We start from the raw sequence: 139245 nt of genomic DNA, 5'->3' as shown, positions 1-139245 counted from the left end.
TGTCCACAGTAGTAGATAGAATAGTCATCTGAATTAAATTCACCTGTTCTGGTCCATTTTAGTTCACTCATTCCTAAAATGTCAATATTCATTCTTGCCATCTCCTGTTTGACAACTTCCAATTTACCTTGATTCACAGACCTAGCATTGGAGAGACCAAGGGAACATTTCATGCTAAGATGGGCACAATAAAAGACAGAAACGGTATGGACCTAACAGAAGCAGAAGATATTAAGAAGAGGTGGCAAAAGCACACAGAAGAACTATGCAAAAAAGATCTTAGTGACCCGGATAACCACGAAAGTGTGATCACTCACCTAGAGCCAGACATCCTAGAGTGCGAGGTCAAGTGGGCCTTAGGAAGCATTACTACCAACAAAGCTAGTGGAGGTGATGGAATTCCAGCTGAGTTATTTCCAATCCTAAAAGATGATGCTGTTAAAGTGCTGCACTCAATATGCCAGCAAATTTGGAACCCTCAGTAGTGGCCACAGGACTGGAAAAGTTTAGTTTTCATTCCAATCCCACAGAAAAGCAATGCCAAAGAAAGTTCAGACTACCACATAATTGCACTCATCTCACACACTAGCAAAGTAATGCTCAAAATTCTCCAAGCCAGGCTTCAACAGTTCATGAACCGAGAACTTCCAAATGTTCAAGCTGGATTTAGAAAAGGCAGATGAACCAGAGATCAAATTGCCAACATCTTTTGGGTAATATAAAAAGCAATAGAATTCCAAACAAACATCTACTTCTGCTTCATCGGCTATGTTAAAGCCTTTGACTGTGTGAATCACAACAAACTGTGGAAAATTCTTAAAGCGATCAGAAAACCAGACCACCTTACCTGCCTCCTTAGAAATCTGTATGCAAGTCAAGAATAAACAGAGCCATACATGGAACAATGGACTTGTTCAAAATTAGGAAAGGAGTACATTAAGGCTGTGTATTGTCACCCTGCTTAATTAACTTATATGCAGAGTACATCATGCAAAATGCCAGACTGGATGAAGCACAAGCTGGAATCAAGATTGCCGGGAGAATATCAACAGCCTCAGATACACAGATGACACCACCCTTATGTCTGAAAGCGAAGAGGAACTAAAGAGCCTTTTGGTGAAAGTGAAAGAGGAGAGTGAAAAAATTGGCTTAAAACTCAGCATTCAAAACACAAAGATCATGGCATCCGATCCCATCACATCATCCAAATAAATGGAGAAACAATGGAAACAGTGACAGACTTTATTTACTCGGACTCCAAAATCACTGCAGATGGTGACTGCAGCCATGAAAGTAAAAGACACTTGCTCCTTGGAAGAAAAGCTATGATCAACCTAGATGGCATATTAAAAAGCAGAAACATTACTTTACTGACAAAGGTCTCTATACTCAAAGCTATGGTTTTTCCAGTCATCATGTACGGATGCAAGAGTTGGACCATAATGAGAGCTGAGCGCCAAAGACTTAATACTTTTGAACTGTGGTGCTGGAGAAGACTCGTTGGGAGTCCCTTGAACAGCAAGATCAAACCAGTCAATCTTAAAGGAAATCAGTCCTGAATAATTGTTGGAAGGACTGATGTTGAAGCTGAAGTTCCAATACTTTGGCCATCTGATATGAAGAACTGACTCCTGGGAAAAGACCCTGATGCTGGGAAAGATTGAAGGCAGGTGGAGAAGGGGATGACAGAGGATGAGATGGTTGGATATCATCACAGACTCGATGGACATGAGTTTGAGCAAACTCGGGGAGTTGGTGATGGACAGGGAGGCCTTGCATGCTGCAGTCTGTGGGGTCGCAAAGAGTTGGACACAACTGAGCAACTGAACTGAAATGAACTGAACTGTGCTGAAGTGTGCTGAGATTGGAGAATGTTCCTTGTTTTTAGGAAATACGCTCTGAAGTATTTACAGATAAAGTAGCATCATGTCTTAATTGATTTAAAAGATTCAGAAAATGTGTTATGAGTGTGTGTGTGTGTGTGTGTGTGTGTAGATAAAAGTGACAAGAATAAAGCAAACAGAGTAAAATGTCAACATTTGGGAAATCTTTATGAAAGGTATAGAAAAAAATCTATTCTTCTTTTTAACAACTATAGTGAGATATAAATCATATGCCATGCAATTTACCTATTGGGACTATGCTTAGGAGTGGAATTTCTGGATCATATGGCAACTCTATGTTCAACATTTTGAGAAACTATCAAACTTCTAAACAAGCTGTACCACTTTACCTTTTTATCAGTGATGTATGAGGGTTTCAATTTCTCCACTTTCTCATCAACATGTTTTGTTCTTTTTTTTTTTTTTGCCACACTGAATGGCATTCAGGATCTTAGTTTCCCAACCAGCAATTACACCCATGTCTCCTGCAGTGGAAGCATGGAGTCTTAACCACTGAACCTCCAAGGAAGTCCCCCTTCATCTTTTTGATTCCAAGCATGCTAGTGGGTATGGAGTAGTATCTCATGATGTTTTGAAATTGCGTCTTCCTGACAATTAATGGTGTTGGGCATCTTTCATGTGCTCGTTGGCCACTTGTACATCATCTCTGGAGAAATATCTATTCAAATGCTTTGCCATTATTAGCTTTGAATCTTTTGTCTTTTTATCATGAAGTTGTAAGGTTTCTTTTTATATTGTAGATACAAGCCCTCTGTCCAATATATGCCCCTGAGCTATACCCCCTTTAATCCAATATATGATTTGTAAACATTTCCCCTCATTCTGTGGATTGTGCTTTCACTTTCCCGGTAGTATCATTTGTGGCGTAAAACTATTTACATGAAGTGTATTTATCTATTTTTATCTTTGGTCACTCCTGCTTTTGGTATCATATCTAAGATATCATAGCCTGATCCAAGGTCATGAAGATTTACACCTATGTTTTCTTCTAGGAGCTTTATAGTCTTGGCTCTCATAATCAGGTCTCTGATCCATTTTGAGTTACTTTTGTGTATGCTGTGAGGTAGGAATACAACTATTTTTTGGCAGGTGCATATCCAGTTGTCCCAGCACCATTTGTTGGAAGACCATTTTTTCTTCCATTGAATTGTCTTGGCTTCCTTTTCAAAAAATTCAATTCACCATAAGTGTAAGGGCTTATTTCTAGACCTCAATTCTATTACATTAATTTATAAGTCTATCCTTATGCCAATACCATATAGTCTTGATTCCTGAAGCTTTGTTAGAAATTTTGAAATAAGGAAGTGTGAGTCTTCTAACTTTCTTCTTGTTTAAGATTATTTTGCCTGTTCTGGGATCCCTTCCATTTCCATGTGAATTTTAGAATTGGCTTGTCAATTTCTGCAAAAACACCAGCTAGAATTTTGATAAGTATTGTATTGAATCCATAGATCAGTTTGGACAGTGAAAGTGAAAGTGAAGTTGCTCAGTTGTGTCCAACTCTTTGCGACCCCGTGGACTGTAGCCCACCAGGCTCCTCCATCCATGGGATTCTCCAGGCAAGAATACTGGAGTGGGTTGCCATTTCCTTCTCCAGGGGATCTTCCTGACCCAGGGATCAAACCCAGGTCCCCTGCATTGCAGGCAGATGCTTCAACCTCTAAGCCACCAGGGAAGCCCACAGTACTACCACTTTAATATCAGTTCTTTGATCTGTGAACATAGAATGTCTTTCTACTTATTTAGATCTTCTTTATTGTCCTTTAACAGCATACTGTCGTACAAGACTTGCCCTTCTTTCGTTAAATTTATTCCTAAGCATTTTATTCTTTTTGTGGTTTATAAATAAACTGTTTTTTTAATTTCATTTGGATTGTTTATTGCTGTGTATTGAAACACAATTGATTTCAGTACCTTGATCTTGTATCCTACAACTCGCTGAGCTCATTTATTCATTCTAATAGCTTTTTAGTGGATTCCTTAGGATACAAAATCAGGTCATCTGTGACTAGAGATAGTTATACTTCTTCCTTTCTAATCTGGATGACTTGCATTTCTTTTTCTTGCCTAATTGCCCTGGCTGGAAGCTCCAGCACAATGTTACCTGAAAGTGACAAGAGCAGACAGCTTTGTCTTGTTTCTTATCTTAGGGGGAAAGTTTTCAGTCTTTCACCATTAAGTATAATGTTCAGTTCAGTTCAGTTCAATCGCTCAGTCGTGTCCAACTCTTTGTGACCCCATGAATTGCAGCACGCCAGGCCTCCCTGTCCATCACCAACTCCCGGAGTGCACCCAAACTCTTATCCATCGAGTCGATGATGCCATCCAGCCATCTCATCCTCTGTCGTCCCCTTCTCCTCCTGCCCCCAATCTCTCCCAGCATCAGAGTCTTTTCCAATGAGTCAACTCTTCACATTAGGTGGCCAAAGTACTGGAGTTTCAGCTTTAGCATCAGTCCTTCCAAAGAACACCCAGGGCTGATCTCCTTTAGAATGGACTGGTTGGATCTCCTTGCAGTCCAAGGGACTCTCATGAGTCTTCTCCAACAACACAGTTCAAAAGCATCAATTCTTCGGCGCTCAGCTTTCTTCACAGTCCAACTCTCACATCCATACATGACCACTGGAAAAACCAGAGCCTTGACTAGATGGACCTTTGTTGGCAAAGTAATATCTCTGCTTTTGAATATGCTCTCTAGGTTGGTCATAACTTTCCTTCCTAGGAGTAAGCATCTTTTAATTTCATGGCTGCAATCACCATCTGCAGTGATTTTGGAGCCCCAACAAATAAAGTCTGACACTGTTTCCACTGTTTCCCCATCTATTTCCCATGAAGTGATGGGATCAGATGCCATAGTCTTCGTTTTCTGAATGTTGAGCTTTAAGCCAACTTTTTCACTCTCCTCTTTCACTTTCATCAAGAGGCTTTTTAGTTCCTCTTCACTTTCTGTCATAAGGATGGTGTCATCCCCATATCTGAAGTTATTGATATTTCTCCCGGCAATCTTGACTCCAGCTTGTGCTTCTTCCAGCCCAGCGTTTCTCATGATGTACTCTGCATATAAGTTAAATAAGCAGGGTGACAATATACAGCCTTGACATACTCCTTTTCCTATTTGGAACCAGTCTGTTGTTCCATGTCCAGTTCTAACTGTTGCTTCCTGACCTGCATATAGGTTTCTCAAGAGGCAGGTCAGGTGGTCTGATATTCCCATCTCTTTCAGAATTTTCCACAGTTTCTTGTGATCCACACAGTCAAAGGCTGTACAAAAAAGATCTTCATGACCAAGATAATCACGATGGTGTGATCACTCACCTAGAGCCAGACATCCTGGAATGTGAAGTCAAGTGGGCCTTAGAAAGCATCAGTACGGACAAAGCTAGTGGAGGTGATGGAATTCCAGTTGAGCTGTTTCAAATCCTGGAAGATGATGCTGTGAAAGTGCTGCACTCAATATGCCAGCAAATTTGGAAAACTCAGCAGTGGGCACAGGACTGGAAAAGGTCAGTCTTCATTCCAATCCCAAAGAAAGGCAATGCCAAAGAATGCTCAAACTACCGCACAGTTGCACTCATCTCACATGCTAGTAAAGTAACGCTCAAAATTCTCTAAGCCAGGCTTCAGCATTATGTGAACTGTGAACTTCCAGATGTTCAAGCTGGTTTTAGAAAAGGCAGAGGAACCAGAGATCAAATTGCCAACATCCATTGAATCATGGAAAAAAGCAAGATAGTTCCTGAAAAACATCTATTTCTGCTTTATTGACTATGCCAAAGTATGATGTTATCTGTGTTTTTTCCTACATGCCCTGTTTCACATTGAAGATGTTCCCTCCCCACCATTTATTTCTACTATTCTTGTAATCTTTCACATATTTGAAATTATGTTTAAAAAAGTTAAAGCGAAAAAATATCTATGTGTTCCAATCCATGAACATAGCATATATTTCTATTGTTATTTTTATCTTTCCTTCAATGTCTTCTCAAGTGATTGCAAATTTCTAAATAATGGTCTTACATGTCATTTTTTGTATTTACTGCTACATAGATATTTTACGCTATTGTAAACATTATCTTTCTTTTATTTATAAATTCTGTCCCTGCTTATTTTTACTTATTTATATCCAGAAACTGTGCCAAATTTTCTTATTAATTTGAATAATTTATCTGCAGAATCTTCAAGCTTTTTACATAAACTATCATAGCATCTGCAAAGAATTTCTAAATCTTCTTTTTCAATTTGGATTGCCCTACAGCACTGGCCAGGAACTCAAGTACAATGTCAAATGGAATTAGCCAGTAGCGTTTATCTTGTATCTGACTTCAAACGTAATGCTTTCAACATTTCACAATTCAGTAATTTGGTTTTTAGCTCTTTTACCCATTTATCTCTAGGTGCACATTTCTCTTCATTTATTCTGCAAGTAGTTTCTAAGCCCTCTTTAATTTGTAGTTTGAGGTACCCCCCACCAGGTTTTGGAAAGTTCTCAGCCATTAGGTCTTTTAATGCTGATCATGTTCCCTTCCTTCTCTCCTCTTCTAATTATCCATTTGTTTAGCTCTGTATCCTGTCTCTCTTTCCCTCTTTTTTTAGTTTCCATCTCTTTTTCTTTCCCCAGTTTATTCTGCGTAGTTCCTTCTGACTTACCTTCCAGTCCACTGATACTCTCTTTAGCTATACATAGTCTGCTCTTATGCCCATACATTTGTTTATTACTTTTGGTTACTGTCATTTTTAGTTCTAGAATTTTTAAGTAGCTCTTTTTATAGCTGCAGTTCTGTGCCATAATAATCAATATTGTTAATTATATCTTTGAACAGTGTATGCTTAGCTATTTTCAAGTTTATATTTGATCATTTGAATATCTGGAGTCACAATCCATGATGCCATGAAAACTGAAGCTCAAGGTCACCAGGATCCACAAATGTTCTCAAGACTGGCCTCAGCATTCTATTTCCGTCTCTGAATTTCTGTCTTGATTGAATTTTTGGACTCTGGGATTCCTTACTCTTTTACCATCTAATTGGTTCATTTAAAAGGATGATTTTTTAGATCTTTTATTCAGTGACTTCAGTTATTTTCGTCAGAAAGGTCACACAGAGCATCTAGTTTATAATGCTGAAAAAAATTTTAAAGATCACAAACCTTGCATGTACTCTGTCATAAAAATGGCTTCCTTCTTGGTATTCTGATTGCAAAAATCTGGATAAATTCATCAAAGATGAATTTCTCTTTTTCTCATTCTTGATTTTTTGTTAAGGGGTAGCAGTAGTAGTTTAGTCACTAAGTTGTGCCAGCTCTTGAGATGCCATAAACAGTAGCCCGCCAGGCTCCTCTGTCCATGGGATTCTCCAGGCAAGAATACTTGAGGAATAGCCTTGTGTTTTTCTTTAATAGATAGTTTTGAAGTAATAATAATGATGATAATAACAACGTCATCAAATGGCTGTCTCCAAGAGACCACATCAGTTAGCATTTAGGTTCAGTTACACATACAAGAAAAAAACTTAATTGTGGCTTAACCAAGGGAGACATTTATTTGTCTTGTGCATTAATGAAGTCCAGAGGTAAAACACTCATGACTAGCATGGATATTTCACAAAATCACTAACAATCAAGAATCCTTCCAGATCATTCCAACCCCCTAAAGTGTGGCCTTCATTGACTTTATCCAAGATGGCAGCCAGAGCACCAGCCATAGCACCAGACAGAGATAAGGAAGAAAATAGAGAAAAGGGTGAACAAGGAGAACACCAGCACCTCTGAAAAGAATTTCCCAGAAGGAAAGCTAATTAATTAATTAATCTCATTGTAAAAGAGGCTCAGAACACTCAATTGTAAAAGAGGCTCAGAAGTGTAGTCTTATCCTCAGACAGTCATGGGCCCAGCTAAAGATCGGTCACCACAGAAGCAACCAGCAGTCTCTACCATAATTGCTACATCCAAAAAGCCAACTAGGAGGTGCAAGAAGAATTATAGAATCAGGAAATAACCATTCATAACTTAAAATAATGGCCCTAGATGGAGATCATCAATGCCTGCTGAAACTGCTGGGTGGACATTTGCTGTATCAGGTTGACCCCACCTGCACCTACCAGTTCATCTTGACTTTGAAAGTGGTCAACTAGACAAGATGTGTCTCCTGGCGTAGGATGTGAAGTGCTCAGCCCAACCGGATGTGTCATCTCACCAACAAAATTTAACCTGAATCTGATCACACATCTTGCTCTACCTACCAGTTTATAGGAAATACAGGAGACAAACAACACAGTAGACACAAGGATGCCATCATCAGCCACATCTAGGCTGTGAGGAATGCTTCAGGATGGACTTGTTTTTTACAAGATCTTATAAGACATGAGAGGTGAATCAACTGTCTGTTAGGTAATCACCTTGCTGGTGCTCAAATCTAAACAAACTAGTTATAAGAAGTCATCTTTCAGACAAAGGAAGTGTATATTAAGTGACATTAAGGACTATTTCTAATATCGATCATTAGGTGTGATCATATGTGGGGTTGTTTTTAGAAGCCAGTATCTGTTTTTAGAAGCCAGGATCTGTTAGAAATCCATAGGTATGTCTTTATGTGTGAAATGATGTGAAGTCTACCATTTATTTTCAAATGATCCAAACTAGAAACGATGTGAGATCTTGGAACAGAAAAGAACATGAGTATAAAAACTGGTGAAATCTACATTAAGTCTGGAGCTTAGTTACTGGTATAGTAATAATGTTCATTTCTTGGTTTTGACAAACGTATCTTGGGAAGGCCAGGTATTAACATTAGGGGAAGCTAGGTAGGTGAGGGGAACCCAGAAGCTTCTGTTCTATCTTTGCAACTTCGTGTAAAATTATCCCAGGGCTTCCCAAGTGGTTCAGTGGTATAGAATCCACCTGCCAAGCAGGAGATGCAAATTTGATCCCTGAGTCTGGAAGATCCCCCTGGAGAAGGAAATGGCAACCCACTCCAGTATTCTTGCCTGGAAAATTCCATGGACAGAGGAGATTGGTGAGCTACAGTCCATGGAATTGCAAGAGAGTTGGACTCAACTTGGCAACTAAACAACAACAAAATTATTTCACAGTCAAAAGCTCACTTTGTGAGGACCCTCCTACACTGTAGGTAGAAATGTAAGTTGGTGCAGTCCCTATGTAAAACAGTAGGGAGATTCCTTGAAAAACTAAAAATAGAGCTGCCGTATGATCCAGCAATCTCACCCCTGCACATATATCCAGAGAAAATTATAATTAAAAAATATATATGTACCCCTATGTTCATAGCACCACTATTCACAACAGCCAAGACATGAAAGCAAGCTAAATGTCCATCAGCAGATGAAGGCATAAGGAAGACGTGGCACATGTGTCCAATGCAACATTACTGAGCCATAAAAAAGAAAGAAATACTGCCATTTGCAGTAAGACAGATGCAACTAGAGATGATCATACCAAGCAAAGTAAGTCAGAAAGACAAAGACAAATCCCATATGATATCACTTATGTGTGGAATCTACAATATGACAGAAATGAACTTACCTATGAAACAGAAATGACCTTATCTATGAAACAGAAACAGAGTCACAGACATAGAGAACAGACTGTTGGTTGCCAAGGGGGAGAGCGATGGGGAAGGAATGGAATGGGGTATGGGATTACCAGATGCAAACTAGTACACCTAGGATGGATAAACAAGTTTCCACTGTACAGCCCAAGGAACTATATTAAGCATCCTGTGATAAACCAGAATGGAAAAGAGCATGAAAAAGAATATGTGTGTGTGTGTTTATAACTGAGTCAGTTTGCTCTACAGCAGAAATTAACACAGAACTGGGGAGGGGGGCCTTGGCCTCCTGCCTGTTTTTTTGCAACTTCCTGTGACTCTAATTATTTTGAAATAATAAACTCCAAAAAACACTCCAGGAAAAGAAAAATAAGGGTCAAAAGGAAAAATCCAAGCCAGTTGTTGATAACTGTTGACACTGGCTGGTCAGTCCCCAGGGCCTCATTAACGATTCTCTCCACCTTTGCTTAATGGCTGATATTTTCCGCAATAAACAGTTTTCTTAAGAGTCACTGCTAAACCAATGTCTGTTGAATGAATACTTGAAGGATTAATGAATAACCACAGTCAAAACCTGCGGTTCTATAGATCATGGAAGCAAGACCCAGGGAGGCCTTCTCAAGGCCACATGGAATCACAGTCCTTTTGATCTCCAATCGCATTCTCTTAAAATATATTTTTTTTAAACTTTACATAAGCAGTATGTAAGCACATGCTTTTTTTTTTTTTAAAGGAGGGGGAAATTGACCATAAACTGAGGGCTGCAGCATGGGGGGCTTCCCTGGGAGATGGCAAAGAGAGACCCAGGGTGCCCACTGTGCCCAGGGACAGGGCCATGGGCAGCCAGATGGCCAGTCAGAGGGCTCTGCCATGAGAGGTTTTCTTCAAGATGAAATCACTTGAATGCCTGGTGTGTTTGAACGTCTTGAGAGAACATTTACACACCGGGACGAGTCTCGGGTTGAATTAGTGATAAGTGCATGGGAAGCTAAGCAAACAGTCAGCCAGAGGACAATTATTAACTCCTGGGAAAACAAAATGCTGTGCAGAGGAGAAAAGTAACCATGGCTTGCTTGGCTTAACGGTGAATGGCATTTACGTGGCTGCATAATTTTCAAGGCTGGGGGGATAGGAGTGGGGGTGGAGAGCTGAACCCTTGTCCTACAGAGAAACCTGGAAGCATGGGGTAGGGGGGTGAGGGGCTGCAAGGGCAGAGGTCAGGGGATCCTCGTGAGCCAAGGTTTGGGGGCAGGATGGAGGGAGGCCTTCAAGAAGGTTCTCAAGGTACAGTTGGGCCCACTGCCCAAATGCTTCTTCCTTCCCCCCACCCTGGCCATCCTCGTGACCCACATAGCCCTCGCTCCCCACCCCCAAGCCCTCCAGATGGCCTGTCCTTGCTCCCCTGTGAGGCCAGCCCCTCCACAGGGGCCCTGGGCCCCTCCCCACTGGCCTGCTCTCTGTCATGCACTGAGCACGTGCCCAGCTGCAAACACACCAGCCCCTCTGGGGATGAAACTCCCATCTGGCTACGTGCTGGACAGCGGCTAGGGTGGCCACCCCCCCACCCCCACCCGCCGCAGAGCTGCCAGGAGGCCTCGTCCTCCACCCTGGCTGGGAGGACCCAGGAACCCTCCCGCAAATCACTGCCCTCAGAAGCAGAGAGGGCAACACACTGTGGGTCTGATGGGGTGAATGGTGCGCCCCCCTCCAACAACCCTGAGACACAGGTCCACATCCTGGCCCTATGAATGTGGCCCTATTGGACAAAGATGTGATGAGGTTAGGCTCTGGAGATGAGAACATTCTGGTAACATTCATTACCCCTTCGTGGGACCCTGAGGGCAGCCCCAGGACACTCCTCCTGGGGAGACGGGGGTGTGGGAAAGAGCCCCTCTAAGCACCAGGAGGGTGATAGCTGATGCTCCCGACCACGGGCAAGGGCTGGCGGCCATCACTCGGTGAGCATGCTGGACCCAGCAAGGTGCCCAGGTCGTTCCCCTGACCGTGAAGGTTGGGCAACTGGGACTCAACACATGGGAACCCCGCCAGCCATCACCCCCCCTCCAGCCATCACCCCCCAGCCCCAAGCCTTCCACCGATTTGATGGCCACCTACCCAGTGCCTACTGACACTGCTCTGGCCAAGGCCCTCCATGTCACAAAAGCCGGTGACTTCGACCCTTTCCTTTCTTTCCACAATGACCCTCCTCCCTACAGGCCTGATGGCCCATCGACCTGTCTGCTTGTCTGTCTGCAGCCTCAGCTCTGTGTTCCCTGGCCTTGATGAGGGGCAGGGGAGTGGTGGAGACCCAGGGCAGCCAGGCAGGCTGGTTCTCTGAGGCCTCCTTGGGTTTACATGCCAAGATGAGAACAGTGCAAAAACGGTACTGTGGGCAAGAGTGAAGGATGTAGTCAAGAGAGACACCGGACACACAAGGAGAGGATGGCCCCAGGGGCTCCCCCGTGAGGAGGAGCCTGAACCCAGCCTCACTGCTGCTAGGCCACTGCCACCCAGGGCCCAGCCGTCACTAGAAGGGACCTGGCACAGCCATGCTGGCTCCAAGGGGCTCTGGGAGGGTGCCTGGGCTCAGGTTTCCCCTGAGCTTTGGGAAACTTGCCTTTCATCTGAGTCACCATCTGCCTGCCCTGCTTGAATATCAGCACCTCAACAATAGTTGCTTGGCTTTGTTGCCTGTTCTGTCAGCTCCTAGCACAGTATGTGACATGCCAGAGGTACTTCACTATTTTTTGAACGAATGAATGAATGAAGAAGCCCATCACACCCTACAAGAGCAGGGAGGAGAGGGTGTTCAAAACCACGAAGCCTGGCCCCTGGGTACACATCACCAAAGCCCTCTTCCAGGTCCTTGCTGTCCGTGGATCCAGGTATCCTCCCCACAGTCAAATCTCGAACCACCTGCCTGGGGCCACTGGCCTCTGAGTTAATGCTCACCAGACATGGAGGCCTGGCTAGTCAAGGCTATGGTTTCTCCAGGAGTCATGTATGGATGTGAGAGTTGGACCCAAAAGACAGCTGGGTGAGGTGAGGTAAGGTGAGGTGAATTCACTCAGTCGTGTCCGACTCTTTGAGACGCCATGGACTGTAACCTACTAGGTTTCTCCATCCATGGGATTCTCCAGGCAAGAATACTGGAGTGGATTGCCATTTCCTTCTCCAGGGGATCTTCCCAACCCAGGGATCGAACCCGGGTGAGCACCAAAAAATTGATACTTTTGAACTGTGGTGTTGGACAAGACTCTTGAGAGTTCTTTGGACTGCAAGGAGATCCAACCAGTCCCTCCTAAAGGAAATCAGTCCTGAATGTTCATTGGAAGGACTGATGCTGAAGCTTAAGCTCCAATACTTTGGCCATCTGATGCAAAGAACTGAGTCACTGGAAAAGACCCTGATGCTGGGAAAGATTGAAGGCAGGAGGAGAAGGGGGTGATAGAGGACGAGATGGTTGGATGGCATCACCGACTTGATGGACATGAGTTTGAGTAAATTCTGGGAGACCTGGCATGCTGCAGTCCATGGGGTAGCAAAGAGTTGGACATGACTGAGTGACTGAACTGAACTGACGCATGGAGGCTGCAGGCCAAAGGGCCATGACCGTTACAGGCCGGTGGTCCAGAGGGACAGGAAAGAGCAGGGGTGAAGAGGAGCTGGAGGGGAGGGGCAGAGGGAGGTTGCCCCAGGCCTCCCTCTCTCCATACTGTCTCCCCTTGTCTGAGGCTAGCCCAGGATGGTCAGTCAAGGGAGCTGAGGCCCTGGGGAGGGAGCACTGGGGGCACTGACTGAGCTCAGCAGCAGGTCCTTGGGACACCACTAGGGAAGGAACCTAGAGAAAGGGTCCAGGGTGAAGCTAAGATATCGGTGGGAAATGGGCAAGCCCCTCAAGAAGGAGAGCATGGGCCGGCCGTGGAGGCCAGGCCCAAGGAGGCCATGGGCCAATTTTGCCGGGAGCAGGAAGTGGATGTTGGTGCCACGTTGGCTGGTGGCAAAAAGGAGGGCGGAGGTTCTGCTGATGCACCAGCCAGCACCAGACAGGGGTGTCCTGCCCTTATTGTGGCTGGAGCTAGGGGCTGCAGGCAGCCCACTGGGGTGTCCTCAGCTGGGCTGGGTGGCAACTCAGCAGCCTTGAGTTCACAGATCAACCCCTTGTCCCCCAGGGGACCAGCTCAGAGCTGGTGAAGGCACGAGGTGGCTGCCAGGGCCGCATCGGGAAAGAAGGGTCCTGGGGTGGGAGCTGGCCTATATGGCCATCTCCCTGGGGGTTTGCAACACAAGGAGGCAGAATCACCAGAAGAGAGAGAATGTGCATCAACTCAGCACAAAGGTCAGGTGTGACTGGAGCTTGAGCCTCAGGGGTGGGCCGGACCGAGGAGCCGGGCTCACCCGGGTCTCTGCCCACCCCTGTCCATGACCCACTGTCCCTGGCCCAATCTGGCAGCCAACCCACTTATCCGTGGACCAAACCACCCGCCCACCATCTCAAGGGGATGCAAAGACATCTTGCCCCCCTTGTAGGAATCTGTCAGGCTGCATGGTGCCCGGCTCCCCTTGCCCACCTCTGGAAGAGTATAGAGAACCAGAAGCTGGCATAAGAGGGGGCAAGAGGAAGGTTCAGCGAGACCCACTAGCTAAAGGGTCCAGCCCCAAGGACAGGTATGTCTGTCGGCTTTTTGCCCAGCAGAGGCAAGAGTTGTGTGTGTGTGTGTGTGTGTGCGTGTGTGTGTGTACACAAATGCATGTGTGCATGCAGGCAGCTGTACAGGGCAGGTGAGGCAGTATCCAGGAGCTCACACTCACACTGTGAACGTGTGGGTGTATGTACTGTGACTTCAGCAAAAGTGTGTGGGAGGGGTGGGAGTGATCAAGGCCCAAATGTGTGTGTCCCAGAGGCTCTGGGAGACAAGCTGGCATCTGGGAAGCAGCCTTGGGCTCTTGAACAAAAGAGAGGGGGCAGTCTTGGGCATTGCCTTCCCCAGAGTCCCCTTCTCTGATGTGGCAGCTGTGTGGCTCTGCACATTTGGTTCTTCTATGCCTCCAGCTTCATCTTTACCCCAAGTAGACACATCATACATGCCACAGGGAGTCTTTCTGAGTCCTTGAAGAGGTGCAGCATTTTCCTCCCTCCCTATCTTGCCCATGCTGTTCCAGCCTGGTACCACTTTCTTCCCTGCTCCACCCAGTGGACTCCTACTGCAAGACTAGGGTCCAGGGCCCCCCTTCTACAGAGCTTTCCCTGTTCTTTCCCTGCCTGTGTATTTTGTTGAACACTTGTTGAAGGCAGTCCACTTCCTCCTGGTTTCTCTGCTGCCGTGTCAGTAACTATGCCCAGACCTAGATTATCCCTGGAAACCAATCGAATCAGCTCATTCATTTATTCCACAGGCATTTATTAGATGCCAACTAAATTATGCTTTCTCCCTAAAGATAAGCTCTTAACTAACATAACTAATTATCAATTACTAGTTTGGGATGCATATTTGGGAAAAGCTATAATTTAGAGCAGGGTTTAAAGGAACACAATTAATTAAGAATAAGCTAAAAAGACATCCCTGCCAGTGATTAAGACTCTGTACTTCCACGGCAGAGGGCAGAAGTTCGATCCTTGGTTGGGGAACTAAGATCCTGCATGCTAACAGGACACAGTTTAAAAAAAAGAATAAATTAAGAAACTTGTTTCAATGTCAACTATAATTGCTGCTGCTTGTTAAAGCTGGGTCTGTCTCAGAGGTAAAATAAGGAAACACCTCTCTGTGATTTCTGATCAAAATGCCCAGCCCCATCCGTACCTCTGCTATGCTGGAATTCCCAAGCAGGTGACAATGTCCACTCATGGCTACCTCCCTTTTCCATGGGAAGGGGCAGGAAAGAGTGCAGACTTTCTTTTCTTTTCTGTAATTTCAGTCTAGAATAGCCAAACAAAGTAAAACTACCTCCTCTGAGATGAGTTCCCTTGGTTTCCAAGACCCTCTAATTCTGCTGCATCCCCTAAATCATGAAAACTGTAACTGGTAAAAAATAATAATAATAATAATCTGCATAAAAATAAACAAATTCATCTCAACAACAATAAAAACTTATCATGATAAAGGGCCAATCCACCAAGAAGACATAGCATTCCTAAATGTGCGTACACCAAACCACAGAGTTGCAAAATACGTGAGGCAAAAGTTGTTAGAAGCAAAAGGAGGAACAGAGAAATCCACGTTACAGTTGGAGAGGTCAACATTCGTCTCTCAAAAACTGGCAAAAGAACGAGATAAAATCAACAAGGATGTAGAAGAACTCAACATCACCACCAATAAGCCCTATGTAATAGACACTTATGGATATAGCTCAGTTGGTAAAGAATCTGCCTGCAATGTGGGAGACCTGGGTTCGATTCCTGGGTCGGGAAGATGCCCTGGAGAAGAAAATGGCAATTCAGTTCAGTATTCTTGCCTAGAAAATCCCATAGACTGTAGCCCACCAGGCTCCTCTGTCCATGGGGTCGCAAGAGTCAGACACAACTTAGAGACTAAACAACCATCACACCACCACTACCCAATAATAGCAGATCCCCATTCCTTACAAACACCATGAAATATGTACCAAGACAGACCACATCCCAGGCCATAGAACAACCCAACAAATTGAAAAGAACTGGATCATGCAGAGTTTATTCCCCAATCACGATAGAATCAAACTAGAAATCAGTAACAGAAAGATAGCAAAAAAGGATCTCCAGACACTAAGAAACTAAACACACATCTAAATAATCCATGGGGCAAAGATGAAGTCTAAAGAAAAAAATTTAAATACACCGAAATGAAAGAAGATAAAATTCCAATGTAGCAAATTTTGTGAGAGGCAGCTAAAGCAGTGCTGAGGAGGGATATTTATAGCAAAAAGAAGAAGAAGAAAGATTCTTTCTCTCCCTTAAAAGGAATCAATTTATCAGAGGTAGGACAGTGCATAGAGAAAGGATAGACAATTTGCCTTGATTCATTCAATCAACAGTATCTGTCAGGCCGAAAACGTCACAAATTTATCGTTTACAACAGAATTAAAATCTGACTCTATCAGGAAGCTTGGAGACTTTAGTGCCTTTACATATCACTGGATCTAGACTTTAAACCAGAAGAGTTGCACTGAGCCCCAGGTCTGCTTCCAACTGAATTACTCTGGGAAAGTCATTCAAGTGTGCTGAATCTTGAACTCTTCATCTGAGAAATGCTAAGGCTATTTGCCTCAACACCAACTAGCATGTATTCAGACTGTCTAGCATCACCGACTCAATGGACATGAATTTGAGCAAACTCCAGGAGATGGTGAAGGACAGAGAAGCATGGTGCGCTGCAGTCCTCACAGGGTATCTTTTAGCTTTAAATGATGCAATAGATGAGAAAGCCTTTCAAGAGCTCTAAGGCTCTCCACTTGTCTGCTACACCTGTCATAACAAAGCACCACAAACTAGGCGGCTTAAAATAACAAGACATTTATTGTGTCACAGCTCTGGAGGCTGAAGGTCTCAGATCGAGTTGTGTGTAGCGTTCTGCTCCTTCTGAAGGCAGCAGGGAAGGGTCTGCCCCAGGGGCCACCCCGGCTCCTGCTGGTGTGCTGGCAGCCTTTGATGCCCCTTGGTTTTACAGCTCCACATGGCATTTTCCCTGGGACTGTCTGTGTCTAAATGTCCCCTATTGAGACTTCCCTAGCTGTCCAGTGGTTAAGACTTCATGCTTCCAGTGCAAGGAGAATGGGTTCCATCCCTGGTTGAGGAACTAAGATCCCACATGCTGCAGCAACAGATAAATCAATATCCCCCTTTCATAAGGATATCAGTCATAGTGCAGCTGTCCCCAACCTATTTGGCACCAGGGACCGGTTTTGTGGAAGACAATCACTCCTTCCTGTGTGGCCCGGTTTATGGCCTAGGGGCTGGGGTCCCCTGATATTTAACTAGAGGCTCACCCCACTCTGGTATGACCTCATGTTAATTACATCAATGATGGCCCTGTTTCCAAAGACGGTCATATTCACAGGCACAGGGAGGTTAGGACTCAACATATGAGTGGCGGGAGGGGGGCCATTCAACCCGTAACAAGCCCTACACTAATGTCCTATTAGAACATTTTGGTCTTTTGTGTCACTGTCCCTTTTGTTGGCTACACCTTATGTGGTCCAATTAAATCTTAATTGGATATATACGAGTGTGTGCATGTGCGCATGTGTCTCAACCTTGGCAGGCTCCCTGGGGAGGTGAATTTATGCCCTGTAAAGGCTTGTTCACACTCACATGTGGACACCACATGACTGTCCTTGTTCCAGGTTTGTGCTACCGTAGCACCACTGATGGAGCAAGTTTTAGCTCCGACACTGGGAGCCTCGGGTTCCCCTAACCTTTTTCCTTAGCCCACTCCGGGGCCCCTCTCAGCCTGGAAGCCAGCCAGGGTCTTGGTGGACACCCGGTGGGGTTCCATGCAGTCTTGTGGGCACCCTGGCCCTCATCCCGATGCGCTCTCTGCCTGTCCTCTTCCACACAGCTGACAAGCACTCACATGAGGCTCCGGTTTCCGCAGTAACCAAGGCTGGTGACTGGTCACAGAACCTGCAGCAGAGGTGTCCCAGGGATACAGACAGGATGGCATGGTAACTCATCCCCCCTCCGGCCCCTGCCCACCTTTCCTCTGCATTACATGCCCAGCAAGCACCTTTGGGCAGGGCGGGGGTGACTGGCCCCATCCTCAGCGAGCACATGCTTGGCCCTCAGGTGTGGGTAGGAGCCACCCCAGGGCCCCGGCCAGCTGCCTGGACTGGAAGAGGGATGCGTGGGCAGTTGGAGGGTTCTGGGAGAGATGTCTGGTGGTGTGAGGGCACCTGGTTCAGCGGGAGCGTCCAGACTCCATGACCGCGCCTGCGGGCTGTGGGTACAGCCGGGCACAGAGGAGGGAGCCAAGAGCAGTTATTGGAGCTCAACCCTAGGAATTCACAGTCCTCACCTGGAGGAGGAGGACAACCTGGGGCAGAGAGGGGCCCTGGCAAGTGGGCACAGCTGCAGGAGCCAGCCCCATGGTCAGACAGCTGTGGGCCAGGGCGGGGGTGCTGGGAAGGTCCATGTGGGGTTACACATCATTCACTCAGGAGACATCTGTGGAGGGCCTGTGTTGCCCAGGCCCAATGCCAGGTGAGGTGGAGCCCAGAGGCGCCTGCAATGGGGGCTCTGGGCTCACCAGCTGCCTGGACAGAGGAGCAGACAACAGACAGGGAAGCCTTGCAACACAGTCCATCAGGGACGCAGGCCAGCCTTTCCCCGGGGTTCCAAATCTCCTCCTTCCTGGTGCCCCGAGCTTCCTCCTGGCCTGCTCCTGGCCAGAAGCCCACTAAGGCCAAGAGCCAGGAAGCGGCTGGTGGATGGTGAGGAATGAGTTGGGAGGACAGGCCTGGCACCCCCTGCAGTGAGATGACAGTGCTGCCTCCTGCTCGGAAGAGGGAGACCAGGGGCCCTGGCCAAGCCGCCCCCTTCCCACCCAGAGTCGCAGCCATGACTGGGGGCCTCCAGGACTGGGGTCCCAGGCAGCAGCCCCCAGCCAGTCCTTGCAGAGGGCACCGAGCGGTCGCGGTCAGGCTGGTCCCACCACCACGAGCTGCCCAATGGTCGTCTCGCAGAGGCTTGGCCCAAAGCCCACCACGACTGGCCTCAACCCCGGTAGGTCCAGGATGGGTGTCAGCATGCAGCTGTGCCAGGATGCCCAGTGCCCCGTGATCCTGGGCCAGAGGACGTGCCCAGGTCCATCAGGAAGAAGGGCCTGCAGCAGCTGTGTGGCGTCCACCTGCATTCAGAGCCGACCTGGGTTCAGACCTGTGACTCCAAAGGGAACCAGGAGGACCAGAGCCCCACGCTCTGAGGTCCCCTGTGGCCAGGATGGAGGTGGCCGGCAGTGATGCCCATGTCTCCCAGCCCCTTCCTTGGTGGCCGGCTTTGTCTTCCTGCTTCTTAATCAGCAGTCTGGTGACCCAGTTCAGTTGTCTAGCAATCGTAGTCAGGTTCTTGGATCCATTCGCTCCTGGGGTCCACACACACTACAGGAGCCCCACCCCAGAGCCAGGCTGGGCGCTCCATGCTGGAGAGGGACACCACCACGATGTGGCCTCTGTCCCCAACTGTTCTGTACCAGTGAAGGGAAAAAAGACAATGTGCCCTTACCGGGCCAATGAGGAGCTGCAACACTAAGTGGTGGTGGTATGGCAGGTGAAGTCTTTGGGAGATGACAGGGTGGGGGGAATTTTGCACATGGGCTAACGTGCACTGGGGCCAGCGGGCTGGCTGTAGTGGGCTGAAGAGTGGCCTTACAGAACACGTGTGTGCCTGGAGCCTCAGAGCGTCAGCTTATCTTGAATAAGGCCAGCGGACACGAGACAGCGGGTACATTCTGGCAAGCACTGGAACTGCAATGGGGTTGCAGAAGATTCCTGAGAGAGAGGGGCTGGAAGGCAAGAGGTCACACAGGACCATGTTAGCCGGCTGAAGTGCTTGGACTTTGTCCCCAAGGCCACAAGGCCACTTAGGGCCATTGAACAATGCTGGGGGGTTAGGTGGCAAGAGCCTCTGCTTTAGAAGAGTCACCATGTCCACCCTGAGGGGATGAGGGCAGGACTGAGGAAGGGACAGGGACAGGAGGGCAGCACGTGCCCACTCTTTAGGTGGGAACCCAGCAGGAGGTGGCAACTTGAGGTGGGAGGGGTGGCGAGAAGGGAACTGAATGATGGCCCTGAGGCCGGGAACTGGGCAACTGAGGGGAGACAGTGAGTTCCCTGTGGCAAAGAACACATCTGAAGGGCCATGGGTCATCCAGGGAGCCGTGGAGACTATGATGACACAGTCATCACCCGGGAAAGGTGAACATGTTGAAGTGAAAGTGTCAGTCACTCAGTCGTGTCCGACTGTTTGCAACTCCATGGACTATAGCCCACCAGGCTCCTCTGTCCATGGGATCCTCCAGGCAGGAAACTGGAATGGGTTGCCATGTCCTCCTCCAGGGGATCTTCCCAACCCAAGGATCAAACCTGGGTCTCCTGCATTGCAGGCAGATTCGTTACTATCTGAGCCACCAGGGAAGCCCACCCAGAACAGTAGCGGAGGCCACCCCAGGGGAACACGCAGGGGGAGAAGAGGACTCAGAGCCTGAGACAAACTTGACAGAAATGGCCAGAGTGGTGGGAAGCAAACCTGGAGGGCAGAGAGGGGTGGGAGGGACATAGGAAGGCACCTCTGAAGGTGACATCTGGGACAGTAGCTAAGGGGATGGGACAGCGGACCCCAGGTCTTCTGAGCCTGGATGCCAGGGGACTGGGACTACAACTGCTGCTGGCTTTGAGTCAGGAAGGGCAGGAAGTCCAGGGAGCTCTCACCCGATTGGCCTGAAGATGCCAGGTCATATGGGTGGCAAAGTTACCCACTGAAAGGGTCAGGCCTCAGCTGGGCTCCAGAAGACTGATGGAGCTTTGGATTGGCCACTGATGATGGTGGGAAAGGAAAATGGCCAGGGGCAAGTAAGGGATCCACAGGGTACCAAGTGGAGAGGGGACCACAGTTATGGGAGAAGCCCGGAGATGCAGGGGTTCGAATGGACAGGACAGGACAGAGGTGGGAGCCCAGACCCAAGGCCCCAGCGGTGAATCCAAAACCAGGGAGTGAGAGGTGGGTTGATTGAGAAGAAGAGCTTCAGAGGTCCTGGCATTCGGCGGGAAGATGGACAAGTCACATCTAGAAGCCATCACCTTGAGAGACAAGGTGATGCCAACCGGCCTTGGGCTCTGGGAGGTGCAGTGAGCAAGACCATGCAGGAGTGCTTTTCTTTAAACATTTTATGTTATTTGCCATAGCTTTTTTAAAAATTTCATGAGGCATTTCCTTATTTTATTGAAGTATAGTTGATTTACAATATTATGTTAGCTTCAGTATATAACCCAGTGATTCAGATACATATATATATACATATATATGCATATATATATATATATATACATATATTCTTTTTCAGATTGTTTTCCCTGATACTTTATTACTAAGTATCATGGAAAGACCTTTGAGAGCAATTTAGAGACTTGGGTGGAGGCAAGGCTGGTGCTGGAAGGACAGGGTCAGCAGTGAGGAGAGAGGACACAGAGATGGGGAGGGAAGGTTTGGCTAAGACAGAGAAAGCATCCCAAGCTGTCACTGAGAGCCAGAGCACAAGACCTTGGGGACTTCGTTCTGTTGACTAGGAAGAGTCCTCTCAGGCTTATAGACGTGGGGACTCCATCTTTGATTCCCTCTTCTCTTCTGGGGCCGCAGAGAACAGGCAGCTCAGGCCAGGGATGCCATAGGGAGGTCAAAGCCCCAGTCACAGTCCCTGTGGCTCCAGACAGGTCCCAAGAGCCAAGCCCTGCAGGTTGACACGTTGGGCTCTAGGTTACACTCGTGGTCCCTGCCCACACCAGCCCCAACATGGGTCCCTAAAATGGAGGTGCGGTGAAGACAGGCCACCACGGCTAGGAAACCAACTTCAGGCCTTGGCTTTTCTCTCTGTGATAGTGAAATGGTGCTGGGGGTGGGGGGCGGCAGGGGCAGGTGGCAGGTAATGAGGAGGGGTGAACACACCGTGTTGGAGGGAGACAGCTCTGAGGGCCCCTGCGAGGAACCCCCGACTCCTTACAGCCTCCTGCCAAGAGGACCAGCCTCAAGGGCCTGAGGCGGCGTCTGTGGGGAGAGAGTGACCGTCCCCTGGCCCTGCCGCCATCAGGCCTTGGCCTTCCCCTCGCTCTTCTTCTGGCTCTCCTTTTTGTGAGAAACGGGTACAGCAGGGTAATAGGTACTCTCTAAATTTAGATGGGAAAAATCCCCACAGAGTCGGTAGAGATATCCTGGGCCTTCCTTGTGGCAAGCCTCTCAAGTACAAAAGTAGGGAGGGGGCCGCAGCAGAGTTGGTGGGGAGGGGTGCTTGGGGACAGGGACGAGGCTGAGGGACAATGACAGAAGTCCTCATCCGGGCCAGGGTGGGCCTGAACTCACAGGCAGGCCAGGGCCTCTCCATAGGCTGTTTGCCACCATTTTGGACCATGTGGACCACTCTCCATGGTTTCTCTGTGACCTGGAGCTCCGTCCTTCCTCGCTGGGGCTGTGTCACTGGGTTCCCTCCTGACACCATGAAACCTTGAAATCTGTGAGAAAGATGGGCTTGGACGGAAGCCCCAGAGGCTGGGATCCTCAGCCTCATCTCTCAGGGCCTCGGTTTCCTCATATGGAAGCTTCGTGGCCCTTGTTCCTGGCATGGTGACCAGAAAAAGTCACTGTTCTCATTATTTAAGGGTCCCACGATGGGGCCTTCTGGGCCAGCAAGGAGGGCTGGCTCCAAACTTGGTGACAGCAAGGCTTCAAAGGGCAGCAAGTGTGAGTTGACGTGGCAAAAGCCCACCCGAGTCTCCCTTCCAGGGGCCAAATGGCTCCAGGCTCGCCCTGTGCAATGCCCTCCCCTTGACTCTGGCAGCTTAAGCACTGACACCATAGCCAAGGGGCAGGTCCCTGACCTGGGCCTTGGCCCCCTCCTGACTTAATTGATTCCAGTCACTGCTGAGGTGTTCCCAGACCAGACTGGGGTGGAAAGCTCCCACAATGGGAGGAGACGTGTGCAGAGCTGTGCTCAGCACCCCTGACCCCAGGACAGCAGTGACCCAGCCAACCTGCTAGCAGGCCTTGGTCTGGGTGCAAGGAGCTCCCGGGACCCAGGCTGGCCTTGTCGTATTGGGAAGCGAGGCGGTCGATCTGTGATACAGGGAGGCAGACCCCTGAGGATGAGGACATGAGAAAAACCCACAGCGCCCCCAGGAGCCCCTCCTGGCCCCCCAAAGACAACTGAGCCAGAGCCAGGGGCCTGAACCCACTGTTGTGTTTCACACATTCCTTGCTGTGAGGTGATGGCCTGAGTCAAGAGCCATGTTCCTGGAGGGAGGACAGGGAGATGTGACCAGAAAACCCGGTGATGGCCTCACTCACAGAGGCTATCGTCAGAGCGGTTGGTGACAGGTCCTGCAGCAGGGGATGAGAGACAGGGCTGAAAGGGGCCAGATCTCCTGGCCTGTCCCTTCCACCTTTCTGGTTCCCCTCTCCTGGCCCCATTCAGCCCTCTGTCTCATCCCCTCCCACCACTGGCCCCTGGTTCCCTCCCGCCTCCCTTTGCCAGTCCAGCCAATGGGCATGGGAGTCTGGCTCTCTCCCAGTAAAAGAATTATATCATCTGAAACGTACATCCCGACAGGCGCGCTGAACGGCTTCTTGGGAAGACAAGTACCGGGAGCCCGCGTGGCTGGCCAGAGGGGGTTGATAACCAGGTTATCGAACCTGAACCAGAGCCCTCCCGGAATGGGGATGTTAATGGCTCCCGAGGTCCCGGCCCCTCAGAAATCAATCGCTGCTGCGCTGCACACACTGCCTCCCTCCTGTCTTCTCTGTCCCTTTCACCTGGGCTTCAAGCGCCAATCTGAGAACCATCACTGGGTCATTTGGTTTCCAACGCCCGCAGGTGGTCCTGCCAGGGGGGCTATGGCGGGCAAGTGGGGTGCCCTGGAACAGGGCCTAAGATGTGCTCCTGGAGGCATGGCAACTGGTAGCGCGAGATGCGTCCAGAAGATGCTGGCTAACGCGCCTCTGAGGGGGGAGGGGCAGTGAAGCCAGTTCCCCAGCGGTGGAGGGGCGGCGGCGGCCTGGGGGGCGGTTGTCATGTGAGCAAATGGCTTCAGCGGAGGATATTGCGCTCGGTGGGACCCAATGGTTGCCCAGAAATAAAGGCTCACGTGTACGTGCACCCAAACGCCAGTGCTCTGGGGACGCCAGGGCCTCCATGCAAGGACCCAGTGAGACGGACCTTTCTTCAAAGCTTCAATTGTCTGAAAAGTGACCCAGAATCAGGACCTGGAAAAGCTGCATATTTACAGGTAGGGCCACCTTCAGCCACAAATGCACGGGGGTGCATCCCGGCCACTGCTCAGTTTTCTGCTCCTCCACCCGGCACAGGCGATTTCTGCTGCGTGTCTGGGGTGGGTGGGGGGCTTGGGGGGGGGTGGTTCCCAGTGGGAAAAGCAGGGAGGCCACAGAGGAGAGCCCACCCTGAGGTTTCTGTTAGGACCTGAGCATGCAGGCTTGGCTGCCTCAGAGGCAGGCCCAGCTGTGCCTTCAAAACAGCCTCAATTCTGACATGGCTGGCCTCTCACTCAAGTCCTCTTCGAGAAGGTTCTCCAGCTCATCCCTCAACAGGATCACAGGCTAGGCCTGGCTAGCCAAGCCCCTGAGAATGAGGCAGGTGGCCCCCGTTTCCCCAGGCAGACCAGGTCTGTGTCCTCAGAGCTCCCAGGACTGGCCTGGTGGTTCAGGTTAGCTTTCTTCGCTTCCAGCGCTGGGTGGGTCTTGTTGCCTGAAGTGCAAAGGCCCTGAGGGAGGGCTGGGATAGCAGCTCTGCAGGGGTGAGGGTGGCATCATCCAGTCCAAATGTTCCTCCTCCAGCCGTTCAGCCCTGAGTCACTAAAGCACAGAATTGGGGCGGGGGGGGGGGGGTAGTTCTCCAACCTTTCCAGAAACTCCTCTGTGAGTCAGCTCACCAAGCCTTTGCAGGGGGCTGAGTGCCCAGGGCCAGGGGCACGGCTGCTGTGTGTCTTCCCCAAATGGGAGGGTCCCCAGGGGAGCTGGCCCCCATCTTTTCTGGTTTCTGTGTATTTTGCCCCTTGACAGACCAAAATGGTCCTATTGCTGAACGGCATGCCTTTTAGCACAGGCTGCTATCTTAGCAAAGGGCCCTCTGACTCCAGGACAGCTGGCAGCATGGATGGCACAGAAGCATGGGGTAGAGTGGCAGGACCTACCCAAACCACCACCGGTTTCGTTTGCCCACCTGTGTGCCATCGTCTTGGCAGTTTGATTCCACGCCAGCCCCTGGGGCCTTGCTGCTGAATGGGAGGTGAACGATCAGCCCGGCCCACAGATGCACCTGCCAGCAAGGGTAGCCCCGAAAGGCCCAGCCGCTCAAGAGGGAAGGGTGGTAAGGGCAAGCACGTGCTGAGGGCCGAAGCAGGCCAAAGGGCGGGCTGGGCCTGCCAGGCTGGTGGCATCTGGACCCTGCCCCAGCTCCCACACCCTGGAGAGAGACTGCTGCAAAGCTGGTGAGGGCCCTGGGAGATGGTGAGGTCTGCTCCATCCCCAAACATGCAGCCTCTGTCCTCTCTTTCCCAAAGGTGATGACTCAGGGGAATTCAGGCTACCGCTGGCATCCCAGCCCTCCCTGCGTCCCCCTCCACTCTGGCCCTATCACCACACAGCGGCGTGACCCCCGGGAAACCACTGCCTCAGTTTCCCTACCTATAGCAGGGGAACCGTCTCCTCCAACTCCCAGATGGGTGTAAAAACCAAAGGAGGCCCGTTATGGGGGGCGGACCCTGGCCCGAGGGCCAGAGGAAAGCACCCCAGGCCTGCAGACAGCACCTCCTCCCTGACCCACCCCCACCGTCCTGGCCGCACCCCTTCCAGGCACTCAAGCCCCAAAGCTCCAGGAGCCAGAATCTGATACGGGAGGATGGCAGAAGACAGGGGTCGGAGGACCGCGGGTTGGGCGCTTCGGATGCTCTCACCCGGACCTTACAGCTTAGCCCCTGGGACATCAGGAGGTGGCCCCGGGGGCCAAGCTGTGCCTGGTCCTCGATGGCCGCAGGAGTGCCAGGGCGGACTGTTCCAGGCAGCCCAGCCCAGGCCCGACCGAGGTCAGGACCTCCCACCCAACTCTGGCGGCCCAGGCTCGGAGACCCCGCGGCGAGGCGGCTGGGAGCCGGGGCTGCAGGGGCATCCCCCCGCCCCCGCCGAGAGGGGCCGCCGAGGGCAGAGCGGGCTGCGGGCGGCAGGTGGGAGGCAGGCGGGCAGGGGAGGTGGGAGCAGACGCCAAGCAGGCCGCGGCCCCTCCCCGCTCCCTCCTCGCGCGCCTCCGCCGGCGACATTGCCCCTCCTGGGCAGGGGGCGGAGAAGACGGCGGCGGGAGGGGAGGAGGCGGCGGCGGCGGAGGCGGGATTTGGAGTTTCCCTCCGCAGCGGCGGCGGCGGCGGCGGCGGCGGCAGCGGCCCCTCGGCTCCAGGCGAGGCCGCCGCCCGAGGCTCCGGTGGCGCGCGGCGGCCGCGGCGGTAGCGCTTCCCGCCGGCCGGGCTTTCGGAAACTTCCCGGCCGCGACGCGCGGAGCCGGCGCAGGAAGCCGAGCGGAACGGAGGTGAGCGGGGCACGCGGCGCCCGGGCACCCACCCCACCCCCACCCCGCCTGGCCGCCCCCCCGACGTGTGTGCGCCTCCGCCCTGCGCCCCCAAAGTCTCGCCAGCGCGCACCCCGCCAGGCCGACGCACGCGCCCCTGGGAGACCCACTCAGTGCGTCCGCCCGTGCACCTCCGTGTCCATGGCCACGCACACCCCCTGACACTTACACGCGCGTGCACAAACCGTGCACCGCGGACCCAGGGCCCTGCAGTGCACGCCCCGGCAGCCGCTAAGTCACCATCGACTACTGTCCCCAACTCAGGCCAGCACCCATCCCAGACGCTGCCACGCCTCAGTACACACCCAGGCGCGCGAGAGCGTGCGCGCGCGCGTTCACACACCACACACACACACAGACGCACACACACACATAGATACCCAACACATCCTTGGGATATCTGCACTAACACAGCTCCCCTCGCCGGCCTGCACCATCTCCAACTCCCCATATGCTCATCACAGACACCCCACCCACGTTCCCAGCCCAGAGACGCTGACATCCACCCATCCCTGGACGAAGCCCCAACAGGAACCCTCACCCAGAGGCCGACGCTGCACTCCTGAAGCCCAGCTGGCTCCCCAGGCCTGCACCTCGTACACCCCCAATATGTGTGCACACCTGCAGGATTCTGGCTCTTGGACACCCTGGCCCGCACCCATGGCACATAGCCCTGCACGTCCTCTAACACATTTCAGTCCCTCCCTCCAACACCTGGCACACGGGTTCTGGAGGCTGCAGCATTTGGTGGCATCTCTGCCAGGCGCCACTGGCTCGCCTTTGCAGCAGTGGTTCACCACCCTGAGGCCCCCCAGGTGGCTCCCTAAACAGGCCCCGGGTCTCCCCAGCGACTGACTTGGCCTGGTCCCTAAGAGATAAGGAAGGCACTGGGGGTGCAAGGTACTGTACTTAGATGGGGGAGGGCAAGGGAGAGGCAGGCAATTGAGATGGAAGCCACCCAGCTGCGGCCAAAGGGGCCCCAGGTGTTGGCAAGCACATAGTAGGTGGCTTTCCTGGAGGCAGGAATCGGAGTGCCTCTGTGTGTGTGTGTGTGTGTGTGTGTGTATGTATGTGTGTGTCCGCCTGCCAGTGTGGTGGGGGGCGGGTGGGGGGAGGGTAGGAACCACGTGCACACGTGTGCTTCTGTGTGTCTGGGTGAGTGACCTGCTGAGGGAGAAAGCCACCCCCCCGGGCTCCCTGGTGCAACAATTGGTTTCATTCATTCATGCCTTCTTTGTTCACGAGCATTTCTTCCATGAGAGCCGCGTGCCAGGCCCTTCCCTGGGGGGCTGGGGCCAGCTCGGGGCAGGGTACACAACCGCTTCTGCCATGGAGGAACTCCCAGTCCCGCCAGGAGGCCGACCCGGCAAAAGCCATCCCCGGCGGAAAGTGGATGTGGAGGAAAAGACACCGGATTTGCCCGGAGCGCTGTGTCTGGGAGTTCTAACCGGGCCGGACGGCCCAATTGCCGCCACCAGGCCGGCGGGGACCCGAGTGTTTGGGGGTGGAGGCGGGCTTGTGGCGAGCAGGCGGGGCGCCGCTCTTGGGAGGCTCCCGGGCCCCAGGGGCGCATGGGCAGCGCGCTAGAGGCCTATGGGCAGCGGCGTTTCCGCGGCCTCCGAGGGGCACTGCTTGGGCTGGGCGGAGGCCAGGGGCGCCCGGCAGGAGAAGGGGGCGGGCGGCGGGCGCAGCGCCCACCCTACGGGAAGTGCGCAGCCGAGCTCTGCCCGCTTGAGAGGGCCTGGGGAGGCCACTGCGCGCCTGGAGCGCGCGCGCCTGGGAAGTGGGTGCGGGGCCCAGTGTCGGAGCCCCCACCTCAGCCGGCGCTGCGGGGGGCCTGGCGAGGGTCGGGGGAGGGGGGCTTGGTGGCACTCAGCCCTGCACTGCGGAGGTGGCAACAGGTTTCAGGATATCTTCCTGCTTCTGGCGCAGCGGGAGCTGCTGGCGCTGGGCAGTGAGCACTTTGGTGATTGAACGCCCCCCCCCCCCCCCCGCAAAGCTCACTCTCAGCTGACCAGCAGAGATCTGGGCAAGGGGCAGACCCCCACGACCCCCGCCCAGGGGCAGAATTTGCCTCCCTGGCCTGATGCTGGTTCCCTCCCCCAGAGAGCCCTCTCCAGAAAGCAGGCCTTGGCACGGCAGGGCGACCCTCTCTCCAACCCCGGAGACCACAGCACCGGACAGGAGCAGGGTGTGTCTCTCTTGGGCAGCCACCCCCACTCTGGCGACTTGGCCAAGCCAGACACACCAGGCTGGCACATCCCGGAACCCCTGGGTGCCTTCAACCCCAGCCCACTCCGGGGTCCTGCCCACAGCTGCAGCAGGCCTGGAGGGAGCCCCCCAGGGCTGGTGGCTTCCCACCTCTGCCTGTGGGAACTGGGATGTGAGAGAAATGAAATGCACACACAAACCCCCGCCCCCCTCCACTCGGCTCCAGCCTAGCTGGTAACCTCAGGGAACTGAGGTCTGGAGCACAGAGGAGGGAGACAGAAACCTGGGGGAAGGGGAGTGAAGAAGGAATAGAATCAGGACAGGCTGCAGAGGAGGCAGCCCAGGCTAAGGGCGAGGGGACCCAGCCCAGCTGCCCACGGCCCCTGGAGCCAGGTGATGGGACTCATCCCAGAGACCAAGACATGGGGGAGTGTGGCTGGAGACAAGTCTCAGCCTGGTGGCCCACTGGGCTGGGAAGGGAGGCAGGGTAGGAAGGGGCAACCAGAGGCCCCTATGAGGCAACCTAGCTATCTGTGACCTGCCCTCTCCCCAGCAATACCTCCTGCTTTTTCCCATCCTATTTTATGTTCTAATCAGTGACCTTCCAGCAGTTTTGCACCTTTCACTCCTTAGTTACCCCTCTTATGGTACCCATCCTGTGTGCATAGCTTTACCTCTGTTTACTTAGTTCCTTGGGGTAGATTCCCAGTGTGGGGTTCTTCCCAGCTCTGGATATATATTACCAAGTTAATTTCCAAAAGAGTCACACCAGCATACCTCTAGCAATCAGCAACAGAGCAACATGCCCATCTCACAGCAGCCATGCCAGCACTGGGTATTCTCAATCTGAGAACATTTTACTAATGTAACAAGCAGGAAGTGTTACCTTGTTTTCTGTCATTGTTAGCTGGGCTTTTTTTTTTTTTTCCTTCCCATGTGTGAAGTTGTACCTTTCTCCAAATGACTTGCACCAGTTGCATGTGCTCCTTCATGCAGTCTTTTCTGGTTCCTTGCCCATGTGCCTATAGGAGTCTCAACTTTTTGATTAATTTGTATGAGCTTTCTTTTATCTGCTGCACACCTTCCTTCAACTGGCCTATTTGCTTTAGGGCTTTAAGAAAGAAAAAAAAAGGGGGGGGGACATAGACCAGACTTTTCAGAAGCTCCACCACCTCATTTCATTGTGTTAGCAATTATCACACCTGGTATTCTCTCATTTCATCCCTCGGTTTATTACTGACCTGTCCTGCTGGCCTGGGAGTGCCTTGCAAACAAGGGCCCAAGTGTGTCCTGACGGTTCATCGTCCTGTGTCCACAGAAGGTTCTGGAGGCCACCGTGGGGCCTTTGCTGTAGGGCAGGGCTGAGGGGAGTTGAGGCAAACAGGCCTGGAGATGGGGAGAGGGCTTTGAAAGCTCTGATGGCGACCTGGGCCAGCACAGGGGGCAGAGGGGACAGTACAGAAGTGAAAGACATTTGATTAGGTAGAAACCCCTTGACTCTTGACTAGGAAGGAGGCAGCCCGAGAAGCCAGGCTGACTCCCACGATCAGTAGGGCAGGGCTCTTGGAGTCTTTGGCCTGGCTCATGCCAGTGAAGCTACTGGGGTGCCCCAAAGCTGCCCTTTGCCTGCCCAGCCTTCCAGCTAGCCCTGGGCCGAGTTCTGGCCAGAAGGCAGCAGTGGATTTGTGGTTCTGCTTCTTTTTACCCTCCACCATTTCCCTGGCAGCCGTGGTGATGAGCCTGTTATATGGATGAAGCCACTAAAGTCCAGTCCCAGGACGAGATGGTCCAGGGGCACCCCAAGTGAGCCTGGCTGGAGGTAGCCTCTGGGGCCGGGACACAGGGCTCTTGTACACACCCCTCCCCCTGCCTCCAGGGGCCTGGCTGGCGCCGGCCAGGGGAGCTGCAGCTGGTCCCCTGCTGGGCCCCTGACCTGCCCTTGGCCTCTGCCCCTGGCCCTGTCCCGCTTGGGTGGAAGCCCCGGCCCAGCGGGCCACTTGCGGGGGCCCACTCACCGGCTTTCGAGGGCACCCGTTGGCTCGCTGGCCCCCCTGAGCCCGCCCCCACCGCCCCGCCCCTCCAAAGGCAACTCCACGTCCAAAGGCAACTTGCTTCCAAGGTGGGAAGCTGGGTTGCAGTGCCAGGAAGCTGCCGGTGCGCACAGGCGGCGGTGGACTTGTCTCCACGTGCGGCGCGCTCTTTCTGCCATCCTTCCCTCTTCCCAGTGGCCGGGGCCGGGGCAACCCAGCCCAGGAACGACGCCCCTCGAGCCGCGGTGGCTGTGTCCAGGACATCCGCGAGCGATTGCTCGCCGCGGGATCACGCTCCAGGTCTCGCCTTTTGTTTTCTCCGGGTGGAGTCGGGCAGCCCGGAGAGGTCCCGCCTGCCGAGGGCCAGCGCCTGGGCACCGCCTTTATCTCCTCGGCCCCGGCGGGCTGTGGGGATGATCTCAGCCTAGAGCCCCTCTCCCCGCCGCGCCCCCACCCCCGCGCACGCGGTCCCCCCCAGTTGAAAGCTGGAAAGCGGGGAGTGATCGCGGGCGTGAGAGACGCAGGAAGGGGCCTGAGCCCCTCCGAGGGGCCAGGAGGGACTGTAGCGGCTCTCAAAGGGGGCCGTCGGACGCTCAGCCTTCCTTGGCTGGGGCGCCTCTCGCATTTCCCTTCTCCAGTGGGGCACTCGAGTGGCTGCCTGGGGCGTTTTTCTTGGTGCGCACGGGGGTGCCTTTGGGCATGCCGTGGGAGAGGCAGGAGAAGATCCGGCGATAGAGAGACTCCCCCGCGAGACCCCAGGCGCCCTGTTTCCGGGCGCGCAGATCGCGGGCTCACGTCTCGTGCCTTCCTTCTCTCCGCAGCTCCGGAAGCCCGACGTGCTGGGAGCCGCGAAGCCATGGAGGGTCTGGGCCGCTCGTGCCTGTGGCTGCGCCGGGAGCTGTCGCCCCCGCGCCCGCGGCTGCTGCTGCTCGACTGCCGCAGCCGCGAGCTTTACGAGTCGGCGCGCATCGGCGGGGCGCTGAGCGTGGCCCTGCCCGCGCTGCTGCTGCGCCGCCTGCGGCGGGGGAGCCTGTCGGTGCGAGCGCTACTACCGGGGCCACCACTGCAGCCACCGCCCCCCGCCCCGGTGCTCCTGTACGACCAGGGCGGGGGCCGGCACCGGCGCGCCGAGGCCGAGGCGGAGGAGTGGGAAGCCGACTCGGTGCTGGGCACTCTGCTGCAGAAGCTTCGGGAGGAAGGCTACCTGGCCTACTATCTACAGGGTAGGTACTGGTGGTGGGCGGCAGGCGGGCACCTGTCTAGGGAGGACCCCTGCCCGGGGAGTGCAGGACCGCACCTTCGGAGGGCCAGCCTAATCCATCTGATCGTGGGCGAGCCCGACCTCCTGTGGTCCAAAGTGGAGATGAGAGTCTGTCCTCCTCTGAGCATGACCTTGGGGAAGCCCTTCACTCTTGGGAGCCCCAGTTTTTGAGCCTGGAAAATGGGAGAATCTGATCTGACCTGGCTCCGAGAACACTCTGGGAATCCCAGCAGGTCACTATCGCCCCCTCCCCCAGCTGCTCAGCCATGGATAAAGGAGGCTGGAGCCCCAGGACAAATCCCCCCAGCTCACCGAAGGGTCTGGAAAGGGGAGGGGAAGACGGGGGGGGGGGGGGGGAGACAGGGAGAGAAATTGCAATGGCAGAGACCTCCCCCGATTCCCCTCCCCCCCCCATGGTCAGCGCAGGGCTGGGGGAGGCATGGACAGACACAGGCGTGTTGGCTCCTTGCCAAGCCAAACACACCCTCCACCTCAGAGATCCAGGATAGAGACAGGATTTCCAGGAACCTAGACCTCTCTCCCCATTGAGGAGGGTCATTGGACTATCGTCCCTTGCCCAATTCTGAATGCACAGGGATATAGAAATATAGAACATGTTGGATTTCTAGCGCTGCCCCCTAGCCCCCCAGCCGGGGGAAAATAGTAGTTATTTGGAGATGGAGATGTTCCCTTCTGAGCACCTTGGGACCATCCAGGTGGCACGCTACACTCTCTCCTGGACTCTCTGAAGAGCGCACAGACGTGGCTGTGCCCTGGCCCCTGATCTTGAAAATCACCCAGGCAGACAACTCACATCTGAACTTTTCCTCATCTGTAACTGATGCCTGCTGTCCTTCCCAAGGCTGGCACTACATGCTGAGCCCTCACGCCTGCCTTGGCTTGGCCCCAGGGATGTGAGATCCTCTTTGGCTTGCCGTCCAAAGGACTGGCTCCAGGACTAAGCACACCACTTGGGACACCATGTAGGTCAAGGCTGCTCACTCCTGAGTTCCTCTTGGGGACATCTGCCCACCCACCTCTTCAGGCATCAGAAGGATCTAGGATTGCATCCCTAACCCCAGCCAGGGCACTTAGCTGCCCAAGAGGCCACCTCAATGGGCCCCTCGTCTCATCCCCTCTCCCAGGTGGCTTCAGCAGATTCCAGGCCGAATGCCCTCACCTCTGTGAGACCAGCCTCGACCGCCGAGGGGGCCTGAGCATGGCCCCACTGCCCAGCCCAGTGGTGGGGCTGGGGGGCCTGTGCCTGGGCTCCGACTGCTCTGATGCGGATTCCGAGCCTGACCGTGATGCCATGAGCTGCGGCCTGGATTTGGAGGGCACCACGCCCCCCCCAGTGGGGCTGCTGTCATCCTTCCCCGTCCAGATCTTGCCCAACCTCTACCTGGGCAGCGCCCGCGATTCAGCAAACGTGGAGAGTTTGGCCAAGCTGGGCATCCGCTACATCCTCAATGTCACCCCCAACCTCCCCAACCTCTTTGAGAAGAATGGCAACTTTCACTACAAGCAGATCCCCATCTCGGACCACTGGAGCCAGAATTTGTCCCAGTTCTTTCCGGAGGCCATCGCGTTCATTGGTGAGTCCACTCCACCCTCCCCACTCCTTCCCCACCCCACTCCAGGCCTGCCTTCCCCCTGGGCCCAGCCCAGGATGGCCCTGCTGGGGCCGGGCGGCTCTGAGGATGTGATCCCCGTGATGGGCCATCTCACACGGGGCCCCCATCTGCCCCCACTAGACGAGGCCTTGTCGCAGAACTGCGGGGTGCTCGTTCACTGTCTGGCGGGTGTCAGCCGGTCTGTCACTGTCACCGTGGCCTACCTCATGCAGAAGCTGCACCTCTCGCTCAACGATGCCTATGATCTGGTCAAGAGGAAGAAGTCCAACATCTCGCCCAACTTCAGCTTCATGGGGCAGCTGCTGGACTTCGAGCGCACCCTGCAGCTGGAAGAGCGCCGTGCCCGAGAGAGGGGCAGCGGGGGGCAGGAGTCGGCCGCCTCTGATCCCCCCTCTTTCTTCACCACCCCGACCAGCGATGGTGTCTTCGAGCTGGACGCCACATAGGGCCCCAGGGCACCCTCCAGCGGGTGTGCCCAGCCCAGCCACCCACGTGCTGGGGAGGAGGCCAGAGGGGGCTTGGCCTAAGCGGGGGCGGGGGGGGGGGAGGTGGGGGGAGAGCACAATACCTCATTCGGGGCTGTGGGACGAGGCAGAGGCTGGGGACCCCCTCCAGGGTGGCGGTGGGGACAGCCCTGTCCTACCCACTGGAAACATCTGTGAGGAATCCTATTAAACGTGCCTACGGGCCAGGCCTAGGGCCACCGGCCTGACCCGTGCCACTTTGGGGCGGAAGCCCGCTCCAGAACCTGCCTGTTCTACGACTGTTACTTTTCTTTTCGGGGGGGGGGGGTGGTTGGAGGTGGGAGGTGGATTCCCATTCTGAGGGACGATTCCAGATAGCTGCCGGTTCCCAGGGCCCAGGAGATGTGTGCCGGCCAACTCCAGAGCCTCCCTGGGGTCTCCCGTTCAGGAAGGGCATGGGCCTCTTATGGCCACAGGGACCTGCTCCCAGCCCCATCCCTGTTGCCACGCAGCTGGACCACCACTACCACCAGCATAGTCACCTGCCGCTCCTCCACAGGGGCCTGAGGCCTCTTGGGGTGGGGGCGTCGGATGAGGGGACTCCCAGGGGACATGACCTTGGAGACTCAGCAGCCACCCCACAGCCACGGGGACCATCCGCGTCTGGGTGCGCTCCTTGCCAGGAGCCATTGGGCGGGTTCCCAGCCTCACATCTGGCGCCCTGACTGTTTATCCACTTGACATTTGAAAAGATGCTTTTTTTTTTCCCTCTTCCCCCAGATGTCTTGACAGGATCACTGGGGCTCTTTGTGACTGAGGGTGGTCAGACTGCCGCCGGAGGAGATGGGGTTTAAGCAAGAGTTGGGTGGGGGAAGGGGAGAAAACAGCCTGGAATTTGCTGCTGTGGGTCCCACGCGGCCCTGGTTGGATTGGGGGGTGGGGAAAGGGCCAAGCTTCACACACACACACACACACACACACACACACACACACACACACGGTCATTCATTGCAGTACAACTCCCTGATGAGCAGCCTGTGTGCATGTATGTCTGTGTGTCCATGTATCAACACTCGCACGCACACACTCTCCTGGCCTACAGACCCAGCCCAGGACCACCAGTCCCCGTGGCAAGGCTATCTCACCCTGGGGAATCCACAGCGCGGTTGCTTTCTTTAATTGGTCCTCAATAAATGATTTCTGTTGAGATCCTGAGCACCTTGGAGAGTCTGGGGGGGAAGGTGGGGAGGGAGGCCTGGGGAAGGGGGTGCACGGGGGACTCGCACACCACACCCCATCACCACTGTCATGTGCCATCCAGCATCCACGATGCCCAGCCTCTGGCTGAACACCTCCTGTACTCAAAAGTCACTGAACTCCAACTCCGTGCCTCGTGGCTCGGGACTAGGATGCAGGCTGCAGACTAGCATGCAGCTGCAAGTCAGAGGCATCCTGCTCACAGGCAGCTTCCCAGAGTGGGAGGGAGGCACTGAGATCTGGTGATGCAGCAAATGACGTCAGGTCCCCAGGGTGGCAAACAGACGGGGGGAGCAAGGACCCAGGTGTGACCGTGAGGGATGGGCACTTGAGCCCCGAGACTCAGTGCAGAGTCAAACCCAAGCCCCAGGACAAGGAGATGGAGCCACAGGAAGACCCAAGCTGGTGAGGGATGTGAGAAGACTGCCCATCCCAGCGTGCGGCCCTCTGGCTGACACAGGGTGGAGTTGGGACTCCAGAGGCCAGGGCTGGGGACCGGGGGAGCATGTGGAGGCCACTGGGTCACCTGAAGCAACAGCAAGGCCTTGCTCCTCTCTGGCCTCCTCCAGGGCCTTCTGCACACTGGAGCTGGAGCACCCATTCTAAAGTCACGATTCCCGGTGACAGAGATACGGCAGGAAGTGGAAGGGAGCTGGAGGGTGGGCAGAAACAAGCACAGTGTGAGAAGGCACTGGACTTTATGGGCAATGTGGCCTACATGTCCAGAGCCACCCTCCTGGTCCAGAACCTCTAAAATGTAGAATGAACCTAAAAACCTGTTTGCATGAATGGCTGAGCCGGTAGGGAAATAAGAGAAAGACTCCAAGATCAGGAATGATACTTGAGTCCAGAGAAGTGAGTCAGCTCTGGGGCCAGCGCCTGACCCAGGGGCATCTACACCCAAGAGCCAGAGCCCACCCTTTCTCCTGGGACACCTTTCCATGGCCTTCCAGACACCAGTCATGAGATGGGAGATGCCTCCTGGGCCCACACATAAAGCCAGTACTTTTGAAGGACGGTGCTGTGCTCTCAACAGGTGTCTTCAGCACAGTATCCTGCCCCCCACCCCAAGATGGCCTCATAAGAATCCTGGAATCCTGTGCATATGGCAAAAAGGGACTCTGCTGATGTGATTAAGTCACAGATCTTGAGATGGGGAGATTGTCCTGGGTTACGCAGGTGGGCCCTAAATGCATCTTTATAAGGGAAAGAGGGCCACAAGAGAGTGAGATGAGATGCGATGATTGAAAAGAGGTCAGAGTTAGAGAGATTCCAAGATACGACACTGCTGGCTTTGAAGAAAGATGAAGGGGCCCCCAGCCAAGGAATGTGGGTGGTCTCTAGAAGGTGGAAAAGGCAAGACAACTGATTCTTTCCTTGAGACTCTTCAAGGAATGCAGCCCTGCCCACACCTCAATTTTAGCTCAGTGAAATCTATGTTGGATTTCTGACCTTTCCCCTTTTAGAAGTAAATCTCCAAAGGTTCATGGGGAATCTTGGTTCCCAACCGGAAACTTGAATTCCCATCCTCCCTTGTAGCTAATTATGCCCAAGTTCTTCCATGATATCTGCTTCTCCATCAGAGCCCTTAGCATATTTATCATAGTATTTGAAATGACTGGTCTGGTGATTCCAACATCCCTGCCATATCTGAGTCTGGTTCTGATGCTTGCTCTATCTCTTCAAACTGTGGAGGGTTTTGCCCATTAGTGTGCCTTGCAATTTTTTGGTTGAAAGTCAGGCACGATGTACTGGGTAAAGGAGCTGCAGTAAGGAGGTCTATACTTACTAGTGGTAAAGTATGGTGGGAGGGGAAGCGTTCTGTAGTCCAATGGTTAGCTCTCAGTCTTTTGGTGAGCCTGTGCTTCTGGGTTGTGACCTTCACAAGTGCTTATCAGTTCCCCCCTCTCCAAGGTGGGCTAGGATGGCTAGATGGGGCTGAAGTTGGATATTTCCCTTCCCCCAAGTCCCTTAGACTCTAATAAAACCCCAATAGGTCAGACTCTGGTATAATGGTTTGTCTTCAGAGCAGGCTTTGTTAAGAACAAAATGTTATGGTGTATTTCAAAGTGTCAACTTTCCCCCCTCCCCTAACTGGAAACATGAGGAGATTGTTCTCCAGTATTCACTGTGAGAATCTGATGGGGCTCCTAGAGGTAAAACTCACAGAAGTGTAGGAGGTGAGAGCCTCCCTAAGAATAGGCTCCCTGCAATTTTTAAGTCTCATACTTCTCCACACTGCTGCTGCTGCTGCTGCTGCTAAGTCACTTCAGTCGTATCCGACTCTGTGCGACCCCATAGATGGCAGCCCACCAGGCTCCCCTGTCCCTGGGATTCTCCAGGCAAGAACACTGGAGTGGGTTGCTATTTCCTTCTCCAATGTATGAAAGTGAAAAGTGAAAGTGAAGTTGCTCAGTCGTGTCCGACTCTTAGCGACCCCATGGACTGCAGCCCACCAGGCTCCTGCATCCATGGGATTTTCCATGGGATTTCTCCACACTAGCCTCCAGCAAATCATTAGTTAAAGCTCAGGTTTTCCTAACCCAACACTGTACCCACTCACAAGTTTCTGCTCTGGTAAATTGTGATTTTCTGTATCCACCTGTCTGTTTCTTCAGTTTTATGAGCAATACTTTGCCATTTGACCTCTGTTCTCTAATGGATCTAAAAACAGTTGTTGGTTTTTCAGTTTGTTCAACATTTTCTTGCTGTTGGCATCAAGTGATGACTCCCAGGCTCCTCACATGCCAGATAAGAGACTGGAAATTCCCTGGGTCTGTTTTGATTGGCTGATTCTTTATCATTACAGATTACATTTTTATGCTTCTTCTCTCTCAGTCAGAAAGTCTTGGTGGTAGAGTTCACCTCATTTGTTTCCTTTCTCTCTGGTACCACCAGGTCTTCACCACCTTAAAATGGTTGATTCATATATCTGCCAAGTTTTCTAGTCATATATGGAGGGAGGGAAATTCTGGACCATGTTATTCCTTCATGGCCATATCAGTATTAACTTTAAGCTTTGTTAAGACAAATATGCGTGCTACGTTTTCTAGAGTAATTACTAAAAGAATATAAATAGAGTATACTACTTTCAAACTAGTAGAGGAAAATATCATATAATCACAAGGAGAAAAATCTCAATTCAAAAGTCAAAAGAGGAAAATAAAGAAATAGAAACATTGGAATAAGTAGAAAGCATAAAATAAGATTTTAGAAATCAGGCCAAACATCACTAAACAAAATCGACTAAATTCTTCAATTGAAGACAAGATTTTTAAAAATCCACCCATAAGCAGTTTGTAGGAGGGACATCTAGAAACTTCCATGGTGGTGCAGTGGTGGAGACTCCATACTTCCACTGCAGGGGGCATAGGCTCAATTCCTGGATGGGGAACTAAGATCCCCCATGCCACGCAGCCCAGCCAAAAAAAAAAAAAAAAAAGAATACACAAAAATAAGAATTAAAAAACTGGTACATCTAAATGATAGGACAGAAAAGGAAAAGATTGAAAAGTCAGGACTTCTAGCTATGGCCAAAGGAGGATATCAACAAATAACCTCAAAAAATAAATAAATAAATAAAGCTGGACAAAGCTGACAAATACCTTTATGATCTAGAACTCAACCAAAGGTATATAATAAAATGAGAAGCTGAACTTTGGGAATCTGTGGCATTCTGGCCTAGAGCTGCTCCTATCCTTCCCAGCTCAGTTTGTCATGGAGGTTCTACCAGTACAAGGCAGCTCATGAAAACCAGCAGCTTCTCTGCCTAGGTTTGAAGGGGGCTAAGTCAATTTGGTAGGGAATATCCACACCCAGGGACACTGTAAATGGAAATAAACTTCTCAGGGGCAGACCAGCAGGGAAGGGCTAACAAAGCTCTACTAGATGGTTGTGAATGTGGCTGGGGCAAGTGTGTTCCTGACTAGTTGGAGAATGGAGAGGTCCCAATCTAATCATGCTTTCCTGACTACACTGAGGCTATACACATGTATGTAGGAGATTTAAAGGCGTCAGGGGAAAGAAAACCCTGGGAAGGCCTGAAAATAACCTGAACGTTGAAAGAACTCCCCTTCCCACACACAGATTCATCAGAGCACACAAGCCTTAGTGGCCTGAGATCTTTCAACATAGTTTCTGACTAATCATTGACTTGCCACTAAGCTGGACAGATATGCAGCAGCCCCTAGAAAACCAGGCTTACATTTTAAACTGTTTTTTTTTTTTAACTCAACAGAGACACCACTGACTGCACACTGCAGGTGGGGGTGGGAGACAGTACAGTTTCACAGACTTAGTGCAAAAAAGTTACACAACAAAGAAACAAGTTCACACACACACACACACACACACACACACTGAAAACTACTTCTAGGGGTAAAGGGAATATCATAATCCAGAGTTGATGGAAACTATTGTCTAAAATGTTCAATTTGGGGGGCTTCCCTTGTTGTCCAGTGGCTAAGTCTCCACACTCCCAATGCTGGGGTCTCAGGCTCCATCCCTAGTCAGAGAACTAGATCACACAACTAAAGATCCCACATGCCACAATTAAGACCCAGCACAGCCAAAGAAATAAATATTTGTTAAAAAGTTCAATTTTCAACAAAAGAATTGTATAACATGCAAAGAAACAATAAAGTATGATCCACATTAGGGAAAGAAGTCAACAGAAACTGTCTCTGAGTGTTTCCAAATGTTAGAATTAGCAGATGAAAACTTCAAAGCACATATTACACATAGGTTCAAAGTACTAAAAGAAGCCACATTTAAAGAGTTAAAGAAAAGTATGACAACAACAACAAATCAACAAATAGAGATTCTCAATATGGATACACAAATTAAGAAATGATAACTAAATGAAAATAGCTTCAAAGAGTGCAATAACTGAAATGACAACTTCTTTAGAAGTATTCAAGACTAGGCTCAAGATGTCATAAGAAATTACTACTGACCTTGAAAATAGATCAACAATATCAATATACACTATACAATCTGGAGAATGGACAGAAAAATGATAGCACTTCAGACACCTCTGGAACAATATCAAACATTCTAAAATATGTGTATTGGGGGGTTTTGAAGAACAGGATCAGAATAAGTATTTGAAGAAACAAGACCAAAACTTCCAAAATTTTGAGAAATGTTAATCAGGTCCAAGAAGTTCAATGGACCCCAAAAAAGATAAAGAGATAGTCATAGACACTTTACAGTTAAACTGTTGAAAGCCAAGACAATTTTGAAAGGAATAGAAGAAAAATGACCCATGTAGAAGAAAACCATAATAAAATTAACAGTTAACTACTCATCAAAAATAATGGAGGCCAAAAGACAGTGAACTGACATAATCAAAGAGTTGAAAGAAAAGAAGATTATCCATCAAAAATTCTGTATCTAGAAAAACTATCCCTTAAAAAATTGAAGGTTAAAAAAAGACATTTCCTGATAAACAAAGACTGGGAGAATTCATTGCTACTATACTTCTTTACAAGAAATACTAAAAAAAGTCCTTCAGGCTGACACCAGTTAGTAAGTTGAATTCACAAGAAGAAATGAAGAGGAGCCAAAATGATTAATATCTGGGTTAATACAAATGTCTCTCTTATTATTCCTCATTTCTTCTCCTAACTTCTTCAAAAAGAGTAAGATTGTATTGATATAAAGCAATAGCTATAACACTGTCATGTTGAGTTTCTATGATAATCTATATAGATGTAATATATATATGACATTAATAACACAAAAGAGGAAGGCAGGAATGGAGCTATGTTAGAGAAAAGTCTCTACATTTCACCAAAACTAAATGAGTATTAATATGAAGTAGATTGCAATTACTTAAGATATATATTGTACTGCAACTGCAATTCAAAAGCATATAGTTAAAAATCAACAGAAGAAAAAAAGGTACACTAAAAAACATTTAACACAAACGAAGGCAGTCTAGGAGGAAGAGAGCAACAAAAACAGAAGATACAGAGAAACCAATAGCAAAATGGCAAATGTAAATTCAGCCATATCAGTCACTACATTAAATATTCATGGTCTAAACACCCTAATCAAAAATCAGAGATTCAAAAAACAAGATTCAACTATTGAATATATATTGTTTACAAGAGAAATTTAGAGCTTTAAATGCCTATACCAACAACAACAAAAAGTCTCAAATCAATGGCCAAATGATAAATCTTAATAAACTAGAAAAAAAAAGCAAACTAAATCTGAAACAAGCAGAGGTAAGATAAGTGCACAAATGAATTAGAAAATAGGAAAACTACAGAAAATCAGTGAAAACAAAAATTGGTTTTTTGAAAAGACCAACACAGTTTATCTTACCTAGACTGATCAAGAAAAAAAGATTACCTCAGAATTCCCTGGTAGTCCAGTGGTTAGGACTCGGTGCTTTCACTGCCATAGGCTCAGGTTCAATCCCTGGTTGGGGAACCTAGACCACGCAGTGAGCAAAAAAAAAAAAAAAATAGGTTACCAAGGTCTAGAATGAAAAGAGGGACATTACTACTGAACTAAAAAATGTTAACAATTATAAGGCAAACGTTATGCCAACAAATTAAGACAATTCAGATGAAATGGACAAAGACACAAATGACCAAAACTGACTTTAAATGAAATGGAAAATCTCCATAGGCTTATGACAAGCAAATAAGTTGAAATATTGAAACTTCCCACAAAGAAAATCCAACTCCAGAAGTCTTCACTGGTGAATTCTATCAAATAAGGCACCTGAAAATGTATGTCCACACAAAAGCTTGCACAGAAATGATCATAGCAGCATTATTCACAATAGCTAAAAGGTGTAAACAACTCAAATGTCCATCAGTGGATCCATGGATAAATAGAACATAATCTATCCATACAATGGAGCATTGTTCACCTATAAAAATAAATGAAGTACTGATACATGTTGCAACGTGGATGAACTTTGAAATCGTTATGCTTAGTGAAATAAGCCAGACACAAAGAGCCACATGTTAGGATTCCATTTATGTAAAATATCTGAGCAGGCAAATCCACAGAGACAGAAAGGACAGAAAGTAAATCAGTTGTTGCCAGGGGCTGGGGAAGGGGAAGTGGAGAGTTACCACTAACGGGTACAGCATTTTCCTCTGGGATGATGAAAATGTTCTGGAATTAGATTGAGATGATGTAAACTGTAAATACAGATCTTCCTCAATTTCCGATGGGGTTACATCCCAATAAACTCATCACAAGCTGAAAATATCCTAAGTCAAAAATGCATTTAATACACCTAATCTACCAAACATCATAGCTTAGCTTCGACGTGCTCAGAACACTAATATTAGCCTACAATTTGACAAAATCATCTAACACAAAGCTCATTTTATAATAAAGTGTTGAATATCTCATATAAGTGAATACTGAACTGAAAGTGAAAAACAGAATGGCTATCTGGGTACAGAATTTTGATGAGCGTTATCGGTTGTTTACCCTCATGATCAAGCAGCTGAGTGGGAGCTTCAGATTACTGCCATGGCCCAGCATCATGAGAGGGGATTGCACCACATATTGCTAGCCTGGAAAAACATCAAAATTGAAAATTCAAAGCATGGTTTCTACTAAATGTGTATTGCTTTCGCACCAGTGTAAAAGTCAAAAAATCGTTAAGTCAAACCATTTTAAGTCAGGGACCATCTGTATACTAAAAAAACAATAAATTGTACATTTTAAAGGGTGGATTTTATGGTATGTGAATTATATCTCAGTAAAAAAAAAAATTAAGTTTGAAAGAAAAAGAACTGAACAAGATACGCCAGACAAGTATTCACCAAAAGAAAGATACAGTTGCTATGTTACTATCACTGTATAAGTCGACTATAAAGCACAAGCACACAGATGGAGAGAACAAACACATGGACACCAAGGGGGGAAGGCGTAGGTGGGACAAATCGGGAGACTGGGGTTGACATAGAGACACCACCATGTACAAAATAGGTGACTAATGAGAACCTACTGTATAGCATGGGGAATTCTACTCAGTGCTCTGTGGTGATCTAAACAGGAGGGAAATCTAAAAATGAGTGGCTATATGTACACGTATACCTGTTCATGTATAAGTGAACAATGAAAAGAAATAGAGGAAAACAATAGAATGGGAAAGACTAGAGATCTCTCCAAGAAGTGAGTGGATATATGCATACATATAGCTGTTCACGTATAAGTGAACAATGCAAAGAAATAGAGGAAAACAACAGAATGGAAAAGACTAGAGATCGCTCCAAGAAAATTAGAGATACCAAGGAAACATTTCATGTAAAGATGGGCACAAAAAAGGACAGAAAGAGTATGGGCCTAACAACAGAAGCAGACGATATTAAGAAGAGGTGGCAAAAACACACAGAAGTGTACAAAAAAGGTCTTAATGACCCAGATAACCATGATGGTGTGATCGCTCACCTAGAACCAGACAACCTGGAGTGTGAAGTCAAGTGGGCCTTAGGAAGCATCACTACGAACACAGCTAGTGGAGGTGATAGACCTCCAGCTGAGCTATTTCAAATCCTAAAAGAAGCTGCTGCTAAAGTGCTGCACTCAATATGCCAGCAAATATGTGTTGCAGAGGTTAAAGCGTCTGCCTGCAATGTGGGAGATCTGGGTTCGATCCCTGGGTCGGGAAGCTCCCCTGGAGAAGGAAATGGCAACCCACTCCAGTATTCTTGCCTGGAGAATCCCATGGATGGAGGAGCCTGGCGGGCTACAGTCCATGGGTCGCAAAGAGTTGGACACAACTGAGCAACTTCACTTTCACTCTTTCACTTTCATCAGCAGCCACAGGACTGGAAAAGGTCAATTTTCAGTCCAGTCCCAAAGAAGGGCAATGCCAAAGAATGTCCAAACTACTGCACAGTTGAACTCATCTCACACGTTAGCAAAGGAATGCTCAAAATTCTCCAAGCCAGGCTTCAACAGTACATGAAATGAGAACTTCCAGATGTTCAAGCTGGGTTTAGAAAAGGCAGAAGAACCAGAAGTTAAATTGCCAACATCCATTGGATCATAGAAAAAGCAAGAGAATTCCAGAAAAATATCTACTTCTGCTTCATTGACTACATTAAAGCCTTTGACTGTGTGGATCACAATAAACTGTGGAAAATTCTTCAAGAGATGGGAATACCAGACCACCTTTTCTGCCTCTTGAGAAAACTGTATGCAGGTCAAGAAGCAACAGTTAGAATCAGACATGGAACAATGGACTGGTTCCAAATTGGGAAAGGAGTATGTCAAGGCTACATATTGTCACCCTGCTTATTTAACTTATATGCAGAGTACATCATGCAAAATGTCTGACTGGATGAAGCACAAGCTGGAATCAAGATTGCTGGGAGAAATATCAATAACCTCAGATATGCATATGACACAACCCTTATGTCTGACAGCGAAGAAGAACTAAAGAACCTCTTGATAAAAGTGAAAGAGGAGAGTGAAAAAGCTGGCTTAAAACTCAACATTCAAAAAACAAAGATCATGGCATCCGGTCCCATCACTTCATGGCAAATAGATGGAGAAACAATGGAAACAGTGACAGACTTTATTTGCCTGGGCTCCAAAATCACTGCAGATGGTGACTGCATCCACGAAATTAAAAGACGCTTGCTCTTTGGAAGAAAAGCTATGACCAACCTAGACAGTGTATTAAAAAGTAGAGATGTTACTTTGTCGAGAAAAGGCCTGTTTAGTCAAAGCTATGGTTTTTCCAGTAGTTGTGTACGGATGTGAGAGCTGGACCATAAAGAAGGCTGAATGCTGAACAATTGATGCCTTTGAACTGTGGTTTTGGAGAAGACTCTTGAGAGTCCCTTGGACTGAAAGGAGATCCAACCAGTCCATCCTAAAGGAAATCAACCCTGAATATTCATTGGAAGAACTAATGCTGAAGCTGAAACTCCAATACTTTGGCCACCTGATGCGAAGAACTGACTCATTTGAAAAGACCCTGATGCTGGGAAAGATTGAAGGCAGGAGGAGACGGGGACAACAGAGGATGGATGGTTGGATGGCATCACTGACTCGATGGATATGAGTTCAAGCAAGTTCCAGGAGATGGTGAAGTATAGGGAAACCAGGAGTACTGCAGTCCATGGGGTCACAGAGTTGGGCACGACTGAGCAACTGAACAAGCCTCAACTGAGAAAAAAGCAACTGGGCCTCTACTCGGAACATCACGTGAGGCAAGCTTGGCTCCCTGGCATGAGGGGAACTATAGAACTCTCAGTGGGGCCTGGGTGGGGGGGGTGGAATCTAGAGATAAGATTTTTATATTTATCAAGAGGGTCCAGATAGGGTCGAAAAATACTGGAAAACTCTTCAAGCAAAAATCTAATCTTGTCACTATCCTACCTATAGCCCTCCAGTGGCTCCACAGTGCCCTCTTGAGCAAGTTCACTTTTTCTGGCCAATCTCTGAACCACTTTTCACAACCACCTTCAAGAAATCAAATCGGGTTATTTGCTTCTTCCTGAAACACTCCATACTCCATGTCTTGCCCACCTGAGGAGACAGGGATGGAGACAAGGATACCTGGGCAGAGCTGGGGTTGGGTAGAGAACATGGCTGCCATGGGCCCACCCAGTGGCTGACAGGAAAGAGCTAGGCTTCGAGTCCTGACAGAGGGCCTGGCTTGCCCCCTTCATCTCCTCAACTGGTCTGCTTCTCTCCTAGTCTCCCTCACAGAGCCCTGTTCCGTCCACCACTGCCAACCTCCATCTTTCCTGTCCTTCTTCAGTTGCCTTGACACAGGCTCCCTCCATTTCTTGCCTTCCCCCCTGACACGGTCCCCCAGAAGTGTCAGCCCTGCCCCGCTTCCCAGTAGCCCCTCACAGTGAACCCAAGGGGTTGACCCCACTACCCAGGTTCCTATTTCACAAGGAATTAACTCAGTGAACTAGAGGCCCAGAGGATGTTAAAGGCAAGAGAACCACTTGCAAGGCTGAGACTCCAATCCAGGATGCCCCCCTAGCCCAGTGTTCTTCCTCTGTCCTCACACAAACAATTTGCGCTCACCAAAGGAAAGGTAGAGAAGAGCTCCACTGTCTTCTTCTCAGTCCCCATGTGGCCTTTCTATTCCCAGGGAGCCATCCTCCTTGCCCAGAGGCCAGCAGGAGGTCGAGCACAAGGTTGTGTGATCTTAGCTCAGTTTTACGGCCTCTATGCCTCAGTCGAGAAGCAACAGTTAGAAATGGACATGGAACGACAGACTGAGTCCAAATTGGGAAAGGAGTACATCAAGGCTGTATATTGTCACCCTGCTTATTTAACTTATATACAGAGTATATCATGTGAAATGCCAGGCTGGATGAAGCACAACCTGGAATCAAGATTGCCAGTAGAAATATCAATAACCTCAGATAAGCAGATGACACCACCCTTATGGCAGAAAGTGAAAAAGAGCTAAAGAGCCTCTTTAAAAGCCTTCTAAAGCCTTCTAAGAGCCTTCTAAAGAAGAGAGTGAAAAATCTGACTTAAAACTCAACATTCAAAAAATGATAAATATGGCATCCAGTCCCATCACTTCATGGAAAATAGATGGGGAAACAATGGAAATAGTGAGAGACTTTATTTTGGGGCTGGGCTCCAAAATCACTGCAGATGGTCACTGCAGCCATGAAATGAAAAGACGCTTGCTCCTTGGAAGAAAAGCTATGACCAACCTAGACAGCATATTAAAAAGCACAGACATAACTTCACCAACAAAGGTCCGTCTAGTCAAAGCTATGGTTTTTCCAGTAGTCATGTATGGATGTGAGAGTTGGACCATAAAGAAGACTGAGCACCGAAAAACTGATCTTTTTAAACTGTGGTGTTGGAGAAGGCTTTTGAAAGCCCCTTGGACTGAAAGGAGATCAAACCAGTCCATCCTAGAGGAAATCAACCCTGAATATTCATTGGAAGGACTGATGCTGAAGCTGAAACTCCAATACTTTGGCCACCTGATGTGAAGAACTAACTCATTGGAAAAGACCCTGATGCTGGGAAAAATTGAAGGCAGGAGGAGAAGGGAACGACAGAGGATGAGTTGGTTGGATGGCATCACTGACTTGATGGACATGAGTTTGAGGAAGCTCCAGGAGTTGTTGATGGACAGGGAGGCCTGGCGTGCTGCAGTCCATGGGGTCAAAGAGAGTTGGACATGACTGAGCGACTGAACTGAACTGCTGTGTTTGTCCACCTGTATTCAAAGTAGGGGTGATGCTCATGAGAATGACTACCTCATAGTCGAGGCTGGAGTTAATCCAGGTGCCTGGCACACAGTAAGTGCTCAATAAAGACTCATCACTGAGCTAACTCTTCTGATTAGAGAAGGGTGAGGAACATGTCTCTGATGTTCTAATTCTATGTCCCTTCAGGTAGCGCCAAACCACCATGTTCAAAGCCAATCTCGCTGTCTCTCCCCGAAACCCACCCCAGCTGAACCCTTCTTGGTGAATGGTTCCATGGGCCACCCCAGACCTCCTCTCCTTCATTCCCCACCCTCAACTCATCACCAACTTCTAAAGAGCTCCCAGGACCAGCTCCTTAGTCTCCAGATCCCCAAGGAGGACCCCCAGGTTGAGCGTCCCTGAAACTTCTGACACCCAGGGGTTTGCTCCAAGACAGAGCATGAGACCCACCCTGGGTGGCCCAGAACAAGGGAGACAGCTTCATCTCATCTCACCCACAGGGGCTCCCTTGTCCATTCAGGACCGATTTCCTTTAGGATGGACTGGCCAGTTCTTTGATCCCGACTCCCAACTCAGAGAAGCTCAGCACCTGCCCAGCGTGGACAATGGTGCTGTCTGTCTCCCACCCCAACGCTGGCTCATCACTGGCCAGAGACTCCCCCAGCCAGGCTCCAGTCTGACAGGTCCCTCCAGTAGCAGTCCCAGTGCCTGAGCCCAGAAATGCTCCCACGACCTGGGTGACCCAAAGCTTTCTTTTCACAAACTGCCCCTCAAATGGAAAGGGCTTGGAGGGATGAAGGGAAAGATGCCACCTCTGCCTGACTCGGAAGAAGGCAGGATTTGGGGGAGACGTGGTTCTGAGCAGCTGCCCCAGGTGCTGAAGGATCAACAGGGAGGTGGCGGGAAACACGTGACCTTGCCGCCACCTGCTGGCTGGAGGTCAAATTGCACTGTATCTCCCTGCGGTATGACTTCCCTGGTGACTCAAACAGTAAAGCATCTGCCTACAATGCAGGAGACCCGGTCTCAATCCCTGGGTCGAGAAGATCTCCTGGAGAAGGAAATGGCAACCCATTCCAGTATTCTTGCCTCAAAAATCCCATGGACAGAGGAGCCTGGTAAGCTACAGTCCATGAGGTCACAAAGAGTCGGACATGACTGAGTGACTTCACTTCACTTCCCTGCGGCCAGAGCCAGGGCTCTGACTCCTCAGTGAGGACCAGGGGGCAACCTGGGCTGGGTGTCTCTGAAGGAGCACCATTCCTTCTGGAAGGGTGGCTCTGGTGTGCCGGTTCAAGCCTCCAGGAGCAGCCAGCGGCTACTCTTTCCTGTGTCTGAGGAAGCCCAACTCCTCCGTTGCAGGGCCTTCTGCATAAGGGTATGGCACCCTTGACCCGTGGGCCCAGCGCTTAGCACACACTAAAGGCCCCATCAATTTGGATGGCAAAATGAGACAGTGTGGGTGTGCTGGGGAGACAGTGTGAACAACTGAAGTGAGGGAAGGAGAGCCGGTGAAGTGAACGTCCGAGGGGGCAGGACAGTTCTTGACAAGGCCCCAAGTGACAGGCAGGCCAGGTTGTTGGAGGTTAAGAGGCCAAGCTCTGGAGACCTGGCGACGGTCCCTTGGACTGTTGGCAGCTGGTGTGGTGGGACCTCACTGTTTGACTCTGTTTGACCCTGAAGCCTGGAGCAAACGACAGCCTAAAAGTGCCGTGGTGACAGAGGACGAAGCTGCCTCCCCCCACAGGACTTGCCCCGGGGCTCAGGGGCCCGTAGGCAGATGTATATGGAAGGTAGTGAGTGGGGAGAGGAGAAAGCCAGAGAAGGCACTTGGGGTTTGGGAAGCAGCAGGCAGGCATGCCCTGTTCCAGCCCCACCCCTGAGCTCCAGGTCAGCCCTGCTCTGGGCTTTCTCGCTGCCTCCGTTCAGGGCCCAAATGTCAACATGGAGAAGCGTCTTCATCAGGTTCTGCGGTGGCTGGACGGGGCGGAGCTCCAGAGCCCGGCCTTGATGGGTCCAGAGCCTTTCCTAGTGCTGCTCAGGGCAACTCAGGCTGGCACGGGCTGGTGGGGTGAAGGGGTGGCCCGCTCGCCCAGAACTCAGGGTACTCCCTCTGGCCCGGATGGGGCCAAGGTCCTCAGAGTCTTCCCATGAGGAGCACAAACAGGGCAAAGGCCCTGTGGAGCCTGGATCCCAGGTGCGCCAAAGCCACGACCCAGCACACGGTGGGGGCCCCAGTGGCGCCCTCTACTGGCCAGGGGCTCCTCCCTCAGCCTTGGACACCGAGGCTGGAGAGCCTTTGCCTGCAAACACAGGGCATGTACTGTCCATCCAGGGCCCCAGGAAGCAGGGAAACGAACGGAGAGAGGGCAGAAAACCGCCCAGGACTCTAGTTGCCCCTGAGCACGGCCCAGCCCATCCCTGGAGGCCTGGAGACAGCCGTCCCCGCCTCCCACCCCCGCTGCCAGCAGGAGATGCGCCCATTCTCTCTCTCCCAGGGCCCCAGAGCCACATGCAGGCCGACCCTGAGTGGTGGCCCTGCTGGCCTGCTGGGCTGACTCTTGCTGGCATTTTGGAGAGTGGGGACAGGAAGTCCTTGGCCTGCTGGGTGCTTGTGTGCAGAAGTTTGGGCGGTGATGGGCCAAGTCTTGCGGCCGTGGACCTGCCTCCTTGATTTCCTTCCCATGGAAGACACCCAGCCCCTTCCACCCTTGCCCTGCCACCCCTCATCCCTCCTTCCAGCTCACCACTGCCCACTGCTCTGTCTGTCTTTATTGATGTGAGGGAGACTGGGGTGGGTGGGGGATCCGGAGGACCACGACACAAGCAGGACCACCCACAGCGAAGCACAGAACACACGCGGGCCAGACATCCCTGGGGCCTCTTGGCTCATAGCTGGGGTGTGGTGGCAACAGGGGAGGGGAAGTCTGCAAATGCCCCACCCCAGCATCATGCACCCCACCCAACAGGACTCAAACTCTCCCCGTGGCAACCTGCCCTGGGCTGGCGGGGTGGGGTGTGTGGGGCTGGGGGGTCTGAGGGTCCATGTGCTCAGCCTGGGCATCTGCCTGGAGGAGAGGGAAAGAGAGAAGTACAGGAAAGTGGACACTCAGGAGCCCCCACCCCATGGCATGCCCTGTGCCCCCGGCCCCCAGCCCAGGCTCTCAGCAGAGGTGCCCACTGGGGCCTGGCACTGGGCCCCTCAAGAATCCAGGCCAGCAGCATGGCCTGCCCCCCAACCTCTCTCTCATCCCCTTCTCGGTGGACCCCGGCTCCCCTGCCGCCGCTGTCTGCACTCTCTGCTGTCAGCCCACTGAGCTCTAGGCCACCCAGGGCCTGCCACTTCTGGAGTTCGCCAAGGAGCCATCTCCCAGCATGCACCTGGCTGTCACCACTCGGGGGGCTGGCCGGTCGGGAGGCCCGGGTGGCTGCGGCTCATCACCCTCCGTCCAGAGGCCTCCTCACCCTCCAGGCTCTGCCCCAGCTTGCGGATGTGGCGGAGGAAGGAGGTAGCATTGAATGCGCGCTGCCAGGAGAGAAGGGGCGTCAGGCCACCACATCTCAGGCCCAAGACTTGGAGGCCCATAAAGAGGTCCTCCAAGACTTGCAGGCCCAAGACTTGGAGGCCCACAAAGGTCACTGGCCGCCCAGACCATCCTCCTGAGGCTGACGGAAGGAGCAGCCAGCCTTGAGCTGATTCCCCCAGGTCCATGTCCACACTAACCTTCCAGTGATTTCGAGCAAAATTCTTCTGGATCTGCTCACTGACGGAGCCCAGGATGTCCTTGTCAAAGGCTGTATCCCCAGAGATCCTAGGGGGTGGCCGGAGGTCAGTGGCAGTGGGGGTTCTGAAGGTTCCCCCTGGACAGTTCAGCAGGTCCCACTCACCAAAGATGCTGTAAGGCCTGCTGGCAGGTGAATCTCTTCTGAGGGTCTCGCTCCAGAAGGTGCCGGATGAAGTCTTTGGCTGAAGCCGGGAAGCCAGGTCAGGCTGGGGTCAGCCCCCCACATCCCCATGGGCCCTCGTCCCTACCCACCTCCCTGAGCTCTGGATCAGCCTCAAGTTCACCTGATTCTGAGATGTCATCCCAAAAGGGAGAGTCAAACTCGTAGCTGGCCCTCAGGATCTGGCTGAAGAGTTCAGGGTCGCTCTCGTCGTAGAAGGGGGGGTACCCACACAGCCTGGCACCCACAGATGAATCAGCCAGCTGTCCGAACCTCCCCAACCCAGCCGGGGGCAGGCAGGCAGAAGAAGAACCTTCCCAGAGGTCACTCACAGGATGTAGGAGATGACACCCAGGGCCCACACATCTACGGCCTTCCCGTAGGGTTTCTGCTCCAAGAGCTCCGGGGCTGGAGGCCAGAGACAGACAGACGCACGCCCGTGCACATGCACACTGCGCCTTCAGTGCGGCCTAGTGGACCCACCGCCTGCCCTGCCCCTGGCACCACAGTGCCCACAGATTCTCCTGCCCTCTCCCCCGGCTCCCCGTGGAGCCTGGGGGCACCCCCTCACTCACCGACATAGCCTGGGGTCCCACAGGCGGTGCCTAGCATGTTGCCAGCCTGGATTTTGGAGAGGCCGAAGTCAGAGACCATGATCTTGGAGTCCTCGAAGGGGGTGGCATAGAGGAGGTTTTCAGGCTATGACACACAGATAGCAGAAAGAACGGCAGGTCAGCCCCAGTGCCCCTCTGGGAGCTGGGTGCCCTCAGGTTCCCCAGATCCCTGGCACAGGGACACCGGGCAAGCCCCAGGTGGGCAGGCACCTTGAGGTCTCGGTGCACGATGCCCAGGCTGTGCAGGTAGGAGACAGCGCCAAGGACCTGGGCCACCAGGTGGCTAGCATCCTTCTCTGTGTAGGAGCCACGCTCCATGATTCGATCAAACAGCTCACCCCCTGTCACCCTGAGGAGAGCAGCAACTCAGCGGACCCAGCCCCCCGCCCCCGGCCCCAGCTTACCACACAAACCCAGTGCCCCCCACCCCACCCCGCCTGATCCTGCCATCCTCACAGCTCCATGGCCAGATAGAGGTGGGAAGGGCTCTCATGGACATCTTCCAGAGCCACGATGTTCGGGTGGCTGACCCTGCAACGGCACAAAGAAGCCCCCTGTGGGCCACCACTGGGAAGCCCAACAGTCTCTTTACTTCCTCCCAGCCCAGCCCAGTCCAGCCAGGCAGAGCCCCAGGCCAGGCCTTTCTTGGGTGGGGGGAGGGGCGCTCCAGCCCAGAATACTCCCCGGCCCTGCTGGGGCACACACCTACGGAGCACCGCGATCTCATTTTCCACCAAGGCCTCCTTGCCTCGAAGAGCCTTCTTGGGGATGCACTTGAGAGCGACAAGGTGTGAGGAGCCACGCTCCTGGGCCAGAACCACCTCAGAGAAAGCGCCCCTGAGGCAGAGAGGTAGGCAGGCAGGGAGGGAGAGGACAGGAAAGGACCCCCTGAGCTGAAGGAGATGGGGATGCCCTCTCGGTCCCATAGCACCCCTCCCCTCCCACGCAGGCACACAAATTCCCTTAGACACACACACACACACACTCACGAGCCGAGCTTCTCGCGGATCTCATAGACGCTGCTGATATCCTCCGTCTGTTTCTTGAGCAGCAGCATGTCTGGGGGTGCAGGGCGAGGTGGGGAGAAGCTCCCTGGGGCGAGGGGCAGCCCCGGGCCCCAATCCCAGACTCAGCGGTGCCCCCAGGGCGCCCTCAGAGACAGCCTCAGTCCGGAACCCGGTCCCGCACCCCCTCCCCCAGCCCGGCCCGGCCCGGCCCGGCCCGGCCCGCCCTGCCCCTCCCCCACCGTCCGGGTCCGCACTCCCAGTTGGACGCCCATCCTCCTCCCCGCTCCCGCGCACGACCAGCCCCCGACGCGATTAGCCCCCAGACGCCCCCTCTCCGCCCCCGCACGCCCTAGTCAGCCGCGATCGGCCGCCTTCTAGAACGCTCCGTGCCCCTTCCCCTGCCCCGGGCCTCCCGCCTCACCACCGCTCCCGCTCACCCCCAGGCCTAGACCTGCCACCCACGCCCCTCCTCCCCCGAGGGCTCCGACCCGCCCGAGATGCACCTGCGACCCCCGAGCACAGCGGCCCGCCACGGCCACCCACGCGGCCGCCCAGCGCAGCCCAGCCCCGTGGCGCCTCGCGGCGGGAGGGACTCCGCAGCCAGGGCCTCCCGAGTCCGGAGCTGCGTGGGCTGCGCGCGTGCCGGCCGGGGGCGCGCTGGGAGTGACAGGTGTGCGCGGCGCCGGACACGGCCGGATCCCCTGCGCGCGCCTCGCCTGCGCGCGCCCCCTCGCCTACGCGCGACCCCGCCTGCGCGCGCACCCATGGCGGACCTGGAGCCCCGGCGAAGCCGCAGCGTCGCCCCTGGACAGTGGCCGCCGCGCCGAGCCCCCCGCCCGCGCCCCGGCAGTCCCGCCCCCTCCGCGCCTGGCCCCGCTGCCCGCTGGCGGCCGAGCATGCGGCCGCGGCCCTGCAGGGCGCCTTGTAAGGCAATCGGCCCGCGCCGGCCGCCCCCGCCTCCTTCCTTGGTCAAGGTTCCCGCAGGCTCCAGCAACCACCACCTCCCCCGGCCTCGCTGGCAACCCGATGGGGTCGACCCCAGGGCCTTTGCACCACCACCAGCGGCAGCCATGCAGAAGTTTCTTCACCCACATGTTGCCCTTGGCTCTCCGCCTGCCTTCAGGTACTGTCCTCTGCGCCGACAGACCGTCAGGCCGCTTGGCCAAAAACAGCCTCCCGCCTTCGCCCCAGCCTTGCTACTGCTGCTTCTGGCAGCCCTGGCCTGAGCCCACCTGGGCACTCAGGTGGGGACAGCACCAGCCTCCTCACTGAGCTCCCCTGCCCTCTGATTACACCCTAACCCTCTCCGACTGGCCCCTTTTTCCCCCCTACCCCCCGCTTCTAGCCTCTGGAGCAAGCCTTTCCTTGAGATCTGGCAAACCCTGAGTTCCAAACCCTGCCGTGGCACTCTGTCACTGCAAACCAAAGCAGAAATCCTTAGGGAGGCCCAGGGTTCTGCAGGATGGGTCCCTCTCCCCGATCAATGCTCTGGCCGCTCTCTACACACTCTGCCCCTTGCTCTAGCAGCTGCGGCCAGCTTCAGCCACACCAGCTTCTTAACTGGTCCTCAAACATGCCACTCAGGCACGTGCCCTAGGGCTTCTGCACTGGCCCTGGCCAGCCTCACACCTGGAATACTCTTCACTCAGGTATCTGCTTGGCTGGCTACCTCATTCCATCAGGTCTCAACTAGAATGTTGCCTCCTCTGACTGGCCTCAGCTGTCCCCCTCCAACACGTTCTATAGAACGTCACCTTGCCTGTCTTGTCTGAAGAACATACATCTCAGCAAAGCATCCATTCCCAGAGAGTGTCTCTGCCGACCTGGCCCAGGAGAATCGCTTAGGAAGTTAAGTGCTGGGTGAATGAATTCAATCCTTCATCTGACAATAAGTGGATTCAGCCCATCCAGTCTCATCTCAGTTCTGGCACTCCTCCCAGGGGGTCCAGGTCCTGCCAAGGATCGGGACGACAGGTATCCTGGCTGTTGACAGGAGGGCACCCACACAGGCCAGTGTTGTGGGGTCTTCAAGGAATCTCAGGGTCTGTGAGTATCCCACTGAATCTGTCCTCTAGGGGGTCTGTAGGCCCTCAGTCTGACACAAAGTGTTCAAGAGGGTCCACGGGGCAGGCAAAGGTTTTTAAAACTCTCTCTCAAGACCCCTGGTGGTCCAGTGGTTAAGACTCCATTCTTCCAGTGCAGGGGCATGGGTTTGATCCCTGGTCAGGGGACAAAGATCCCACACGCCATGCAGGCCAAAAGATAAAATTAAAAAATCAAAATCGTCTCTCCATACCTCAACGCCTGCACATCCTTTGTTCGAAATAGGGGGGTCTCGGTGCTCTGTGACAACCGAGGGGGTAAGCTGGGATGGGAGGTGGGAGGGAGGTTCAAGAGGGAGGGGGACATATGTATACCTATGGCTGATTCATGTTGATATATGGCAGAAACCCACACAATATGGTAAAGTAATTATCCTCCAATTCAAACTACATTCTAAAAACTGGGGTTCGGGGAATGCCCCCTCAGTTTCACTTTCTCAACCGTCTCAATTCCCTTGGGAAGGCTCCAGGGGCCTCAGCACTTGGCAGCCTGGGTTCCCCTCCCAACTCCTCTGATCTGTGCACAGGGTTTCCTAGAGTCTCCACCTAAAAGAGCAAAAAATGAGGAATGGAGCCAACAGTGAACCCCATCTCATACTGGCAGGAAGTACTATTTGTTCTTGAACACTTGGACTAATTGACACAGAAACCATGTCTTACTTGCTTGTTGCATAATTATACATCCACATGTCTAATCCACTGCCCCCGTGGTCACAGGTCCTAACAAGAAATGTAATTGGTGTTTTGGAGAAGTACGAGGATGTGTGAATAATAAAAGGCGGCCCTTGAGAAGAAGGACGGCAAAGGAGGGGCAGCGGATGGAAAGGGGAGGCAGGAAGAAAAAGAACCACCTCCAAAGAGCCTGTGGCATGAACATCACCTGTGGAAGTGGAAAAAGTGATCTCACAGTTTTTGTTTGAAATCTACTATTTACAATACACTGGAAATTATAACCTTCATGACTGTTGAAACATCTGTTGAAATACTGTAGATGTCAACTTCACAATACACGTGTGTGTGTTATATGGTGGTGGGTAAAGAGCTTTTCAAAATCTTTTCAGGGGACCCCTTACAGAAAAATGAACCCAAAGTGGATTACAGACCTAAATGTAAAATGGCAAATATCTGGAAGAAAACATAGGAGAAAAATCTGTCTTACGTTGGGTTTGATGATGAGTTTGGGGATACAATATGGAAAGCATGGTCCATGAAAGAGAAAATGATACGTTGCACTGTATCAAAATGTGACATGTTTGCTCTGTAGACAACACTGTTAAGACAATGAGAAAAAAAAGAGAGAGAGAGAGGGAGAAAACAAGCCACAGCCTGGGGGAAAATCTTTGCAAAAGGTGTATCTGATATAGGACTGCTATCCAGAATAGATGTTGCTGTTCAGTCATTAAGTCATGTCCAACTCTTTGGGTCCCCGTGGGTTGCAGCACATCAGGCTTCCTTGCCCTTCTCTATCTCCTGGAGTTTGTTCAAACTCATGTCCATTGAGTCAGTGATGCCATCCAATCATCTCATCCTCTGTTGTCCCCTTCTCCTCCTGCCTTCAAACTTTCCCAGCATCAGGGTCTTTTCCAATGAGTTAGTTCTTCACATCAGGTGGCCAAAGTATTGGAGTTTCAGCTTCAGCATCAGTCTTTCCAATGAATATTCAGGACTGGTTTCCTTTAAGATTGACTAGTTTGATCTCCTTACAGTCAGTCCAAGGGAATCTCAAGAGTCTTCTCCAACACCACAGTTCTAAAGCATCCATTCTTCAGCGCTCAGCTTTCTTTATAGTCCAACTCTCACATCCATACATGACTAGTGTAAAAACTATAGCTTTGACTAGATGGACCTTTGTTGGCAAAGTAATGTCTCTGCTTTTTAATACACTGTCTAGGTTTGTCAATAGCTTTTCTTCAAGGAGCAAGCATCCTTTAATTTCATGGCTGCCATCACCATTTGCAGTTATTTTGGAGCCTAAGAAAATAAAAATAAAGTCTGTCACTGTTTCCATTGTTTCCCCATCTATTTGCCAGGAAGTGATGGGACCAGATGCCCTGATCTTCGTTTTTGAATGTTGAGCTTTAAGCCAGCTTTTTCACTGTCCTCTTTCACTTTCATCAAGAGGCTCTTCAGTTCCTCTTCACTTTCTGCCATAAGGGTGGTATCTGCATATCTGAGGCTGTTGATATTTCTCCCAGCAATCTTGATTCCAGCTTGTGCTTCATCCAGTCAGGCATTTCACATGATGAACTCTGCATATAAGTTAAATAAGCAGGGTGACAATATACAGCCTTGACATATTCCTTTCTCGATTTGGAACCAGTCTGTTGTTCCATGTAAGGTTCTAACTATTGCTTCTTGACTTGCATACAAGTTTCTCAGGAGACAGATTAGGTGGTCTGGTTTTCCCATCCCTGGAAAAATTTTCCACAGTTTGTTGTGATCCACACAGTCAAAGGCTTCCCTGTAGTCAATGAAGCAGAAGTAGATGTTTTTGTGGAATTCCTTTGCTTTCTCACTGAGTTATGCAAGCCCCTTCACCATCTCAAGGTTGTGATCCATGAAAGGACCAAAATAGATAAGGAATTCTGAGAATTGAACAGAACACAAGCAACCCAATTTAAAGATAGGCCAAAGATACCTAATCAAGGAAAAAAATACAGAGGGCAAATAAGCATATGAAAAGATGTTTAACATAGGTCATTCATGCATTGCAAATTCAAACGATAAGACACCATTACATACCTATGATAATGGCCAAAATCTGGACCATGGACAAAACCCATAGTGGCATGTAGAGGCTGTAGAGCAATAGGAACTCTGATTCCTGGAGTTTGCAATCTGGAGGGACTGCCAAATGATGCAGCCACTTTGGAGGACAGCTTGGTGGTGTCTTACCAAACTAAATGTACCATACAATCCTGCAACCACACCCCTTTGTATTTTACGCAAAGGAGTAGAGACAAACCAGGCACAGAAAAACCAGCACACAAATGTTTGCATCAGGTGTATTCACAATCAGCAAAAACTGGAAGCAGCCAAGATATACTTTCTTAGGTGAATGGATCAACGCACTGTGGCCCATCCAGTCAATGAAATATGATTCAGTGATAAAGAGGAAAGAGCTATGCAGCCATGGAAAAAAAAAAAGCACAGATCTTAAATGCACATTGATAAGCAAAACAAGCCAGCTTGGGAAAGGCTGCACACTGTATGATTACTTTTATATGATATTTCAGAAAAAGCAAAGCTACAGGCAGTAATAGATCAGGAATTGCCAGGGGTTTGAGAAGGGGAGTAGGGTTTGACTAGGGGAAGCCCAGGGTGTGTTTAGGGCCATGAAAATACTCTGCATGATGATGCTGTCACAGTGGATACATGACACCCTGTAGAGAACCATCCAGCAGAAAGAGGGAGGAGGTTGGGAGATCCGAGAAAGTGATCGTCCAAGGCCCAAACCCTTTCTGTGCGCCTGTGTCTTTGATTACAGGAAACAGCATTCATTCAGCCTCTGTGACCTTCCCTGAGTTCCAATGCACAGTTTCAAGCAGTTGTTCTTTAGGAGAGGGAGGGGATGACACACCAGGGAGAAATAAACTGTGCAGAGCAGGTTGGGGCAAGGTCCTGTTTCCCTGTCTACACAGAACAACATCTTTGAGCTGTCCTGCAGATTCTGGAAATGCCCCCTGGTATACTGCCCACAAAAAATGTAGACCCCATATCAATTGGACCTGAAGGTTGATAATCTTGATGCTTACTTACCTCACCACCATCAGAAGGTCCACAAGCCGATCCTGCTCTCTTTGAACAATTCCTATAAAATTCCTCACTGTCTTTTCCAAGCTGGGACACACGGTTTTGAGGGCAGTAGCCTGCTGTGTCCCCCTTTGCCTGGCAAAGCAATAAAGCTATCCTTTTCTACTTTTATACTTTGGGATTCCCTGGTGGCTCAGAGGGTAAAGCATCTGCCCGCAATGCTGGATTCGATCCCTGGGTCGGGAAGATCCCCTGGAGAAAGAAATGGCAACCCACTCCAGTACTCTTGCCTAGAAAATTCCATGGATAGAGGAGCCTGGTGGGCTACAATCCATGGGGTCACAAAGAGTCAGACACGACTGAGTGACTTCACTTTTCTTTCTTTCTTTCTAGTTTACATGAAATTATCTCTCTGAGACTCGATTCAGCTCCAGTGTACAGAAAGGCTGAGCTTTCAGCCTCAGAAGGAATGCAGACTGTGACAAAAAGAATCGACACGTATTAGAAATGTACAAAACCACATCCCTGAATAGGGGGTGGGGTGGAAAGGAGCTGATCTACGTCACTTTGGAAATGAGTGGCATCTGTCAAAAGCAAAAACAGAAGGAGCGACATGTAAGCCCTTGGCTGTAGTTGCCAACATTGCTCCTCCTGAAGGTAAACGTTAATAATTCTGAGCACTCTCTACCTGCCTGCTGGCATTAGTCAATTAAATACATGGAAGACAAATGCTGGGAGCCAGTGGGAAGACACACACAAGCAGGGGCAGGTGCTAGAAGGATCCACTTAGAATTTCTATTTGTCCTTGACCAGTTAAGGTCCAAGTTACCTACCCTCTTTTGCAAGATGTGCATTTTTGTTTCAGTTTTATGTTATTGTTATTATTATTATATTTTTTTGGCTGTGCGGGGGTCTTTGTTACTGTGTGGGCTTTTCTGTAGTTGCAGTAAAGGGAGGCTACTCTCTAGTTGCGGTGCGCAGGCTTCTCATTGCGGTGGCTTCTCTTGCTGAGCATGGGCTCTAGGGGGCGTAGGCTCGGTAATTGCAGCTCACGGGTTCTGTGATCACAGGCTCAGTGGTTGTGGCACATGGGCTTAGTTGCTCCACAGCACGTGGGATCTTCCCAGACGAGAGAGCCAACTCATGTTCCCTGCATTTGATTATTTCTGGAGCCACACCTCTGGTCCTGTAAAGACTAGATTTACAAAACAAGAAGATCATTGTTTTTTTTTTTACATCAAACAATTGGGTGGCCACCTCAATGACATTAAAGGAGTGACACACCCATTCACCTATATGTTGGCCTGTTTCAGTTTCCCTCATTTAGCTTAGGGGAGAAAGCCTCCCCGCAGATTCCTACCAGCTATGGTTAGCTATGGTTACAGGGCTTCCCTGGTGGTTCGGATGGTAAAGAGTCTGCCCACAGTGCAGGAAACCTGCATTCGATCTCTGGGTCAGGAAGATCCCCTGGAAGGGAATGGCAACTCACTCTAGTATTCTTGCCTGGAAAATCCCATGGACAGAGGAGCCTAGTGGGCTACAGCCCATGGGGTTGCAAAGAGTCTGACACGACAGAGCGACTAACACATGGTTAGTTTAATCAGACAGGTGGCCTCCCATTTTGGTAACTTGTCTATAAACTATTTGAAGATCTTCCGTGGGTTTAAAAAAAATTATCTGATGATGGCCCCCAGTTCAGCCTCATATCTGAAGAGACTGGCCAACAGCAGCCTCACATGGTCCTGCTTCTAAAAGTAGCCTAACAGCAGTAGGTCCACCAAAAATCTCAGCATCACACACAGTGGGGTTCCCTTGAGAATCAACCTGGGGTGGAGGGGAGACCCCCTCTGGCTTAAGACTGAGGCAGGCTCACACATGCAAGAGCGCTCGTTTTTCTTGGAGGGTGGCTTCCTCGTAAGGTTCTCCAAATTGGACTCTTGTCTCAAATTGAGTGAGCAAGTCCCTTCCCAGCAAGGGGAAGGCATGCTCAGGCCTGAGCAGAAACTGACATGTGAAGGTACGACTTCCTAGTAAGCAGCTGAGGGTGGTAGAGGGCTTATTGCTTAGCTTTGGCCATCCATTGAGCCCCATTATCACACACGATCAGAAGGACCAGGGTCCAGGGAAATCAGTTAGCACAGAGTAGGTGGCCCTCATATCTGATAAGAAAATAACTGTCCTACCTGCCACGTCAAGTGTTACCTGAGGCTCCTCCAGACAAATGACCAGGTTTCCTTTTCAAGCTACGGAGGTTCCTGGCCAATCCCACTTCCAGTGGCCCTCGTTTTCATATCAGGCAGGGACCCAGTGGGCTTTTCCCATACAGAAGGCATTCATCCTTGCAGTGTTCCTCTTGGCCACACTTCGATACTTTCTTGGCAAGACAGTGGCTGATTCTGGCTTTTTGAACTCTGCCCATGCCATGGGCTTTTGTAAGGGAGGGTAACTCTGAGGTGGTGCAGGGGTCAGGGCTGCCCCCAGTAATTGTGCTTTTCATCCTTATTGTCCCTGAATCTGGTTTGCTTCTTCAACCTTATCACTATCACTGAATACTCCAAAGGCCAAGTCCATGAGCTGATTCATGGGGACCTGAGGTCTCCAGATGCCCAGATGAGGAGTTAGGGGGAATGATCTGGAAGACTGTCCCCTCTCAGAATCAGGGGAGGTGGGAATTCCCAGAGCTGGACTCATAAGGGGACTCTCCAAAACATCAGTATCCTGTCAGGGAAGGAGCCCCTTTGAAGGGTTATGAGCCAGCCACATCCGATAGGAGTTCTTTAGACCTGGATCTTAGATTAAGGACAGGAACCTTTGAACATATGGGACCCCCTTCCATTTCCCTTTCCTTTGACAAAGTAAGTCCAGCTGCAAGATAGGGTTGTAACTCAATGACTTAATTTTCTGGCCAGATCTCTTGGTCCTCTAGTTTGTATTGGAGCCATACAGGATTACAAAAGAAAATTAATTTTTTTCTTAAACCACACTGTCTAAATTTTCCCCATTTAGCTAATATGCATCCTAACTAAACTCTTTCAGAGGGTCTACAGTTGCTCCCATTTTATTTAGGGTGTCACTATGACACAGGGGTCTGATGGATTCTGACCAGATCCTGGTTATTCATCCTGCACTTTGCCAGTGTCCCTGATAGATATCCTGGCACTTTGCCAGTGTCCCTGATAGATATCCCACAAGCCTGGGAGTGTGCTGCCAGGGATTTGAATGGGTGAAATGGGTGAACCCCGTTAAACACTCGAGAGAGTGTTTCAGAGATAAGTCTTGATGGCAATTTTGTTGTTGTTGTTCAGTCACTAAGTCATGTCCAACTCTTTGTGACCCTGTGGGATGTAGCACACCAGGCTTCCCTGTCCTTCACCACCATCCAGAATTTGCTCAAACTCATGTCCATCAAGTCGTTGATGCCATCCAACCATATCATCTTCTGTTGAATCCTTCTCCTCCTGCCTTAAATTTTTCCCAGCACCAGGATCCTTTCCAAGGAGTCAGTTATTCACATCAGGTGGCCCAAGTATTAGAGCTTCAGCTTTAGCATCAATCGTTCCAATGAATATTCAGGGTTGATTTCCTTTAGGATGGACTGGTTTGATCTCGTTGCTGTTCAAGGGACTCTAAAGACTCTTCTCCAGCACCACAGTTCGAAAGCATCAATTCTTCGGTGCTCAGCATTCTTTACGGTCCAATTCTCAGATCTCATGACTACTGGAAAAACCATAGCTTTAACTAGACAGACCTTTGTCAGCAAAGTGATATCTCTGCTTTTTAATACACTGTCTAGGTGTGTCATAGCTTCCTTCCAAGGAGCAAAGGTCTTTTAATTTCATGGCTGCAATCACCATCTGCAGTGATTTTTGGAGCCCAAGAACAGGATGACAGAAGATGAGATGGAAAAAAAACAGAAAAAAAGAAGATGAGATGGTTGGATGGCATCACCGACTTGATGGTCATGATTTTGAGCAAGCTCTGAGAGTTGGTGGTAGACAGAGAAGCCTGGCATGCTGCAGTTCATGGGGTCGCAAAGAGTCGGACAGGACTGAGCGACTGAACTGAACTGAACTGAGAAAATAAAATCTGTCATTGCTTCCACTTTCTTCCCTTCTATTTGCCCTGAGGTGATGGGACTGGCTGCCATGATCTTAGTTTCTGGAATGTTGGGTTTTAACCCAGCTTTTTCACTCTCCTCTTTCACCTTCATCAGTTCAGTTCAGTTGCTCAGTCGTGTCCGACTCTTTGCGACCCCATGAATTGCAGCACACCAGGCCTCCCTGTCCATTACCAACCCCCGGAGTTCACTCAGACTCACGTCCATCAAATCGGTGATGCCATCCAGCCATCTCATCCTCGGTCGTCCCCTTCTCCTCCTGCCCCCAATCCCTCCCAGCATCAGAGTCTTTTCCAATGAGTCAACTCTTCGCATGAGGTGGCCAAAGTACTGGAGCTTCAGCTTTAGCATCATTCCTTCCAAAGAAATCCCACGGCTGATCTCCTTCAGAATGGACTGGTTGGATCTCCTTGCAGTCCAAGGGACTCTCAAGAGTCTTCTCCAACACCACAGTTAAAAGCATCAGTTCTTTGGTGCTCAGCTTTCTTCATAGTCCAACTCTCACATCCGTACATGACCACAGGAAAAACCATAGCCTTGACTAGACGGACCTTTGTTGGCAAAGTAATGTCTCTGCTTTTCACCTTCATCAAGAAGCTCTTTAGTTCCTCTTTGCCTTTTGCCATTAGGGTTGTGTCATCTGCATATCTGAAGTTATTGATATTTCTCCAGGCAATCTTGATTCCAGCTTGTGTTTCAGCCACCACAGCATTTCACATGGTGTACTCTGCATATAAGTTAAATAAGCAAGGTGACAATATACAGCCTTGATGTACTCCTTTCCCAATTTTGAACTAAAGTCCATTGTTCCATGTCCAATTCTAACTGTTGCTTCTTGATCTGCATACAGATTTCTCAAGAGACAGGTAAAGTGGTCTGGTATTCCCACCTCTTGAAGAATTTTCCACAATTTGTTGACTCACACAGTCAAAAGCTTTAGCATGGTCAATGAAGCAGATGTTTTTCTGGAATTGCTTTGCTTTCTCTATGATCCAACGGATGTTGCCAATTTAATCTGTGGTTTCTCTGCCTTTTCTAAATCCAGCTTGTACATCTGAAAGTTCTTGGTTCATGTGTTGTTGAAGCCTAGCTTGAAGGATTTTGAGCATTACCTTGCTAGCATGTGAAATGAGCACAACCATTCTGTAATTTGAACAATCTTTGACATTGCCTTCCTTGGGCTTGGAATGAAAGCTGACCTTTTCCAGTCCTGTAGTCACTGCTGAGTTTTCCAAATTGGCTGGCATATTGAGTGCAGCACTTTAACAGCATCATGTTTTAAGATTTGAAATAGCTCAGCTGGAATTCCATCACCTCCACTAACTTTGTTGGTAGTAATGCTTCCTAAGGCCCACTTGACTTCTCACTCCAAGATGTCTGGCTCTAGTTAAGTGACCACACCATTGTGGTTATCTAGGTCATTAAGATCTTTTTTGTATAGCTCTTCTGTGGACTTCCCTGGTGGCTCAGATGGTAAAGAGTCTACCTGCAATGCTGGAGATCAGGGTTCGATCCCTAGGTTGGGAAGATCCCCTGGAGAAGGAAATGGCAACCCACTCCAGTGTTCTTGCCTGCAGAATCCCATGGACAGAGGAGCCTGGTGGGCTACAGTCTGTGGGGTCTCAAGGAGTTGGACACAACTGAGCGACTTCGCTTTCACTTTTCTGTGTATTCTTGCCACCTCTTCTTAATCTTTTTGTTGTTGTTGTTGTTGTTGTTGTTCTGTCTTAATCTCTTCTGTTTCTGTTAGGTCCTTGCCATTTCTGTCCTTATCGTGTCCTCTCTTGCAGGAAATACTCCCCTGATATCTCGAACTTTCTTGAAGAGATCTCTAGTCTTTTCCATCCTGTTGTTTTCCTCTATTTCTTTGCACTGTTCATTTAAGAGGGTCTTCTTATGTCTCCTTGCTATTCATTGATGGCAATTTAGGAGACAGTATAATTGGCCTGATCCCTGACAGTCCCTGACTCTGGGGATTTGGCAGAAAAGGTGTTTAATTAAGCATGGAAAACTGGGATTGTGGCTGTCCAGCCATGAGAGAAAGGGTCTGTTTGGCAAAGGCAACCATGGGTTCCCTGTTGAGCACCCCAAATGTTCCAGGTTGGTTAGCCTGAGTAGGCCTCTTGGATTAGTGGGGGGAAAAAACCCACCAGAGTCCCAGGGCCTAAATCCTTCAGAGAAGGAGGAAGGAGACCTAGGCTCTGAGTCAACTAGAGATTACCTTTATCACTGCCACAAAAGAGAAACAAATAGAGTTGAAGGGTAGGGCTGGTTCGTACCCACCAGGCAATGATAACAACTCAAGGCTGAAGTTCCCCTCAGGATATGGACCTTGAGATGGAGAAGAGCCTCCCTCTCTTCAGAAGTAAAAGAGGCAACACCCATCTGCTGGGAAAGCTGGCTAAGAGGTTCAAGGATCAGGAGAAAGGCCAAGAAGTCAGGAGACAAGGAGGACATAAGCAATATCCAAGATAGGAGGGAAGGTGTCCAACCAAGACCATTCCCAGGAGAGATTCCTAAGCCCCCTGAGAAGGCGCTCACTCACAGCTTCCACTGAGGGGTATCTGGGCTCCCTTAAGAGATGCGAGTGGGGAACACAGCCCTCATTTCGGTGACACCATCAATGAGGGGGTTGAAATCAAGAGGAAGATTGTGTGGGACTAGGAAGGTGCACTTCCTAGCGTGGGAAGGGACTATGACCCTCAGGAAGGAGGTGCTCACCTGCAACTTCTGCTTGGGGGTGCTACGAGGGCCTTAGTCCCAATAGCCCTCATGGGGAGCCGAGCTGCAAACCTTGAGGAAGCTTCAGAGAGTCCCCCAAATTGTTCTTCACCATAGTTCTGGTGCCTCAGAACCAGACTGACACTGTTATCCAGTATGGAGCTGGAGTCAGGCCCAAGGAGCCATAGAGGGGAACCGAGTCACCAGTGAGTGGGTTGGCCAAAAAAAGTTCCTTGGGCTTTAAAGTCAAAATAAAAGACATATTTTTCATCTTCACCATGAACTTTATTGAACAACATAGACACCATTTTTTCCCACTAAAGAAAGAAAAAGTGAAGTCAATCAGTTGTGTCTGACTCTTTGCAACCCTGTGGACTGTAGCCTACCAGGCTCCTCTGTCTATGGGATTTTCCAGCCAAGAATACTGGAGTGGGTGACCATTTCCTTCTCCAGTGGATCTTCCTGACCCAGGGATTGAACCCAGGTCTCCCACATTGTAAACAGACGCTTCACCGTCTGAGCCACCATTTTTCAGGCACTTTCATAATTCCATCTTGCCAGAACAGTTTGGCTTTTTGAGCAAAGAACTATTTCCGGTTCCTTTTACAGTCTTCCAGGGAATTGAAATATTTTCCATGAAGAGAATTTTGTAAACACCGAAATAAATGGAAATCCAAAGGTGGGCTGTCTGGTGAATATAGTGGATGAATCAGAACTTCCCAGCCAGGCTGTAACAGTTTTTGCCTGGTCATCAAAGAAACATGTGATCTTGTAGTCTCCTGATGGACAACTGTGTTTGCTGTTGACTTCAGTTGGTCTAACTGGGAGCAGTACTTGGAATTAATTGTTTGGTTTTCCGGAGGAGCTCATAACAGAGGACTCCCTTCCAATCCCACCATATATGCAACATCATCTTCTTTGGATAAATACCAGCTTTTGGTGTGGTTGGTGGTGGTTCATTTCACGGGGCCCACAATCTCTTCCATTCCACAATATTGTATAGTATCCACTTTCCATTCCCTGTCACAATTTGGTCCCCGCCCCCAACCCCCTGCCCCCTTAATTTATGTGAAACCCAAACATCAAAGTGACTAACATAATCAAGTTGGTGCAGATGATTTTCGATGCTTGATTTGGATATTTTGAATATGTCATCTATCTCATGCATGATGTAAAGTTAATTGTTCTCAGTTAAGGTCTCAGTTTGATTCCTATCAACTTCAACTGGTCTCCCCAACCAAGGAGCATTGTCCAGTGACAAATTTCCAGCATGAAACTTCACAAACCACTTTCCACACATTCAATCAGTCACAGCACAAATCTTTTTTTTTTTTTTTGCATTTCAGTTGCCTTTTTACCTTTGTTGAAATAATACAGCATAATATGTTGAAAATTCTGGTGTTTTTCTTCTATCTTCAATATTAAAATGGTTACACAAACGTTTACCAATTTTGATGCTTTTTTAAAAATGCTCACTGGTATGACAGCGTCACCAAAGAATCTAAGAGCATCGTTTCGAATGAAGTTAAAGACAACTACGTGTTACTAGAACTAGCTTAGGGAAAAAAACGAACGAGTTTTTAGCTTACCCCTATTTGCCCCTGTAATTAGGATGTCTGTATGGTTCTCTTGGTGAATCTTTTCAAGTCCTAAGAGACAGCAATAGGGGAGAATGATAAAGATGAAAGGACAAAAGCCTCAGGTTCCTTCATGGCCAGAGAACTGGTCTCTGCTAGATTCCACAGGTGGTGTCAGCCACCACCTGAGAGGCTACTTGAATCTACCTGGCTTGGGATGAGTCCCAGCCACCCTTCACAGAGGAGAGCCACAGCCCAACAGATGGACTGAGATTATGCCCTCTGAGGTCCCACCGTCAGGAAAGATGGTGCAGGAAAACGGGCCATAAGAGCATACCATGCCCAGCTCTCAGGTGAGGGTCCTCGGCTCTGTGTAGGAAAGAATCCAAGAGTGAGCCAGAGTAAAGTGAAAGCAGGTTTACAGAGAGAAACGTACTCCTTAGCTTTCCTGGTGGCTCAGTGGTAAAGAACCCACCTGCCAATGCAGGAAACTCATGTTCGATCCTTGGATTGGGAAGATCCCTTGGAGGAGGGAATGGCAAACCACTCCACTGGTCTTGTCTGGACAATCTCATGGACAGAGGAGCCTGGTGGGCTACAGTCCTTGGGGTTGCAAAGCCTGGGGCACAACTTGGCGTCTAAGCAGCAAACAACACACTCGAAAGGCAGAATGCAGTGTGTCTCAGAGGCGACAGTGGGCCTGAAATATAGGTGCTTAGTTTTTAGGGGCTGGGTAGCTTCACAGGCTACCTAGGGGGAGGATTACCCCAACTATTTTGGAGAAGGGGTGGAGACTGACAAGAACTAGGCCATCGCCCTCTTTTTGGCCTTTTATGGTCAGCCTGTGAACTGTCTTGTCACCTGTGGGTGTGTCATTTAGTACGTTAATGCATTACATTGGGGCTCAAGATCTATGGAAAGTAGAATCTTCTGCCATCTTGGACATAATCAGTTTTAACCAGTTTCTGTCATATCCTGCTTTTCTCAATGGGTGTGTCATTATTTAAGGATTGTGCCTTGGCCCCTTTCTTCCTATCCCCGTAGCATAACCACCACTCATCAAGGGTGGGCCATGCCCAGTGACTTCATTCCCAAGAAGACAGGATGAAAACGGGGACATCTGTTGAACTACCATGACCTCAGCCAGGTGACTGAGGTCAACACTAACAGTGGGAGTCATGTGGAAAGCATGGTGTCCTGCTGGGGTGTGATGAGAACGGCACTTTACTTCCACGGGCCTCCTCTCAATAACCATCCCCCTGTCATCTCAAGACATGAAAACCAGAAAAACTCCAAGGAGTCCTCCAGGACCTCCTCCAGGACACCAAAAATGAGGACTGTCACAGCCCAGAGGAACCAAAGAAGACGGGATGCCAATGCAGTATGGGATCCGTGGACTGGAACCTTCCCTTTCTTGGCAGGGACCGGGCGTGTGGTCCCGGGTTGCATAACGTACAGAGGCAGAGGGAAAGGGCCCTGGGTTGCTTGGCATCCTGTCTTCAGTACCGGCAGCTTCAGGCACCAGGACAAAGGCAGAAAACTGGACCTCAGTGGGTGACAATGTAGAGCATTGGTTGATTATTGTAACAACGGGAGCACACAACGGAGAGTGTTAGTAACAGGGGAAGCTGGGAGTGGGGGTGGGAACTCTCAATATTAGCTCCGCTGTTGGTCTGTGCCTCTAAAGCTCTTCTGATAAAAAGACAGTTCATTTACAACACAGAAACCAATTTTAAAAATCCTGTTGGGGGAGGTCTGTGTGGATGAGCACAGCTGTTGGACCAGTGTGCTGTGCGGGCTGGGGAGGGGTAGGTTGTCCACCATCTGCCTCCGCAGGCTTCCAGCCTTTTGGGCGGCCCTCCCCCCAGCCCACCAGGCAGCCTGCACCTTTCTTCCCCTTTCCAGTGGCTGGAAGCACAAAGCCCTTCAAGGTAGACTCCAGTTTTTCCTTTGTTCCCAGCTAATTCTAACTCCAAAGCTTCCTGTGCCTGCCAGCCTCCAAAGAGGGGGAGCCCCCAACCTGCCCCCACCCTGTCTCCAGCTGCGAGACCCTCTTGGCATAACCAGTCACCCCAGGGCAGGGTGCCCTCCCATTCAACCCACTACTCCGAAGACCCCAGTTTCAACCAGCACTGGGTCCAATCCCCAGCCCGAATTCCAAGGCCTCCCTGGACAATAGGAGCCCTCTGGGCTGGCCTTCCCTCTTTCCAGTTCTCCCCTCCTCCCCTCCCCTTCCTCTTCACCTCCTCCCTCTCACCCACAGTCTAATTGTGGCTTCTGCCTGGGGAATGCTTTGCATCTCACAGGGGAGGAGTGATTGGGAACCCACCTGGAAGGGCCAACCTTATGGCAGAAAGCGATGAAGAACTAAAGAGCCTCTTGATGGAGGTGAAAGAGGAGAGTGAAAAAGCTGGCTTAAAACTCAACATTCAAAAAACAAAGATCATGGCATCTAGTCCCATCACTTCATGAGAAATAGATGGGGAAAAAATGGAAATAGTGAGAGACTTTATTTCAGGGAGCTCCAAAATCACTGCAGATGGTAACTGCAGCCATGAAATGAAAAGACGCTTGCTCCTTGGAAGAAAAGCTATGACTAACCTAGACAGCATATTAAAAAGCACAGACATAACTTTGCCAACAAAGGTTCGTCTAGTCAAAGCTATGGTTTTTCCAGTAGTCACGTATGGATGTGAGAGTTGGACCATAAAGAAGACTGAGCACTGAAAAACTGATCTTTTTAAACCGTGATGTTGGAGAAGGCTTTTGAGAGCCCCTTGGACTGAAAGGAGATTCAACCAGTCAATCTTAAAGGAAAGCAGTCCTGAATATTCATTGGAAAGACTGATGCTGAAGCTGAAGCTCCAATACTTTGGCCACCTGATGTGACGAACTGACTCACTGGAAAAGACCTTGATGCTGGGAAAGATTGAAGGCAGGTGGAGAAGGGGGTGATAGAGGATGAGATGGTTGGATGGCATCACTGACTTGATGGGCATGAGTTTGAGCAGGCTCCGGGAACTGGTGATGGACAGGGAGGCCTGGTGTGCTGCAGTCCATGGGGTTGCAAAAGGTTGGACACGACTGAGTGACTGAACTGACTGGAAGGGCCATCAATACCTGGGCCCTGCCAGTGGAGGACAGCCTCCTGGCTTTCAGCTGAGGTTCTGCTGCAGCAGAGGGATGTGCTGGCAAAGCCCCGAGACCCCACTGAGGGTTGGAAACCCCTCTGCCTGTGTTCAAACACTGGAGACCTCCCTGTCCGCTGGGGCACTCCCATGGGCTGCTGGGGTCCACACACCAGAGGACCAGTCCATGAACTCCATGTGTCTCCGAAGGCCAGCTCACCTCAGTTGGACGTGGAAGGCTGTGTGGGTGTGGGTGTGGGTCAAGGCCCCCCTCAGCCTCCTCTCCAGCTTCCTGGGCCAGATAGCAGCTGACCTGAACCGTGCAGGACCAGAAGGTGGTAGGCAAGGAAGAAGCACCCCGGGTCATGGCCTGTGGGCCAGCTCCATGAATGTTAGGTGGATCTTCGGTGTGAGGAAACCACAGGAGAGGACACGTGGGGAGGGCCTGGTCAGATTTGTGCCACTGAGAGAAGTGTGGGCCACAGGAGGGGGCCACGTGGGGTCCCGGGAGGCGGGAGGTGGTGTCAGGAACCACTGGAACCAGCCTGTTGCAGCCCCTGAATGCGGACACCCCAGCTCCGAGTGGCTGGAGGTGGTCTCTGAAGGAGCTGGAGCCATTTTCCGCAGCCAGCTCACCCTTGAGAGTTCTCTGGGACCGAGTCACCTCTCCCTGAGAAGCCTCTGACCCCACCATGATCGAGGCAGGTGACAGCTCCCTCCCGTCCTGCCATTGGCCTTGACACGTGTCCCCTGCCCTCCCAGCAAGGTCACAGGGGGTCCCCACTCTTGGCTCTGCTCTTTTCACACCGTGTCCTTCTCAGAAAGTGCCAGCAGTTCACCGTATCCTCCTCCAGCCCTGCGATCCCTCTCCCCACCAACCTCCTCAGAACAAGCAAGTTGTTACATTCTGGAGGCTCCTTGCCCCAGCCAGGACCTCACCATTCCTGAACTTGTCCCAGCAGTCACGTCACCCAGGTCCCCGCCACAGCCTCCCCTCAGAGGCATCACCCCACCCGCCCTGCAAATGGCGTTCTGCCCCTTCCCCTCTGCCTGCTTTGCTTATATACTCTTTTGCTCTCTCCAATGTGTCTGGGGGTGCCTGCGCTTGATTGGCCCCTGGCTTTCTCAGGCCATCTTTGGGTCCCATACTCCTCAGTTGCCTGTCTCCCAAGCTGCTTCACTTTGAGGCTGGGCCAGAGCTCCAGATCGGGGCTTCTGAGGAGTCAGGGAACCCTCGTCACCTTGGGAAGGGGGGTTCCCTGAGCCCCAGGCCCCGCCCCCAGCCTGACCCCTGAGACCCTGCCCGTCTCCCCCAGCGGCCAGTCAAGGCTCCCGGAGCGAGCTCGGCTGGAGATGCTGCCCCTCCCTCACCTAACAAGCTCAAGCTGGCTCGGACCGGAACTGCTTTTCTTCCTAAAGCCGCCCGGAAGGCTGAGGGTTTAGCTTAACGGGATGAGCCATCTGGGGACTGCAGGGCGGCGCGCTCAGGGGAGCCTGGGACTGGGGGCAGGGGGTTGGGGGTGGGCACAGCGCGCATCTGCAGCCATGATGGTGACCCCTCCCTGCCCCCTCCTGGGGCTGCTCTCAGTCCTGGAAAATTCCAAACAGGCGGCTCAAGGGCTGCTGGGGAAGCAGCTGAACAACCTGGGTCCTGCTGATCCCTGGGGAGAGAAAAGCGTGGAGCGGAGGCCTTTGGGGGAGGGTCTGTGCACCTGCCAAGCACCAGAGGGCACCCTTACCCTATAGTGCCACAGTCTCCTGCAGGTCGGGCACGTGGAGGGGCCGCAGGAATCCCTCCCACCGTCCACTTGGGTGAAAAAGTGCGGCCTTGTCCATCGGCCAGTCAGGCTTCCCTCGGCCTGTTCAGGAGAGTCAGCGAGTGCTGTCACTCCAAGCGCTGTCACTCCGACAACCGGGACACTGACAGACCAAGGCTGTCTCCCTGGGGGGTGTGGAGGACCCAAGGGCAGGAGACAGGGTCTCAGCAAAGCCCCTCAGCACACCTGGAGACAGACCCCCACACCGCCACCGCAGCCTTTCTGAGGGGGCTCGCTGGGCCCAGTGCTTCAGCAGGTAGAAGCAGCCTGCACCCCTGAGGTGGTGCCACGGGGCCTGAAAGCTGGAGGCCTTGGTACCCAACCTCGGCTGGGACTCAGAGATGGGCCAGGCTGCAAGAAGGAGGTTGGGGCGGGGGGCGCCCCAGGATGTCCAATAAGGAAGCCAGGCCAGCGGCTGGCCTCGAAGCGGGAAGGGCAAGTGAGGTGGCTGGACGGTGCTCCGGGCCCGGAGGAACCCGGGATCAGGGGCGGCTGGGCCCCGGGAAGGAGGCGCTGGCGGGCGCCCCAGGTAGCGGGCGGCCTCCAGCGGGAGCGGAGTCTCTGGCTCTGGAGAAGGGCGGGAGGAGGTGGGCGGGGTGACCAGGGCGGGGGGGCGGGCACCCGGAGGGGGAGGGGCGAGGCCCGTCCGCGGGGCGGGGCTAGAGTGACGTCACCCTGGAGACGGTTCATAAGCGGCCAGTAGTCCGGCCAAAGAGGAGAGGCGAGATCAGAACGCGGTGGTGAGTCGCTGAGCTCGCTGCGGCCGGGAGAGCGGCTAAAGCCGCTGCCGCCGCCGCCGCCGCCGCCGCCGCCGCCACTGAGAAGGAGGGGCGAACGCCTAGGCCGCCGCAGACGCGGGAGCCGCAGGCGAGTCGGGCAGCCGCGCCGGGCCGGGCCGGGCCGCAGCGGGGGGGAGGGGGGGAGCGCGCGGGAGGTGCGGGCCGCAGGCTCCTGCTCCTGCTCCGGCCGCCGCTTGCAGACAGGGGGCTGCGGATGCCGCCCGCGCCCCGGCTAGGCTGAGCCTCAGGCCGGGCGAGCAACTGCCGCCGCCGCCGCCGCGGGAGCTGCGGGCAGGAGCCTCGGGAGCCGTCGCCGCCGCCCGATCGGGCCCCGCCGCCGCCCGCGAGCCCCCGGGCCCCCGACACACATGAGATTCTTTAGGCTCACTTTCAAGTGCTTCGTGGACTGCTTCTGACCGCGCCGCCCCCGCTGTCCCGCACCCCGCCCGCCTCCCGCCCGCCGCCCCGACCCCCCGGTCCGGCCGTCCTCGGCCCCCGGCGGGCCCGCGCCTTCGGGGCCTTTATCCCCCCCTGCGCCGTTGGCGACCCCGCGCCTGTCTGCCCGCCCGCCCCCGCGGGCCACCGTGCCCCCGGCCATGGCCAACAAGAGCGCGGAGAACGGCATCTACAGCGTGTCCGGCGAGGAGAAGAAGGGCCCCCTAATCGCGCCCGGGCCCGACGGAGCCTCGGCCAAGGGCGACGGCCCCGCGGCCCTGGGGGCGCCCGGCAGCCTCCTGGCCGTTCCGCCGCGCGAGACCTGGACGCGCCAGATGGACTTCATCATGTCGTGCGTGGGCTTCGCCGTGGGCCTGGGCAACGTGTGGCGCTTCCCCTACCTGTGCTACAAGAACGGCGGAGGTGAGCGCCGGGCCCCTCCCTAGCCCCACCGGGGCAGCAGGGCGAAGTCCAGGGGGTGGGGAGGCCCCCGGGCCGGCGAGGGAGGGGAAGGGCCGGGGGGCCGCCCCTTGCCCGCCGTCGCCGCTCGGTGGCCCAGCCAGGCGGCCACCCCCCTGGCCGGTCATGTGCCTGGCAACGTGGTGGGGGAGGGGGCCTGCGAAGGAAGCCTCGAGCTGTGTCCGCCCCCCACCCCAGCACCACCACCCGCAAGTGACTGGCCACTGAGGTGGCCGGGCGAGGCCTCCCGCCTCGGGGGAGGCCTCAGAGGTGAGGAGCCCTGGATGCCCCCTCCGATCAGGCACACAAGTGGCACATTGTGCCGGCCCCCCACGTGTGCACACACGAACACACACACAATGGGCCACTCTGTCCCTCCCCCTGCCTTCCCCTCCCTTCCCTTCTCTCTCTTCCTCTTGCCTCCCCTCCCCTCCCCTCCCCTCCCCTCGAGCCTGGGCCTGGAACACTGGGTGCCGGAGCCAGGCTTGGGAAGCCGGCAGCCCGGGCCGCCTGGCGCCATTGCTGGACACACTGTATGCACACCCCATGCCTGCCCGCCCCAGCCCAGCTTAGCAACAGCGATGGGCACGCGTGTGTCCTGTGACTGCAAAGCAGCCCCAGGGGGGTGGTGGGAAAAGCCACAGGGACGAGGCGGCAGGCGGGAAACTGAGGCTCAGAGCAAAGGCCTTGGCCCAAGGTCATAGCAGGAGGATGCGGAGACCGCAGGCCCAGCCAAGCGGCAGCCAAAGCTTAGCCTTTTGAGTAGTTGCCTGGTGAGCTGGGGCGAGGGTCGGGGGCCTGGAGGGGAGGGGTCCTCCACCCCCATCCTGGGCGCTCCTGTCTTGTTGTACCTGCCAGGCTCCCCCAACTTGGTCACTTCCTGTCCTTACTTAGCAACCCTTTCAGATACCCTGCACTCTGCTCACTGGTAGACAACTCTACCCACCCACCTTCTTCCTGGGTCTTCAGATGTGCGGGCAAGAGGCTCCCTTCCCTTACCCAAGCCCAGTGGGTCCCCAGGCCCGAGTGCCAACCACAGCCAACAGGCATGAGCATGCACACTCATTCATGCCCTCACAGTTCCTTCCTCTGCCGCCCAGCAAACTGCGGCTCAAGGGGTGGCTTGTATCCACAAGTGCGTGTCTCTGCCGTGCCCGTTAGTTAGCTCACCCTCGGTGAGTAGCGGCCAAAGCCCTATAGGGAAAAGGGGCTCTCAGGAAACCAGAAGGAAATGGGGTTCTGCCCGATGCCCGCCCCCCCCCCCCCCCCGCAAGACTATTCACCTTGGGCTCCTGAGTCAGCGGCCACCCCTTATACTGATTCACTCAGTGGGAAGTTATCATGGCCTGGGTGGAGCCTGAAGGTGGGGCTCCACCCACCCCCCAGGGCTTGGGAAGGCCCTGGGCTGTCTTACCGCACTTGTGCAGTTCTGGTGCAAGTGCCCACCTCCAGCTTTGTTCCCCAGGTGTATTCCTTATTCCCTACGTCCTGATTGCCCTGATTGGAGGAATCCCCATCTTCTTCTTGGAGATCTCACTGGGCCAGTTCATGAAGGCCGGCAGCATCAACGTCTGGAATATCTGCCCCCTGTTCAAAGGTGAGCAGCTCTGGCAGCCCCTGTGTGACCCCTGTGGACCTCTGCCTTTCTCCATCCCTGGGACAAAGATGGTGTCCACTACAGTAAACCTCATCCTGTCCGAGCACCAGGCTTGGCATATGGCCCCCAAGCTGCGAGGACTTGAAGACCACCTACCTGGGTGACCCTGGTGGGGGCAGAGAGGATGGACCTCTCCCCGTCCCCGCCGGGCGAGAAAGCCCTGTCCAGCACCCTTGGGGCTGGAAGGAGGGTGGCTGGGTGTGAGACACGATGGCAGGAAAAGCTGAAGGAGCTGACAGTAGGCTGTGGCACAGACTCATGAAGTGACTGGCTGAGGTTGCCCCTGAGAGGGTGACTGTCTCCCACTCTGCCCCAGGTTCCCAGTTGGGAGGGGCGGGAAACAGGTGAAGGCTTGCCCTTCCTTCACCCATCATGCTGGCAGTGGGACTCTTGACAGGTGTGAGACTAGGGAAACAGGACTTGCCTCTCATGCTGGGATGTGTGCTTGTCTGAGGGCTGGGGAGGAAGCAGGGGGCTGGGGGAGAAACAGGGCCTGATTTTTGGCCACAGATTGAGAGGTCTGCCTGGCCTGGTGCACTTGTACAAGGAAAGTTGGGGGCTCAGAGGAGTCTGGGTGGACAGCAACAGAAGGGTCTGGTTGTACTGAGGGGGGTCAAAGTCAGGAGATGTGGGGAGCAGGATGTTAGGGGCCCAGCAGGGACCACCGGCACTGCCTGGTCAGCAGATTGTGGGAGCAATGAGGGGCTGGCCAGGGATGAGCCTGGATAGAGACTCTCCCCTGCTCCCCAGGCCTGGGCTACGCCTCCATGGTGATCGTCTTCTACTGCAACACCTATTACATCATGGTGCTGGCCTGGGGCTTCTATTATCTGGTGAAGTCCTTCACCACCACGCTGCCCTGGGCCACGTGTGGCCACACGTGGAACACTCCCGATTGTGTGGAGATCTTCCGCCACGAAGACTGTGCCAATGCCACCATGGCCAACCTCACATGTGACCAGCTTGCCGACCGCCGGTCCCCAGTCATCGAGTTCTGGGAGTGAGTCAAAGCACCTCGGAGCCAGGCCTAGTCTGTCTTGCCTCCTGCATGTAGCTTGTGTGTGCACGTGTGTATGTGCATGTGCGCACAGGTACATGCACATGGGTGTGTCCCGGGCCCCGCCCTGGAGGCATTCCATCAGGGATGCAGAGCAGGCTGTGCCTGCCTGGGGAGGGAAGCAGGAACTGCTGTTGGGCCCACTGGGGATGGCATGGCGCTGGGCCGCCTGGGGGTCCAGGCACACAGACTTCAGGGACCCCAGGCTGGGGACTTACACCAGGCCTCCCAGAAGCACCGGTGGGACCAGCTAGACTCAAGAGCTGCCAGAGCAATGCCACCCAGGACAACCCCAGTCTCTTGGCCTCTGCAGGCACAACTCTCATGGGCTTTCCTTCTCTAGGAACAAAGTCTTGCGGCTCTCTGGAGGGCTGGAGGTGCCGGGGGCCCTCAACTGGGAGGTGACCCTGTGTCTGCTGACCTGCTGGGTGCTGGTCTATTTCTGTGTCTGGAAGGGGGTCAAGTCAACAGGCAAGGTATAGCCGGGGGAGACCCTGGGGCTGGGTCACCACTGCCTGGGCGTGGGGTGCAGCTGCCAGGGACCACTGCTGCCACGGGAGGTGACTGCATCAGGCGTTGTACTTCAGTCCGGCCCCTGAGCCCCACTGCCCCTGCAGTGGCTGCCCCTTCCCTGGGGGTGGGGCATCCCTGTCCCGCCTTCCCACCCTCCCAGTTTCTGTCAATTCCGGCTCTGGTTTAGGGTTCTGGTCAGTTTTAGGGTGTGGGTAGACCTGGTCTACTGCCTGTTTCTATCCCCTGATGTGTGGCCTAGAGGGCCCCAGAGGGAAGCCTGGACACATCGCTCCTTCAGAGGCCCACTGTCCGGCTGGGGGGACCACTGAACAGACACAAAATAAGACAGCGTGCTGAGCAGGCGGACCTGCTCGGGAGGCAGACACCTTCGGTGTTATCTCACTCTTACCTGTCTCTGGTGGGCTGAGTTCTAATCCCAAGGACCTTGCGAGCACATGACCTAGAGTCAGGGGACCAGGGAGCATGGGACCTGACCCTGTCCCCCCTCCCTGCAGCTAACCTTGCTTGCTTTGGGGCTGCCAGTACTCCAGCTGAGCACAGCCTCCTTTGGGAGCCATGGCTCTGACTAGAAGGCAGGGTAGGGGGCGGTGGTTTGAGTGGCCAGCATGGGGGGTACTGCGGCCTTCCCAGCAGGACCCCGCTCTGAGCAGCCCGACCCCCCCAGATCGTGTATTTCACCGCTACATTCCCCTATGTGGTCCTCGTTGTGCTGCTGGTGCGCGGAGTACTGCTACCTGGCGCTTTGGATGGCATCATCTACTATCTCAAGCCTGACTGGTCAAAGCTGGCATCCCCTCAGGTGAGGGAGAGCAGAGGGAGGGGACACGGTGGTGGTGGGGGACAGGGCGGGGGACAGGCACCCCAGCAGGGCTTCCCACACCTTCTCTTCCCTGGCTCACCTCCTCTTCCCTGGCTCACCTCCAGGTATGGATTGACGCAGGGACACAGATCTTCTTCTCTTATGCCATCGGCTTGGGGGCTCTCACCGCCCTGGGCAGCTACAATCGCTTCAACAACAACTGCTACAAGTAGGCACTGTAGCCGGCCGCCCCTGCCCTGCCCTACCCACCTGTGGGTGGCAGGCAGTCTCAAGAGCCTGCGTGTCCCCTGTCCACAGGGATGCCATCATACTCGCCCTCATCAACAGCGGGACCAGCTTCTTTGCAGGCTTCGTGGTGTTCTCCATCCTGGGCTTCATGGCCACAGAACAGGGCGTGCACATCTCCAAGGTAGCAGAATCAGGTAAAGAACCCCCGGCCCCAGCAAGCCCCAGCCGGGCTTCTGGAGCCGCAGCTGGACCACGGATATGAACACACGCAAATAGCCATTGTGAGAAATGGGGAAAAGTCCAACTCAATTTGTCCCATCAGTGTGGGCCAGGAGGAGGCCTAGCTGAGCTCAGGGCCGGAGCCCCAAGCCCCCATCTGTGTCTCTCCAGGGGCCTCGGGGTGTGTCCTCCTTGCCAGAGTGTTGCCCAGGGAAAGGGTGGCCTTTTCTGGGTCCATGGGGACCTGTGACTGCAATGGCTGCTGGAACCCAGGCCCCAAAGGCTGAGCCAGACATCCCCGTTGCAGGTGTCAGTCTACCAAGGGCCTGCGGGAAGCTGCCATCGTGGTCCCTGCCATGGCCCACACACAGGGGTGGGAGTGGCCCGGTGATACTTTGCCACAAGTGGGAAGGCCTCTGTCCACAGGGTACCCTGCCATAGTTCATTACCCTGGTGCTGGGGGGCAGGGTGGGGTGAGGGACAAGATGTGGGTGGGGGGCTCTGGATGTCCACACCCCACACCTTCTCCCTCAGGCCCTGGCCTGGCTTTCATTGCCTATCCGCGGGCCGTCACACTGATGCCCGTGGCTCCACTCTGGGCAGCCCTGTTCTTCTTCATGCTGTTGCTGCTTGGTCTCGACAGCCAGGTTTGCAAGGGGTTGTGGGCCTAAGAGGTGTGTGGGGGGTGGTCGTGGGCCTAGGGCACCCTGGGCACCAGGAGACAGTGGGTGGGCAGGGGAGGGGCCCGGCCTGAGTTGCCCGGCTACAGTTTGTAGGTGTTGAAGGCTTCATCACTGGCCTGCTGGACCTCCTCCCAGCCTCCTACTACTTCCGGTTCCAAAGGGAGATCTCCGTGGCCCTCTGCTGCACCATCTGCTTTGTCATCGACCTCTCCATGGTGACCGATGTGAGTACGAGTGGGACGTGGGCTGCCCACCCCTACCCCTCCTTGCAGGCGGCCAGCTGCCAGCCCCCCTGACCCGGCCCCCTCTGCAGGGCGGGATGTATGTCTTCCAGCTATTTGACTACTACTCAGCCAGTGGCACCACGCTGCTCTGGCAGGCCTTCTGGGAGTGTGTGGTGGTCGCCTGGGTGTACGGTAGGTCGGGGTCAACAGGCGAGCCAGGCTGGGGCAGTCAGGGGCAGTGGTGGGCGTCTCGAGCTCTGACCCACCCTGTCTCTGCAGGAGCTGATCGCTTCATGGACGATGTGGCCTGCATGATCGGGTACCGACCTTGCCCCTGGATGAAATGGTGCTGGTCTTTCTTCACCCCACTGGTGTGCATGGTAAGGGAGAAGGCCGGGCAGGGTGCAGGGCACCCAGGGGCCAGCTGGCCGTGGCTGCTGGGGTGAGTGCCAAGCTTCTCTCACCCACAGGGCATCTTCATCTTCAACATGGTCTACCACGAGCCGCTGGTCTACAACAATACCTATGTGTACCCATGGTGGGGCGAGGCCGTGGGCTGGGCCTTTGCGCTCTCCTCCATGCTGTGTGTGCCCCTCCACCTCCTGGGCTGCCTCCTCAGGGCCAAGGGGACCATGGCTGAGGTCAGTTCCCCATGCCCCCCTCCATCCACAGCCCCCCCTTGGGTCCAGACAGGACCTCCAGGGTGCCTGGGGTGCCCTCGATGGGGTATAGGTGGAAGAGAAGTGGGCCCTCCAGGGCCTCAGGTCATGAGAGATCTGTCCCCAGCCTCTGTTTTTACAGCCACTCAACCCTCCACTGGCTTCCCTGGTAGCTCAGACGGTAAAGCGTCTGCCTGCTATGCGGGAGACCCAGGTTTGATCCCTGGGTTGGGAAGATCCCCCTGGAGAAGGAAATGGCCGCCCACTCCAGTACCCTTGCCTGGAAAAATCCCATGGACGGAGGAACCTGGTGGGCGACAGTCCATGGGGTCGCAGTCAACTGAGCGACTGCACTCACTCACTCGACCCTCCCCTGAACCTGGTTTCCCTAGTGCAGGTGTCACAGCCTGGCCAGTGACCCCAGGAGGGCTGGTCTGGGGCTCCAAGTTGGTGGCAGGTGGTGGAAGTGGCCAGAGGCCCAGGGTGAGCGGGGGCCCCTCCCCAGGCACTCAAGGCGCCCCCCTCTCTCCCACAGCGCTGGCAGCACCTGACGCAGCCCATCTGGGGCCTCCACCACCTGGAATACAGAGCTCAAGACTCGGATGTCAGGGGCCTGACCACCCTGACCCCAGTGTCTGAGAGCAGCAAGGTGGTGGTGGTGGAGAGCGTCATGTGACGGGCCCCCGGCACCAGCTCCCCCTCTTGTAGCCATAGCACCCCTGCTTTAGCACCCCCCACGCCTCCCGGGGGGCTTACCTTTCCCTGCCACTCAACGGGGGTCTGCCTGCCTGGGGTGGGGGGAGGGGAGGAAGCACCAGAGTGCTTATAACTCAACTTTTTTTTCCATTTTTAATAAAACACCAAAAAAATACCACAACCCACCAAAAATAGATGCCTCCCCCACCCCCATAATCAAGCTGGTGCACACGCTGCTCCCCAGCATTACCCCCCCCACCCCGCCCACCGCTAGTACCCGCTGTAGTCTCACCTCAGCCCGCTGCTCCCTGCCTGCCTCTCCAGGTTCTGCCCGACACACCTTTGGGTGGCCCCCACCCCAGAGGTGGCAGTGTGGGGCCCAGGATTGGAGAGCAGAGGGGGAAGGTGGGGGGCACAGCTGCAGAACCAAGGCAGATACTTCAGCTGGGCTAGACCCCTCTCCCCATCCCCGATCTAGACGCTTAGAGAGCCAGCCAGCAACGGGACCTTCGGTTCCTGCGCCAATTGCCACCAATATCAATTGTGTGAGCTTGTGTATGAGTGCACGTGTGTGTGAGTACATAGGGTATAGATCTCTTCTCTCTTAGCAATGGTGAATACCAGGTGTAAGTTGTGCCTGTGGGCAAATGAGGCTTGTATTTTGCACATTTTATAAAAACTTGAGAGATTTCTGCTTGTATATTTCTAAGAGAAACACCCCAATGTCCCTCTCCTTGCCATGCCCCGTCCCTTTCAGCCCCTCTTATACCTGTGCCCCCCAGCCAAGGAGTGTGAATTTCTAGATCTAATTTTCATAGGCAAAACAGAAGCTTCAAGCTATCAAGTGTGCAAGTCCATCGTGTGGGTATGCATGTGCAGTCCCCAGCCCAGACCAGTGGAAAAGTGCAAGGTGGTGGGGGGAGACTCACTGGGTGTCCCCACAAGTTGAGGGGGTTGGCTGGTGCATCACCATGGGGGCCCGGGGCTTCCCACCTGGCCTGCTCAGGCTGGCCCCCACCCTGCCCTCTGGGATGGGCACCACCACTGCAGGGACCCAAGGTGGGCACCAGCCTAGGTATGGCTCCCACCTGAGAGCTTCAGGCTGATACCATGTCCGTGTCTCAAATCCTCCATGTGGCAGGTTCACTGAACCCTGTGTGTCATGTCTAGTCCTGAAGGGGCCCTTGAGGGGCTTCCCTCACACCCTGACATGGGCTGGACGGGTGGGGCTGGGGGAGGGCCAGGGTCCAGTGGGGACGCCCTTACTGTGCTAAAAGCCACTGCAAACAGCAATAAAGACATCATTTTCCAAAGATGGCTCCTGCTTGTCAGGTGTTGGGGGGCAGTCAGGGGATGAAAGGGTATGAGCCCTCCCCACCTTGAGTGGCTTCCCTGGGCAAGTATTGGTTCTAAGGTCTGTACACCTGGCACAGTTCCAGGAACAGTGTAGGGAGCCCAAGGGCAACTAAAAAGGAACACACCAAGCAGGGTAGGTGGGCGTTAAGTCTGGGCTCTGTAGCTTCTCAAGGGTGCTCCTCTGAGAGCAGGTAGGGCCCTGGGGAAGGTTGGTCACTGGGCAGGACCAGGGCACTAGCAGGTGCAGTCACCAGGTTAGTGACCTACCTGCACCTGATGCTGGGAAAGATGGAGACCAGGAGAAGGGGGTGATGGAGGATGAGATGGTTGGATGACATCACTGACCCCATGGACATGCTGTAGTCCATAGGGTTGCAAAGAGTTGCACACAACTTGGCAACTGAACAACAGGTTTGTGGATGGCTGGGACCCCAAAAAGAGTGGTGTTGCCAGGCCCTGCATTAGGAAGACAAGGAGGTTCAGAGGGGACAGTGTTATCTACCAAGTAGAAATGTCTAGACAAGGAGTTTGAAATTCTAGAAAGTCTGCACTATAGACAGAACTTTGGAAGTTTCATTACATAAAGACGGCCCTGAGCCTGGATGAGTCCCTGGGCAGCTAGAGAGGGAGCCTTGGCCCAGGCACCGAGCCCTGGGGCCCTGAGACACTCAACACAGTGGGGGCTCCAGAGTCAGGAAAGTTGGGAGGGACACCCCTCCACCACCCAGAACACACATGTGAGGGCCCACCATCCTCTCCAGGTGTCAGGGAGGAGGGGGTGATGGCCTCTGTCGGAGCTTTGGTGATCAGATCACACAGGACAAGAGAAATCTGGGGCAAGAGGAAATGCAAAAACCTGATCGGGATGGCATTAAGGGGTGGAAACAACCCAAGTCTCCGCAGAGAGGAACAAAAAGGAGCTCCATCCTGAAAATTGAGGGAAATTCTGACAAGATGGATGAACCTCTGGGACATGACACGTGGTGGAAAGCAGCTGGAAGACACATCCTGTGTGACTTGACCTCTCTGAGGAGTGCAATTCCAAGAGAAAGTGGGGGGAGGGGGAAATTAGTGTTCAATGGGGACAGTGTCTGTCTGGAGAGAGGGAACAGTTCAGGAGATGCACAATGGGGATGGCCGCACATGACGGAAATGCACTTACTGCCATTCAACTGCCATCCTGAAAATGATTCTGGGGGAAGTTTGAGACTACACACGCTTTGGCACGAGGTTTCCGAGGGACTGGGAAGAAGTGGACCAAGGAAATCCATTCAGGATCCATCCTAACAGGAGGGAGGGTGGGGTGAGACACAGACATGGGTGGCCAGGGCCAGTCTGCTTATCAGCTGAGGCGGGCCTTCCCGGGGTGGGCATCAAGGTAGGGTACCGGCTGCCTGCTCTGAATGCCAGCCTGGGCAGAAGGGATGGGGTGGCCCTTCAGAGAAACCAGAGAACTGGCTCCTCTTCAGTCCCTCACAGGCCATTCCCCCTGTTTAGCCAGGCAGCGACCCCTTAGTGAGGGGAGGGCCTGAGCTCTCAACTGGACAGCCAGGGGTGGGCTCTGACTTGTGCCAGTCATAAGCAAACGCTCTGGTGGTCACCAAGGAGAACCTGGACAGGGTGGAGCCTGTGGAGCCTGTGGAGGAATATCAGCTGAGTAGGCCCCACCCCAAGTCAAGCTGGGCCTCTGGAGCCTCAGCTGGCGGAGGCACCTCCCTGGCGAGATGGTGGCCCAGCCCCTGCAGTGCCAACGCCTGGCCTGCCAACCCAACCCTTGTCCCACCCTTCTCTGAAAGGCTTCTCATCCTACAAGCTTCTGCTCTCACCACACCCACAATCCCAAGAAGCCTGTGTGCTGGTGGGTCAGCGCCACCAGTGTGGCTTTCCCAAAAAGGCCCTCACACCCTCCAACTCAACAGTCCCTGCTGCCCCAGGCCCTCGCCACTCCACACCCTGCATGTGCTGTCGTGTCTGCCTCTTCGCGAACCAATGGACTGTAGCCCACCAGGCTCCTCTGTCTGGGGGAGTTTCCAGGCCAGAATACTGGAGTGGGTTGCCATTTCCTCCTCCAGGGGATCTTCTGACCCTGAGTCACACCAGCTCCTTCACATCTCCATTCTTCTAGCCATGGCCGTGCCTTGGCTCACATCCTTGTCACCTCTTGCCAAATGGCCTCCAGGCCACCTGCCACCAGGCAAGACTCAGAAAACATCAACAGCGCAGTAAGGGGCACTTGACAGAGGTCATGCTGCTTGGCTGGGTCCTGTTAACTAGGGAACCCGTCCCTGCAGTAGACAGAGGACATGCAGACCAGCAGTGGGAGAGACAGGCCAGGAGATGGATCAGCCCAGCCCTGTGGTGCCCACGAGGTTACCAGAGGTGCAAGCAATGCAAAGACTATTGGGTACAGTGGCTTACAGCCCCACTCTAAGCAGAGGCTGCCGGCTGACAGCCGCCTTCAGAATGGGCCAGAGCGGGGAGTGCCCACAGCTGGCCCTCCAGTCTTAAGCAAGGTGGGCACCGTGCTTTCCACTTTTAAGAGTTGGCCATCCCCGTCACTCTTTTCTCGTCCCCAGCTAGCTGCTTCCCTTCCGCCCAGCCCAGGGAAGAACCTAAGGGCCCACAGTGCGGACTTTGGCCTGCAGGAGTTCAGAGCAAGGCGAGCTCAGCGAGGCCGAGGTAGTCAGGGAACACTTCCTGGAAAAGTGGGACGAGCTCTCAGCCTTGGCATAGCAACCAGAGGGTGTCATCTGCAGCCTCCCTCCACGGCAGACACCACCTAGAAGGCTGCCCGGAAAGGGGGGTGGCACTCTCCATGAGAACGTGGACAAAGAACACTGCTGAAGGGAGCCACCAGCCTGAGCCTGGTGGGAGAAGCTGGTGCTCAATGCTGGCTGTCTGCACTCCCGTTTCCAGGGGCCCCCGAATACCGACAAAAAACACCTCCGACCTGCCCCCAACCCCTCTCACCCAGTCCTAGAGCCTCCTTGATGGCAGCCACCTGCCAAGGCAGCCCAGGGGGTGTCCAGGCCAGAGCAGGCTCATGGGGTGGCGGAGGGGACCCCAAGAGACACCTGGAGGCTCTGCCCACTGCCTCTGTTTGCCCTTGGCCAGGCGTAGGTCACCACCAAGGGCACATCTTCGCTCTCTCTGGCATTAGTCAGAGGTCATCCTGGAAACCTTCAGGAGGAGGCGGGGCAGGGAGGGACTAGTGGCACTCTGCCATGCTCTATCTGGCCTCAATGTGATGAACAGGACCCAGAGGAGGCGGGCGAGGCTGCCACCCGGAAGCCCAGTGGGTTCCCTGTGTCTCCCGAGCTCCCCTGGGCCCAGGAAGATGACGGGGCCAACATGCCCCACGTGGCCGTCAAGCCAGGCCTGGCCTGGGGTGCCCGAGGCAGGGCATAGATGGGGCAAGTGCAAGCCTGCACCTGGCCTGGGAGGAAGGAGCCTTTGGGAATTAGAACAAAGGCAGGGAAAAGCGTCCTGCAGGCCTCTGGGGCCAAGCCTGGGGCCAGGGTCTCTGTCCGAGCTGCCTGCCATCAGTGTCTCAGCTGGTCCAGGCGGGGGGGATCACAAGGCGGCCTCCCCGCGGCCTCAGTCACACGCACGCAGCACAGACATGACACAACAGACTTTATTGCCCCCCACGAAGCTATTCTTCCTGCTCTGCCTGCCTTGCGGCAGGACCGGAGGAGAGGGGCCTTAGGAGCCCAGAATATCAGCATGCGACATCGAGGGGCTTAGCCCAGTGGGAAGCAAGCCCCGCCGCAGCCTGGCTCATTCTGGGGGGGGAGGGGGACCCGGATCCCCTAAGGAATGCAGGCAGTGCATGGAACAGCAAGCGGCATGAGGGAACAGAAGCGCAAAGGAGAGAATGGCGGTACCGAGCGAGGCCAGGCCCTCCAGCGGTAGCCGGCTGTGGGCGGCCGGGGAGCATCACTCCTCCTTCTTGTCCGAGGGGCCATCTACTGCCGCCTGCAGAGGAGACAGAAGATTGCAAAGCGGTGGAGGGGGGCAGGGTGCACTCCTCCCCTTTGCCTTCCAGTCCCCTCAGCCCCAAAGACCCAACCGGGCGCCCCTTTCACCACATGCCAGACAGCCGATGAGCCTGGGAAGCCCCTCCTGAGCAGCCCCTCACTGAAGCTGCTGCTCTTTCCCATCTCCTGGGCCTCACCTGCCCTCCCTCTCATCCTCACAGTGGCCTCCACATTTCCAAGTCCCTCCCACATCCTGCCTGCGAGCCTGCTCTCAACTCCAGCTCTTGGTCCTCCTTTGGGGGCTGGGGACAGTCTCTCCACCCTCTGTGGCACCCCAACTTGGGCCCCCAAGCACTCAGTCAAGCTGTCAGAGCTCAGGGATATTTCCGTAGCCCTCACGCCCAGTTTCCGGTCTCCTGGAGCATCTGGAAATGGGGCAAGTGACTAGGACCTGTGATGCTCCCTGCTCTCTGCCCCAGTGCAGGGAAGGCCTGGGGCAGGGAGGGGAGTTTCCCATGAATCTCTCTGGTACTTGCTGGGGTACTTCAGTAAACCTGAACAGGAGTCAGGGGGGCTCCAAACTGTGCACCAGGGGTACATGGCAGGAAAGGACCTCTTCTCAAGGGCACTGATGCTGGGCACGAGGCTGGGAAGGCCCACAGCGCAAAGGGCTGGCCTGGAGACCAAGGCCACCTTGCTAAGTGACTGCCATCTACCAGGCCACAGCCCTCCTACCCAAGGAAGGGTTCTGGCTATTGGGGCCCAGACTGGCACTGGCTGGAGCAGCACTAAAGGAAATCAGGGGAACTGGGAGAGACTGCAGCCAGCTTGCTGCCAAGGCCTCGCCAAGCAGACAGGTCGGCCCAGAGGCTGAGGGGCTGACCTGCAGCTTCGTGTGCTCCTCCAACAGGCGGTCATACTCCTTGGTGAGGCCCTTAGACTGCTTCCGCATGGCCAGAGCTTCATTTTCCGCCTTCTCCAGTTCTGGGGGGCGCACAAATGGTGAAGGAAGGAAAATGAAAAGATGAGGTTGAGGGAAAAAAGCCCTGTTAACTGGAGACAGCAGATGCGGCTGCCCCAGGTCCGCCCCCAGTGAGTGTGTCTGGGAGACCCCTCCTCTCTCAAGAAGACTCCTCCGCCAGCTGCAGAAGGGGAGTCTCCAGAAGTGGGAGAGGCCTGGCCAACAAACCCGGAGCAACAGGAAGACATCGGGGCTCCCTCCCCCCAAACCCTGTCATGGAGAGACCCTATGTGGCTCTCAGCAGGAGTGACTTCAGGGGGGCTGGAGGCCTGGGAGAAACATTCTGAAAAGGTTCAGGGCGAGAGCAGCAGCGGGACCCCAGCCTTGAAGCTGGGAACAAGAGACGTGTCAAGAGAGGGCTTTAGGAAGGAAGCAGATGGGAGCATCACTAGCAGCTCTGGTTTAGCCTGCCTTCCCCACCCACCAGGGCCCTGCTGACAAGACAGAGTGCCATTCCCCATGCTCTGGAGGTAGCCCCTGCGTCTCTGGGGTGCCTGGGCCCTCCTTGGTGGGACCCTGCACAGACTGCTAAACCACGAAGCCCCGCTGGCTGAGGCCAACCCCAGCTGGGCTTCGGCTGGGCGAGCTGGGAGCCACTGTTTACTTTCGCCCAGCTCTTCAGCCTGCGTGCGAGTCTGGTATGAATCCTTTGGCACAGAAGGTGCAGCAGCCACCCACGGAGGCTCCAGAGTTCTGGGGGCCACGGGCAACCTGAGGGTAGCGCTCACTTTGCTTGTTGACAGCCAGCTCGTCCTTCAGCCTCTTGAGATCAGCCTTCAGGCTCCTGTTCTCTTCCTGCACCTTCTCTTCGCTGTCCCTGCCACCCAACTTGGTGACACCGCCAGCTTCCTAGGAAGAGTGCCAAGGATCCAGGTCACTCAGGTGGAGGAGGGGAGGGGGGAAGGAGGGAGAGAAGGCCTGGTCCGTCCTCCCCACTGAGCTGGGATTCTTCAAGCTGCCCTGGGCACTGGCCCCTTCGGAAATGTCAGCACAGAATCGGGCCACTGTGTGTTCCCAGCCACCTGCTACAGCTCACAGGCCACACGCCCTGCCTGCCCTGGCTCCATTCTCAGCAGCTCCTCCGAGTTTACCCCCAAGCTAGCCAACAACTCAACTTGCTGTCATTTGGGGACTGCGGCCAGTCAACCCCAACTGATTCAGACCCTCCCGTCTCCCTCTCCCCAAGTGCCACCCTTCACTCTAGCCAAGACGACTCCACACAGCACTGCCAGGCCAACTGTCTTTTGCCTCTGAATCCAGCTCCGTCCATCTCCTCCTCCCCAGCTTGGCTCACACCTTACCTCCGCAGACAAGCCTTTGAGGATTGCCCCACCTCATCCCCAGCTGATAGCCATCCTCAGGAAGACCAGCGGGGTCTTATCTTGGGTGTTTCTGTGCTAACTTGCCCCATGCTCACAGCCGAGGGCTCGGCTCCTTAGGGAGTCGGTTTTATCAGGGAAGAGTCTGACCTGGCTACAGCAGACGGAGGCAACAGAGCAGCCAGGGCACCCCCTTGCCCACCATGACCCCCAGACCCCTCCCAGACACCTGCCCTCCACAGCGAAAAATGTCCATTCATCCATCTGCCTGACTGCTTCACTTTTTGGACAACAGCAACGTCACACATTTCCGAGGCCCACAAAGAATGTCACATGGCAGGGGGGAAGGAAGGGGGTCAGGTGGACCCAACTCACCTTCTTGAGCAGGTCGTTCTCCTCCATGTACTTCTTGGCCGCATCACTGGCACTCTCTGCCTGCTTTTTAAAGGCTTCGTTGGAGGCCAACAGCGTGGCCTGCTGGGAGATGAGAGTCACCAGGCGTCTAAGCAGGCTGTAATTGTTGATAAAATGAAGGGAGAGGAAAAAACGGCTCAAGTGAACTTCTCTGGGTTGCGCCCACCCTCTACCTGCCTCCAACCGAGACCTGTCCTTCTGGATCGCCAGCCTGGAGAAGAGTAACGTACTGCCAATACGAGGGCAAAGATGGAGATGGACCTGGGAGTTGTCCTCTGCCACCATGATTGCTAATGCCCCCCAAAGGCTGCTTGCAGCCCTGGGGCTCTCTTCCAGCCTCGAAGGCACAGGCAGCAGGGGCCTGACAGGACAATGGGGACTGGGTTTACGTCCAGCCTGGAGGCCCAGAACTTGGCACTTTGTAGGGTGGGGCCTGGACATGCCAAAGCAGCCCCGCTGCCCCTTTCCTTGCTGCAAGGCTGCGCTCGCCCTGATCACCCGGAGCAGCCCGTGCTAGGGGCACTTCGAACAGGCCAGCTGAATCGTCCAGCCCACCTGGGGAGGCAGACACTACCGCTGCCCCCATTTTACAGAGGGAAACAGAGACTCAGGCGGCTGAAGCCATTGCTTACGAGCCAGAAACCAATGTGGCTGGAATGTGCACTCCTGCCCGTTCTGACCCCAAGGCCCAAGCTGGCAACCACGCCATGTTCTCAGTTTCCAGGGAACCACGCCCCAGGGCAACCACGAGATGGAGACACCTCTTCTTTCCTCAGCCCCTTCCCATGGGCAGTCCACAGGCGGCTGCCAGAGCACATGTGTTAGACAGGATCACCACCCTGAGGTTTCCCAGGGCGAGGGGGACAGAGGATAAGGGATCAGGGCCCAGGCACACATCTCAGGTCCAGACCAGCCACGCCGCTGCCAGCCAGATCTGTTCGTCTCCAAGGCCAACTGTTCAATATCACGGTAATCCAAGTCAATGCCCCGACCCGTAATGCTGAAGCAGCTAAAGTTGAATGGTTCTATGAAGACTTTTTAGAATTAACACCCAAAAGAGATATACTCTTCATTATAGGGGACTGGAATGCCAAAGTAGGAAGTCAAGAAACACAGGCACGTTTGGCCGTGGAGTACAGAATCTAGCAGGGCAAAGGCTAGGATGGACCTGCCCAGTCACTGCCCCGAGGAAGGTGCGGGACAGCCAGGGCCCCAGGGGTGAAGGGAGGACTCAGCGAGGGTATTTCCCCAACGAAGTGCTCACTCTTAGGAGACAAAGCAACCGAGGCCGCCTGCTCTGAGGCATCATCTCTGGCCTCTACAGGGCTCTTGTGGACACCTGCTACTCACACTGGCCGAGAGGAGCAGGGAGAGACGGGAGGGCCCCTGCCAGGGATGAGCCTGAGGTGAAGCGGTTCATGGGGGCTATGAGGGACCCATCACGCTTCCTGGTTCAGAGAGCGGCTTCAGGGGCCCCTGTCAGGATGGGGAGAGCCAGGCGACTGATTCCTGGCAGGAAGGGAGAGTTTCCAGTGACATGTGCTCTCTAAAATTAGCGAGCGGGACCTCGTGGCTTGGGGCTCAGGTTTCCCTGTCTCAGCCATGACTGCCCACCAGCCTGCCCCCAACCGGGCTGCAGCCCTGGAAGTGCAGGGACCTCTCGAGTGCCCCAGGAGCCAGAGAGAGAGGAGCAATGTGCCTGAGGCACACAGGCAGAGTGGCGGTCCCCGGAGAAGCCCTTCAGGAAAGGCAAGTCTCACTCAACCCTGAGCCCACAAGCAGCCCCGAGACGATCCTGGTGGGGTGGAGCCAGCTGCTCCTCCCAGCTGGAGACTGGGTTGGCGGGGAGGGCACGTGTGCCACCTGGCAGACCCAGCCAGCAATGATGGGGCGGGCCAACTCGAAGTGACGCTCCCTGTTTGCCAGCCCCCATAGGCCGACTGCGGCAGGGCTGTGAGTGAGCAAAGCGGCTGAGCCAGGGAGGCCAGGCCCAGCTCTGCTCAGGGCCCTCCCGGCCCAGTCCCACTGACGGAGAACCAGGGTGAGCAGCAAGAGTGAACACGTGGTACCGAGCCCCAGAATTGCCCACTGTGAGGGCCTCCCTGATTCAGGTCAGGAGCCTCCAGGATCAGGGCCCTGTACCTGCCACGTGTCTTTCACGCCAACCGTCTTCATCCTTGTCCTCTCCTTTCTTGTTAGACTTGTTCCTCCAACCCAGCCCCTGGCGATTCCGGGTAATTCCCTCTGCCAGGAGCCTCATCCCTCCAAGGGCTCCTGCCCAGCAGCCCAAGCCCCTCGTGGCTCCCTTGGCCCCTCCACGCCCCAACCTACACTGACCTGAGCCTTGCCCTGACCACGCCACCAGCAATAACCACCGCATCCCAGAAGCAGCCTGTCTGTAGCATTTGGGGCAGCTGACAGGTCACCCCCTTGCAATTCTCCCCTGCCCTTCCCTCCAACACTCCCGAATGCCTGCCTTCAGGATCTTGGCCAGATCTCGACATCCAGCGGCCTACCCTCTGGTAGCTCCTATGTGTCCCCAAGGCATGGCCGACTCAGCCCATCCAAGACAAGCCAACCAGCCCTGCGGTAGATGGCATCGCTGATCTACCTGAGCTCTCGGACTTGCATGTCACCCGGGGCCCCAGTCCTCCTGAGGCCTCACTGCTTCTTTCCTAACTGGAGGCTCCTAACTGGCCTCCTCCCTATCCTTGATCACACAGTTTTGCAAACCACAACCCCAAGGAAAGCCAGCGACCCTTCTCCAAGACAGTCTGACCATGTCACCCCTCTGCTGCGATCCCTGATGCCCCACTTCTGCCTCTGGCTGGCACTGAACCACTGGCTGTGCATGAGCACACCAGTTCCCACTTGCCTCATACCACGCCGCTGCATGTCGGCCGGCGCCAGTCCCCCTCCTGGTGGAGTGTGCTCACTGATGACTCAAGAGCCGGCCTGCTCTCCCCTCCAAGCCTCTCCTCAACGCCCAGGGTCCCCTCTACCCGTTGAACAGTCCCTGCTCTCTCCTGACCATCTCCCCACATCACCATGTCACTTGCTCCTCACTGGCTGCCCAGATACAGATACCTTTGGGCCCAGGACAGCACCCTCAATCTCCCAACCCTCCTGTCCCGGGTCCACCGGGAAGGGGCCCAGCAGATGATGTCTCCTGCCCCCCGTAGCTGTGAGACCACACCTCTGGCCAGGACAGAACATGGGTCTAGGGCCCTGGCTCTCACTAGACTCAGCCTTCCCTCAGCCCAGCCGCAGCGAGGGGGACACAGGCTGACACGGGCAGGGCTTGCCCATCAGTTGAACCATAGGCTGACAGCAGGTGCCATGTCAGACCCGCGGTGATGAGCCAGCTAGGCTTGTGACTGCCATGGTGGCTGAGAAGGCACTTGGGAAACACTCATCATCAAAGCTGGGGGCAGAGCCCAGTGCCCTGGCCCAAGTTCAAAGGGTGCCCCTGCCGGTTACCTGGAAAAACCAAGAGCAGCACTCCCTAGCATGGCCATCCAGGCCTACCCAGGAGTAGGCATTCTAGAACTTCTTACTGCCCCTGACACATTAGGCCCCATGCTCCTGGGCCTGCCCTTCATTCACCCAAGATCCAGCTCTAAAGCTCCTGAAACCCTCCACTCCCTCTCAGGCACATCAGTGCACCCTTTTTCTGTCTGTCTCCTGAATGCTCTGAATCTACCCTGGGACCCAGACCCAGGACAGAGCAGGGCACACGGTGGGAGGTGCTCCACTTCAGAATCTCCAAGTCTCAACAGCACAGAGATGGCAGTCAGCCCAGAGAGAAGGCTGGCGGCCTGCTCTCCCCAGGCCTGCTGGCCCCACTCCATCACGCTCAGCTCAACCGCCCAAGTCCTGTTCTGCAGGTACCTATTCTTAGCCATTTCTGGACAACAGGTGAGAAATCACCGCCAAAGGGATTTCCCAGAGGCACAGGGCTGGCAGAGGGGCCCGGGGTCTGGGTTATAAATGCATCCAGTGACAGAGGGAGACGTCAGGGCCCAAACCATAAGAGAATCCAAAAGTGGCCTTGGCAGACAAACGTCACCCCCAGAGACCTGGTGAGATGTTTCTGGATACTGAAGAGGGCTTTCCTAAAAAATTGAGTAAACAAGAGTCGGCAGTAGAGAGAGAACCAAGCATATCAAACAGCAGGGATGTGCTTCACAGGTGCTTTCCACCAATCCTGTCTGCCTCCTCTGGGTGAACTGGAGGGGAGGGCTGGCTTCATAGGAAGTAAGAAGAGAGCAAGGAGTGTCCTCGCACATCCCAAATGGAATATTCTAGGCCTGTGCCCACCCCGCTCCACCCTGGCTGTTGCCAATCCTGCCACAAGCATTTACCAAGTCACTCGGCCCTCAGGAAACGATAGGACAAGACAAATGGGCAGGCACCTTCCCTTACCCTGTTGTACTGCGCGAGCAGGAAGCTGGGGTCACAGCGCCACCTGTTGACATTCTAGGCTGACTACATCCCTGTCCCAGGTGGTGCCCTGCACCGCAGGTGGATGCCAAGGCAAAACACAGAGGCTGCAGTGCAGACGCGTGGGGAGGTGGCCGCCCTGGCGAGGAGCCAAAAGCCAGGTGCCGCCCCAGCAAAAGCTTGAGGCAAAGGAGACAGGCAAAGTCTAATAGTAGGGCTGAAGTGGCCGCAGGGAACTCTCACCCTAATGAGTCTCGAGTTACAGAAATAAGGAGGCGGCAGAAGGGGAAGAACTGACTCAGAAACTGTCCAGGGAAAAATCTTCCGAGGGCTGCCCCCATCCATCCATCTCAGGAGTACATTTCAGCCCTCAGAGTTCCTCTTCACCCTTGAAGTCAGAAAAAACGGGAGGGGGTTGGGGAAAGGCCAAGACCCTGCAGCAACTCGAGCTTAAGCCCCGATGTCTACTCTGGGGACAGCAAGGCCAGACAGAGTGCAGGGGCGGCAGGCCCTCTGGAGCTGAAGAGAAGCCATAAACAGGAGCGAGCTTGTCACACTGCCTTCTTGAAACCAGGGACAGAGAGCAACCAAGAGGCCACACACCCCAGGCAGATGCTCCAGTGCTGAAATGTGCTGGGGGCACTCTGGCTACTTGGACAGAGTGGGAGGTGAGTGGGTAACAGGTAGGGAGGCCAGAGCTCCCCAAGCGGCAGGAGGAAATAAAGTGCAGTTTTTTTTGCCTTCTCTACACAAAACTCAGATGGGTGTATCTCTTCTTTTCTCCTTTGCCTTTCCCTTCTCTTCTTTTCACAGCTATTTATAACGCCTCCTCAGACAGCCATTTTGCCTTTTTGCACTTCTTTTCCTTGGGAATGGTCTTGATCACTGCCTCCTATACAATGTCACAAACCTCCGTCCATAGTTCTTCAGGCATAGTTCTTCTCTATAGATCTAATCCCTTGAATCTATTCGTCACTTCCACTGTATAAACCTAAGAGATTTGACTTAGGTCATACCTGAATGGCCTAGTGGCTTTCCCTACTTTCTTCAATTTAAGTCTGAATTTGGCAATAAGGAGTTCATGATCTGAGCCACAGTCAGCTCCCAGTCTTGTTTTTACTGACCGTATAGAGTTTCTCCATCTTCGGCTGCAAAAAATATATCAATCTGATTTCGGTATTGACCACCTGGTGATGTCCCTGTGTAGAATCTTCTCTTGTGTTGTTGGAAGCGGGTGTTTGCTATGACCAGTGCGTTCTCTTGGCAAAACTCTGTTAGCCTTTGCCCTGCTTCATTCTGTACCCTAAGGCCAAACTTGCCTGTTACTCCAGGTATCTCTTTAATTCCTACTTTTGCATTCCAGTCCCCTACAATGAAAGGACATCTTTTTTTGGTGTTCTTTTAAAAAAAAAAAAAAAACAACTTTTTATTTATTTATTTTTGGCTGAGCTGGGTCTTCCTTGTGGTGAGTGGGCTTCTCTAGTTGTGGCAAGGGATTAGTTGCCCTGATTCACATGGGATCTTAGTTCCTCGACCAGGAATCGAACCTGTATCCCTTTCATTGGAAGGTGGATTCTTAACCACTGGACCACCAAGGAAGTTCCCCTGGTGTTAGTTCTAAAAGGTCTTGTAACGTCTTCACAGAACCGTTCAACTTCAGCTTCTTCAGCGTTACTGGTCAGGGCATAGACTTGGATTACCGTGATAGTGAATGGTTTGCCTTGGAAACGAACAGAGTTCATTCTGTCATTTTTGAGATTGCATCCAAGTACTGCATTTTGCACTCTTGTTGACCATGATGGCTACTCCATTTCTTCTAAGGGATTCTTGCCCACATTAACAGATATAATGGTCATCTGAGTTAAATTCACCCATTCCAGTCCACTGATTCCTAAAATGTTGACATTCACTCTTGCCATCTCCTGTTGGACCACTTCCAATTTGCCTTGATTCATGCACCTAACATTCCAGGTTCCTATGCAATATTGCTCTTTACAGCATTGGACTTTACTTCCATCACCAATCACATCCAAAACTTGGTGGTGTTTTTGCTTTGGCTCCACCTCTTCATTCTTTCTGGAGTTATTTCTCCACTGATCTCCAGTGGCATATTGGGCACCTACCGATCTGGGGAGTTCATCTTTCAGTGTCCATTCTTTTTTCCTTTTCATGCTGTTCATGGGGTTCTCAAGGCAAGAATACTGAAGTGGTTTGCCGTTTCCTTCTCCAGTGGACCATGCTTTGTCAGAACTCTCCACCACAACCTTCCAAATAGCTGAGAAAAGAAGAGAAGCTAAAGGTAAAGAAAAAAAGAAAGATACCCATCTGAATGCAGGGTTCCAAAGAATAGCAAGGAGAGATAAGAAAGCCTTCGTCAGTGATCAATGCAAAGAAAGACAGGAAAACAGTAGAATGGGAAAGACTACCAATCTTTTCAAGAAAATTAGAGATACCAAGTGAACATTTCATGCACAGATGAGCACCATAAAGGACAGAAACTGTGTGGACCTAACAGAAGCAGAAGATGTTACGAAAAGGTGGCAAGAATACACAGAAGAACTATACAAAAAAGATCTTAATGACCTAGAAAACCATAATGGTGTGATCACTCACCTAAAACCAGACATCTTGAAGTGTGAAGTCAAGTGGGCCTTAGGAAGCATCACTATGAACACAGCTACTGGAGATGATAGAATTCCAGCTAAGCTATTTCAAGTCCTAAAAGATGACAATGCTAAAGTGCTGCACTCAATATGCCAGCCAATTTGGAAAACTCAGCAATGGCCACAGGACTGGAAAAGGTCAGTTTTCATTCCAATCCCAAGGAAAGGCAATGTCAAAGAATGTTCAAACTACCGCACAATTGCTCATTTTACACATTAGCAAAGTAATGCTCAAAATTCTCCAAGTGAGGCTTCAACAGTACATGAACCAAGAACTTCCAGATGTTCAAGCTAGATTTAGAAAAGGCAGAGGAACCAGAGATCAAATTGCCAACATCTGCTGGATCATCGAAAAAGCAAGAGAGTTCCAGAAAAACATCTACTTCTGCTTTACTGACTAATGCCAAAGCCTTTGACTGTGTGGATCAGAACAAACTGTGGACAATTCTTCAATAGATGGGAATTCCAGACCACCTTACCTGCCTCCTGAGAAATCTGTATGGAGGTCAAGAAGCAACAGTTAGAACCCTACGTGGAACTCAGCTATCAGGGAATCCATCTGCCATGCAGGAGACCCCAGGTGCAGGTGGATTCTTTACCAATTGAGCTATCAGGAAATCCACCTGCAATGCAGAAGACCCGAGTTCGATTCTGGGGTCGGGAAGATCTGCTGGAGAAGGGATAGGCTACCCACTCCATTATTCTTGGGCTTCCCTTGTGGCTCAGCTGGTAAAGAATCCACCTGCAATGCAGGAGACCTGGGCTGGGAAGATCCCCTGGAGAAGGGAAAGGCTACTCACTCCAGTAAGTACTCTGGCCTGGAGAATTCCATGGACTGTATAGTCCATGGGGTCACAAAGAGTCAGACAGGACTGAGTAACTTTCACACACAAAAGTATTTTTCTTATGGAAATGTTTTTCTTAATGAAACTATGTATTTGCTTTAGAATCTGCCTTTCTTCAAAGTAGTTCAAGATTAACTTTTTTTCTTTTCTCAAACCTTGGGCTGATAATGGTTCAACAAACCAGTATTCATGTCAATTGTTTTATCGCCGGGGGAATGAGACAACTTGTACCATCCTATCTCAAAAATGCATATATATTGTGGGAGAGGGGCCTGGTGAAACTCCCCCAGTCTTGAGGTATCTCTCTTATCTGATTAATAAGCTTACTAACAGACATATTCTGTCCCCTTCTGATGTCTATGCCAGAAGCTTTCCCTATCTGTTATACTTGAATAAAACTTTGCTACACAAAATGCTCCAAGTGGTCAAGCCTCGTCTCTGACCCTGGCTCAAACTCCTCTCCTCTGGAGGTCATGACTCAGCTTGCAGAAGCAACCTTTCAGAGGGAGGGAGCAGTCACCCCAGATGTGCCCCACACAGCAGGTAAGTGTTAGTCGCTCAGTCATGCCTGACTCTTTGCAACCCCATGGACTGCAGCCCACCAGGTTCCTCTGTCCATGAGACTTACCAGGCAAGGATACTGGAGTGGGTTGCCACTGGTGACTTTCTTCTCCAGAGGATCTTCCCAACCCAGGGATCGAACCCTGGTCTCCTGTACTGCAGGCAGATTCTTTACCAACTGAGCTACAAGGAAAGCCCCACAAAGTACTCCAATCCATAGCAAAGTGTCTCTTGCAAGGCAATGAGCCCAGAAAAGAGGCCTGGCCCAAACAGGAAACAAAGCAAAGGACTAGAGGAGGTATCAGCTACTCAATCCAACACAGAGGCCACTGGTGGCCTTTCCGTTCAAATAAATTAAAATTTTGGTCCTATCACTTCATGGCAAATAGATGGGGAAACAATGGAAACACTGACAGACTTTATATCCTTGGGCTACAAAATCACTGCAGATGGAGACTGCAGCCATGAAATTCAAAGACGCTTGCTCCTTGGAAGAAAAGCTATGACCAACCTAGACAGCATATTAAAAAGCATGCCAACAAAGGTCCGTCTAGTCAAAACTATGGTTTTTCCAGTGGTCATGTATGGATGTAAGAGTTGGACTATAAAGAATGCTGAGCCCCGAAAAATTGATGCTTTTGAACTGTGGTGTTGAAGAAGACTCTTAAGAGTCCCGTGGATAGCAAGGAGATCAAACCAGTCAATCCTAAAAGAAATCAGTCCTGAATATTCACTGGAAGGACTGCTGCTAAAGCTCCAATACTTTGGCCACCTGATGCAAAGAACTGAATCACTGGAAAAGACTCTGATGCTGGGAAAGACTGAAGGCAGGAGAAGGGGGACAACAGAGGATGAGATGGCTGGATGGCATCACCAACTCGATGGATGTGAGTTTGAACAAGCTCTGGGAGATGGTGATGGACAGGGAAGCCTGGCGTATTGCAGTCCGTGGGGTCGCGAAGAGTCGGACATGACTGAGCGACTGAACTGAAATGATATTAAATGAAAAATCTAGCTCCTCAGTCACAGCAGCCACACTTGTTCACAGCGAGCATGTTTCCAGCCTGGAGGCAACTGGTCAGATGGCACTGGGCTGGAGAAGCTCACAGTCCTTCCCATCTACAGACCTGCTCTCCATGCCTCCTGTCCTCTGCCTTCCGAGAAAGGGACCCTGCTGGAACATCAGGCTTCCTTCCCATGACCTTGGAATCAGGAAGACTGAGCCCCTATTGTTTGGCACTGTGCCCCCAAACTGCTCATTTGCCATTTGCCTTTAGAGTATGAGGAAGAGAATTCTTTGTCCAAAACCAAGTAGCTGAGCAAATAATCCAATTTTAAAAGAAGCTGATGCTCGTTCCGATGCATGTCAGATGGTCTTCCTTGATCTCTTCACAGGCAACTCCCCTCACTTTACTGCAGTCCCCACTTTATCAGAGCCCCTGCTGGGCCTAGCACCCACAGGACACCAGCACACTAATGCAGCTGGGGGACTTTGGCTGGAGGAGGAGGGGACTAGAAATCAATGGACTTATCAAAAAGTCTGTTACTCAGTGCCTAGCTCTGAAGCACTATTGTATTTAGAGTCTCAGAAAATGATGGCAGCTGACTGACAGATCAAGAGGAAATAAAGGCCAAAAATCCCTCTACCTGGCCTTCTAAGGTCAGCCCTTCAGTTAAATCACTTTATCTCTGGGATGATCTCGAGCATCAGGTTTTAAAAACCCCTCAGTTACCTTATTTAGATGCGGATTAAAGTAACAGTAAAAGAAGTATACTTTTCTAGGTTTCCCTTGTGGCTCAGCTGGTAAAGAATCCGCCTGCAATGCAGGAGACCTGGGTTCGATCCCTGGGTTGGGAAGATCCCCTGGAGAAGGCAAGGCTACCCCCCTCCAGTATTCTGCCCTGGAAAATTCCACGGACTATATAGTCCATGAGGCCACAAAGAGTCAGACACGACTGAGCCACTTTCACTTTCCTTTCACTTTCAAAAAAGTATAAGCAAAACCTGCAAAGTAATCTGGGAAATGTGACCAATCACCAGAGTTGGTTACTATGAAGTTACTCTAAGGTTCTCATACACAAAATGCTAGCATGCTTAAGACTTTTTAACCAAGTTCCCCTCTTTTCAAGGCTAAAAATCCTATTTTTAGCAAAGCAAAAAGTCCTATTTTGCCTGTAAACACGCTATTTGAGATTGGCTTCAAAATACATACTAGAGGATCATGGGGGTGATCAAACTAGACTGGCCAAGGAGACCATGGAGATGATGAAACTGAGTGACACCCTCCAGGGGCTGCTCTTCTCTGCTGCCTCCAGTGCTCGGCCAGGCCTGAGAACCCCCAGCAACATCCAACCAGACGCCAGGGCCCTGAGGCTTCCTCAGTGTGTCCCCCCAAGCCCTTCCGCAGCCGGCCTCTCCTGGCCCTCCACTCGTCCCCCTGCACTCACTCTCCCCACCCTGTGCCCAGCCCGGAAAGACCCTGAGGGCCAGGCCTGGCATTCTCTGTGGCACAGCCCACCACATGAGTGGGGAAAATCCCACAAAACTCTCTCACCACTTGGGGTGATACCAGGAACAATCACTGTTTATGAAACACTCCCCACAGGCCAGGCAGGATGCCAAGAACACAGCCCCAGTCACCTTGATCCTTACACCAAGCCTGTGAAAAGGCATTCTCAGCCATTTAACTGGGAAGGAAAAGGCTCCAGAGACTGAGTGATTTCCTCGAGGTGACATGGCTCAACAGTAACAGACCCAGGGCCCAAACCCAGCTAATTCCAACACCCACTCTCACTACAGCCGCCTGCCTCTCAGGGCCATCTTGGGCTGTTACAGCCCCCTGGGCAAGGGAACTTCGCAACAAAGCCCAGGCCGCCCCATCTGTACTGACTGTGGCGACAGAACCCAGCCCTAAAGAAGTAGACAGAAAACAAGAGGGAACCGCAGACCAAGTTCAGGTCATTATAGATGGAGCAATTTCACACACAAGGCCCTTCCCAGGTCTGGATGCAACTACTAGTTTGGTCCCGACCATTCACATTTCCTCAAAGGCAAAGAAAACAGAGCTTGAGTCTTATAACCTGCAAACCTCAGCCCAGCAAGAGCTGCTGGGCAGCCACATCCACAACTGCAGAGGGACGCTGGCCAGTTGCAGCCCCACTCAGAGCAGGGAAGGAGGCACGAAGGCAACAGATGAGAGACGGTGCACACCGCCCGGGTCCGTACTAAATGGTGACCTGCACCGTGCCCTCACAGACCAAAGACCCACAGCACGGTGCCAGAATCAGCAGCATCCGTGTCCTCAATATGCGTGTCTTCACACGCACTCCCGCAGCTGCAGCATTCCTGCTCCCAGCGCTCAGGAGACCTGAAGAGCTGGACGTCCAACCTAGAACAGTCAGCGCAGCAGCTCGAGGAGTTCAACATAGACACGGGCCTAAAGCCAGCCCTGTCTGCCCAGGACACTCCCTTCAGGCCCGAAGGGGAAGGCAGCCCTGTGTATGTGCCCAGCCCTTGGTATGGAGCCGAAAAAACTAGAAGGGGTGACCCTAGGTCGCCATGTCCCAGGCCACCAGGGCCTTGGAGGTCAGCACAACACGGGCCTTGCACCATAGGATCAGGAAGGCAGAAGAACAAACAGGGGGTCTGGGCTGGAGTGGCAGGCCAGGGGGTGGGGGTGGGGGTGGTCCAGGCTGAGGCCACGGAAATAGGGAAGGAGCCCCACGTGGCTGGTTCATGACAGAGAGACCAAAGCAAAGACTCAGAGGGCTGCAGGAAGGGGTCACATCCCGAAGGTCTCAGGGTCAGGCCTTGATGTCAAAGCCGCTCTGAAGGCACTGGAAGCAGGGGCAGTAGGGTGGTTTTATACCATCAGAAAGCTTGCTTAGCTGGACCAGGCAGCGCAGACAGGCTATGAGGGCAACTCTGGGACAGGAAGCCTACCTGAGATGATGCAGCACTTTCTGGACACTGAGGAAGGGAAGCTCAGGATGTAAGCTCCCTGGTTTGTGGAGTGGGGACAGAGTTCCCGTTTGGAAGATGAAGAGTTTGGGAGGGCTGCCTGAACTACACTCCTGAGCTGCACACCTAAAAATGGTTTTGGGTGGAGGTGGTACTTCACTGGTGGTCCAGTGGTTAGGACTCTGTGCCTTTAGTGCCAAGGGCCCAGGTTCAATCCCTGGTAGGGGGACTAGGATCCTACAAGCCATGCAGCCAGGCCAAAACAGCAATCAACGAATACGAGAAAGTCTGTCTGACAATCTCACATACTACAGAAGAACGAAAAAGTGGTTCAGAAAGCCCGCTTGATGCTATATGTACGTTTGACAAACGAATGAACGAAGAAGATACCACAGGAGCTGGGGAAACACCTGTGATGAGAAAAACGGGCAGAACTCCCCGGGGCTTCTGTGTGGAGACAGCTGTTCTCGAACTTCACAGCCCAGCCCACAGCTGGGCTTTCTCAGCAGGAAGCACTGAGACCTGGGAAGGTAGCAAGCTGCCCCACGTTAGAGCAACCATGGAGCAGCAGGGCAGAGCTCTGTGAGGAAGGACACACTTGTTTAAGGATGTGATGCATTCTTTTAAGTCCGCGGCCCCTATTTGCAATTATGAGGGCTGCTCAAGGCTCCCCGCCACCATGTGCTCTTTTTCGGTTGGTGGTGGTCGCCCGCATAACCTGAGCTCCCCTACTAGGGATTGAACCCAAGCCCTCGGCAGTCAAAGCGCGGATTCTTAACCACTGGACCACCACCAGGGAATTCTCCCTGCTGTGTGCTCTTAACTGCAGACCCAGGAGGAGGCAGCGCCACTCCCAGCCTCTTCTCCTAGCCTTGCTCTCTCCCTCTGTGGTCCCCTCACCACTAACCTGCTGTCTCTCTCTCCTAGTCTTGTCTCTCCCTTAATCAGCCTTCATTACCCTTAACCTGGCTTCCAGGGAGTGGTCACCCAGCCCTCTCACCCATCCGCCATCCTTCAACCCCTCCGTGAAGCCACCCACCTCCACCGCCCAGCCCCTGCTTCCTTGTGCCTTCCAGCGGGCCTCTCAAGCTCCCTTCCCCCACATGCATGAGTGCGTGCCACTCTTCCTCTGGGTTTTGCCACTCTGCGGGCACCCACAGCAGAACCACCACCGCCTCTGCCTCCAAGGCTTGGGATCCCCACTAGTTCCCCACCTTTCTCCCACCAACACCTCAGAAACCTGGTTCAGGGCACCAGCATTTCCCAATTCAGTGATCTCCCCTTTGCGCCCCCTGCTTCTAGGTGCTCTTGCGCTAAAAACTACCCCACCCCAGGTGCTGTTGCCAAGTACAAATGTGCAACTCGGACCATGGCACAGCACCGCTAGAAAAACGCAGCGCTCTATCACACAGAGGTCGGGTACGCACTCTGAAACTGGCATTAAAAACCCTCCACCATGTCTCTGGCCACTCCTGTGTCATCCACCCTGTTCCATGTGCTCCTTCTCTAACAGCCCACTGGGGTTCTGGGACTGGGCCAGTACCTGCCAGTGAGACAAGTGCAAATTCGCAGGAGAAAAACAGGAAGACAGACACAAATACTATGACCAGGAGGTCCAGCTGAGAGGCATGCAAAGTGGCAACTAAGAGAGGTTTTCCTGGTTTATGAGAGAAAACTGGGGGACTGAGCCTGATGTTCAGCAGCGGGGAACTGGTAGATTCATAAGAATACCGGAAACTGATGGGCTGTCATAGAACAATGTTCATGACAGACAGTGGAAGATCCCAGTTCGCCTGTGGTAGTTCCAATGTGAAGACACGTGTGGCTGCTGTAGGGAAAGAACCCAGGTGCTGAGGTCCTATCACTTTAAATCGGAATTCTCAGTTCTACTGATGACTAGCTCTGGGAACTTGGGTCTCTGAACCTCAGCTTTGCAGAACTACTGTAAAAATTAATGTGTGCTTGGCACATGAAATCCTTAACATATGGTAGCTGATATCAGTCTAGAAAGATATTCAACAAAGGCATGTGGCAACGTTGGTTGACATTTTAGAGGATATCTTTTATTTGTTTATCTAAAGACTTAACTTCCTCCAAAGGCTATATACTATCAGATGGTTTAATAACATTCAGATGGGGGCTTCCCTGGTGGTCCAGTGGTTAAGAATCCGCCTTGCAAGGCAGGTGACGATCCTTGGGTGGGGAACTAAGATCCCGCATGCCATGGGGCAACTGAGCCCCCGTGTAACAACTACTGAAGCCCATGCACTCCAGAGACTGTGCCACAATTAGAGAGCCCATAGGCCACAAAGATCCCACATGACACAGCGAAGCTCCTGCAGGCTGCAAGTAAGACCAATGCAGCCAAATAAATAATCTTCAGAGTACAAAAGGGACTAAGATTAAAGTCACTGTACTCCTACAACTTAGGCTAAGGCTGATGCACAGATTGTGTGCTTGACCCAGGCAGCTTCCTACCAAAATCCAGAGGAACAAACAGCCTACTATCTAGTCTACAGTCAGAGGCAGACTATAAACCAACATCTGTTACTAAGAGCTCACACCAACACAAACAAGCGGGCATCCAAACTGGTATCAGAACTAGACAGAGGCTTGGGCTGGCCATTTAGAACCTGTACAACTCAGACCATCTCTCCAGTGCTCTCTCCCCCCGGGGCTGCCCTTTTCCACTTACAAAGGACCCCTTATTTATGAAGGTATTACAGAAGTCCTTACTGATTTCAAGCCGAACCAGAACGCAAACAATTCACACACACACAACTACTCTCCCTCAGTATTCTTGCAGCAGCTCTGTCTCCTGTACAATGATGCCCTGGTTATGGAGCTAAGACCGTGAGTGGGACTCTGCAAAACAATTCTAATACACCTAAACTTGACCCAGCCGTGACAGAGAGACATCTCTCTTGTTCTTTCACACAGACTTGCACATGGCTAACAAGAGTTAGTGGGTCATTTATGCAAAAGAAAAGTGTACAAAAGTTGAGAGGAACACGGAAGCAAAGCCATGTAGGACAATAAAGGAACTAGTCCATGTAGGGCAGACAGAGAAGAGAAGGCAGTCTTCAAAAAGAAAGCGCTTCCAAAACTACAGGACAGAGCATTGTTTCTGGAAATACCAACCAGATACACGAGGAGAGGGAAAGAGTACACCAAGTGTTTTAAATGCGCTTGACCACTGAGTCACTTTGCTGTACACCCAAAATTAACACAACATTGTAAATGAACTATAGTTCGATTTTTTCAATGGTTAACAAACAATAGGGTCACTGGGAGCTCAGCGAAATGCAGGTCCTTGTCAGCAGGCCGGGGGCAGGGCAGAAGGTCTCGATTCCCAACAAGCCCCCAGGTCTGGCCAATGCTGCTGGCCACAGGCCACGTTGAGAGCAGCTAGGTGCCAGGGAACCAGCATCCCACAGATCCCGTTTCCAATAATTAAACAGAGAAAAAGGGGAAAAAAAAGAAGCATCCTGTGCCAGATTAGAAAGCATCAATGTGAGAAAGTGGTTTTTTAATGGTAAAAATTTCCAACCAGCTCACATATGTGTGACCAGGGAACTGATTTAATACACGATGGTGCCCTTACAGCATGGAACACTGCACAGCCATGAAGCACAGAAGTCTGTGCAAGTCATTTGGAAAAACCACCAAGATAATTGAGTGAAAAGGGCAAGCCAAAGCAGAGCAAAAGAAAAAAAAAAAAAACCCACAGTGCTCATAAGAAAAAAGTTAACATATATGTAAAAGATTATTTTTAAAAGTTTCAGAAATATCCCACTTATTACCTATAGCTATCCCTGGAAATGAAAACTTGCAGTTTCTCACCACACATTACTATTTGAAGTTTGGGGGGCTTTGTTTATTTTTACAGAGTAGGGATAACTTCTGCAATCAGAGTAACAAAGGTGATAGTTGTGTTCTTAAAGCGTTTCCTGCAAGCTGCCTGTGAGCTGTGTATTTGGACAATAACAGTTCTATAGCTAATGTCATGCAAAGAGAGAAGTTCCTCAAAGGTCACAGCCATCATATAGGGTCTGACCCCTAGACGAGGGAGGAGTATATCATCTTGGAAAATTCTAGAAACTAAACAGATCATCTGTGGACAACTAGTGAATCCACACCAATCCTTGGGGTCACTTTCCTTTTCTAAAAAGTCACACAAGAACTTTACATCTTTTTTTTTTTTTTGATCAGCTACTGGACAGGGATCCAGAAGAGTGTGGCAGGTACAGCAAAGCCTCTTTCAGCCAAGACAGACAACGAACAGATGGGGAGCTGCGGGAACAACCAGGCCCAAGAAGCTACTGTCTGACACATTTTAAAGGGAATTTGCTGAAACCTTCCTCACATGCTTGTCAGATGGAGAGGTCACAGCACAGTGGGGGAAGCAGCTGAGAGAACAGAGCGTACTGGACCAGCGGTCCAGATCTCACTCTCCTCTCGTAGACTCCACGACCCCCTTAGGAAAAGGCAGAGATATAGACGACGACTGCTCTTCTTTAAATTCACCTGTCTTGGGTTCGAAAGGAGACTGCCAACTGCTCTGCACCCTGACTGTGGTGGTGTTCTCTGCACTGGTCAAGCTAGAACTAGATGCTGACTTGTGCTTTATGCCAGTTTTTTTAAGTCAACTGCAGGAATTAAGCTGGAATGCCTAACTTCATGGTGTCGCAGAGGACTGAGCTGACCACACACTCACTCATCTGATATACCTGGCTACCCACTGTCCCCTGGCCCACTCAGATAATACCTGCCCTGGAGGCATTCTTCTGGAAGAAATCACAAAAGCAGAGCAGTCAGGAGAGTCAGACTTCAAAACTACAGTACGTGAGGAACGAACACCATTCCACCCACCAGCACTGTGACTACTTCTAAATTCACCACCTGAGCTTTGCCAGCATCTCTTTAAAGGTGGGACCCCAACTGCAACCCTCCAGGCAGCACTGGCTGACACTGAGCCAAGCAAGGCTGGTGCCTCCAGCCCTCACTGGAGAGGACTAACAGCTCATGAGCTTCTGCAGTAGCTCTGCCACGAACTCCTACTAAGCTGCAGTAAGGCACAAGCCCAAGTCTGAGGTCCTCGTCTCCACTGCCCTTTATGAACCTACACACGTTTGCAAACGTAACCCCGTTAAAAACTCAAGTCTGAGTTGGCCCCATCAGCAAACCTGTCTAGATGGCCATGGGTTCTGAGTAGCAGCTTATATACCTGTTGTTCAACTCCTCCCACTTCCATTTCTCCCTGCACCTGCTCGCCATAACAAATGTCCTCAGCAGAGAAGCACTGAGCAGGCCAGCAACAGAGTGCAAGCTCCTGAGACCCCTATTTGGATGGAGCTGACCCATACAGCAGCCACTCCTGGGACTTAGGACCCCACCCAACTACACTATTATGCCAGCACCCTGCCCACACTTCAGCACCTGGTCCATAAGAATCTTCTTGAATTGGAGACTGGCAAACCTTTTGCAGAAATCCACACACCCCAAATGGGCAAAGGCAGGGATAAGACTGACAGAACCTATCCCCCAAGCATTCACGATAGTTGCCAATGATTCCTTTCTCTTCAGAGGGATGGTACGGGGAGGGAGGTGGGAGGGGGGTTCAGAATGGGAAACACGTGTACACCCATGGCGGATTCATGTTGATGTATGGCAAAACCAATACAATATTGTAAAGTAATTAGCCTCCAATTAAAATAAATTTTATATTTTAAAAATAAATAAACAAAAGCATATAAGCTGTTCTTTCTGGAACACAGCTTGACATCAAAGTCAGACCAGACCCTCCAGTCTGTTTCCTCACCTACTATCTCCCTCCTTTGGAAACTGGGATGCTTGCCCATCTGCCGTCGTACAGAATCTTTCCTACCCTGCAATTCCTCAAGGACTGGCGATTCCAGCTGCAAATGAACTCCAGAGCCTCTGGACATCATTTCATTAGCGAAAGCGGAAACTAAATCAGAGAAGCTGGGCACTCCAGTATCGCCTTGCCCATCTGGGATTTCAGTTCTCTCATCCCAGTGCTTCCTTTGCCCTGACCCCCTATCCACCACTTCCTTACTTTACACAGAAACACCGAGGGGACTGTCTTTTTCCCAGGCCTCACAGTGCTCCCAATCCAGTGCTTTTGCCTTCTCAATACTATTCTTTTTTTTTCCTCTTACCAGACTGCGGCAGGTTTAATAGCGGCCTCAAAGGTATGCCCAAGTTGTAACCTCCAGAACCTACAAAGAGGACCTCATTTGGAAAAACAATCTTTGTACATGTGATTGTGGATTTTGAGATGAGCTCAATCTGGATTAAGGTGGGCCCTTGTTTGTGCTCAGCTGCTCAGCTGTGTCGACTTTGCAACCCCATGGGCTGCCAGGCTCCTCCGTCCATAGACTTTTCCAGGCAACAATACTGGAGTGGGTTGCCATTTCCTACTCCCATCAATACTATTCTTAAGGCTCCCTATCCTCTTCCAGTCCAAACCTTAGGTTTCTTTCTGTCCTTCCTAACTTCCAGATGAAATCCTCCCCAAAAGCCTCTGCGGTCCTTCAGACACAGCCAGTTCTCTTTTCCTACCCTCTGGCTCACTTGCGGTTAGACTCAGTCCCCTGGATCTGCTTCCCTTTCAGTTTCAGTCCACAAGATCATACTTCTTTTTTGGAGCTTCCTGAAACCCTAAAACCCTGGGCTCTGTGTCCAACTCCTCCCAGCACTCTCAGTTCCTGACTCTCGGAAGGTAGAACACGGCAGGCCTGCACATCACTCCTGGGATTAGATGTATCCCCCTGAAAAGCCCTTGCCAGCTCCACCTCTTGTCACTTTCCAACTCTGACCCAGAGACACCAGGCTCAGCTGAGCAACTGACTTTTTTTGTGTGCAAAAGGGAAACCAAGACAGTCATTCCAATGCCTAGTGAAGAAGGAGGTCCAGGTGATTAGAATTAAGACAGCCCAGCCCAAGAATCCACAAACTCACCTTACTTCTGAGTAACCTCACAGTAAGTTTTTCCCAATACTCCTGGAAACCCTTGTCCCGAGCACAATGTCTTATTCCCTGCCAGGTAAGCACACTTGAGAATAGCCAAACCCTCACTCCATCAGAACCCCTGTGAACAGGAGGTAGCATGCCAGCCCTCAGTTCCAATAGGTCTCACGCTCCTGTGATAGGTCTACACCGGGGAAGGCCCTGGGGACACGGTTGGTCTCAGTCCCATTTTGTGCCCTTTCTGCTCAGGACTGGACCCCATACACAAAAAGGCCCCATTCAGTTGTTCCCTTTTAAAGCTGGGCTCCAAAGGGCCTCTCCAGAGGAGGGAAAACACCCGTCACTTACTTCACTCTGTGTACAGAGAGCAAGGTGACAGTAGCACACATGCCCTAAAAGAACATGTGGCAGGCTATGGCAGAGCCACAGCGTGGTCTTCTGACCTTCCCGTCAGCCCTCTCCCATCTTCAATGCTGCCTCTGGAGAAACTGTGTGGTTCCCCGAACGTAGAAAGGGCCTCCAATTCAAGGCCACAGACTAGCCCATAGGTCCCTTCACACTCCCTCGCCCCTCCCCACTCACAAGGACAGCAGCAAGGAAAAGCCAGCAATGTAGAGGTTCCTCTGGGCACGGAAAAGCTTCATGTGGAAGTGCTCCACAGCCCCAGGGTTGTTCTGGAGGTTCACCTTCTCTGTCACATCATCATACTTTCGAATCTCACGAACAGCATCTGTGGCAGAGCAGAGATACAGGTGTTCAGCCCCGGATCAGTCCAGCTGAGATGCAAGGCGTGAGTCTGGGCAGCCTCGCTTTCCTCAAAACTATCTCCCCTGCTCTTCCCCTTCTACACACATCTTGATGGATGCCTTATCAGAAGTGCTGCCCTCCGACCTGTTCTCTCCTCCAGCTTTTCTCATGTCACCCTCTAGACCCATTCTACCCAGACCACAAGCTTGCTCTCCGTGTCAAGAAGCTCACCGAATCTGAGATGTCGCTGGCAACCGGGGCAACTCCCTTTGCCACGGTGCCCCCACTGTTTGGTTCTGTTTATCACAAACGGGGCTGGCCATCAGCCACCCAACTGATAAGCCAGGCGAGTCCTGTTTATGGAAATGCCCACAAGGGAAGCATGAGCTGCCTAGGAGTCAAGACCTGGAGGATGCCTGCTAAAGATTCAAAGGTTTTCATTTCTAAGTGTCTAAGCTTTATAACTGGTTACTTAAACTGGTGTATTCTGCTTACAAAAAAAAAATTCATGCTCATCAATGTTCAATGTAGGAGAAAGAAGCCCATAACATAATCAATCACCTCCAGTAGAACCTACTTCATGTGGCCAGCTTAAATAAAGCAATCATTTCCAGTCCCATTAATCAATGTTATACACACACCTAAAATTAATGTTCATGTCCCCCAAATTAGACTACAGAGCCACAAGAACAGAAACCTTTCCTATTACATCCTTAAGGCCTAACAGAGTTCTAAGCTGTTACAGGGGGAGCACAAACACCTGAACAGTGAACAACCTCTGCTCTAAAAAACCATTGCTGGCCACTCATATATATATATATATATTCACATCTGTGTGTTTATAGGCTAGAAATGGAACGATCCCATACCTACTACTTTTCTCCCTCAACCCTGCTATCTCTTTTTTCTCAATTGAAGCACACTGATTTGTAACATTATATAAGTCCATTACTTCTATTTCTGTATCCCCTACAACGTGCTTTAAAAAAAATATGGAATGCTTCATGAGTTTGTTTGTCATCCTTATGCAGGGGACATGCTAATCATCTGTCTCATTTCAATTTTAGGATATGTGCTGCTGAAATGAACATCTGAGACATCTTTTTAAATCATTATGTAAAGATCTACCTAAAGAGTGCTCTTAATGGATCCCCATGGGAGAGGGGCAATGTAAGGCTACTATCTGGTTCTTAATTTCTGGTATGAGACTGCTTGTTTTTTAGGCTGATTTTACATCATAAAAACACACCTCCACTTACTGGTATCTTTGTGTTACATCCGTGGGCTTCCCAAGTGGCTCAACAGTAAGGAATCTGCCTGCCAATGCAGGAGACACAGGAAATGTATGTTCGATTCCTGGGTTGCAAAGATCCTCTGGAGGAGGAAATGGCAACCCACTCCAGTATTCTTGCCTGGAAAATCCCATGGACAGAGGAGCCTGGCACACTACAGTCCACAGGGTCGCAAAGAGTCAAACCCAACTGAGTGACTCAGCATACACACATGTGGGTTCCTGACCCCCAAAATTCCCATTTGGGCACCTTAACTCTCAACCAGATGATACTAGGAAGTAGGGCCTTTGGAAGATGAGCACAAAGCCCTCATGAGTGGGTTTAGTGCCGTTATAAAATAAGACTCCAGAGGGCTCCCTTGTCCCTTCCTCCATGTGAGGACACGGCCAACACAGAAAATGACTGTGGAAACATAACACAGACTGTTAAAATAGTTACCTGTGAGACATGGGTTTATGGGAACCTTTAACTTTGTAAGTTAAATTCACAAATTTCTAAAGCTGTGCTATTTTTGTGATTTAAACAAAAAACATGTTTTCCCACACTGTCTTCTGCAGCCAGAGACCCCAGCACCTCAAGGTCCACCTTGACTAATGGCAAAGAGCCAACCAGGGATCGGGGCATTGGGCCAAACTAGCTCAAGTCATACAGCAGAGGGCTACCCTCTCTATCTCAGGCCTCCAGCCCACGGCAGTTGACCCTGAACTCTCATTAAGCCCACTCCCCCAGTGAGATGTGCCCTAGATCCCTTCCCAGGGATGGCTAGGGGCCAGCCAGGGCTGCAGCTTCTAGCTAGTTATGCTATGTCGCTAGCATTTGCTACTAGCTAACAACTTACTCTGACTCATTGGGAAAGACACTGATGCTGGGAGGGACTGGGGGCAGGAGGAGAAGGGGATGACAGAGGATGAGATGGCTGGATGGCATCACCGACTCGATGGACATGAGTTTGAGTAAACTCCGGGAGTTGGTGATGGACAGGGAGGCCTGGTGTGCTGCGATTCATGTCGCAAAGAGTCGGACACGACTGAGTGACTGAACTGAACAACTTATTTAGGCAGACCTCTACAGATTACATTAGGATACGAAGCAGCCTTTTATCATAGCAGGATGTCGCTCTAGAACATCCAGGCAGTTCCCTGACTCCTCAAAAAGAAAAACGGCACTTTTGCCAACTACCACCTTCTGCAAAGGGCCTCTCCCACCCAATCTGCCATACCAGGAGAATTCGTGGAATCTGGTGTGCAGAAGGGCAAAGCTCTAAGTGAACACCCCCCAGCATGGTCCCTCCCTACCCCAACTCTTACCCCCAGCCCACACCTAAAAGCAAAAGCACACACACCCAGTTCATAAACCCTGCAGCCTACTGAGACCAAGGTCAGGACAGGTCCATTAGCCTCTCTTGGTTTCAGCTCTGGAAGGACCCAAGGAGCTGCCTGAGACACAAGATGGTCAGCACCAGGGGCATAAAGGCTGCTGGTCAAAGCAAAGACCCTGCCAGCAGTCAGTAGCAGGGATGCTGACGTCTTTGCGGATGAAGGGAGCTTTTCTTCCCCCAAGAGAAAGACAGGCGCACTAAATGGTCTGTCTCTGAGAAGTCAAAGCTGTACTCTAATCATGGAACATGGCACATGGCACAGGGCTTTGTAGCAGAGGCCATGGCAAAAGGTCTAAGTCAGATAGCTACCATCAGCCACAACTCACTCACCAATGACCAGTAGCACAAGGATGACAATGAGAACCACAAAGAAGGTGTTGCCATATGTCACTACCAACTCCACAAGGCGGGACTTGAAAATCTTCTGCCATCTGTGAAAAAGACAAAAAGGCTAAGGTCAGTAGAGTAAGAACACACACCTGGGATCCAGGGCCCTGAAAACAGATACAGTTTTGTACTCTTCTTCAAAGACTGAATATCTCATACAGATTCAGCCTCAGCTGCTTGCAATTTTCCAACTTATGACATCTGTTCAACAGTGTTAAAAAGAAAAAAAAAAAGACACCTGTCCAAGTATAGAAATTTCTAGAAAAAGTCTTAGACACTGGTAGGCTCTGGGGAGAGAAATGCGAAACTTAGCGTCCCCTCTGTAGTATCAAAATGCTTGCCAAATCCACATTATTTCTTTAAACTGTTTTCCCATGTGCCCAATCTTGGCTCATCTAGACTCCCACCACCCCCGATTACCATGAAGCAGACCCCAGACCTCCCTACCTTTCCCTCCATAAATACTTCAGCATACAGCTCCGTCAAAGAAGACCCTTCAGAAATGGCTACCAATCGCAATGCCACCGTCAAGCCTCAAAAATATCAAGAAAAATCTCTCATCATCAGAGCCAGAACTCCAAAGTCCAACTGAGGCAATTATTTTTAACAATTGGTCTGTTTGAATCCTGACAAGGTTCTGATTTTGCATTCTGTTAATAAGTACCTTCAGTTCAGTCGCTCAGTCGTGTCTGACTCTTTGCGACCCCATGAATCACAGCACACCAGGCCTTATTCTACGAACTCCCCCCTCCCTTGCTCTCTGATTTCTCCCCTAATTCACTGTTGCAGAAACCAGGCTGTTTGTCCTGCAAAGCTTTCCATGTAGCAGCTCCAAGTGGGCCACTGTCTCTGCATTTCCTGTGAACTGTATGAGGTGATTCAGATCTAGCTTTTGTAAAGAACATTCCTTAAGCAGTGCTGTACACTTTCTATCACAACAGCAGCCTGTGATTTTTCATTAAAAAGAAGCTTCTATGAAAACATCTGTAAGTCTTATTTGTAATGTTCTAACTTAAGATCAGATGTGTTCCTATAGTATATGTAATCAAGATGAATTTCAAAATAACTTTTCAGAAGTCCTCTGTTCACTGAAAAGAAACATGGCTTCGGCCTTCCTAGGCTGAGTAATGCTCATGAGGCCACTTCGCAACCCCAGCGAGACTGGTTAGGAGGACAGAAGTCACCAAATCAACGGTAACATGACCCAGAGGCAAGTCTTGCAGATCTCACAATGCCATCTCCTAAACACCCGGAGGGCATCGTTTCCAGAATGGTCACTTGGTCTTGTCCCCTCTGGCACACTCTGAAGACCAGAAGGCAGGGTGCAGGGGAAAGGACCTAGTCAAGATGTGACTGAGCACAACTGTGGGCCTAGCTGGCGATAATAAACACAGTCCTTGCCACCCCCATCCCAGACAGGTTCTACCTGTTTCCGGCTGGCTTCAACTCTAAGGCCCCCCAACTCTGCAGGCACAAGCTACCGAGACTCTTCCTGGCTTGCCTGCCCATACCTTTTGGGAGAAATGAAGGGAATGCAGAGCAGCAGCACAGCGAAGACCTCTGCATAGAGGAAGGTGGCGACTGCGGTCCACTGCAGACTCATCGTGTTGCTAGCAGCTTTCCACCGGGATGATGTGAGCCTGTTCCTGATGGAGCACAGAACAAACAGGCGTCGTGACAGCTCGGCAGCCACCAGCCCTAGACCTCAGAGCATTCCCAGCCCTCGAGCCCCGCAGCCTGGCTGCCAATACCTCCAGAGACACTTTTCCAAACAATTCCTCCCCGTGGAGTCCGGGAGACTCCGCCTGCGGAACCCTGGCAGCAGTGGGTGGGAATCGGCAGTTCGGGGAGCCCGAAGATCGCCCCCACGCCGAGGGGCTCCAGAAGCTACCGCCCACCACACCGCAGCCTCGGTCCTAGTAATGCCTTTGCGCTTCCTCCCAACCTGCGATGCCTCTGGGCCCTTCCACCCGGGCCGACAGAGGAGTAGCGAGCAGCTCCTCCCAGGGCAGGAGCGGAACGCAAAAGCCTCCCAACCACCGCCCCTTCGGCTCAGCTTTCAGTATCTCCGAGAGCCCCCGAGAGCGACTCCTAGAGGACGAGAGTTGGAGCCAAGGGCAAGAGCGGGTCTCAACCCAGCACCTCACGGCCCCGTCCAGAGAAAGTTCTAGAAGACTGTCTCCTCCAAAGCCGGAGAAACCCCTCCCGGCCTCCCAGGTCGGTCGCGGCGCCTACCCGGCTCCAGAAGACCCCTCGACGAGGCCCCGACCCGGCACGCCCTCTCAAGCCCCACCCCGCCGGCTCCTCCGGAGGGACTTCGACGTCGCCCCCTACCCTGGAGATGGCTCCACCCGCCGCCAGCCTGACTTCCCTCCGCCCGGTCCTGCCCCCGCACTCTAGCCTCGGCCCTGGCCCCGCGCACCGGGCCTCCCCGCGCCCCCTCGTCGAGGAGCCGGGGGACCTCGGCGGCCCGGAAGCCCAGCGCGGCGCGCGAGTCCGCTCACCGAGTTCTCCAGAGTCACCACGCACGCCCAGTCGTCGCCAAACTCTCCCACCACCAGCCCGGCCCCGCCCCTTCCCCGCGGCCGGAACCGGAAGCGCCCGGCCAGTCCCGGCCCGCCCCCAACCGCCACAAGGCCCCGGAGGCCCCGCCCCCGAGCCGAGGCTCCCGACGTCTGGGACTGGGGAAGAAGCCGCGCCTCGCGCGCGCGCGCGGAGAGACGGGTCCCCGGCCTTGGCGGGAAGGCGAGGTGCCGCTTCTCTAGCCCGCGCGGTCCTCCGGCGTCTCTGTGGTCCGGGGAGGGGGCGGGGCCCCACCGTGGGGCGAGAACGGGGTGGGGCGGCCCGTGCCTGGGCTCCGCCTCCCGCCCCTCCTCCGCCTCCTCCCCCTCCCCCGACTCGCCCCTGGGGAGGGGTGGGTGGGTAGGTGGGGATTCTGGGCGGGTGGCGGAGTCACAGTCGCTTCAGCCGGGCTGTGGAGCGGACGGACGCGGCCGGTACCCCAGGGAGGGGCGCTACCAGGGGAGGAGGAGTAGGAGGTGGAGAGAAAAAGACGCCCTCGGCCGGAGACCTCTAGAGGCTCTGACCCCAAGGGCCAAGGGACTGACAAGTTCCTCCACTTCGGCCGCCTGAAGAGGCCGTGACCCTGGAGGGCCCTGAGCCCACCCGCGCCAGGGGCCCCAGCGCCACCCGGGTGGCCTAAAGCGACAGTCTCAGGGACCACTGCGAGGTCTCCAGTTGCCTAAACAACGAGCCCGGGGTCAGAGCCACCACCCTTGCAGCCACCTGCCTCCTCTGCCGCCTCAGGCACCCGTCCCGGTCCCGTGAGTCCAGCCCAGGTGACATGACGGTGCTCTCTACCCCCAGAGCCTCGCGGGTGACCACGCTGAAGCGTACTGCCGTGGTCCTGGCCCTCATGGCCTATGGAGCCCACAAACTCTACCCTCTGGTGCGCCAGTGCCTGGCTCCGGCCAGGGGCCCTCAAGCGCCGGCGGTGGATGGGGAGCCCGCACCAGACGTCTCCGGTGCCCCCGTGGCCTCAGCGGCCAAGGCTGGTGTCAACCAGGTGTTCTTGCAGCGGCTCCTATGGCTCCTGCGGCTGCTATTCCCCAGGATCCTGTGCCGGGAGACGGGGCTGCTGGCGCTGCACTCGGCCGCCCTGGTGAGCCGGACTTTCCTGTCGGTGTACGTAGCCCGCCTGGACGGCCGGCTGGCCCGCTGCATCGTGCGCAAGGACCCTCAGGCCTTCAGCTGGCAGCTCGTGCAGTGGCTGCTCATCGCACTGCCTGCCACCTTCATCAACAGTGCCATCCGCTACCTGGAGGGCCAGTTGGCCCTGGCATTCCGCAGCCGGCTGGTGGCCCATGCCTACAGTCTCTACTTCTCCCAGCAGACCTACTACCGGGTCAGCAACATGGACGGGCGGCTTCGCAACCCAGACCAGTCCCTGACGGAGGACGTGGTGGCCTTCGCTGCCTCCGTGGCCCACCTCTACTCCAACCTGACCAAGCCGCTCCTGGACGTGGCTGTGACCACCTACACCCTGGTTCGAGCAGCCCGCTCCCGCGGGGCTGGCACAGCCTGGCCCTCGGCCATCGCTGGCCTCGTGGTCTTCCTCACGGCCAATGTGCTGCGAGCCTTCTCGCCCAAGTTCGGGGAGCTGGTGGCTGAGGAGGCGCGGCGCAAGGGAGAGCTGCGCTACATGCACTCCCGAGTGGTGGCCAACTCAGAGGAGATTGCCTTCTACGGGGGCCATGAGGTGGGGCTGCTCCTGGGGCCGGAAAGCGCGTGGCTGGGGGAGTCCGGGGCAGGAAGGCCTGGGGCTGCCTATGGCTGATGGCACAGGTGTGGGCTGGCCATGGGAGAGGGAGGCTGTGGACGACCAGGGCTGTGGGCAGCCCGGATTGGCACAGAAATGGAGAAGCAGGAAGGCTGGGTGGAGACTGTCCTGGGTCACTTCTGCTTCCTCTCCACCTCCCTTGTCCTGGCCTTAGGGCTGTGGACCCTAGTGATGGGAGACCCAAGAGCTCCCAGCCTGCCCCCTGCCTGCAGCCAACAGAGAAGGGGCTCCTGCCATCTGGGGGCAGGGATGACAGGATGCAGCCTGCTGTCTGGCCCCCTCCTATTCCCCCAGGCCCTTTGAAGCCCGGCGTCCGGCCGGGCAAGTGGGCATTATGGGCATGACTCAGCCCAAGCGGAGGTTAACAAGCAGCAGTGCTCGGTGTGTCGATCGGATCTCAGCGCTCCAGATCAAGCTTCTCCCCCCTCCGGAGCCCAAAGGCTGGCCTGGCTGCGGGCTTGGCTGCCTCCCCGAGGCCCCAGCCAGGGGTGCCGGGGCCCAAGCCGCCACTGCAGCAGGATGCACTTCCTGCCCTCCCAGCGGCCACCTTGCCCCCAGTGTGGCCGCCCTTCCGCCCAGGTCCCAGCCGTGCAGCTCCCCAGCAGGCTGGGTCAGCGGCCAGCCGGCTAGGGCCAGGAGCCGGGGCCTGGGAGAGGTTACTCCAGGCCAGTGCTCCGGCCCCTCCCCTCCTCCTGCCTGGGTTGCAGCTGCCTCCGGCTAGGTTCTCTGCGACTCTGGTTTCGGTTCCCCAGTGCTTCTGGGGGAGGGGTACAATGGCATCCAGCTCCTGAAGGCCCATGGATCCTCCCTAGGTCAGATGGCCTTGTGTCCTCGACCTTGTCTCATTGGCAGCCCATCTTATCAGGCAGGGAGGCAGGCTTGTCCCTGATTTTTTTTTTTTTTAAGACTTATCCCTGAGCAGATAGGGGCATTCCCGGCTGGGCTCCAGATAAGGAGAAAAAGGGCCGGATCTGCAGCCGCAACCCCCGTCCTCCTCCCCTGTGCTCCAGGGACGCAGGGTCTTGGCAGGCAGCCGTGGCCCTGGGTGAGGCACTTGGCACATTCCCCGCAGCTACATTGTCAGCCCCAGCTGGCACTCTTGCCAGCTCCCAGCACGAGCCTGGATCGCCAGGGCACTCAGAGTAGACGTGCTCACTTCAGGAACGGCAAAGCGATGCCCAAGACCTAGCTGGGGACAGGGGAGGTGGGAAGAAGGGAGAATCACTAGCTCTTTGAAGGATTTCCTCTGGGTTAGTTTCAGGAAATAGCATGTACTTGGGGCAGATTCACCAGCTGGGGTGGGAGGGGCCTGATGTGCGTCCCCAACCTGTCTGTCAAGGCCTCGGGCAAAGGGCTGTGTGATGTGATGGGCCTTCATGGGTGGCTTGATTGCCCTCACTGTGCGGGCACGTGGCTCAGCCCAGTCCCATTGGCTGATGTCCCCATGGACACTGGCCCAGGCTCAGATCAGCAGGCTGGGGCAGAGGTAGCTGGCTGACTGGAGGGCAGACCGCCGAGTATTTTGCTATTCCTGGGATGTCAAGGAGAAGGGTTATTGCTGCTGCTGCTGCTGCTGCTGCTGCTGCTAAGTCACTTCAGTTGTATTCGACTCTGTGCGATCCCATAGATGGCAGCCTACCAGGCTCCTCTGTCCCTGGGATTCTCCAGGCAAGAATACTGGAGTGGGTTGCCATTTCCTTCTCCAGTGCATGAAAGTGAAAAGTGAAATGAAGTTACTCAGTCGTGTCCAACTCTTGGCGACCCCATGGACTGTAGGTAGGCTCCTCAGTCCATGGGATTTTCCAGGCGGGCATACTGGAGTGGGTTGCCATTTCCTTCTCCACAGAAGGGTTATTAGACGGGCTCATACCAACACATCCAACCTCTTATTAGCCTGAGCACGGGTAGACTTTCTTAATAAGTCAAAGCATCGTTCACAAGAATTGGCTTTGTTTAATGGCTCAGCCTACCTGGTCCAAATGCCATATTTCTTGCCACCTCCAGGCTGTGTGAACTGGAGCAGGTCACTTTGCCTGTCTGGGCTACCACAGACAGGAGAATACACATACAATGGGACGTGGTGAGAATCAAGTCAAGAGTCAGCTATAACATGGTGAATTGGCAAAGGAAACTATTCCAGGCTGGGCAGCTCTTGTCCGTTGGGTAGGGAGACAGGATCAGAGCAGGCGCCCCTACCAAGCCATCCAGGACCCAATGGCCACCTTGCTGCGACTGCTTCTTGGCCACTCCAGCCCATCTAACTGCTGCTGTCCCAGAGAGCCTGTTTCTCGCCCACTCTTTCTCCTGAGATGGCAAGTGGTGGCCAGTGCACAAGCAAGCAGGGCAGGTCCCCTCGTGGCCTGGCTGGCGGGCTGGCGTCCTCAGCTGGCTTGGGTGTGGGGCTGTCCACTTGGGGTGATGCCTGAACGAGCTTGCTTGGGAGTGTGCCCTGCCGATCACAATGGGAGGACACAGTGCAAGTTTATCACCCAGAGGAACTGTGGGAAAGGAAAGGGAGGCCAGGGCCTATGGAGGTAGAGATGACCAGAGCACGTTCTTCGAAACCAGCTATTGCCTTTGCGTTTCCTGCACTCCCCTCCGCTTCATTCAGGGTGATCCCTCCGCAGTTGCTCAAAGAAATGGGCAAGGTGGCTGCCCTCAGCCAGTGTTGAAAAACTCTCTGGGGCAGAAAGGGGGCACAGTGAACATCCCAACTGAAGAGACAGTGGAAAAGGGGTGGGAGCCTCAGAAATGAGGGGGTGAGCCCCTTCACTGCCGTTGTACCCCAGCTCTGCATTGTCTATGCCATACCTCCCCTGAGTTTGAGACCTGTCCCCCGTCCATGGTAACCCAGACAGGGAAAGTGACCTGCTCCAGCTCACACAGCCTGGAGGTGGCAAGAGGTATGGCATTTAGACCAGGTAGGCTGAGCCATTAAGCAAAGCCAATTCTGGTAAACAATGCTTTGACTCATCAAGCATGGCCCAGTCCTAAGCCCCAGCTCTCAGCCCCGTCATGGCCTTTGAATGCCATGGCCTGTGTAGCCTGGCACTCAGGGATGCTCGCTGTTGCCCCGGGGGACTGACTGCCACACCTCTGGGTCTCCGGCACCCCTTCCCCACAGGTGGAGCTGGCCCTTCTGCAGCACTCCTACCAGGACCTGGCTTCCCAGATCAACCTCATTCTGCTGGAACGCCTGTGGTATGTCATGCTGGAGCAGTTCCTCATGAAGTACGTGTGGAGCGCCTCTGGCTTGCTCATGGTGGCTGTCCCCATCATCACTGCCACTGGCTACTCAGAGTCAGGTGAGAGGGGGCCGGCCTTCTGGACCACTGGGCTAGGCTTGGGAGGGCCCAGTGCCCAGCTGGCCCACCTGCCTCTTCTACTGCTGGGGACCCCAGCTGGCACCCTCAGGAAACGTCTGAGGTCACACCCTCCCAGAGCTCCTCTCTGCCACTCTACATGTGGGTCCCCCTTACAGTATCTCACGCTTCTTGGTCCCACTCAGCCAAGCCCAAGGATGGCAGTTCAGGAACACCCTTCAACAGGCATCTGCACAGTTGCCCATCTGGCCCTGTCTTGACCCATCTTGGCAGTGGGAGGATGGGGAAGTATGTTCAAGGAACCCCTTTCTGGCTCAAACCTGGGCTTTCCCATGCCCGCAATAGCTCTTGCAGGTTGTCAAGGGCAGGACCCTCTTCCTTGAGGCCTAGGGGACTGTGAAGGATTCCCAGTTTGTTCCTCTACCAGTTTGCAAGGAATTCATTCTATTTGCAGTCTTCGTGGTTGCCCTTCGAAAGTTAATGTGCATACTTGGGAGAAGTCTGGGTTAACCAATAGCTCCTCCTCATCCCAGCCCTTGCTTACCATATTTTGGAGGACCAGCCCACCATCAAGTTTGCCATGGCTTTATCGGGTCACTGCATGTTCAGATTCGCCCGTGAGTTTCTGCTTTTTTTGTGGTTCTCTTTCTCTACAGTTTTTTCTAGGAAAGCCCTTCCCTGCAGGCCGGTAACCCTCCTTCGGACAGACGTCCTTCAGAAGTTCTTACCGTGAGGCTTTTGTCAAGGGAGCTTTGAGAATATTTTGTTGCCTGAAAATGTCTTTATTTTACCCTCCCCCCCCACAACTGAAGTTCAGTTGGATGAGGAAGTTGAGGCGGTCCATTGGTCTCTCTTTAGCCCGTTGACAACATCCCATTGCCTCTATTGGAAAACCTGCCATCAGCTTAACTGCTCTCAGCTGTGGTCTCCCTGGTTAGACTTTTTCTCTGCAGTTTCTCTGGGAGGTGTTAGCCCGTGTGTTTCCATTTAGTCTGCTTGAAACTTCTTGTATGTCCTGTGACTATCCAGACTGTTCCGTCACTCAGATTGCTTCCATCATGGAAAGTTCTCAGCTGTTCCCTTTTCAAATATTTGAATGAATTGAATGAATTCCTCTCTCGTCCTGTGTGCTCTTTCCTTCTGGCCTCTGTCTGCCCCATTCCCCACCTCGCACTGTCTGTGCTAAATTCTGGGAGGGGTCTTCCGATTTTCCCGCTCACTCATTGGCTAGTTTTCTCTTTGGCTGCATCTAATTTGAATTATTTTAATTTTCAATTTTGTTTCTGTAAAGTTCTACTTGATTCTCTTTTAAATAGACATTTGAAAATAGAAATTTCAAGCTGTGTTTGTCTGCTTTTCTCATCTCTCTGACTGCCCCTTTTTGGCCAGCTACCATACTAATCATGCTTATTCCAAGGTCTCTATCCAGCGATTCGAGACCTGGGTTCAATCCCTGGGTCAGGAAGATCCCCCTGGAGAAGGAAATGGCAACCCACTCCGGTACTCTTGCCTGGAAAATCCCATGGGACGACGGAGGAGCCTGGTAGGCTACAGTCCATGGGGTCACAAAGAGTCAGACATGACTGAGCCACTTCACTATTTATCCAGCCATTTGGTTGTCTGAATTCTTGAGAGTGTAAGCCAATTTCATCTTCCAGCTTCCAGTCTTCTTTGCTCAAGGTCCTTGTGGGCTTAGCAAGCACTGGAGGGTAGGATTCCCCAGAGCACTCATTGACTTTGGTTTTAGCTGAGCTCCCAGGTAATGAACCGTTTGGCGGCCATTTCCTGTTAACTTCTCCACTTGGGGTAGAGGGGTTCCTGAACTTGGAAGTGATATTAATTTGAGCCCTAGACGCATAATCACCAGTTCGGAGAGGAGACCTTGCATCTTGAGCCCTGGCTTTGTGACAGCAGCTCCCATCTCTGTCTCCAGGGACATCACAGGAGCACTAGCTGCTAGCTTCTCTTCTCGCTCCTGGGAATTTCCCTCGCTTTCCTGCAAGCACAGCTCCTATGGAAAAGGTGTTGTATCTTGTGCAGTTGGGTAGTTAGAGGGTTTCCAGTACTATGTAAAGAGAGTGAGCCTGACGCGCATGTTCCAGAACCAGAAGCATCTCTCGCTGTGTCTGTATCGGTGCCTCTCTCTTGGGGCTTCCGTACCCTCAGCTGTCTCTCTCTGCCAAGAGGAAAGATCTAGTTGGAGGTGGTCGTTGTTTCCACCAATGGATCTATTCAAAGGGTGGCCTTGATTTAGGCCAGGAGCATGGGAAGGGACCCAGGAGGAAACCAACCTTCAGTTTCTGGGAGGAAGCGCCTGCGGCCACTTCCCTCCTCTACAGGCCTAGGACTTTCTGGAGCCTCTGCCATCTTGGGCTTTGTGGGCAATTCAGAGGCCTCAGCTCCTATGCCCACCTTCGTGGCCAGACTCAAGGAAGTCAGAAGTGTATCTGTTTTTGTATCTGGCCTAAATCTGTTTTGTCCCTGCTGTGTCTCCAGTAACTGCAAACTGGAGAGCACTGGGAATGAGGTAAGGAGGCAGGCGATCATCAGGGAAAACAGATGTAGCTAACTTTGCCCTTCTGGCCTGCCGGCACCTCCAAGCTAGAAGGCCAGGGAGGGGCCACCTGGCCAGGAATAGCTGTCGAGTGTCTAGCTGCAGGCACTGAGGAAAGCGGCAGAGGGTTATGCTGTCTCCAGGGATGTACCCGCTGTTGCCAGGGTCCCCGCAGACCATTCCCCTTTGTGTGCAGTCCCTTTCAAGCTCTCAGGACATCTGGAGAAGATGGTTTGTGTTCCCCCCTCCCCCGCCCTGGCTAGGACGGTTGGAAGGAAGGTCTGGGATCTTAGATTCTCAGAATTGCCAGTCCCCTCCCCTGCCCAGTGCCCTGGATTCCTGGTGCTCTGGCCAGCGGTCTAGCATTGTCTACCCCCTATTGTACCTGCCCTAACCTTTCTGCCCCTTCCTACCCTACCCTCACCATCATATCCTTGAGGGCTCCTGGCTCAGAACCGTTCATGCCCATGGATAGAGTTAACCTTCAGAGTCAGCCTGTTTTGCTTCCATCACCATTTAGAGAACATTCCTTGTATAAAAGCCTTGCCCCTCTAGGGGACCCTAGGATCAAGAGAGTCAAAGCCATGGACAAAAGAGGGTTGCACTGGGCAACCATAAGGTCTCAACTGAGACAGAAAAGAAAAAAGCAAGTCAAGACAGGAGCGGGCTCCTTTAAATAGTGGCATTGAGGATGGCCAGAGAATACACCATCAAGGGGAGAGATGAGGGTAAAACAGGGTCTATCAACATTTTTTCACATGTTTATATACATCTGTGTATCTTAAGATGGAAACGTTTATTTAGAGCCTTTGCCCACTGTTTGCTTGGGTTTATCTCCTTACTATTGAATTGACAAAGTTCTTTATGTATTCTGGGACCTAGGCCCTTATCGGATTCATGATTTGCAGATACTTTCTTCCAGTCCATAGGCTGTGTTTTCACTTTGTGGATGATTTACTTTGGTGCCCCCAACTTTTTCTCTTCGGTGAAGCTCCCTTCTCTGTTTTGCTTTTGGTGTCCTATTCAAGGAGCTGTACCTAATGCCAAAGTGCTTTCTTCTAAGAGTTACGTAGTCTTAGCTCTGTGTGCAGGCCAGGGCTCCTCTTTGAGTTTGTTTTTGTGTGTTGTGTGAGGTCGAGGTTCGTCTTTGGCACATGGAGACCCGGTTGTCCAAGCACCATGTGGTAGAGGGACTTCCTCTCTCCCCTAGTGGGTCAGTTTTGATTTTCCACTGTCCTTGCCCCCTCCCCACCCACCCCACCCACCCCCACCATGCTCTGTAGACTCAGAGACGGTGAAGAAGGCGGCCCGAGCGATGAAGGAGGGGGAACTGGTGAGCGAGCGCACGGAAGCCTTCACCATCGCCCGCAACCTCCTCACCGCTGCCGCAGATGCCATCGAGCGGGTCATGTCATCCTACAAGGAGGTAGCCCCCGGTCCAGCCCATGCCCCAGCCCTCCCCCAACCCCATTTGTGCCCTCTCCCCTCCACCCCTGCTGGCAGAGGCTAAGCCAGGATCACCCTCTCTGCAGGTCACAGAACTGGCTGGCTACACAGCCAGGGTCTACGAGATGTTCCAGGTGTTTGAAGATGTCCAGCAGTGCCGTTTCAAGAGGCCCGGGGAGCTGGAGGATATGCAGGCAGGGTCTGGGGCCGTCATGAGGTCTGGCGTCCGCGTGGAGGGGCCCCTGCAGATCCGAGGTAAGGTCTCCCTCCCCAAAGAGGCCCCACAGGTCCCAGCCCTCCCACCACTGCCTGGTGTGCCCTGGAGGGCTTCCCGGGCAAGCTGTGGTCCCCACTGCCCTCCTTCCCAAAGCAATAGCCCTGGCCAGGATTTCTCTTTGCAAAAAAGGTGGAGGGTGGCCCCTGAGTGGAGTAGGGGCTGGGGGGGCATGCTGTGGAAGAGGCCCCAAGCATCGGAGCTGGTGTTGGGGGGCACTGCAGGGCAGGAGCAGACACTGTCCCTCTCCCCAGCCCCGAGCACAGCAAGGGGCGCATGGTAAAGCCACACACTGGCGGGCTGCCAGGAGGTGGGGACCCATGGAAGCCAGCAAAAGATGGGGGAGCACTCCACCCCCCTCTCTCTGCCTCACGCCCTCTCTCCAGGCCAAGTGGTGGATGTGGAACAGGGCATCGTGTGTGAGAACATCCCCATTATCACACCCACTGGGGAGGTGGTGGTGGCCAGTCTCAACATCAGGGTAAGTAGAAGGCACAGCCAAGCACCAGCCCAGAAGCTCGGGTGGGGCTGAAGCCAACCCTGAGGCCCCGGGCCTGGCCTTCTGCACCCGCAAGCCACCCGCAAGTCTCAGCCCTTAGGACCCAGCCTGGTCATCCTGCCTTGTGTTGTCAGTAGCCATTGACCCCAGGTCTACGTGGCAGGCAGCTGAAGCTGAAGGTGAAAGAGCAATGTGTCTGCTTATTAGTTCTGGGGCAATGGAGTCAGAGCTGATAAAAGAGCCTTGTGATTACCAGGATTGGGCAAGAGTCACCCATAGGTTCCTGGCCATATTATTGCCAGCACCCCACACCCCGCCCCATGCCTGAGAAGCCCAGGACTTGGGGACTCTGGTCCAACTCTGTTCCCAGGTTGGTTCTACCAACCTGGGCATGCTGTCCCACCCATCTGCTGCGAGAGGCCCCCAAGGCAGATAGGTGGTGGGCATGGCCTGGCCCCTTGGGAGAGCTCTCATCCACGATGCAGGCTGTCTGTGGACAGGACTCCCTGGGGGCTGAGAGCCACCAGTCACCCGTGTGCCTAGCCAGGGCTTTGGACGGAGTGATGGACTAAAGGGGCATTCTGGGAATGGGAGTCATTCATTCGTTCACCTAATGTTCCCTGAGCTCCAGGCTGGGCAATGTAAACCAGAGGTAAATCAGGGAAGCCCTTAAGGGTCACAAAGAGCCTGGGTCAGATGGCTCTCCAGTTTCAGCAAGAACCACAGCTCACCAGCTCTGGGGGCAGAGAAGTCACATGAAGCTTCACCCAGGAGCCTCTGGGCAGGTGGGCAGGCTGCCAGCTAGAGGCTGGGCACAGAGCAGTGGTATGATCGCCATTACCCCTGGGAGTAGTCACCTTTGGGAGATTGGGGTGCCACTGACGGCCAGTTTATCCAGGTTGAACGGTTGCCAGGCAGGCCCAGGGGAAGCCCAGGTGGGCAGCTAGTTAGAAGGTGAGGTGAGGCGAGGGAGTGGGGTCCGGGGGCTGAGAAAGAGCTCCATCCTGACAGAGCCACTGGTGGAGTTGGGCTCTGGTTAGGTTAGGGACGGGGAGCCCCCGGCCCTGTTCAGCCAGGTGATGGGGTAAGAAGGGCAATAGCAGAGGTTCAGGGAAGGGGGCGAGTGAGACCGCCTGAGACACATGCTCTGGGATGGTGAGAGGACCGCCCTAGCTGGAAGGCCCGGGGTCTTGCGGTAAAATCACACAAGGTGGTGGTGGTGGGGGGGATCGGGGAGCTGTGCCTTCAATGCCGTCCCCACCCTGCAGACAGCAGCACCCCCCAAATGTCTCCAGATCAGCAGATGTCAAGCTCTTTGTGGAGCCCGAAGCACTTGCTGCCCACATGGCCTCCGGGTGTGCTGGGGGGTACCGCTGACTGTTTGCTGGGCCATGGAAGGACAGGCTGTCCTGCTGTCCCCGTGGTCTCTGGTGTGCGTCAGGGACAAGCCAGGGCCCTGCAGCTGAACCCCAGAGCCTGCCCCAGGGGCTCTGCCGTGCCGCAGCCAGAGATGGAGGGTGGGTGTGGGCCAGGTTCAGGGTGTTCTCTGAGGCCGGCAGGTCAGCCACAGGTGAGGGGAGGGGCCCTGGGCCATGCCCACAGCTGCCTGCCGCCCCCACAGGTGGAAGAAGGCATGCACCTGCTCATCACTGGCCCCAACGGGTGCGGCAAGAGCTCCCTGTTTCGGATCCTGGGCGGGCTGTGGCCCACATACGGTGGCGTGCTCTACAAGCCCCCACCCCAGCGCATGTTCTACATCCCTCAGAGGTGAGTAGCACCCCCTGCCCACTCTGATCCAAGGGGGCTGAGGGTGACAGTAGGCTGCCCCTGGGGTCAGAGGGGCTGCGCACCTCCACCTGCCAGTCCCCTACCACAACCCGCTGGCCCAGAAGCCTCACTGCCATGGGGCACATGTGCACACGTGAGTGTGTCTGAGTCTGCCAAGGGGTGGGTGTGCCACCCTCTGATCGGTCCCCCCCCCACCGAGGTGCCAGCCTTGCCTCCATGGCCACCCGGCTCTCCTGCAGGCCCTACATGTCCGTGGGCTCCTTGCGCGACCAGGTTATCTACCCCGACTCAGTGGAAGACATGCGCCGGAAGGGCTATTCCGAGGAGCATCTGGAAGGCATTCTGGACATCGTGCACTTGAACCACATCCTGCAGCGGGAAGGAGGTAGGGGAAGGGGCATCCCCACCCACCAGTGCCGCCCCTGCCTCCCTCCTAGCCTCCCCCACCCCGGGGTGAAGATGACCCCAAGCAACGTGCAGGAGTCCAAAGTGCAGTGGAGTCAGGAGAGCCTCACCCTGGTGGAGGACCCACAGGAAGCACACAACTCCAGACAGCCTGAGCGTGGAAGGGAGCCAACCCTGGCAGGGGCATCCAGAGGGGCACTGTCTCCAGGCGGTGGGCTCAGGGGCAGGCAAGGCCCCCTCGGGCCAGGCAGGGAATGCACAGGTACGTTAGGCATTTCAGTGAGAGGATGGAGCCCAGGTGTGGGCAGGGCAGCCTAGCATGTACATGGCAACAGTGGAGGTGGAGGGGACGCCTGCCCTCCCATGTGTCTGCCTCCAGCCTGGGGCTGTGTCCCCTGGGAAGAGACCACAGGAAGGAGGGACAGGCCAGTACTCGGGGGCCTCTCAGGTTGATCTTTAAATGCCCACGGTGCCCAGAGGAGGGTAGGGTGGCCCAACTGCCAATTTTGGGATTTCTGTACTGAAAGCCGAATGATAGAAGTCAGAGTCCTGCCTTGGCCACTGAGGGGCAGCTTAACTTTGAGCCAAACCTGACTCCTGGACATGCCCTCCACCTGTAGAAGGGGCAGGTGCTAGTCTCAAGCTCAGGGCTGACAGGTGTCATCGCCTGTGCAGAAAGGGGCCACAGACAGTGGATTCAATGGGCCGGCTCCTCTGGGGCCCCTGGTTGCCATGATCCCTGAAAAGCTTTATCCTCAGCTTCCTCCTGGCAATGCAGAGACCCGGGTTTGATCCCTGGATTGGGAAGATCTCCTGGAGAAGGAAATGGCCACCCACTCCAGTATTCTTGCCTGGAAAATCCCATGGACAGAGGAACCTGGTAGGCTCCAGTCCATGGGGTCACAAAGAGTTGGCCACGACTGAGCGACTTCATTTCACTTTTCTTCCTCCTGGCCTGCTGGGGCCCCTTTTGCTCACCCTGGGAGCGCTCCCCTCCACCTGGGCTCCACATGTGCCCCTGAGTGCCTGGGGTCCCCGAGGCTGGCTGTTACACCCCGTTAGCATCGAGTTCAGCTGTGAGTAACAGAACTACCCACCAACAGTGGCTCAGATCATTTATGAGTTTATCTTACTGGGACATAGAAGTCCTGAGGAAGTCAGGCCACAGTTGGCGGGGATTGCCCCACCCCATAAAGGCCCCTGGGTCACTGCTGTATGTGGTCTCCATTCCTGAGGTCACTTCGCAGTCCACAGTGGATGCTATCACATCACATATCCTGGGCCATAGGATAGAGGTGAGGTGGGGGCAATCACTGAGTAAATGCTGTCTTTTAAAGAAAGTTTCAGAAGCTGCCACATGTGTAACCCTTAAACGTACACCCCATTGGCCAGGATTCAATTCTGTGGTTAAACCTCCCATCGGGGCAACTTGGGCATTGAAGTGTTTTGTTTTGTTTTGTTTTTGGTGGGTGGCCACATGCCCTACCGAAAGTTCTAGTTCTCTGGAAAGAGAGTGGAGGGAGCAAGCCAGGAGGTGTTTCTCATGAATCACCCACTTCCCTCCTCATCCAAGGAATTCTCCTGAGCCTTGCTGACATGCTTCACACTGGGACACACAGGCCTCATCCCAGTGGGTGAGAAGGTTTCCAGAGCGACCACCAGAGCCATTCTTGGGGCTCTGCCTTGACTGCTGCCCACTGGCACTTCATTAGCCCCGTTAGGTCCTGTGTGATTTTGCTGGCACCAGAGACTGGGTGGGGCAAACAACAGAAACGTATTGTCTCCCAGTCGTGGAGGCTGGATGTCCATGATCCAGGCGTGGGCAAGGTCGGTTCCTCCTGCTGGCCGTGAGGGAGGGTGTCTTCCAGGCCTCTCTCCTGGGATAGGAGAGGCCGTCTGTGCCCTGTGTCTTCACGTCATCTTTCCTTCATGTGTGTCTGCATCTCCAAGTGTCCCCTTTTATAAGGACACAGTCCCATTGGATTAGGACCACCCTCGTGACCTCCCTTTAACTCAACCACTCCTAAGAAGACCCAGTGTCCACATGCGGTGGGTGGCATCCTCAGGGCCTGCAGGTGAGGACTGCCCGGTGTCTATTGGAGGAAATGTGTGTAAATCTGGACCGAGTCCTTTTGGACTAATACAGTGTCCGCAGACGTCCCCAGTGGCCGACCTTTCCCTGCCATATTCTGCTCTCACTTGTGTCTGTATTCCTTTGAGCAACCCCAAGCCTTCCTACCACACCCACCTGCCCGGGTCCTTCTGCAGATGCTGCCCAGCCCTCTTGAACTGAACGTCAACCCTTGTCCTGTGCCAGGTTGGGAGGCCGTGTGCGACTGGAAAGACGTCCTGTCGGGAGGCGAGAAGCAGAGAGTTGGCATGGCCCGCATGTTCTACCACAGGTGAGCTGCCAGCCTCCCAGTCCCGGGTGCTTGGGCTCCCTCAGGCACCGGGAGTTCCCCGAACCTCTTTCCCTGGGACCTCCTAAAGCGGGGAGAGCAGAACTGCTCGGAGGCCTGGCCCCAGCCCTGGGGGCCTGGCAGGACTGGGGGTCAGGCTCCCCGCCTCCACCTGAGGGGCTGGGACCAGCCTGGGGCATTGGCCCCAGAGGCCCACAGCCTCACCCACATGGCCACACCCCCAAGGCCCAAGTACGCTCTCCTGGATGAGTGTACCAGCGCCGTGAGCATCGATGTGGAAGGCAAGATCTTCCAGGCGGCCAAGGACGCAGGCATCGCACTGCTTTCCATCACCCACCGACCCTCCCTGTGGTAGGTGTGCCCTCCCTTCCCACAGGACTCTGGCCAAGGGTCCTGGCCGCCCGCTGAGTGCCTCCTCTGGGTCCCTCTCCTGACGCAGGAAGTACCACACCCACTTGCTGCAGTTCGACGGGGAAGGTGGCTGGAAGTTCGAGAAACTGGACTCGGCTGCCCGCCTGAGCCTGACTGAGGAGAAGCAGCGGCTCGAGCAGCAGCTGGCGGGCATCCCCAAGATGCAGCGGCGCCTCCAGGAGCTCTGCCAGATCCTGGGCCAGGGCCCCGGGGCCAACCAGGGCGCTGCCACTTGACCGAGGGCCCTGGCTCTCTCTTACTTGGCCTTTGGCCCCCCTCCACCCCCACCCCAACCCTCGGATCACGTGAAGGAGACAGAGCGCCTGCGCAACCCAGCCCCATGTCCCCCCACCCCCCGCTGCATGCTTCACCAGCCTCCCAGGCCTCCCAGGGGACCACCCACAAAACCTGTGCCCCCTTCCTGGGGACCTGAGCAAGGGGAAGGGAGAGCAGCCAGAGGCGCACCCTGCTGCCAGCAGCAGCCTGGGCCTTGGAGCCCTGGGGTTTGCCAGGTAGCACCTCCCAAGGCTGCAGCTCATCACTCTTGGCTTTGCAGTCCCTTGGAGACATCATGGTCCATGCCTCTATTGCCATCATCCCAGGGACCCAGCAAGGCTCCCATCCCCTGGGATGCCCTTTTTGCTGTAAAAACAGCCAAGTGAGACCCTCAGAATGAGACACAGCCCCTCATTCGTGGCCCCCCCCCGCCACCCGTCATTCTGTAGAATCCACAAGGAAAAGAATTACACAGCTTTTCCTACCGAGCCATAATAAGAATGTAGCCCCGTCCCTCCCCGCTTCTCCAAGCTAATTTATTGGATTCCTGTTTGTAGACATCTCCATTGCCAGCGGGAGCACCTGGTCAGCCAGCCCCTGGCCCGCCCACCACCCCACCAGCCTACACTGCCGACCACCAGAGTGTGGGTGGGGGAGGGCTGGCCCCAGGGGCGACGGACCCTGGGGCCACCAGGCATGAGGGCACCGTGGTGCCCAGTCTAGTGCCAAAGAGGGGTCAGCAGGGAAGCTGTGTCCACAAAGGCAGCCTCGACCTGAGAGGGAGACCCCCACCGCCGCCATGCCGCCGTGTGCCTTTTGGGCCCTCAGCCCTGGGGTCAGGGAGCCTCCCTGAGTTCCTCAGTAAAGACCTGCCGTGGAAAGTGCACTCTTGCCTCGCAGCCTCTCTGTCCACATGGGGCCTTGGTTGGGGGAGAGGCAGGAGGGGCAGCTGTGGGCCTGAGTGAGGGGCAACCTTGGTGGCCCACCTGCAGCCAAAGATGCTGGCCTGCACGTCCTCTGGACCCAGCTGTGGCAAGGAGGCATCTGTAATATCTCCCGAAAATGATGTTTAAGACCAAAGAGGACCCTGGACCCTGTGCCAGGGAAGAGGAAGGGGCTGAGGCCTGGTCCATGCATGAGAAGCTTCGAGAGAGATACCAAGCAGCGGACTGGTGGAGGACACAGAGGAACAAGAGTCCTGAGCCAACCAGCCCAAGGGAAGCAGGACATGGCTTCCAGACCTTGTAGGAGTGGGAGACGCTTGTGCCACATGCCAAGCGCAGGGGGAAGGGAGGGGCCAAGGCCTTGCTTAAAGAGCTTAGACTTACTCTGGAAGCAGGATGGAGATAACATGGGAGCTCTGCTTCAAGAGGCCGAGTGGAGGGAGGCAAGAACACCACACCTGGCCCTTATCCCCTGCTGGTGGGGCCGGAAACGGGGCAGCCATGGTGGGCAAGAGGGTGGTGGGTCTGGGAAAGCTGGGCACGGAGTTCCCACGTGACCCAGCACTTCCACTCAGAGGTTTAGACCCAGAGAATGGAAACTAGATGTTCAGTCATAAACCTTTACACATGAATATTCTTCACAGTACTGTTGACGGTAATCCAAAGTGGAAACAACTGGAATGTCTATCAACAGATGAATGCACAAACAAAATGTGGTCTCTCCATACAATAGAGTATTATTCCACTTACCAAGTAGACCGATGGCTGCCAGGAGCTGGGGAGTGACTGCTGAATGGGCTCAGTTTTCCTTTTTGGGGGTAATGAGAATGTTCTAGATCTGTAGAGGCCATGGTTGTAGATACTGTCCATCTGCTAAATGCCAGCAAAGTATGCACTTTAAAAGGCATGCCTTCATGTGAATTGTACCTAGAAAAATAGATGATATAGACACTGATCCTAAAGAGGTAGAAGTGATGGATGACCGATAGATAATAGAGATGATAGATTGATGATGATGATGGGTGGATGGATGGATAATAGGTGGAGGGATACAGAGAGACATAGATAAGGAGCACACTGCTTGACAACCCAGGCTGGATGTGCTGAGGCCTGAAACCCCAGATGGATTAGAGAGTAATTAGAAATCAACAGGGGGACTTCCCTGGCAGTCCGGTGGTGAAGGCTCTGCACTTCCACTGCAGAGGGCCCAGGTTCAATCCCTGCTTGGGAGAACTTAAGATCTCACATGTGCATGCCACACAGGGCAGCCAAAAAAATAAACGGATGGGGGTGACACAGCTCAAACTCCGGGGCAGGAAAGGGGTGGGGTGAGACTCAAGGTGATGGTTGGGTGGCCGGGTGGGTGGTGGCACCTGCTGAAGAAAGGACAGGTCAAAGAAGGTGCTCTGCCCAATTACTGCTTGCTGGCCCTGGGCCTGCAGCCCCAGCAGAAGGCACGACTGGAGGTGATGATCAGGCAGTTGGCACTAGGAGGGTGCAGCTGGCCTGAGAGCTCCAGGCTGGAGGTCCTCTGAGGGGGCATTGGCCAGCAGAGAAGCAGCGTGGGCAGGAGGTGCCTTGGTCTCTTATCTGAGAAACAGGAGGCAGATTGCGTTTTATCTGAGATTTGAGGTTAGGAGTTGTTCCTGATCCTGGGAGAGCTAACAATTCAGAGGTTTAGGAGTCGTTCCCCTGTCTCTTGCAAAGATTATGCAAGTTGTCCCTACTTGACAATAAACCCTTTTTTTTTTTTTCAACTTACAAAGCTAGAATGGTTCTGTGGTCTGCCACCAAACCCTAATTGATATCGATGGAAAGAGACATACCCAGTGAATATCACTCAAAAGGAAGTTAATGGAAAGAAGTTAACTTTGGACAAAGTAGACCTCAGGGCACAAATCATTACTAGAAATTCAAGAGGTTGCTGCCCAATGATTAAAGAAGTAATCCATTGAGAAGCACTAACCATTCTGAAGGTGTGTGTGTAGCTGCCTAAAGACAGAGCCTCAAATGTACATCAAACAAAAAAAGTAGCAGGAAAAGGAAAAAATAATAAATTAGTAAATTCACCACAGTAAGTCACACTACCCCTCACTCCAACTGGTAGCTCAAGCAGACAAAAGGGGGAAGAATGTAGCACCAATTGAACAAGCTTGATAAACAGATACACAAAAACTAGGGAGTACACACTTCAAGTTCACTTTGAACACTACTAAAACCCACCATGTTCTCAGCCACAAAACGAATCTCAACAAATACGAGAATGAGCATCACACAGAGCATGTTCTCAAACTGCAATAGAATAAACCCATAAATGGATGATAAAGCTAAAATGAAGTCCTCCCACATTTGAAATTTTAAATTTACACAGTTAAATTTAAAAATACACTTCTGAATAATTTATTGGTCCAGAAGAATGATAATGAAAATCTAAAAGATGTTAGAACTGAATGACAATGAAGACGTGCAGCATGTAGCTCAAGTAGGACTTATGAGGAAACGTCCAGCTTTAACCTGAGGGAGCTGAACCCCGACACAGGAAGTCAAAAAAACCGCAGTAGAATAAACTCAAAGAAAGCCGAAGGAAGGAACTCACAAAGACAGTAGAAGTTGATGAAATTGAGAAAAAACAAAGATAAAACTAAAAGTTCTCTGAAATTAGTAACATAGATAAGGCTCTGTCAAGAAAGACCGGCTTTCCTGGTAGCTCAGCTGGTAAAGAATCTGCCTGCAATGCGGGAGACCTGGGTTCGCTTCCCGGGTTGGGAAGATACCGTGGAGAAGGGAAAGGCTACCCACTCTAGTATTATAGAGAATACTGGAGAATTCCATGAAGTGTATAGTCCGTGGGGTCACAAAGAGTTGGACACAATTGAGCGAGTTTCACTTTCACTGACAAGAATGAAAGGAGAGGGTATCCAAATAAATGATGTCAGGAGGGAAAAGAGGTAGAATCACAGCTGCCACGTCCCTCGCCAACGTAATGAGAGGATCTGGATAAAGCATGGAAGCGTGCACACCTGTGTAGCCCCTGAAAGGTACTCCTTTTCTGTGGTACATTTATTCCTTTTTTCACTTGTCATCCCCTTACCATCACTTTTGCAGTATTTTGAGAAAGCAGAACTAATTTCAAAGTACCAGCCTTTGGTTTTGTTGAAAACAGCATTGAGAGGCAGCCGGCAGCAGAGGCTGGTTTCCACAAGAATTGGAAGCACCAGATAACTCAGAAGAAATACTGTGTGTATGTGCATGTATGTGTGTGTGTGCGTGTATGTGTGTGTGCATGTATGTGTGTGTGTCTGCGTGTGTGTGTGTGTGTGTGTGCTGGGGTGGAGAACAGGAGGATCCATTGAGATTCTGTGTAAGAGGCTACTAGATCATATGTATTTCAATTATATACATAAATTATATATATATATATACACATATATGTATATATAAAGCTGCTGGATTCTCACATCTTTGTCCCACCTCATGCAGAAGAGCTGACTTTACTCTCTGGTGAGTTAGAAAAGAAGGTCTGTGGAAATGCAAATTAAAGTCACAGTGATATATGGAATTTAGAAAGATGGTAACGATAACCCTGTATGCGAGACAGCAAAAGAGACACAGATGTATAGAACAGTCTTTTGGACTCTGTGGGAGAGAGAGAGGGTGGGATGATTTGGGAGAATGGCATTGAAACATGTATAATATCATATATGAAATGAATCGCCAGTCCGGGTTTGATGCATGGTACAGGATGCTTGGGGCTGGTGCACTGGGATGACCCAGAGGGATGGTACAGGGAGGGAGGTGGGAGGGGGGTTCAGGATGGGGAACACGTGTACATCCGTGGCGGATTCATGTTGATGTATGGCAAAACCAATACAATGTTGTAAAGTAATTAACCTCCAATTAAAATAAATAAACTTATATTTTTTTAAAAAAAGTCACAGTGAGGACTTCCTTAGGGGCCCAGTGGTTAAGACTGTGCTTCCAATGCAGGCAAATGTGGGTTCAGTCCCTGCTTGGGGAGGTAAGATCCCATATGCCATACAGCACGGTAAAAAAAAACAAAAAAAGCCACAGTGAGATATCGTTTTAGTCCCATGCACTGACTGACAGAAATGAAAAAGGCAGAGGAGAAGGGGGCGACAGAGGATGAGATGGTTGGATAGCATCACTGACTCACTGGACATGAGTTTGAGCACACTCAGGAAGATAGTGAAGGACAGGGAAGCCTGGTGTGCTGCAGTCCATGGGGCCCCAAAGAATCAAGGCTTAGCAACTGAAAAATGACAAAAAGTCAGACAATGCCACGTGTTGGCAGTGATCTGGAGTAGCAAGAACTCATACACTATGGGGGAGATATAAACTAGTACAATCACTCTGGAAAACAATTTGGCATTATCTAGTAGAATTGCCTGGAAAATCTCATGGACAGAGGAGCCTGGCGGGCTACAGTCCATGGGGTCGCAAGGGTTGGACACGACTTAGCAACTAAACCCAGTGGAATCGAAGATGTACATATGTACAACCTGACGATGTCACTCCTGAGTGTATCCTATAGAAAGTCTTTCACAAATACACCAGATTATGTGTACAGATCATTCACAACTGCCTTATTTATAATAGGCAAAAGCCACGAAAAAAAAAAAAAGTAGGTGTCCATTAACAGGAGAACAATGTTACAGTCATATGATGGAAAACTACTCAGCAATAAAAATGAATAAACTCTAGCTATATGTTTCAAACTTGGGTTCATGTCACTAATGTAATATGAAACTAAAGCAACAAGTCACAGAAAAATACATCCAGTATGACCCCATTTATATAAATTCCAAAAATATAAAACCAAACTATGTAAATTGTTTAAGGATTATCCATATTTGAGCCAAGTACAAAGAAAAGTAAGGATAGTGCTTGCTTCTGTCAAGGGAGGAGGAGGGTATACTGGGGCTTCAGAGTCACTGGTAATGTTGCCCTCCAGTTGACACTGGGGACATATGTGCAGTAACAGGATACAATGAACAGAGTAAAACGGCCTCCTACAGAATGAGAGAAAATATTTATGTCATATAGCTGATAAAGGGTTAATACTTAGAATACACAAAGAACTCTGACAACTCAACAACAACAGATCAAATTACCTGACAAAGGTGATATACAAATGGCCCACAAGCCTATGAAAACATACTCAACATCACTAATCATCAAGAAATGTAAATCAAAACCACAATAAAATACTTCACACCCATTAGAATGGTTACTACTAAAAAAAAAACACAGAAAACATCAAATAGTGGCAAGAATGTAGAAAAATTAGAAGCCTTGCACACTGCTGATGGGATTGTAAAGTGGTGTAAGCTGCCATAAAAAAAAAAATGGTCTGGAAGTTCTCCAAAAAAGCAAACAAAACTACCAATAGCATTCCCACTTCTGAGTATATATCCAAAAGAACTGAAAGTAGACCTATATACATATCCATGTTCTATTCACATGCAGCACTATCCACAATAGCCAAGAGGCAGAAGCAAGCTGAATGTCCACTGACAGATGAATAGATGAACAAAATGTAGTCTATACGCAAAATGGAAGGGAATCCAACCAGGTGCTATAACATGGGTAGCCCTTGATGACATTACGTTATGTGAAATAAGCCAGTCACAAAAGAGAAATACACGATTCCACCTATGTGAGGGCTTCCTCAGTGGTTCATAGGTAAAGAATCTGCCTGCAATGCAGGAGCCGCAGGAGACACAGGTTTGATCCCTGGGTCGGGAAGATCCCCTGATGGCAACCCACTCCAGTATTATTGCCTGGAGAGTCCCATGGACAGAGGAGCCTGGTGGGATATGGTCCTTGGGGTTGCAAAGAATCAGACATGACTGAAGTGACTTAGCACATATGCACCTAGGTGAGGTACCTAAAGTAGTCAGATTCATAGACACAGAAAGTATAATGGTGGGTGCCAGGAGCTGGGGAAAAGGAGATGTGTTTAATGGATATAGTATTTCAGTTTTGCAAGATGAAAAAGTTCTGGAAATCTGTTTCATAACAATGTGAGTATACTTAACACTGCTGCTGCTGCTAAGTCACTTCAGTCGTGTACTGATATGTAAACAAAAATGGTTAAGATGGTAAACTTTATACAATGCATTCTTTTACCACAATGCAAAAAATTGACTCAAAAAGAAACAGAAAACCTGAACAGTCCCACAATTATTAAAGACACCGCTAATTTAAAATGTATGGATAGAGGTGCTGGTGGCTGCAAAAACAAGGAAGGCCTAGTTTTATAGATGAATTCTACCAAGCCTTCAAGGAACTGATAACCCTTGTATTAGACAATTTGTTCCAGGGAACAAAAGAGGAAATGCTCCAAAAACAGTAACAAAACCAATCCAGCCAATACACCATGACAAATTTGAGTTTAGTCCGAAAAACATAAGAGTAAGCATTTCTTTGAAAGAAGGGTTTAAAATTACAAAATCAATTAACATAATTTACCACATTAACTGATGAGAGGAGGAAAATTCTATCATTGATCGACTCAGTCCATTCAGGAAAAATATTTGATAACATTCATCATATGGCAAACTAGGACTGGAAGGGAACTTCCTTAATCTCATAAAGGTGTCTATAAACACCTGCTGCAAGCATCATAATTAATGATGAAATCTTAATAATATTCTCTTTGCTTCCATTCAACCTTGTACTGTCTAGGGAAATAAAGTGAGAAAAAGAAATTGTACTTAAAAAGACTGAAAAAACAAACAAACACTCATTCCTTGTGGAAGGTATGATTGTGTAAGTAGAAAACCAAGAAGAGTCCACAAAAAAAAGAATCCAGAAAGAATTATTAGACTTCATGCAAGCATTTATGAAATTACTTGATACAAAATCCATATATCGGAAATAGACACCACTTCCCTGGTGGTCCAGTGGTTGAGACTCCACTATTTCAGTGCCGGGTTTGATCCCTGGTCAGGGAACTAAGATCCCACATGACACATGGTGTGGCCAAAAAACCCACCAAAATCCATACACTGAAGTCCACTGTGTTTCCTTTGTTGTACACCTGAAACTAACACAATATTGTAAATCAGCTAACTTCAATTTTTTAAAAACCAGTTGTGCTTCTATGTACCAGCAACACAGTCAGAAAGCGAATTTTTTAAAAAAGATACCATTTCTAAAGGCATCAAATAATAAATAAATCTAACATGAGATGTGCAAGTCCTTAGGGGAAAATGTATTCAAATGATGTTAATAAGTAGAGAGAGGTGCCATGGTTAGAGATGGAGAAATGATATTTTAGAGGTGATTAGTCTAGAAAGGGATTCAAAATTCAACAAAATCTCCATTTACCTGCTCAAAAAAGTACCAACAGTTTTTCCTGGAACTTGACAAGCTGATTTGAAAATTCTAAAACTTTCTATGGGCAGGGGGAAGGACGGTCCTTCCAGTCTTGAAATGCAGAGACATCTGCATTTTTTTTTTGTCTCTGCTTCCAGTCTTAGTGTCCAGAGACCCTTGCCCCATCACTCTGCCAGCAGCCTGCCCCGCCCAGAGATTATAGATCCCACCCTTCTAAGCCCTTCCATTCTAGGCCCCTTCTTGGGCATTTGGCCTTCCGCCTTGGAGATGAAAGTTGTAGACAGAGACAACTCATTGAGCACCCACGCTCCAGATCTGCTGGACGTTCAGGTTCTGGGTGGCTCACCTCCCTTGACACCCTGGTCTCCCAAGTTCCCTCCTGTGACCCTCACTCACCCCCAGAGCTCATCACCCCTAGCCAAGCTTCTCAGGCTAAGACCTCACCGGCTTCATTGGCCACCTTTCTCTGCCTTGTGGAACCCCAACCCCGTCCTCCCCTCCACTGGCAGTCCTGTTCTCTAGGGATCTCCTGGGTTCTCCTGCCTTCACCACCTCAACCAACTTGATTTCAAGGTTGGAGGAAATGCTCTGTGGGCGTGTCAACTGCAGGCTTGGCCTCAGGCAGATCCCCTCTCCCCTGCCGCCCAATGCCTGCTTCCTACTTCAGGGCCTCATGGCCTGATAGTTAAGGGTAGCGGCCCGTGGTTGACTCTTGGCCTGGCCACTTACAAGCCATGTGATTTGGTGCAAGTTCCTTAACCTCGCTTGCCTCAGCTTCCCCACCTGTGAACCAG

At 52.7% G+C, this 139245-nt stretch overlaps 5 protein-coding genes, 1 long non-coding RNA gene and 2 other non-coding genes across 19 annotated transcripts; 5 read left to right on the top strand and 3 right to left on the bottom strand.

Annotated features, from left to right (window-relative positions):
- The first annotated feature begins 26196 nt into the window (after nucleotides 1-26196).
- DUSP9 (dual specificity phosphatase 9) lies at nucleotides 26197-35578 on the top strand. 2 transcript variants are annotated; one of them, XM_070290473.1, is made up of 4 exons: nucleotides 26197-26732; nucleotides 31834-32235; nucleotides 33419-33868; nucleotides 34028-35578. In XM_070290473.1, the coding sequence occupies exons 2-4, from the start codon at nucleotides 31869-31871 to the stop codon at nucleotides 34351-34353; spliced, it is 1143 nt and encodes a 380-aa protein (XP_070146574.1). In that variant the 5' UTR covers nucleotides 26197-26732; nucleotides 31834-31868; the 3' UTR covers nucleotides 34354-35578. The 2 variants fall into 2 exon arrangements, with proteins under 2 accessions (XP_070146574.1, XP_070146575.1); XM_070290474.1 differs by lacking the exon at nucleotides 26197-26732 and adding an exon at nucleotides 30983-31312.
- A 14998-nt stretch (nucleotides 35579-50576) lies between these two features.
- On the bottom strand, nucleotides 50577-54374 carry PNCK (pregnancy up-regulated nonubiquitous CaM kinase). Of its 5 annotated transcripts, none has more exons than XM_070290469.1 (12): nucleotides 54159-54374; nucleotides 53368-53437; nucleotides 53084-53215; nucleotides 52835-52909; nucleotides 52589-52727; nucleotides 52340-52463; nucleotides 52097-52172; nucleotides 51889-52001; nucleotides 51708-51786; nucleotides 51544-51631; nucleotides 51201-51345; nucleotides 50577-50887 (listed from the first exon to the last, which is right to left on the bottom strand). In XM_070290469.1, exons 2-11 carry the CDS (start codon nucleotides 53433-53435, stop codon nucleotides 51208-51210), a joined length of 1032 nt encoding a protein of 343 aa, XP_070146570.1. In that variant the 5' UTR covers nucleotides 53436-53437; nucleotides 54159-54374; the 3' UTR covers nucleotides 50577-50887; nucleotides 51201-51207. The 5 variants fall into 5 exon arrangements, with proteins under 5 accessions (XP_070146570.1, XP_070146571.1, XP_070146572.1 ...); XM_070290470.1 differs by lacking the exon at nucleotides 54159-54374 and adding an exon at nucleotides 53889-54125; XM_070290471.1 differs by lacking the exon at nucleotides 53084-53215 and having other exon boundaries at nucleotides 54159-54268.
- Nucleotides 54054-56444, top strand: LOC138930374 (uncharacterized). Its single transcript, XR_011446173.1, has 3 exons — nucleotides 54054-54508; nucleotides 55035-55431; nucleotides 56205-56444. It is a non-coding gene; the product is annotated as an uncharacterized lncRNA (long non-coding RNA).
- A 12615-nt stretch (nucleotides 56445-69059) lies between these two features.
- LOC138931259 (small nucleolar RNA SNORA57) lies at nucleotides 69060-69187 on the top strand. The gene has a single exon (XR_011446505.1). It is a non-coding gene; the product is annotated as a small nucleolar RNA SNORA57 (small nucleolar RNA).
- A 4125-nt stretch (nucleotides 69188-73312) lies between these two features.
- Nucleotides 73313-82363, top strand: SLC6A8 (solute carrier family 6 member 8). The gene is made up of 13 exons (XM_070291907.1): nucleotides 73313-74237; nucleotides 75739-75870; nucleotides 76681-76930; nucleotides 77331-77463; nucleotides 78186-78320; nucleotides 78446-78549; nucleotides 78639-78763; nucleotides 79323-79435; nucleotides 79558-79695; nucleotides 79785-79887; nucleotides 79975-80075; nucleotides 80166-80336; nucleotides 80890-82363. Exons 1-13 carry the CDS (start codon nucleotides 73976-73978, stop codon nucleotides 81028-81030), a joined length of 1908 nt encoding a protein of 635 aa, XP_070148008.1. The 5' UTR covers nucleotides 73313-73975; the 3' UTR covers nucleotides 81031-82363.
- Nucleotides 82364-86025: 3662 nt separating this feature from the next.
- Nucleotides 86026-115409, bottom strand: BCAP31 (B cell receptor associated protein 31). 6 transcript variants are annotated; one of them, XM_070291908.1, is made up of 8 exons: nucleotides 114915-115409; nucleotides 113922-114056; nucleotides 112354-112454; nucleotides 109189-109336; nucleotides 89102-89237; nucleotides 88136-88256; nucleotides 87270-87370; nucleotides 86026-86384 (listed from the first exon to the last, which is right to left on the bottom strand). In XM_070291908.1, the coding sequence occupies exons 2-8, from the start codon at nucleotides 114011-114013 to the stop codon at nucleotides 86346-86348; spliced, it is 738 nt and encodes a 245-aa protein (XP_070148009.1). In that variant the 5' UTR covers nucleotides 114014-114056; nucleotides 114915-115409; the 3' UTR covers nucleotides 86026-86345. The 6 variants fall into 6 exon arrangements, with proteins under 6 accessions (XP_070148009.1, XP_070148010.1, XP_070148014.1 ...); XM_070291909.1 differs by having other exon boundaries at nucleotides 114745-114993; XM_070291913.1 differs by having other exon boundaries at nucleotides 114833-114986.
- Nucleotides 110340-110442, bottom strand: LOC138931324 (U6 spliceosomal RNA). The gene has a single exon (XR_011446566.1). It is a non-coding gene; the product is annotated as a U6 spliceosomal RNA (small nuclear RNA).
- On the top strand, nucleotides 115072-131031 carry ABCD1 (ATP binding cassette subfamily D member 1). Of its 2 annotated transcripts, none has more exons than XM_070291906.1 (10): nucleotides 115072-116668; nucleotides 119874-120054; nucleotides 123910-124052; nucleotides 124159-124327; nucleotides 124733-124827; nucleotides 126467-126612; nucleotides 126873-127018; nucleotides 129356-129440; nucleotides 129684-129809; nucleotides 129898-131031. In XM_070291906.1, the coding sequence occupies exons 1-10, from the start codon at nucleotides 115754-115756 to the stop codon at nucleotides 130103-130105; spliced, it is 2214 nt and encodes a 737-aa protein (XP_070148007.1). In that variant the 5' UTR covers nucleotides 115072-115753; the 3' UTR covers nucleotides 130106-131031. The 2 variants fall into 2 exon arrangements, 1 of the variants encoding a protein (XP_070148007.1); XR_011446411.1 differs by having other exon boundaries at nucleotides 115341-116668; nucleotides 129307-129440.
- The last annotated feature ends 8214 nt before the right edge of the window (nucleotides 131032-139245 follow it).

Source organism: Ovis canadensis, chromosome X (genome assembly GCF_042477335.2).
Source record: "Ovis canadensis isolate MfBH-ARS-UI-01 breed Bighorn chromosome X, ARS-UI_OviCan_v2, whole genome shotgun sequence".
NCBI lineage: Eukaryota > Metazoa > Chordata > Mammalia > Artiodactyla > Bovidae > Ovis > Ovis canadensis.
This window is presented reverse-complemented; position numbering and strand designations above follow the sequence as displayed.

Coding starts and splice junctions, on each gene's coding strand:
- SLC6A8 (XM_070291907.1), top strand. CDS start 73,976: ATGGCCAACAAGAGCGCGGAGAACGGCATCTACAGCGTGTCCGGCGAG. Junction 77,464..78,185: donor GGGTCAAGTCAACAGGCAAG/GTATAGCCGGGG, acceptor CGACCCCCCCAG/ATCGTGTATTTCACCGCTAC. Junction 79,436..79,557: donor TGCTTGGTCTCGACAGCCAG/GTTTGCAAGGGG, acceptor GCCCGGCTACAG/TTTGTAGGTGTTGAAGGCTT.
- PNCK (XM_070290468.1), bottom strand. CDS start 53,304: ATGGGACCGAGAGGGCATCCCCATCTCCTTCAGCTCAGGGGGTCCTTT. Junction 52,910..53,083: donor GAGATCGCGGTGCTCCGTAG/GTGTGTGCCCCA, acceptor GTGCCGTTGCAG/GGTCAGCCACCCGAACATCG. Junction 51,632..51,707: donor CAGGCCTTACAGCATCTTTG/GTGAGTGGGACC, acceptor GCCACCCCCTAG/GATCTCTGGGGATACAGCCT.
- BCAP31 (XM_070291908.1), bottom strand. CDS start 114,013: ATGAGTCTGCAGTGGACCGCAGTCGCCACCTTCCTCTATGCAGAGGTC. Junction 88,257..89,101: donor AGAACGACCTGCTCAAGAAG/GTGAGTTGGGTC, acceptor CACTCTTCCTAG/GAAGCTGGCGGTGTCACCAA. Junction 86,385..87,269: donor AGGAGCACACGAAGCTGCAG/GTCAGCCCCTCA, acceptor TCTCCTCTGCAG/GCGGCAGTAGATGGCCCCTC.
- DUSP9 (XM_070290473.1), top strand. CDS start 31,869: ATGGAGGGTCTGGGCCGCTCGTGCCTGTGGCTGCGCCGGGAGCTGTCG. Junction 32,236..33,418: donor CCTGGCCTACTATCTACAGG/GTAGGTACTGGT, acceptor CCCCTCTCCCAG/GTGGCTTCAGCAGATTCCAG. Junction 33,869..34,027: donor GGAGGCCATCGCGTTCATTG/GTGAGTCCACTC, acceptor TGCCCCCACTAG/ACGAGGCCTTGTCGCAGAAC.
- ABCD1 (XM_070291906.1), top strand. CDS start 115,754: ATGACGGTGCTCTCTACCCCCAGAGCCTCGCGGGTGACCACGCTGAAG. Junction 124,328..124,732: donor GGGGCCCCTGCAGATCCGAG/GTAAGGTCTCCC, acceptor CCCTCTCTCCAG/GCCAAGTGGTGGATGTGGAA. Junction 129,810..129,897: donor ACCCACCGACCCTCCCTGTG/GTAGGTGTGCCC, acceptor CTCCTGACGCAG/GAAGTACCACACCCACTTGC.